At 46.4% G+C, this 144,179-nt stretch overlaps 2 protein-coding genes and 1 long non-coding RNA gene across 4 annotated transcripts; 2 read left to right on the forward strand and 1 right to left on the reverse strand.

Annotated features, from left to right (window-relative positions):
• Positions 1 to 10,070: 10,070 nt before the first annotated feature.
• FANCB (FA complementation group B) lies at positions 10,071 to 46,125 on the reverse strand. Of its 2 annotated transcripts, none has more exons than XM_066599185.1 (9): positions 46,013 to 46,125; positions 38,359 to 39,328; positions 34,157 to 34,309; positions 23,232 to 23,312; positions 20,575 to 20,703; positions 18,652 to 18,815; positions 15,965 to 16,395; positions 13,513 to 13,756; positions 10,071 to 10,632 (listed from the first exon to the last, which is right to left on the reverse strand). In XM_066599185.1, exons 2-9 carry the CDS (start codon positions 39,286 to 39,288, stop codon positions 10,227 to 10,229), a joined length of 2,538 nt encoding a protein of 845 aa, XP_066455282.1. In that variant the 5' UTR covers positions 39,289 to 39,328; positions 46,013 to 46,125; the 3' UTR covers positions 10,071 to 10,226. The 2 variants fall into 2 exon arrangements, with proteins under 2 accessions (XP_066455282.1, XP_066455283.1); XM_066599186.1 differs by having other exon boundaries at positions 46,027 to 46,111.
• Positions 46,086 to 120,276, forward strand: MOSPD2 (motile sperm domain containing 2). The gene is made up of 15 exons (XM_066599187.1): positions 46,086 to 46,217; positions 65,352 to 65,409; positions 66,683 to 66,838; positions 72,899 to 72,985; positions 80,743 to 80,897; positions 93,220 to 93,280; positions 96,301 to 96,339; positions 97,417 to 97,541; positions 98,543 to 98,710; positions 110,990 to 111,102; positions 111,473 to 111,569; positions 114,416 to 114,512; positions 114,965 to 115,094; positions 118,310 to 118,412; positions 119,476 to 120,276. Exons 1-15 carry the CDS (start codon positions 46,209 to 46,211, stop codon positions 119,620 to 119,622), a joined length of 1,545 nt encoding a protein of 514 aa, XP_066455284.1. The 5' UTR covers positions 46,086 to 46,208; the 3' UTR covers positions 119,623 to 120,276.
• On the forward strand, positions 99,825 to 104,407 carry LOC136625176 (uncharacterized). The gene is made up of 3 exons (XR_010792512.1): positions 99,825 to 101,050; positions 101,159 to 101,261; positions 104,389 to 104,407. It is a non-coding gene; the product is annotated as an uncharacterized lncRNA (long non-coding RNA).
• Positions 120,277 to 144,179: the final 23,903 nt, after the last annotated feature.

Below are 144,179 nucleotides of genomic sequence, written 5' to 3' on the forward strand. Positions count from 1 at the left end.
TCAGTACAAAGAACAGCACAATGTCCACGGGATATGCAGGATGTAGCACTTGCCGCCAAGAAGCAGATGAGACAAAGCGAAAACACAAGAGGCTAAACATAGCAAACTCTGAACATGCCAGAAGAGAAACAATTGGTAGCACAACTTTTACCATTCTCCCGAATAACTTTATAACTTGGCGTTTATCAGCTGAATGCAGCAGTTAGTGAAAGTGGAAGCTCGCTGTGTAGGTTTGCAGACAATGGATGATGAATAGAGATGAGCGAGCATACTCGTCCGAGCTTGATACTCGTTCGAGTATTAGGGTGTTCGAGATGCTCGTTACTCGTAACGAGTACCACGCGGTGTTCGGGTTACTTTCATTTTCTTCCCTGAGAAATTTGCGCGCTTTTCTGGCCAATAGAAAGACAGGGAAGGCATTACAACTTCCCCCTGCGACGTTCAAGCCCTATACCACCCCCCTGCAGTGAGTGGCTGGCGAGATTAGCTGTCACCCGAGTATTAAAATCTGCCCCTCCCGCGGCTCGCCACAGATGCATTCTGACATTAGTTCAGGGAAAGTGGTATCTTGGTGGAGCTGCTATAGGGATGGTGTTAGGAGTATTTTAGGTTTCAAGAACCCCAACGGTCCTTCTTAAGGCCATAGAAATCGCAGATTGCACCTATGTGCGATCTGCGATTTCTGTTCTCTTCTCTATATGCGCTCAATGGGGCCGACCCCATTGAGAACATATAGAAGACAAATCATTCTTCTCTGCCACAGCTGTAACAGCTGTGGCAGAGAAGAACGATGTTTGCCCATTGAATTCAATGGAGCCAGCAATACAGCAGGTTCCACTGAAAGCAATGGGCTGCCGGCGTGCGCGGGGATGAATTGTCGGGAAGGGCTTAAATATATAAGCCCTTCCCTGCAATTCATCCAGAAATGTGTTACAATAAAAATATATACCAGCGTATAAGACGACCCCCCAACTGTCACCTTATACGCCGGGAATACAGCGGAGCAAAGAATAAAAATCATTACTTACTTCTTCTGACGTTCTGCGGCGCTCCTGCAGGCTGTTGCTCCCTCCTGGTTCCCGGGAGAGCATTGATTTCTCTACGAAGGGCTTTAAATCCCCGCCTCCAGAAACACACGTGCCTTCAGCCAATCACAGCCAATGACAATGATGTCCTTGAATGGCTGTGATTGGCCGTGTTTCTGGAGGCGGGGATTTCAAGCCCTGCGTCCAGAATGCAATGCTCTGCCGTGGACCAGGAGGGAGCGACAGCCTGCAGGAGCGGCGCAGAACGTCAGAAGAAGTAAGTAATGATTTTTATTCTTTGCTCCACTGTATTCCTGGCGTATAAGGTGACAGTTGGGGGGTCGCCTTATACGCCGGTATATATTTTTATTGTAACACATTTCTGGATGAATTGCAGGGAAGGGCTTATATATTTAAGCCCTTCCCGACAATTCATCCTGCGATCGCCGGCAGCCCATTGCTTTCAGTGGAACCTGCTGTATTGCTGGCTCCATTGAATTCAATGGGCAAACATCGTTCTTCTCTGCCACAGCTGTTACAGCTATGGCAGAGGAGAACGATCTTTACGCTGACAGTGTGGGGGGGGGGGCCCACTCTTGCCGCTATTGTGGCTTAATAGTGGCACCTGTGAACTTGAGATGCAGCCCAACATGTAGCCCCTCGCCTGCCCTATCCGTTGCTGTGTCGTTCCCATCACTTTCTTGAATTGCCCAGATTTTCACAAACGAAAACCTTAGCGAGCATCGGCGATATACAAAAATACTCGGGTCGCCCATTGACTTCAATGGGGTTCATTACTCGAAACGAACCCTCGAGCATCGCGAAAATTTCGTCCCGAGTAACGAGCACCCGAGCATTTTGGTGCTCGCTCATCTCTAATGATGAACATTTTACCCTCCCATCGTAACACTCATTGTCTGCAAACCTATAGGTGCAGCTCCCTTCTTAGGGTGGCCTTACGCAGGGCTACTATTGCCTGACTAGTCACTCAAAGCAGCTGCTAACCCGTACAAACGGCTGTTATTGGTGCCCTTTTACACAGCGATTATTGTTCACGCGTTCAATTTCATGATCGCACGAATTAGGCAGCATGAGATTTTTTGGTGGGTGTGTATTTGAAATTTAGACCCTTCCCCAATGCATGCTAATTGGCTGTCGAGCCCAATAAATGCACATATATAAGTGTGAGTGGTCTTTGAGTGAACACTCACCACCGCGAATGGCTGCAGCACCGACTGTTCCATTGAAGGCCAAACCAGCTACCGACCGCGGCAGTGAGGGTTCTTTCAAAAACCAGCAGGAACTGTTCAATCAAGAATCGCTTGCACGTATTTAGGTTTTCGGGAACCAAGGAGTACAGTCAAAGCTCTAGTTTCGTTGGTAAACCGTCTGAAAGTGATTGGCTAAACTTGAAACCAATTAAACTGGAGGCAATTGTTTCCATAGGAATCAATGTAAATCCAATTAATTCGTTCTCGACATTTCAAAAAAACACACCAAACCATTTTTGTACAGCGTTTGGCGCTGCATTTTCAGCGCAGCGCTAAATGTTGTACAATGCTCTCATTCATTTTTAATGGGGCTGTTCACACAAGCGTTTTTAGCCCCGCGTCGCTCATTGAAATGAATGAACAGCGTTTTCAGCGCTGACGAAAACGCGGCACAACTTGGTACCGCTAAACGCCCTAGCTACAGTACCTTAGAGAAAAAATAAAAACAATACTCACCTTGCAGGTGCCGTCGATGTCCCAGCGGCTGCTCTCTGGACCTCCGTGCAGGCTGCTGGGCACTTGTCAAGCTGGCAGAGCATCTTGCTAGTGACGGGGATTGAAATCCTCTGCCTCCAGCAAGAGATTGCTCTGATTGGCTGAGTGACAGCCTGCTCAGCCAATCACAGCCATTGCTGGATGCTCCAATCACAGCCATTCATCCATGAATGGCTGTGATTGGAGTAATCCATGAATGGCTGTGATTGGACAGCGAGGTCACATGGGCCGGCGAAAGTAGAGGCAAAATTTTGCTTGGAAAAATCTGTGAAACTGGTGACAGAAGAAGACAATGAAAGTAAATGTATGACTGTCTTAACTGGGAGGGCAAAATGTTCAAAAGAATGTGAAAGCTAATCGGCGTTCAGTTGGGAGGCGCACGCCGAACAAGTGCACACCTTCCCGGAAAGTCGTTGGCTAGTTGTTGAAAGACAACAATTACCTGTTTACACCAGATGATAATTAACCAACCAGGGACTATTTTTAGGTGAAACAAACCCATTAGTGAATAAATTCTTGCTTGTCAACTAGTTTTTAGCCGTGTTTACATGACTCAACTGTGGCTTACACTCTCTATTGAGAACATTTGGTAGTCAGCTACCTGCATGGTGAGAGGATGCATCTATACGCCCTCCTCACTCAGTAAGTAATAGCCGTTTTCCATGACTGTTTTTAATTTTTTTTATATTTCCCCTTCTGTGATGCACCTCTATTGAGAACAAGATTACAATTAGAGATGAGCGAACGTACTCGTAATGAGTACTTACGCACCCGAGTACCGCCATTTTCGAGTACTTCAGTACTCGCGCGTAAAGATGCCGGGGGGCGGGGAGAGGCGCGGCGGTGCGGGGGGTAGCAGCGGGGAACAGGGGGGAGCCCTCTCTCTCTCTCCCTCTCCCCCCCACTCCCCGCCGCAACCCCCCGCGCCGCCACGGCGCCCCCCGAATTTTTTCGCCCGAGTACGGAAGTACTCGAAAATCGCGGTACTCGGGCGAAAAAGGGGCGGGGCCGAGCACGTTCGCTCATCTCTAATTACAATCCTTCAGTATAAATGCTGCCAGCGACTGAACAATGAACAATAATTTGGTCACTCATTGTTTGTCGTACAGTTTCTACAGGCATAAAAAACAAACAGATACATATACATGACTGCAGGGGCGTAACTAAAGGCTCAGGGGCCCTGATGCAAAATGGGAGCTGCCCCCCCCTATCTGTACCCGTACCCATACCTAAACCATGCTGCACAGAGACATAACTTGAAGCTTCTGGGCCCCAATGCAAAACCTGTAACAGGGCCCCCAACTATAATGCTTTATTCATAGTACTGGGCTCCCTACATGGAGAAGAGAGGCCTTATGGGCCCCCTAAGGCTCCTGGGCCCGGATGCAACTGCATCCCCTATAGTTACGCCCCTGCACGACTGCCTGTTGAGAGTGAATGGAAGCAAGCAGTCAGAGCAATCAATCTCTGGCCACTCTGCCATTATCTATTGAGCAATTATTGCTTCTGTGTGAAAGCGCAGGAGCAATTATCACTGGGACGACTATCATGCACTTTAGTGCTCGACAGTCCTGTTTACAAGGACCCTTTGTTTGCAAATACTTTATTTTGAACTGGTCTTGAGTTATAGGAAATTCCAAAGCTACTCCTAGCTCTGCTAGTTGCTGCCACTAGCATTTGTGGACAGGTCTCTCGCAGAGAGCTTATCTGAGCTCTGATATTGCAATGCTCTTGGGGTTCGCTGTATTAGGGAGTAGGCAATATTTCCTGCTGCTTTGTGTAAAGTACACACGTTCCAGAGCTCAATCACAAGAACTAGGTCGGTGCAGATACTGAACAGTGAATACTGGCAGATGTGAGCTCAGCAGTCTGCAGTTGTAACAGGAGTGGGCTGTGTGCTGTAAGCTTTTAGAGTCTCACATTTTATGTACATGACATCTAGAAATAAACTGCAAAGTGATGTTCTAATGTGAACTTTCACCAAAACAAGTGAATGGAAATGAAATCCAAGGAAATAAAGCCACTAAGACCCAGGAATTATAGAAATGAAGACCTGCAGTCTCAGTCAATCGCCTGATCTGAATCCCTCGTAAGAGCACGTTTTTAAATCAGGTGTTGTTCCAAGCACACCTGGTGCAACTCATCAAGGACTTCATTAGTTGCATCAGGTGTGCTTGAAATGAAACACGTCAAACAATTGGGCTTGCGTGTTAAGGCCCATTTAGACCCAATGATTAGCGCTCAAAATTCACTCAAAACAGTCTTTTGAGCGAGAATCGATGGGTCTAAACGCACGGCCATTGTGCAGTTTTTGTTAATGATTCGCTCATCGTCTTTCAGCAAGCTGAAAGAGAACGATGAGTCTTATCAGGACCGTGTGCGGAGTTCTCAGTGGGATACTGCCGATTCTATTGTTTCAGATGGTATCCCGCTCTGAGAACACAGCAGAAGTATGCAGAAGACAGCACTCCATCTGTATTCTGCATACCCCGCTCGGAGCGCTCAGCTGTATACGAGCTTAGTGCTCCGAGAAGGCAACAGCTGTATGCAGATGATAGCGGTCCCGCTTGTCTTCTGCATACAGCATGAGCCTTCATTTACACACTTATGCAAAGTGAACGCTCAAAACTGTCACTCAAACTGCCGTTTGAGCGTATTTTGAGTGATCATCTTGCCGTGTAAATGCACACAATGATTATCGTTTAAAAGAGGTCTTTTGAGTGACTTTTGAGCGATAATCGTTGTGTCTAAATGGGTCTTTAGAAATATGGTTAAGTTAAAAGAGAGGCATCAGGCACGGAAGTTTCCATTTGCACAGTAAGATGTATACTAAACTCTGAAAGTCTTTACGCCCAAACTCCAAGCTGTACACCTCTACCTACCCAAAAGAAAAGTCTGCTCCATATTAATAAGCCCCAGAAGTTTTGGGATCCTGTTCCGTGGAGGGATTAAACAAAACTGGAAGTGTTCGGCCCATGGATCTGAGGTATGTTAGCAGGAATGAGAATGAAACATATACTGAAAAGAATGCCCTGCCTGCAGTGAAGTATGACGGTGGCTCGGTGATAACTCTGGAGTTGCCTAGATTTTTCTGGCAGTGGAAACCTGCAACGTGTGGAGGACAGAATGGATTCAATCAAGTCACAGGAAATTCTAGGAGAAAACATCAGGCCTTCTGTGAGGAGGCTGAAACTTGGGAGTCACTGGACCTTCCAACAGGACAATGCTCTCAGGTATATTTCAAAATCTACCAATGCTTGGTTTCAGAAGGGGTACTCGAAGATTTTGGTGGCCGTCACAGTCACACTTGAACCTCATAAAAAAAAAATGTTGGGTGGGATTTGAAGAAGCGGTTGCAGCACGCAATCGCAAGAATATTAGTTTCCTAAAGGCCATTGCCCATGAGGAATGGGCTAAGATTCCTTAGGAAGTTGTCAGAAGCTGCTGTCTGTCTATGCATCATGTTTACAGCAGGTCAGAACAGCAAATAAACCTAATTTAGGCCCAATGCACACGACTGGATTTGCATTGCGGAATCTGGAGCGAGCATCCGCCTCCAGATTCCGCCACATATACCTGCCATAACATGCACTGTAAAAAGCGGATTTCCATGCCCACAAGCAAAAGCCAATTCTGATTTCCTGCTTGCGGGAGAAAAAGCGCAGCATGCTCTATTTTAAGCCGGACTCCATGCGAACGGATTCCATTGAAGTCAATCATCTCTACGGAAAGGCTGCGGGATCTGTGTGATCGCCTAGCGATGGCGCAGTCACATCTGTACTGCGTATGTGCGCGGTCTGGCGCATCCGCAGTACAGAAGGAAAGGCACCCGGACAGGTACGCGGGGGTCACCGGGTCAGATTCCGCAGCAGGATCCCGCATGCGCTATCTGACCCATTCGTGTGCACTCGGCCTTACAAAAAGAACAGGACTTACCTACTGGGAATTTTATAATCAGTTGCTCTACATTGTTATGCAGGTAATGAAGTAAAAACCTAGGGCACCTAAGCTGCTACCCTTATAGTGACTAACCTGACCTCAGCATATTTTAAAGTATATCCAAGGAATTCAATGCAAAGGTCAGATGTCTGCTCTGGGTGTGATCACCGGACGGCCGCTCTGGGTCTGATCACTGGACTTGTGTATAAAATCGATAGAAGAAAACCCCTGTAGACCAAACATACAACAAAGCGATCGCCCATCGTCGGTGACTGCAATACATTCCTATCTCCCCCATTGCAGGTTAGCCAGTATTTGCAGCAGATTAAAGACCTCTGGTATCTGAAAGATTAAGGCCACTCACCATAATAAGAATATAGGAAGGACTACATCTGTTCAGATTTTAATCTATCTCCGTCTATTGAATTTATACTGTTTCAACGTTATTTGCTCAGAAAATTCCACCCCGGGGACTTCCGACGGGATCATCTATCACTTGCACACAGAAGAATACAGAAGATAAACTCTACATGCAATGCAAAATATCAATCTGGTTATTTATCTTGAAGAACATGCAGACATCGGAGATGCCGTTCTAGAATTGCTTTCAGCAAAATCTTTAATAAACATTTCCCCTGAACATGTGTGCTTGGCTTCCCAGCTGTGACTTGAGACATTTCAATGAAAGTGATGTTCAAAGGATGCCGCAGAGACTGTGCAACGTGTTATATTAATGCATTAAATGGATTTTTTGCACATTTTAATTTCATAGTGTAAAGATGGAATGAATGGCACTGCTGTGATACATCATCCATCACTTACCTGACGTAAATATTAATGATGCACTTCACTGTCTGACAAAACTGAGACATGAAGATATATGGGGTAGGTCCGGCACCATTGGGTTCTCAGTACCTTCACTTTCAGCAGCGAACTCGACCGGTTGTACCCTGTGAGTGCCGGAGGGAGAAAATCTAGTGCAGTGAACATAGATTTAGATTGTTGAAACTGAATGGGTCCAAGTGCAACAGGTCGTGTTTGGGCCCATTCTGTTTTATAGGCCTTAATACTCACCTGTATTGTCTTGGTAGATGCCACTGGTCTGTCAGCAGCAACAGGGGGTTTATTGCTTACTTTATTTGGGGGCAGTTATCATTGTTTTATTGTATTTTTATTTAGATTGTAATGGGACTACTCTTACGGAAATGTGCCCATACCACAGGACACTAAATTCTACATTCTGCAATTACAGAGCATCTAGTGAATGTTGAAAACATGAAGGCATTTGCAGCAGAGACACCCTGGAGACTAAAACTTCCTAGCCACAGGTACGTATGATTACACTTCTCTCCCCTGCCTGTCACAGTTTTGCAGAGTCTCCTATTTAGTTTAGTGTAGGAGTATAACGCATATAATGTACTAGGAAGAATTCAAGGGTTTTCTACTAAAAAGAAAACAAAAAAAACCCAAAAAACACTTACCCTATCCAGTCCGGATCCTGCAGTGTTGGTACCTCCACTTCCTGCCCAGTTCCAACATAGGCGTTACGTGGTTATTGGGGACGTTCTTGGCGGGGGGCTGGCTGTACAGTTCATATCAATAACTAAGTCAGCCCCTTTCTCTATTTCAGCATCCACTGTGACAGAAGAGGGCTGGCTTGGAGCATTGCAGGATTATAGGCTAAACTGGGTGGATGTACTACTTTTTTTCAGCAGTACAATCTACATTATGTGGGTATTAAGTTGTTAATTATTCAGTCATACTCGAAAAATACATTCATAGTCCAGCAGTGTTAAGTACTAAAAGCACTTAAAGGGGTTATTTTTATTCAATAGGCCCCCCGTTCGGCGCGAGACTAACCCAAGGGATGGGTTAAAAAAAAAAAAGTTTATTACTTACCCGAATCCCCGTGCTGCGGCGACTTCTTTCTTCCTTTACCAAGATGGCCGCCGGGATCTTCACCCACGATGCACCGCGGGTCTTCTCCCATGGTGCACCGTGGGCTCTGTGTGGTCCATTACCGATTCCAGCCTCCTGATTGGCTGGAATCGGCACACGTGACGGGGCGGAGCTACGAGGACCAGCTCTCCGGCACGAGCGGCCCCATTCACCAGGGAGAAGACCGGACTGCGCAAGCGCGTCTAAAAACGCCAGAAGACAGCGAATTTAGACGGATCCATGGCGACAGGGACGCTAGCAACGGAGCAGGTAAGTGAATAACTTCTGTATGGCTCATAATTAATGCACGATGTATATTACAAAGTGAATTAATATGGCCATACAGAAGTGCTGAACCCCACTTGATTTCACGAGACAACCCCTTTAAAGGGGTTCTGACACAAATAATGTTTTTATGCTTTAGCAGCCATTGTTCCCTGGTCTGCCTAATGGACCCAGGGAACCCATGGTTTAATGGCTGCTAAAGCATAAAAAGATAACTCTTACCTGTTCTTCTGTTGTTGTTGACATCGGGGGGGTCATCTCCCGGCAGGCGCTGTTCCTCCTCTTCTGTCTGCACGAGCCGCGCCGCTCCGGGATCGCGCGCATGCGCAGTGGATAGGTGCCCTCTAACAGGAGTCAGGACGGGCTGCGTCTCCACTGCGCATGCGCAGCACTCCGGAGTTCAGCAGGACGGACGGGCCGCCCACAGCAAGCACTGCTTGTGACATAGCTCCCGTCCATTCACCTCGGAAGTGCCTGACGGACGGACCAGAGCAGGAAGCGGTCTTTTTGACCGCTCCTGCTCTGCTTTAAAGGCACAGAAGATGATGCCGGCTGGAGGGGACATGCCTGGCGATCGGGCCAGGCCAGGCAAGGTGAGTACAATTTTTTTTTTTTTATGTCAGAACCCCTTTAAAGGGGTTGTCCGGGACTTTTACTATTGATGACTTATCCTCAGGACAGGTCATTAATAGTTGATCGATCAGGAGTTGCCGCTTGGAATCCCTGTGACCAGCAGACCCCCAGGTCCGCTGTCAGAGCAGACAGCGTAGGAAGCCGGTCATGCTGTAAACATCGCAGCGACCCTGTTTGGTACTACAGGCACAGCTCTCTTTAAATTCAATAGCACCTGTGCCTGTTTACTACGGGCTGCTACCATACAGACAGCACTATGCTTCCAGCGCGGTCCGCACTAGCAGTGGGCCCAGGAACTAGCTGGTCGGTGGCGATCCCTGACCTATTGATACCCTACCCTGAGGATAGCAACAATCCTAAAAGTCCTGGAGAACCCCTTTAATAGAGAGATAAAGAAACTAATCAAATAGTAGCAGCTTGTGGATAAGCAGCAGAGTAAAGAAAAGTAACTCAAAATAACCAAAGTGTTTGCCGCACAAGGATCTAATATAAAGGTGAAACTTTAATGTGAGCAATGATAACACAATAAAAGACAACTGGGAGTGACTATTACATTTAATAGGCACAGCCAATAAAAGTAAACTGTGCCTTTAAATGGAAAGTATTATATGCAACAATGTATATAAAACAACCCCACGGCTCATGTATTAGCTACTTTACAAGCAAACGCATCAGTCTTCATTTGTATCTGTGCTATACTGAGCATATTGTGCCTATACATCTCACTGCTAACAGGCAAATGTGCCCCCAGCATGGTCTGCGCTGCTCTCAGATCCTCCCGGTACCTCTCTACCTGCTCTTTTCTATCACAGTCGGCGGTGCTCACGACTAGTTTTTCTGCTTTGCAGTTCAGGGTCAAATCCTTTTCAACTTCACTTGCTGCAGCAGACGCCACGTTTCTTAAGGCGAGCAGTTCCTCTTCCATGGACTGTGCCAGGTTCATGGTCATACTATTCTTGTCACCCTGTCGCATCGCATTTACCACACAAGTTGGCGGGAGGACGCTTTTCATGCTGTGGAGACACTGAAGAAGAACTGAATTGTTTCTGCAAGACAAAGAAGAGAACGAATCTATGAGTGACATATGAAGGGAACACTCCACCATGACTGTTATATAGTATTACTGGATAGAAGGAAGGGGGAACAATACCTCTGCAGCGCCACCTATTGGATGGCAGCATTTGAAGGAATGCTGTCAACCAATTGGTGGCGCTGCAGATGTATTGTTCCATCTTCCTTATTTGCATATATTACCCAGAAGAGTATGCATGACCTTATAAGTCTCCTTGCTCACCTCCTAGGGGTCTCCACACCCCTTCTGGGTGCTCTCCTTGGGGTGAGACGATGCCCCTCCCGACCCACTCACCTCGTAGTTGTCCCCACACCCCTTCTAGGTGCTCTCCTTAAGGAGAGATGACACCCCTCCTGACCCAGTATTACTAGAGTAATACACCTTGCAATGGATATTCTAACTTCCAGTCCCGTTAACCAGGATGCAATGTCTTTCATTCCTTTACTCAGCAGTCTTTTTGTTCATGCCGTGTCCATATTTCTCCTAGAGAAGCACATGGCTATTCGCTAGACATAGTCAGTCTAGATGGCAGGAACGGTACTCTACGTTGCCACTTACACTACAGTTGTCTTCAAGTAACCAGTACAGACATACTTGTGCAAGAATATGGTCTCAAAGGAGTGGCACGCTTATTCCAATGGCAAGCACCATGGGAACAGCATCCTAGCAGATCGGACACTTGCTTTTTATCACCGTTTAACTACAAATGTTTTTACTCCGAAGAATATAACAACTCTGCAGCCGCCTCCTCGCTGGTTTTCTATACGCCCCGTTCACCCGTACCAGCTCCCGTTAGGTCCACTAGTATGGCAGTCTTCACCACTTACTGTCAGTCAAACCTGGTGGCATACACTGACAGCTAGAGATACTAACTAATGGGAGCCAATGCAGGAGAACGGAGCAGGTTTGTGCAAAGGTATGCAGCTGTCCTCGCTGATGGGAGGACTGACAGCTTCTTTTTAAGCTTAGTTTACACCTACATCAAAAGGCTTCACAGTCAATTTTATTACTTTTGATGGGATAAATAGCACAGCATGAACAAAGCGCTATTTAACGACTAATACCATTACAGAACCCCGACGGACCTCACTGCAAATCAATGGGGGCTGCCGGGTAACACGGTCTTCATCCTATGTCAGATGCAATGGCAGATGTGAATGGACCCGACCCTGTGAGTATGTACATAGAAATAGTAAATGCAGAAATGATTGTCACTTGGTTTTGATGCCGCCGGTGAGTGGCCTCCCCTGCCGACTGCTCACGACGGTCTCCACTTGGCAGGAGGCTCAGAGAAGTTTTTCATGCAAACTAAAAAGAGCTTTTTATTTGTCACTAAACTCCTCTGAAGTTTTCCTCTTTCTTCTAGGGATTACAGGAAATAAACAAGCTGTCCATACTAATGAAAATGATTCAGCTACCGCCAAAATGTCTGCTATCTGCAAACCACTAAACTACAAGTTTATTTTCTCAGTTGCATCAGAACTGGAGAAAATGCATCAAAATGTGTTTTTTTTGTCCGAGTTTCTTTCTTAAATGTGTTGTCCATAAAATACGTCCCAGGACCCGAAAATGCGGCCTAGGAGTCTACAAAGCCCATTTGCTTAAAGGGAGCCTGTCACCAGGTTCATGCTGCCCAAACCACGGGTGACATGAACCTGGGACAGATATGCACAGTCAGCCCACGTACGTTTTACTCTGAAACGCTGCTGCGTTTCAGAAGAGACAATTAGGCCAGATGCATACAGCCGCCCGGATTCTACAAGTGGGATCCCATAGTGGAATTGGACCCTGTGCCCAGTGGGTGACCACCATGTACCTCTCTGGATTCTTCAGAACCTGTATTGCGGACGTGCCGGTCGGCGCACATTACAGTACAGATTATGCTGCACTGTCGCTAGGCGATGATGCGGATTCTGCAACCTTTTTCTATGCAACATCTATTAAATGACGATTGAGGATCGGATGGCTTCCATTGGAATCCGTCCGTGTGGAATCCGCGCTGAAATAGAACAGGCTGCAAATTTCCCTCTGCGAGTGGAAAAATCGCAATGGATTTCCGCTTGTGGACAGGAAAAAGTGATTTTCAAAGGCGGACACCGACTTTGCAATGCAAATACGCCTATATGCATGAGGCCTTAGAGGTTTTATTTGGCACTCAGCTCTCAGAGCACTCAAGTCGAAGGGAGGTGGCCCACCGGGTTCTTTTTTTCCAGCGTCATCAAGAGTGGCAGTTCCTCTCCCTACTTGTATATAGGAAGGGAGCTGTCAGTCTTCAGGCTGGGCGGGGAGAGCCTGGCACCATCCGGGTCTTTGACTCAGAGCTCCATTACGGCTGAGCTGTGGGTCAAACCACTGAGTAGGTTTATTCTGAAAAGCAGCAGCGTTTCAGAATAAAACATACATGGGCCGACTGTGCATGTGTGTCCCGGGTTAATGCTGTCCGTGGTTGGGGCAGCACGAACCTAGTGATGGATTCACTTTAAAGGTTGCAAGAGAACCTTACAGCAGAACCCCAGCAGATCTCCATCCCCGAACATTACAGAAGTAATGGAAACTATAAAGGGCTCATTAAAAATATCAAAGGTGTCGGACTTCTTTGCTAGTTTGCAGTTACAGGACTAAAATTTGAGACTGCACCACTGACACATTCTCATACACTTGTAGCACTTACTGTAATTGATGTAGACACCCTTGCATCTCCCTGATCAGAAATGTGTGGACTGTACCGTTATCATGGGTCCTGATTGACATGTTTGGTACCAAAGTGTAGTCATTACTGAGTAATTCTAGAAAGACAAGATAGACGCTGACTCTACATGTACAACATCTGTTATTACCTTTCCTCCAAGATTACCTGTAAAACACAGTGAGGATTCCTTCACACGGTGTCTTCGGATTCCAAGTGAGGAGAGTCCCGTGAAGAGATCCAGCTTTCCTACACACCATAACTTCAGGCATCGGCGCCAGCGGCTCTCCATGCATATGAGCATCCATCCATTCACTCATCGAGGTTAAAGTGCAATCAGGTGATAAGATATGGAGGGAACATTTCTGAAATGCTGAAAGAACAGCAAAAATATCTTCCAGACTCCACAATCCTGTAATCCGAAAAACAAGAAAACAGAAGAAGGCTTTAATTTAGAAGGATCTTGGCAATTACGCTTTCCTTATTATTCAGCCATAGAGTCGGTGGAAGCAACAATTGTGATGCAGTTTTCACAATATTCAATGTGCAATTAGAAGAGAAGACTGGAAATACAACCATTTATTGTCTATAAAGGCGTACGGACACTTAAAGGGACACTCCAGAAAACCTGCTGCACTGTGATATGCCTAGTCCAGGGCCAGAATGGGCAGTGAATGACTTTTGGCGCTCATTGAACCTCTGGATCCCACATCGCCCCCTCAGGCCTGGCACAGGGCACAGCACAATTTATCATATTTTCCTGCAGTTTTCCTTTAACCCCTTAAGGACCCAGCTATTTTTGTTCTCAATGACAAGACCCAATTGTTAATTTTTCCATGTCTGGAATGTATTGTTTGCATGGGCATAGGAACTATGTCTCGTTTTTTGTAGGACATGTTGTATTTACTAAATACACTATTTAGGGTACTTAAATGTCAATGTTTAATCACATTTTATTTTGAGGCTTACAAACAAACAGAAACACTACTCTAATCTTCCCTTTTTCTACTCTGGGCTCACGCGGCCGTTAGTAGTGGTGCTTTGCTCTTGAGCTCGCAGCAAGTACGCAATGACATGCGTACTTGCTGCTTGCCGCCAATCCCCATACACTGTCTTGACGTATATGCGTGTGTAATACGCGTCACAACAGTGCATGCTGTGATTTTTTTTTCCATGCGATACGAGCATCGAAAAAAAAAACCTGCAAGTGTGAGCGGCCCAATAGAAATCAATGGGCTATTGGCATTGCGTGTTGTGTGCACGCATGACACACAATGAGAGAGGCCTCAGACTGTGATGGACTTACACTACATGTATGTAAAGTTTCTGTGGTCATGGGGATCCCACATATGTGGGCAACATCCTATATTCTATCTATAATGTGTTCCCATAGTTTTTTTACATGATCTTTTTTATATAACTTTATTATTATTTTTCTTACACGGTTTTAGTCCCACATAGAGATATCAATATTTAAAAGGATCTGCCAGTCCTCTGACCAGCATAATGGGTACAAGTCTTCACAGCTGCTTCTGCGCAGATTTCTGCGCCATTTTCTCTTCATTTTACCCCATGCCTCCCAAATTTGCCACAAGGGCATGGATACCTTCAAGGACTTATACTTGTCTGCAGTCAAGTACGCCGCCTTCTAACATCTCAGCACCAGATATTGGGAGGGTTGCAAATGGCCTACTTGACAATGTACTAGCAGCAGGATCCAAAATACATGGGAGCTACTGAGGACAAACGGGGAGAGGACGGGGGTGGGTTTTAAAATAAAAACAGCGCAGTGGGGCGCAGCAGTAGAGGTACGCAGACCATTCCGCCGGTCAGAAGACGTGGCAAGTCCATATACTATACTGGCGCACTACTGAGTACTTGTATACCTGTTGCTGATTATATGGCTGCATTGGCAATAGGATAAACAAACATAAACTGCATTATGGGTCTCAAAGGTGTAGGAAAGAGGAGTCCGGTGAGCTGCGTTTCATACTCACCAGAGAGCCCACCCGCACGGTGTCCCCCCGAACCTGGCGTACGCACACAGCTTGACTCTTTTCACACGGCTCTGTGTGTGCGTTTCCTCATTAATCTCTATGGGAGTGTGCATGATCAGAGTAGTATGACAGTCACGCTGTGTGTGTAAGCCAACTTTGTGGGGACACAGTGCAGGAATGGGGTACCTGGTAAGTACCAGCTCCCCAGACTCCCCCACTCCCTCACCTTTCAGTCCCATAACATAGTTTATGGGGCCCAAAAGTGATGACAGCTTCTCTTTAGTTCTTGCCAACCAGCAATCTGTGTCTCTACTAGACTCCAGGACCATTTTTTATAGAAAGCCATGTGAACTACCCAGGGGAAGACGATGTAAGAAAGGTCTTGTGTAACGTCATGTACATGTAGCCTTGGTCGGATTCAGCCTCGGGGCTCAATAAGGCAGTGGCATTCAGCACTGAGCTCCCAGCTGACTATGTTTTATCAAAATCCCATTCTTTAGGCCATTTAAGAGAAAGTGAAAACTTTCTCCGACTTCTGGCTGAGACTTGTAAATAATGGAGCGGGAGCCTTTGTGCCTTCGCGCTGCTGAATAATTCACAGATCTGTTCTCGTATAAATTTACCTTGACAGCGTTCAAATACATTTATTGTATGTTTTCCTTTTAAAACATCTTCCAGGCTTAAGGAAAGGCTCCCACAAGGTACAATCAGCTTCTCACTTCTAAGTAAACAGTCAGGTTGAGTTTTCCTCCTGGCGTGCAGCAGTAACGCACATGCAGTGTTATTAAGTGCCAGCAGTGGCGACAGCTCGGTGACAGCGGTGACTGTGCGCTCCAAATCGTTCTGATAGGATGGAGGGCCGGGTCTCTGGGAGCGATGCCCTGACAGATTGTCCTCGCTGCGGTCGTCGAGCCTCCGTCTCTTGGCTGAGGGTTCTAAGTCTTGGGAGGAGCGGACGGCGAGTTTTAGCACATTACTTTGACACTCGGTAACTGGGGAGGGTGAAGCGACTTTTTGATCCATTACAAGAGATAAGCCAATGTCACTCAGTGTCCTGTGAAGACAGCAGAGCAGCGCTGTAAACAAGCTTGTAACTCGCCACATGAGCAACGGACTGCAGGTTAGAGACAGAAGCCGGAGAGGTCGGCAAGGAGCAATTAGTGTCAATTAGGTATTAAGGGGATTATCTAGGATTAGGAAAACATGTCCACTTTCTTAAAAAAAAAATGCTACATCAGTTTACAGATTCTGTCTGCTTTTGCAGGTCAAATAGTGCTGAGCTGTAATATCAGACACGACCCACTAACAAGTGTGGCGCTGTTCCTGAAAGAAAGTAGCCATGTTTTTCTAATAATAGGCGACTCCTCTCAGAACGGCGGAGAAAAAGATGAACTACAGTCTGGTATTTTAGGATGTTGGATTAGCGGGTCTTTAGGAACAACAACGCAGCTCTAATAAAGTTCCTGACATTAGCTCTATGATCAGGCCTTTCTTTCAGAGATAATACTGGATTATTGGAAGTTCGCTTTAAAATTTCTTTGCATTGGACTTTTGTTCAACTCTGACCATTTTAACTTTGCAAAGGGACCTTCAATTAATGTGTAACTTAAAGGGGTCCCATTCGAGACCTTTATGGCATATCCAAAACCAAGTCTATCTCCAGAACAACATTCCCACCCCCCACCCCCCAGCACCCCAAGGCCCCTGTCCTGCCTACATGCCATGGTCGGGATGACGGATATAGCCAAGCGGGGCTGTCCTACCCGGTCTCCATAACTTCTATAGAAGTGACTAGAAGCAGCGTAGGATAGTCGCCTTGTCTGTTTCCATAATCCCCGGCTGAGTATAAAGTGTGCAAACATAGATATTCCAAACTCGGCTATGAAAAGCTGAGATGAAAATACCCCTTTAGGCCGCCTGCAGACGGCCGGGTCGGATCCGGCTGTGAGAATTCTTGCAGTAGGACCCGACCCGATCGCCTGCGGAGAGCAGCGTGGAACTCACCCGCTCCCGCAGCTCCGGCTGCTGGGCAGCCGGCGATGCGCAGACCGGAGTTGGCCACCGGGGAGTGACATTTCTGTGCGAGGCTCTGCGAGCCCCGCACAGAAATAGAGCATGTTGCGGTTTGTTTTCTGCGCGTGATTTCGCGCAGACAAACTGCAGCCGTCTGCATAGGATTGCGTATTGTAATGCAATCCTATGCAGACGTGTACAGGCGGAAATTCTGTGGGGAATCCCGCCGCGGGATTTCCGCTCGTGTGCAGGAGGCCCTTATACACTCTTTTAATCTGCGAGGATGTCTGACATGAACAGTTTAAGATACATAAAAACATGCCATTCCAGAGGAGTCACTTCCTTCTTTTATCACATAACCTTCTTCTAGGTCTGATCGGCCCGGACGCTAATAAGTGACTGTTCTGGCCTGCTGTACACATCTGTCATTTCACAAAACAGAAATAACGCCCATCAGGCTGAGGCTGCGATCACACGGACATCATACCTGCTATTCACAAACCCTGACAGCTATGATGGATCCATCGTCAACCCGGAAGATATTGATAGATCCCACTGATTTATAATGGGAGTCCCCGTCAGAGGGTCTGGTATGTCTGATGGCAGACAATGATATGACATACGGTATGATAAATGCAAGAGTCATCAGAGCCTTAAAGGGGTTGTCTCGCGAAAGCAAGTGGGGTTATACACTTCTGTATGGCCATATTAATGCACTTTGTAATATACATCGTGCATTAAATATGAGCCATACAGAAGTTATTCACTTACCTTCCCTGCGCTGGCGTCCTCGTCTCCATGGCTCCATCTAACTTCAGCGTCTAATCGCGCGATTAGACGCGCTTGCGCAGAAGGGTCTTCTGCCTTCGGCTCGGCAGCAGCGGCGTTCTGGCTCCGCCCCTTCTGCGCGTCATCGCGTAGCTCCACCCCATCACGTGTGCCTTCTGCGCAAGCGCGTCTAATCGGGCGATTAGACGCTGAAGTTAGATGGAGCCATGGAGACGGGGACGCCAGCAACGGAGCAGGTAAGTGAATAACTTCTGTATGGCTCATATTTAATGCACGATGTATATTACAAAGTGCATTAATATGGCCATACAGAAGTGCTGAACCCCACTTGCTTTCGCGAGACAACCCCTTTAAGGGGCTTCTTCCTCTATGATGGATAGGCCATTACTGATGGATGGGAGGATGAATACTTATTACTGTCTGTGTGGATGTATAGAAAGGATCATCCTGTACAATAATAATATTTTCTGGAATGTAGTACTGACGAAGAGGTAAACTGCTTACTTACTCCATAACGGAGGGCTTCAACTTCACACCCACCACCAGTAAATCATCGACTATGCGGTGCCATATTGTCTCCACAAGTTGCGTAGGGTCAACAGGGGAAGAGATATCTGTAGTAGGAAAAGCAGGACAGTCTTCTACATCATCTAACAGGGACACCAGACCTTCCTGTAACAACAAATCATAATGGGTTAATGGTATCCAAGATTTAAGGCCCTTTTACACGCAACCATTATTGCTCAAAATTTCTTCAAACGGGCCGAAAGTGAATGATAATCGTTACGTGTGAAAGTAAAACTATCGCTCACTTGTCGCTAGCGGTTGTTTAAGCTGACTTTTCTGTCGGTTTTAACTACCTCGTTAGCACTTGCTGGCTTTCTGTGCTGTGTGAAAGCTCCCCGCACAGTGTTTCCCATAGGAAGCGCTGAGCAGGAAGCCAAAAGCTGATGAGAAGCAAGCGAGCGGCCGCCCGGCAAGACTTTCAGTTGTAATGCACTGCACGAGCGCTAACAACCTTAGTGGTGACATCGGTACTCGTGTAGTCACTGAAACGACTGCTGGCCCGTGTAAAAGGGCCTTGACACCTGTAAGGCGCATTAAAGTTTAGCTGCCACATTGGAACACCACCATAAATTAAGTTATGGTGCTGTTTGAGGTGGTGACGGGGAGTCGGGGGTTGTATTGGTTACACTCACCCGCTCCCATGGTGTCCCTTGGGGAAGATTGTGTGCGGTTTGAAAATGTGACTTTTTTTATACCACCCTGCGCACGCTTTGCCATAGACTTCTATGGGAGTGCACACAGCGGTCTGAAAAGAGTCAGATTTACACACCATGTGCAATAGTCCCCAGGGGGACACAGTGGTGAGTATAAAGAAATACATCCCCCTGGCTACCCAGGAACCTTCTAAACAGCACCGTAAGTAAGTTCATGGTGCTATCCGGAGGTGACAGGTTCCCTTTAAGGGTTGAGTTTCTCCCATTGCCACTATAGAGTATGTAAAGCATACTGAGCATTTATTTATTTTACTCAAATGCATCGAATATAAGAATCTACTGTGATAAGAATTCTGTTTCAACATTTCCAACCATCTATGGTTTACAACTCCAATGCAGACCTATGTGTTTCCATGGCAACAGACTACAAACACACCTTGAGTAGAGATGAGCGAGCATACTCGCCAAGGTCAATTACTCGAGCGAGCATTGCCCTTCGCGAGTACCTGCCCGCTCGGGAGAAAAGATTTGGGTGTTTTTTTGTCACATGGCCGTAGGCCTTTTTTCAAGTGCTCCAGCTGGTACCGTAAAAAGGTGTGAAGAGGCGCACAAATCTAACATTTGTGCGCTCAATTAGACGTCGCGGGCCCGGCGCATATACGCCGAGCCCACAATGCCATTGGGCTGGAGGGGGGGGGCCTTGTGGTCACCGCTCCATTCGCTGGAAGTGGAGTACAGCACTCGGCTATCACCGGCAATGAAGTGCCATTTGCACGGGACGATTATAATCGCGTTCAAACGAACAAGTTTGCCCAATAATCGTCGTGTCTAAATGCACAACCAACAAGCACTATTTATTTACAGTTCATTGGTCGCTCACGTTCAACCAGTATGAAAATCATCACTAGATCGCTGATCTGCCTGTCTAAACATGGCGGTGATACGCCTCTCTAAACACTCTGAACGAGCGCGAACAACCTAGCGGTGACGTCGGCGCTCGTGCAGTCGTCTAGATGACCGCTGTCCCGTGTAAATGGGACATTACTCTATAATCTGGTGGTCAGTAACCAGCGGGATTGTAAGAGGTGGATCTCTTCAGGGATGTTTTGTATGGAAGAAAATGGGTGACTGACCAAGAATACAAAAAGGTTGTATGTGACAATAGTGCGGTGCGGTATTAGCGCAATCTGATAGACAAGTGTAGCAAGTACCTTCTCGGCGGGCCGCATCAATGTCTCCCTTCCCAGAGACATGTCTCGTAATGCATGGCATGAGGACTCCAAGATTCCATCCTGGACCTGGACGTGGCGCTGCAGTTCTTCAAGTGATCGTAAACTTGCCTGTAAGTGTCATGGCATAAAAGGTGAACTCAAGGATAACTATCCAGTCCACATCGATGGAGTTTTCACATTTACCCATTTATTTTCAACTTTTACTGAGGTAATAAAAAAGTGACATCTCTGAGCCATCATTCCTGGACCTCAGACTACCGGGTCATGCTGCTTTCACAAGCTGGATTACATTTGTCCTACCGAAGCGAGAAGATTAATAATTAGCTCCATCCTGCATTCTAAAACAATGGCTCTAACGGGGGAGGTTTAATTGAACGAATCTAAACGAGAAAAGGTGACATGCTGATATAAAACACGGGAATTCCTTTAACTCCCTACACTGTCACAATGTTTCCTTCACCTAATCTGTCATTTTACCTAACGGAGTTGGCGTCATTCCCTCGGATTGTCTTTTATAGCTTTTCTACCAATTCCATTAACAAATAAATAATAAAAGCTAATCAATAATTTATATGAACCTCAGAAAGGTTATTTAACAAAAAATGACTCACCTCGCAGAAAACAAGTCCACATACGGCTACACTGACTGAAAAATAAAGACGTTCCATCTCATAGGAGGCGGACAAGGAAAAACCTTGTGAATTGTATTATAGTGCAAAGGTAGTGAAAAGAAAAAGAACGGCATACAGAGTCTGTGGCATCGCCGTCATTGTAGCAATCTTCAGAATAAAGGTAGCAGGTTACGTATACTGCAGGATGAACGGCATAAAAACCATAACGGCAGGGCAGGGCGATGAATCAAATGAATTGGATTAATTTGCTATTTTAATGCCACAGAATTCAAAGATTCTGCTAAATTGTGAAATTGATATTAGCTATGACCCTGTGGACAAAGCTGCTAATATTGGGCCAGGAATCCACAGCGGGGGACACAGGATGCAGTGGAGATTGGCTGAAAAGGGGAACTGGGCAGCGTTGGGTTGCAACTAGAATGGATATTTTCCTGGCAGATCCTCCCTTTAGCAACTCCACTCTAAACACTTCACGACTGAGCTGACTAATATGGATCCAACTGGTGGTAGCGTCTACCAGGAGCATCTCCATTCTAGTCACTTTAGTAGTGACATATCTAGAGTGCATTTGCAGCGCTGTCTTCGGCATACTCCTGCTGTGTTCACGGAGCGCTCAACTGGCATACAGCTGAGCGCTCAAAGCGGCGTATACAGAAGACAGCTGGAGTGCTGTCTTCTGTATACAGCTGCTGTGTTATCAGAGCGCTCTATGCAGAACACAGCTGGACGCCCCAAGCGGGGTATACAGAAGACAGCTGGAGTGCTGTCTTCTGCATACTCCTACTGTGTTAACGGAGCGCTCAGCTGGCATACAGCTGAGCGCTCCAAGCGGGGTATACAGAAGACAGCTGGAGTGCTGTCTTCTGTATACAGCTGCTGTGTTCTCGGAGCGCTCTATGCAGAACACAGCTGAGCGCTCCAAGCGGGGTATACAGAAGACAGCTGGAGCACTGTCTTTTGTATACAGCTGCTGTGTTCTCGGAGAGCTCAGCTGGTAAACAGCTGAGCGCTCCGAGCGGGGTATGCAAAACACAGCTGGTGCGCTGTCTTCTGCATACTCCTACTGTGTTCTCCAAGCGGGGTGCCAGCTGAAACAATAGTATCAGCGTTATACCGCTAAGAACTCAGCGTGTGGCACTGATCAGGCTCATCGTTGTCTTTCAGATAGCTAAAAAAGACAACGATGAGCGTATCGTTAACGAAATCTGCATGATGGCCGCACGTTAGACACAAGGATTATCGCTCAAAAGACCGCTTTTGAGCGAATTTTGAGCTATAATCGTTGTATCTAAATGGGCCTTCAAACAAACTGTGCAAAGTTTTTTTAATTAAATCCCATTGCAATAATGATTGTCAGTCCAAAATACATGATTAAAATAAAAATAAAACGTTACCCCTCAATACACTGTGAAGGAGTTAACCTACTTAACCCCTTTGTGACCAAGGCCTTTGATGCCAAAATATCTGCATCAACCTTTCATATTTTCAAAAGTAATACATTTAAAGGGTTAATATTTTTTAAGCAAAACCGCCTCCTATCACTTCTGTGAAGTAGCGTTCCTCCGGAGCGGCTTTCAGTCGCGTTCGGGGAACGGCGAGTGTTTACCATTGTTTTCGATGGGAAACATCGCATTGCCCTTGTGTGCGCCTAGCACTGTGTGCGATGTGTTTTACGGTCCTATTGAAAGCGATGGGTGATGCGTTCCAAGGAATGCGAAAGATAGGACATACAGCGAGGGAAAACGTTACTCATGTAGGACTCCATTCAAAAGAATGGAGCTAATATTCACGAGAGTTTGGTGCATCCTGCAACGCACCAAATCACGCGAGGTTCTCGGCTGCGTTCAACCGGCCTTAGGCTTATTCAGTTCGGAAGAGTGAAGATGAAAGAAGTGTCAGAGGCGAGTACTCAGTAGTAACCAGAGGCCCCAAGAAAGGACAGGATCTGGAGGAGACCGCTAGCTTTCTAGTAACGGTCCTATAAAGAAGTTTATTAAAGGGAACCTGCAGTCTGGCCTCCAGCGTCTGCAACATCAGAGAATGATTTTCCTGAAGCCCAACGACGTTATCCTCCATGTGGTCAGCCTGAAAGAAAGCACAATGCTGCGTACTTAGTACATGAAAACATAGCAGTCATGATTCTGTTAGGCTTATTCACATACACCACTGGAAAAATCCAACATGGATTTAAGTAGAAACCAGAAGATTTAACCCTTTCCAATCCAACTTGTATCCTGGTATTCCTAGGGGGCTTACTCTTTTTCTGCCGTTATACAACGGCGCTATCTGCTGGCTAAAGCCAGTACTGCATGAGGTGACACGTTGGATAGGCTCTAACAGCAGAGAGGCTGGCAATATACAGTAAGAGAACCCCGATGGACATCTTCCAACATCGGAGCTGTACAGCCTTAAATCATAAGGTCAGACAGTGGATTGGAAAGGGTTAAGTGCATATTTCTGCTGCAAATTTACATTGAAAGCTGTGGTGGATCCATACATGAAGTAGCCTCATTCAATGGGGCTGATCCATGCGTGGAAAACCTGACACGATTTCCACATCAAGAAGTGACATGTCCCCCCCCCCCCCCCACGACACCCAGAATTCAAACTGGTAGACGAAAAAAGTATGACACATATTTACATTAACGAGAATGGCACTTTAAGGCTGGGGTCACACGGGGCGGATTCCCGACGGAAATCCCGCTGTTTGGCCGCAGCAAAAAACGCAAGATTTCCGCCGGTAGAACCGCCGCGGAAAGACCCGCGGCGGCTTTGAAGCGGCCCGGCTGCTCGCTCTTCCGCTGCGGCCGGCGCTCCCATAGAGGAGAGCGCGGCTGCAGCGGAAATAAAAATAATAAAAAAAAAAAAAAGACATGCTGCATTCGGCAAAGCCGCGGCTGTGGTCGCCGCAGCCGCGGTTTCAGCCCGATTTACCGCAGCGGATTGGCCATCCCGTGCAGATGAGATTTCTAAGAAATCTCGTCCACATGGCTGGCTAATCCCGCCCTGTGTTTACCCAGCCTTATGGTTCTTATGTGGGATACACATCAAAGCTGCAGCATAAGCCTTAATGACACACGATTTCAAAAGCAAAGTAACTCACAAACCACATGCAAACTGATGGACTGGAAATAAGGACACGTGTGTACATTAGCCTGATCTTGGCTTCATATCTTCAGTCTTTGAAAATCTTAAAATCTCGGTAAATTTCCAACGGCAGCATAAAAATAAACCATTACAGGGTCGTCCTATCATCACATGACCTGACAATGCTATATGGAACACATAGCCTTCTTGAGGGTATCAAACATGACCATAAATTTGTACTCCCAAATTCTTCTGTGATGCTGCGACTTGAAATTGCCCTTCAGTATAATAACTCTCATCTGCTCTATGCTGTGTCCATGTGTTTGATACCCTCAAGAATGGATTGAACCTCAGCCCGGGATTTTTGCATAAGTGGAAAATATGAAAGGTCTGATGAAGGTCAAGAGGGATGTCCCCCTCCAAATCATAAGTTTTTTTTCTTCTTTTTTTTTGCTATAAAACTTCATAAAAATTCAGAACTTGACTTGTAATAATGTTGCCATCTACTAGGTGGTGCTGCATCTCCTTTCATGTGCAGGTTGAAGGAGAGATAAGACACATCGTAAAACTGTCCTGAGCTCAGTGGACTGATTTACGATGTATGCCTTAGTTCTGTTTGTCTGTTGTTTTAAGTTTTTTGGTGAAAAACAGTCCCAAATTTCTGTGTGTGAACATTTATTTTGATCAACAGCAATGTGTTCTCCTCCCCTCCGCATATGTATGTTATAATTGTGTGCCATCCAAACTGGTTTCATTCAATAGCCTGACGAAGGGGGCGAGATATGCCCGAAAGCTCGCTGTAACATCATGTATTTTTGTTAGCTATCAAACGGTATCAAATCTACAAGATTACTTGGTTTCTCTCACTGAGAACAATCACACATTGCTCTACTGGCTAACACCGGACAAAACCTTTTGATGCATAAATAGCACAGTTTGATATAAAATAGTACCAAAACCCCTACAGAAACCTGATGGACTCCATCCTGTGCCCACAAGGTCCATTGGGGTCCATTTAAAAATGTACCTGTTGTACAGATCTAGCAATCATTAACAAGATGGGTGCATTGTGAGAACTCGATTTACAGCTTTGTAATACATTGTAGTTAAAAGTCCTCATAATGTATCAAAGGGTTTTTCTGGGACTTCGTTTTCTTCACTTGTTAAAAAAATGTATAAAATAAATAAAAACCACGTACTCACCTGCTCCAGCAGCTCCCCGTTCAGCACTGGAGCCCTGATGCCCGCTGCTCGGAACCCAGAAGCAGCCGGTGGGCCGTCAGGTACTGTACATTGTGACCACTCAACGAATCATGGGCTTCAGTGGCAATTCGTCCTTGGCTGCTGAAGCCTGTGATTGGCTGAGCAGTCCCATTCACAATACGTGGCCATGTACGGACTTCTTCCCGGTTCCACTAGGGCTCCAGTGCTGGACGTGGCGCCGCTGGAACAGTGCAAAAAAAAATGTTAAGCCCTGGAAGAGTCCTTTAAATGCCATTTAATGTTTGCCACATCTGTAGCTTTCATGAACAGAATCTGTCAGATGCTGAAAATGCACAAAAGGAAATTAAAAATGTTGTCTGTTGTTGGGAAATTAAAAGAAAAAGTCGCAAAAGGTAAAAACTAAATTAAAACACAAAAAAATAGATATAAACGTGATCCGGTGCAGATGCTGTGAGGGTCCCTGTTGGTCTTTGCTTGCGTGCTGCCAGCAATCTGCGACCTCATAAATGAGTAATAATTGATCATAAATATACCGCAGCGCGATGGGAACATCGGGGTTAATAGGTTCCCTTATTAATTTTATAACAACTGTGACGCCAACACAACAACTTTACATTTGTGCGATTCAAGGTGACGACAGCTGCCCAACAGAGGAGGACGTGGAACGTGACGCCATGTGACTTGTCATCCTCCTCTATTAGGGTTTGACTTCTGGAATTCAGCAACTCATCTGTGACTGGGAACGAACAACCCGAGGCGGTATCTGTCAGGTTTCTACCCACCGTCACCATCGCATAGTGATGGTGGCACAATCCTATCCGGCTTGAGCGGACCCGATGCCTTTTTTTTTTTAATGCCACAATGCATCGCAATTACAGAAAAAAAAAAAAAAAAAAGTTAGGCCGATCTTACAGGAGGGGCGGATTTAAATTGTGGAATCCACGTCCGACGACCGCATGGAGGATTTGCAGCAAATGCCATGCTGTGAAAGGTGTGTTTAAAAAAAAAAAAAAAAAAATTATTATTATATATATATATATATATATATAAAAATAAAAAAATATATATATAAAAAAAAAATTATATAAAAATCGCATTTTCCTTTACACTCACGGAAATGAAATACGATTTTCTGTGCCCATAAAGTAAAGAAATGACAAGTATGCAGGCTCGCCGGTCGGGGTCGGAGCTGGTTTCCCTTGCGGGCTGCCGCATGTGGAATCCGACTCGTTCGTGTGCAGCCGACCTTAAATAGTGTACGATGTACGCCGGATTTTCTCGTATTTACGCGGGCGATTTTACTGCGTTGGTTTTGTGAGTTGCGAAAAGCATAAACCTTGCATGAAAATTTAACCCATTATTTGCAATGGGTCAATTGACATGGGCGAGGCTGTGGGAAAGAAAAAAAACCCACGGCAAATCCAATTTTTTTCTTGGCATTATCGCTCTTTTTTTAGTGGTCTAATTTAGCCGAGTAAATTTAAAAAATGTTTTAAAAATCGGATTGCGCTCACATGCAGGTGCGATTTGCATACGAGTGCAATGTAGTTTTTTTTTTTTTTGCTATAGAAATAACTTTTTCACACACATGAAAATCACATCTTCGGGCATGCAATGTGTTTTTCTTGCAAAATGCAAGGCAATCGCGGGGAAAAATTGCAAGTTTGTGTGATTTCAGTCCAAAGTGCTCAGATCGATATCGCGCTCACCCATGTAAATACGATATAGCATAATGCGAATACAAGATTTACCGAGAAAGCTGAAGCACATATTTGCTTTACTGCCCGTGTGGCCGATGCGCTCTCGCGACGTTCGTGCAGCCGATGCGCTCTCGCGACGCCCGCGCAGCCGATGCGCCCTCGCGACGCCCGCGCAGCCGATGCGCCCTCCCGACGCCCGTGCAGCCGATGCGCCCTCCCGACGCCCGCGCAGCCGATGCGCCCTCCCGACGCCCGCGCAGCCGATGCGCCCTCCCGACGCCCGCGCAGCCGATGCGCCCTCCCGACGCCCGCGCAGCCGATGCGCCCTCCCGACGCCCGCGCAGCCGATGCGCCCTCCCGACGCCCGCGTAGCCGATGCGCCCTCCCGACGCCCGCGTAGCCGATGCGCCCTCCCGACGCCCGCGTAGCCGATGCGCCCTCCCGACGCCCGCGTAGCCGATGCGCTCTCCCGACGCCCGCGTAGCCGATGCGCCCTCCCGACGCCCGCGTAGCCGATGCGCCCTCCCGACGCCCGCGTAGCCGATGCGCCCTCCCGACGCCCGCGTAGCCGATGCGCCCTCCCGACGCCCGCGTAGCCGATGCGCCCTCCCGACGCCCGCGTAGCCGATGCGCTCTCCCGACGCCCGCGTAGCCGATGCGCTCTCCCGACGCCCGCGTAGCCGATGCGCTCTCCCGACGCCCGCGTAGTCGATGCGCTCTCCCGACGCCCGTGTAGCCAATGCGCTCTCCCGACGCCCGCGTAGCCGATGCGCTCTCCCGACGCCCGTGTAGCCGATGCGCTCTCCCGACGCCCGTGTAGCCGATGCGCTCTCCCGACGCCCGCGTAGCCGATGCGCTCTCCCGACGCCCGCGTAGCCGATGCGCTCTCCTGACGCCTGTGTAGCTGATCCGCGCCCACGGCACCCCTGTGTCCTCCAAATTGATTCCATGTTTGTCTTTCACACTACACTTGCCCATGACAGTAATGACACCGGTAACAGTTTTCCTGGTAGCGCAGCATCTATAGATGGTATTTCCATCCCTCCGGCTCACAACACATTCGTTAAACTGAGTGGAGGAAGCTCGGGAGACAATAACGTACTATAAAAAGGGAATGTGCCTGCAGATAAGAGGCCCGACGCTGAGGTGTTCCTGTCACCTCCGTGCAGCGCAGACAGCTCGGTCGTGGGCTGAAATATGTTCAAGAGAAGGAATCCTAGCAGCTTACGGGAGCGGCCTGACATCCACGTCTAGAAGATTCCCGCTTATTCCTGATTAGGTGCCGTCAACGTCTCAGCTCAGAACGTGGGACATTTTAATTAAGGTAAAAACGAGCTGACAACGAGTAGGAGAAGCGGCAAGTCAGAGCAATATTATAATATACATACCGTGTTTCCCCAAAAATAAGACATTGTCTTATATTCATTTTTGCCCCAAAAGAGGCACGGGGTCTTATTTTCGGGGGATATCTTATAACAGCATAGCCCCGGTATTTCAATCACGGAGCTCTGCAGCAATTCTACATTCAGAGACAGCGTTCCTGATCCCAAACAGCGGCTTTAGCACAGCCCATCATTGATGAAGTGCAATAAACGCGAAAAATAGAATAGACAGTGCTCGAAAAGCATGTTCGAGCGCATGTCTATGGTAATCATGGTAAACAAGTCTGTGTGCTACTAACCTATCACAGTCCGGGTCCTTCCCGCTGGTCTGCAGAGTTCCGGCAGCTTGCTTGCAGTCACCGATAGAAGATTGCGTTCTGGTAACAGGGTTTGTAAACCTTGCTCCAGGAAGCGATGGCTCAGATTTCTCAAAACGCGCTGCGGCTCAGCCAATTACTGCAGCGCTCAATGAATCTATCATAGCCATCGAATTGAATGGCTGTAATTGATTCATCGAGCGCTGCATTGATTGGCTCAGCCGCGGCGCTCAAGAACCAATCAGAGCCATCGCTTCCTGGAGGCGGGGTTTACAAACGCCTTTACCAGAACACAATCTTCTGTCGGCTGCTGAGGACTGCAAGCAAGCTGCGGCAACTCTGCGGAGCGGCATGAGAGACTCAGATGGTGCCTGCTGGATAAGTATTGCTTTTTTTAATTAATGTAGTGTAGCTAGGGCTTATATTTCAAGCCTCCCCCCCTCTTCCCTGAAAAACAGGGTAGGGCTTATTTTTGTGGAAACACGGTATATACCCTGCCTTATACTGTGCTGGTCCCTCTCTGACTCATCAAAGCCCGGACCTCTGAAGTTCCCTGTAGTACTGTATCTGCAGAGCAGCAGGTTCTTGAAGTTGTTCTGTGGGGCTTCCAAGGATTGAACTTGTTTCTCTTGATCAGAATAAGATCTAAAGAATTTGGAGCCGAATCGTCATCTTGATGAATCGTCATGTTGCTGAACAGTTTCTGCAGTGTGGCAACATGCATTAACCTACTGGAAGAAGCTACTGCCATTAGAGAACACCGTTGACTTGAAGGGGGTACTTGACTGTACAATGTTAGATACCAGGACCCAAATACTCAGCCGAACATCACCCAAAACATCCACTGCCTCAGCCGGCTTGTGTTCTTCTCCGCTGTCTGTCGGTCAGTGCCGTGACAATCAGTAAACAATGCTGTACGCGATCGCCGAGTCATGTGATCTCCAAATACTTTATGCCGAATGTAGATGAAATGACAGAAATCTGGAGAAAAGTACTGAAATCATCCAAGGAGATCATAGATACTTGACTGAATTATTCGAAGAGTCAACCAGACAGGACAAGTTGAACTGCACCGTGCCAGAAACCTCTCAAGACGGCGACGCCGAAAACACGGCTGTGCAGGTGCAGAGGCCATAGTTTTGAATTTCTTCAAGCAAACCCCCAGAGTGGCTGCTATAGAAGAGGATTCGGACTTTACAACCTTCATCATATAGACAGAGGAGTCCAAATTCAACCGAGATGGCGTATTTAACCTTTTCCAATCCACTGTCTGACGTCTAAAGACATTATGATTTAAGGCTGTACAGCTCTGATGTCGCAAAGACGCCCGCCGGGGTTCTCTTACTGTATTTTATCAGCCTTTCTGCTGTTGGAGCCTATCCAATCTGTCACCTCATGCAGTACTGGCTTTAGCCAGCAGATAGCGCTGTTGTATAATGGCAGAAAAAGAGTAAGCCCCTTGGAAAACCAGGATACAGGTTGGATTGGAAAAGGTTAACATGCAGAATCAATCAACGTGTTTGGGCAAGTCGGAATCCATGGGCTATTGGAGTATGTTGCATCCAGTGTCAGTTGAGTATTAAATGTCTGGTTAAGCATGTTCGGCCATCGGTCTGTTTCTTTATGAGGAAATCCTTGACAGAGAAGAATATCAGCGGCTCATTCAGCAATACATTCAGGCCTTTATAGAAGAATTACCCCTTGAACAGTCTTGTAGGACATACTTTCAGCACGCTGGTACCCCAGTTGCCAGACACAATCCATTTAACCCTTTCTAATCCACTGTCTGACGACTTTATGATTTAAGGCTGGAAGACGTCCGTCGGGGTTCTCTTACTGTATATTGCCAGCCTCTCTGCTTTCGGAGCCTATCCAACGGGTCACCTCATGCAGTACTGGCTTTAGCCAGCAGATAGCGCCATTGTATAATAGTAGAAAAAGAGTAAGCCCCCTAGGAAAACCAGGATACAACTTGGTTTGGAAAGGGTCGCTTTTATGAGCCACTTAATCGCACGGCATGGGGGTGAAACTGCGTGGTTCGCTCGTTCACCAGGTCACACGCCACTTGATTCTTATGTTATACTACACCTGTGAACAACACCATTGCCCAGCGTCGCAGAATAATGGGTGCAGGTGGACAATTGACCCCGGATTAGTGAATTGCCACCGACTGTCAATTCCTCCTTCATGCACGACTTTTCATTGCAGTAGTTGGGAATTTGTTGACTTAAACTGTTTGCTCTTCCTGCACTTAAATCGTGCAATCAGAACGAACGCTTGGATGAGTTTTCACCGTGCCTTGCATATGTATAGTGTCGTAGCATTACACATCAGCAATGAGATCAACCCCAACGCACTATATGTCCAGTCACAACACTAACTGGTATGCCCTATATTTCCAGGTAGCAGCAGATGTTTTGGGAGTTTCTTTTAAGGCCGCATCCACAGAGGATTCGTGCGATATCGCTAGGATTTCTCGCGGCGATAACGCAATTTTGTGGCGCTACAAAGTAGTACATGGTGCTACAGTCGCGCTACTTTGTAGCACCACCTGCAAGGATTTTCGGGGGGAGGGGGGTTTGAAATATAAGCCTTACCCCCAAAATAAGCCCTATCTGCAGTAAAAAAAAAAAAAAAAACATCTCCAGTCTTCTGCCAGCCCTTCCTGGATTGGAGGATCAAAATCCCGCCTCCAGGGAGGTGCTGGCTGTGATTGGTTCATCAGCTCCAGGGGCTCAGCCAATCACAGCCACCGCTTGATAAAGCAATCACAGCTATTCATCATAGGCACCCCTTAGGTGATGTATTTTTTTTTTGTTTTTTTACTGCAGTTAGGGCTTCTACAATAGTATTTCCTACTGTAAAAGTTGCATCGCGTTTTCGTTCCATGCGATACAAAAAGGAAGGCTCCATAGGGAAACATGGGCTAGAAAAAAAAAATGCAAATCGCAGCTGTATAGAGCATGCTGCGATTTTGTAGTCTGGCAATGTCGCTGGCTACAAAATATCGCTCGTGTGGAAGAACCCATAGGAAAGCATGGGCTTCACATACGTGCGATTTGTAGCATTGTCGAATTGCGAGAAAAATCGCCAATCCACATTAAAGTATCTGTTTTAATTAAATTTTAACCAAAATAGGCATCTAGAACATTCACAAGACATCAGAAGATAATGTGCACATTCAGAAGTGCTGCGCATCACGGTGGATGGATGGAGGGGTCAATGCAAGATCTGATTTACTGCAATTATTTGGTCTCCTAGGACAGGATGAATATGTCGGGCTTACAATGAGTTATTCTGTCCTCACTGGCAAGTAGAGTGCGGATATGTATGACTAGCAGAAAAGCAGATAACTTACTACATTGCTCAAAACAATTTAAAGGTGTTGTCCCGCGGCAAAAGCGGAAAAAATTTTTTTTCACTTACCCCCGCATTCTGCCCTGTTAAAAAGAAAGCATGGGTTAGTTTTTAAAAATGGCATTGCGCTTACCTGCATCAGCGTTCTGCAGCTTCTTCTTTTCAAGATGGTGCCGCTGGTCTTCTCCCACGGTGCACCGCGGGTCTTCTCCCATGGTGCACCGTGGATTTTCTTCTCCTTCCTTGCGTTCCATTGCCGATTCCAGCCTCCTGATTGGCTGGAATCGGCACACGTGACGGGGCGGAGCTACGATGACGACGCGGTGACCAGCTCTCCGGCACGAGCGGCCCCATTCACCAGCCAGAAGACCGGACTGCGCAAGCGCGTCTAAAAACGCCAGAAGACATCGAAATTAGACGGCACCATGGAGACGGGGACGCTAGCAACGGAGCAGGTAAGTGAATAACTTCTGTATGGCTCATATTTTATGCACGATGTACATTACAAAGTGCATTAATATGGCCATACAGAAGTGTATAACCCCACTTGCTTTCGCGGGACAACCCCTTTAAGGAACATTTAAATCACATATTGGACCTCGATCTTCTCATCTCCAAACTCTTTCCTGTCTGTCACATGTGCTCAGTGTGAACTCTCTTCCATCTGTGAAGAGGATTAGGCGCTAATGCTGGACCTGCCAATTCTGATGAATGTCAATCAAGCAGCATGGTGCTTGGCTGTGAGCACATGTCCCATTACAGGATATTGGGCGGCCATGACGCCCTCATGGAGGTTTCTGATATTCGAGTCAGAAACATGTAGACCAGTAGCCTGTTGGAGGTTATCTTGTAGGACTCTGGCATTGCTCCTCCTGATACTGCTTTGATGCCCTTCTACGGTCCTCTTCAGCCCTCCTCGTGTAAGGGGGGGCACATTCTGGTATCTGCTTCATGCCCTTGAGACTGTGCTGAGAGAAACAGCAAACCTTCACGCAACGAGACACGTGGATGTGCCCTCCTGGAGGAGCAGGACTACTTGTGCAACCTGACTGGGCTGCAGGTAGCGCCTCATGTACCAGTAGTGACAAGGACACCAGCAAAAAGCAAGACTAGAGAAGAATAAGTCAGGAAGGAGAAGGAGAGAGAAAAGGTCTTCATTCACTTTATTAGGGGGTCTTGTTGTTGCATTTTCAGAGCACCAATGTCACTTTTGTTTGCACAAAAAAGGGTGAAATTAATTCACAATTGCTTCTGCTTCCTTACCCTACAGTTTGATATATCTGTGAGTTGGGGCTTTAAGGCCCTTTTACATGCAAAGATAATCTTGCATATGACTGAAAGATTTAACAATGTATTTGCATGAAGTGTTAATGCCCATTAACACTTTATCGTCCTAATTTGCATGTAAAAGGACCTCTATCAGTTGTTTGCAGAGCCCAGTGTGTGTTTAAACACATGCCAAGCTGTGCAAACAGCTGCCGCCACATTCCATTGTTCTCTTCATTGCTAGTGTAAACATGCCGCGGGAAGAACATCCTGCAGTCTTTTGAAAGATGAGCTAAATGCATTCCAATGGAGTGTATTTTCTCAGTCTTTCAGCGGCTGAACGATGGATTTTAAGTAAACTAAAAATCCATCGTTCAAACGAAAAGTGCGCGATGCCCGCGTTTACATGTAACGATTATCACTCATTTTTAGCCACTTGTACAAATTTTGAGTGATAATCGTTGCGTGTAAAAGGGCCTATACTGTGATTCTTGAATGCTCCCGAAATGTTTCAGAGCAGTGTAAACCCTTTACTTAATCCTATGTTTTAGTATTGTGAGGATTTACTACAGGAAAATACTGTCTTCAACACTTACTGGGTAATTGACGTCTCCACAATCGGTCAACCTGAAAGCTCCTTGTTCAGAGTTGTCTGGATTATCGTTGAACAACACAAGAAGTTGATCAGAGCCCCTGCCAAGAAAATCGTCCACCAGGATATTTCCAACATGTTGCCAAGTCGCTGCTGTCTGTATATATAAACGTATGCATCATATGTCCGTCACAATGGGTGCAAGATTTAACACCTTTCTTCCCGCCCTGATCGGTAACCCTGGGTAGAACTGCCTTTACTTGAAGGAGCACCCCAGAGTAAAGTGATATATTATATCTAGAGCTGGGCCTGAGGGGACAGTGCATGACACGGGGGTTCAAAGAAGGCCAAATAGAGAAATTTAATATTTTATATTGCCAGCTCAGGCCGTGCAATAGGCATAGCCCAGAGTACAGGTTTTGGTTGGGGTGCTCGATTATAAAATACTTCTTGTATAGCCCACTAACACTTGTTTCCTAGTACATCAGAGCGCAGGGCATTATCACACTGTGTTATATAGTATGCTTGGTCCTGATTTCAGGGACTATGGCTTTAGGCAAAGCAGTGTTAAAGGGATATCCAGGCACAAATACTATTGATGACCTATCCTCAGGATGGGTCATCGATAGTTGAATGACTGGGGTTTGCAGCTCGACAACCCAGCCAATAAGCTGAGCGGGTGCAGGCTGTCAGCAGCGCTATACAGAGGGGTCAGAGCAGAAGCCGCTACTCTCACCCTTGTGCAGTGGCTCTCATTGAAATCAATAGGCGCTGCATCTGCAGTTACAAGCGCCAGCCATAGAGATGAGCGAGTATACTCGCTAAGGACAATTACTCGATCGAGCATTGTCCTTAGCGAGTATCTCCCCGCTCGGAAGAAAAGGTTCGGCTGCCGGCGCTGGTGAGTTGCGGCAGTGAGCAGGGAGAAGGAGAGAGAGATCTTCCCTCCGTTCCTCCCCGCTCTGCCCTGCCCGCCGCCGGCAGCCCAATCTTTTCTTCCGAGTCGGCAGGTACTCGCTAAGGGCAATGCTTGATCGAGTAACTGCCCTTAGCGAGTATGCTCGCTCATCTCTAGCCAACCACTAAACATGCGTCGGAGCAGCAACTTCTGCTCTGAGCCCTGTGTATAGCGGCGCTGTCAGCATGGGTCCACTCAGCTGATCGGTCGTTTTCCCAAGTGGCGGACCCTGGCGAATCAAGTATTGATGACCTATCTTTAGGATAGGTCATCAATGGCATTTGTGCCTGGAAAACCACTTTAGGGGACATTCACAGGGCGAATTGGATGTGATGAAAACTGCATTAGAAAGAAAACATGCCATTTTTCCACGGTTGTGAATGCATTACTGCAAATGCGGCAAAACCGCTAGCGGTTTTTTTTTCCCCCCAATGTCATTTATATTGTCATTTATATTGCATGCAAACCGCACTGTGTGAACGCACCCTTAGTTTATAGCTTGCCCACTTATAGGGAATGTGCATAGTGTGTAAATCCATATTCACTTCCGCCAGTCTAATGTAATGCTTAGAAATGAGCGAGCGTACTCGGAAAAGCACTACTCGCTCGAGTAATTTGCTTTATCCGAGTATCGCTGTGCTCGTCCCTGAAGATTCGGGTGCCGCTGCGGCTGACAGGTGAGTCGCAGTGGGGAGCAGGGGAGAGCGGGCGGGAGAGAGGGAGAGAAAGATCTCCCCTCCGTTCCTCCCCGCTCTCCCCTGCAGCTCCCCGCTCCGTGCCGGCACCCGAATCTTCAGGGACGAGCACAGCGATACTCGGATAAAGCAAATTACTCGAGCGAGTAGTGCTTTTCCGAGTACGCTCGCTCATCTCTAGTAATGCTCCAAACACAGCAGTCCCTTTAGCTGCCATGTAAAGACATAGTTGTCAACTTGTATCATTTTCAGGAAGTTTTTAGATGCAAGCAGTGGTTGGTGCGCAACATTTAACTTCCTCTGCTAACCAAATACGCAGAACAGGCTTATCTGAAATTACACTGTCCTACCCAAAGTAACTGGACACCTGAGCAAGAATCAGTAGTAGTATTTATTTATATATGGTAATTCTTAGTATGCCACGATGAGTATCTGATGTCATTAGGGCCAAAGGAGCCCCACTGTCTACTAACATCTGATACACTGAAGCTGGTATTTCCCTCCATTCATCTTACAAATGTCTGTTCTTTGAAAGAAGATGCATCGTCCCATCTACAATGGTGCAAGGAGCGTCGTCATCGGACAGTTGAGCAATGGAAGAACGTTTTATGGAGGGATGAACCCCACTACTCCATCTTGACATCAGATGGATGTACCTGGGTGTGGAGGATCCTGGGGAACGTCTTTTGCCTGACTGTGTTGTGCTAACAGTGAAGTACAATGGAGGTTGCGTTATGGTCTGGGATGTGTTACGTGGCATGGTCTTGGTACGCTGGTTGTAGTGGCAAGAACCATAAACACGGAGGTGGACTCTGACATTCTAGACAATAATGTGCTGCTGACAATGTGACAATACTTTGGGAATGGTCGGCCATACTTACAACAAGACAACGCGCCTAGTCACAAATCCAATATGGTTTTCTAGTGGCTTAGGGATATAGATATTCCATGATTGGACCGGCTGCACCCGACCTCATCAACCCCATTGAACGTTACAGGATGACCTGGAACGTTGGGTCATAATAGGAATAGCATCCATCTTCTTTAAGAGAACGCACCAGATGTTTGCAGGATGAATGGGGGGAAATACCAGCTGAAATGTATCAGAAGTTAGTAGAAAGTATGCCACGGAGTGGCAAAGGAGGCCCCAATAAGAGTATACATATGTAAATACATACAACTTTTGATTCTTGCTCAGGTGTCCAATTACTTTAGGTAGGACAGTGTTTGGGGGGTGGGAGGTGAATCGGAGGCAATGTCAGAAAATATTATTTTACTGAAGGAGTAGTAGATGTTGGGAACAAACTTCCAGCGGAGATGGCTAGAGAATCTACAGTAAGTGACTGCAAACTTGTTGGGGATATACGCATGACTATTCTACGAAAGAATCATATAAGGCTGGACTAGATTGAAAATCTGCTCTCCTCCTGCCATCAGTTTTCTTTGTCTCCATCTGCCCCGCTGGAGTATACGAGAGATTAGAAGGCAGTGCTCTGGGCAAATTTTCATGATTAGTAAAACAAAATTCACCTTTCACAGCCTTAGGCCTAGTGCACATGGCCGTGACGGGCTCCGTAAGTGGAATTCCGCAGCAGAGCCCGTCACGGCGCCCCCCCAGAGACCCCATACTTACCTCCATATGCGCTGCTCCGACGTCCCGCATGACGCGCCGGACGCGTCATATGACTTGGCTGGTGGTAAAGCGTTATCACAATATCTTCCACTGTGCTACAGCGGAAGATAGCGTGATGGATGGCATCCATTGACTGCAATGGAAGCCATCCGCGTGTACGCCCACGGCAAAATAGAACACGCCGCGGGTGAGTACGTGTGATTTCACGTGGAATTCCGCACCGTGAGCACTGCTCTATTAGGTTCAATAGAACCCAATAGCTGCGGGGCAACACGGCGGATATCTACTGCATAAGGCCTCCTTCCCACGAGCGTGACGGGCTCCGCCGCGTAATATTACGCTGTGAAGCCCGTCACGGCGCCCCCCAGAGCCCCTATACTTACCTGCGGGAGATAGCGTGAAATCGCTTCCCCGCCCACCGCCGCCGCGTCACCGGCCGTGTCACGTGCACGGCCGGCCGTGTCACGTGACGCGGCCGGCCGCGTCATATGGCGTCATATGACGCGCGGCGGTGGGCGGGAAAGCGTTTTTTCACGCTATCTCCCGCTGGTTACAGCGGGAGATAGCGTGAATGGACGGCTTCCATTGACTGCAATGGAAGCCGTCAGCGCGTACAGCCCGTCCTCACCCGCAGAAAATAGAGCATGCTGCGGGTGAGGACGGGAGAAATCGCGGTGCGTAATTCCGCGGTGGAATTACGCATCGTGAGCATTGTGCTATTAGGTTCAATAGAACCTAATAGCAGGGTGCAACGCAGCGGATTTTTGCCGCGAATTTACGTGGCGTAAATCCGTTCGTGGGAAGGAGGCCTTATACGCGGTGGAAATCCGCCCGTGGGAATTAGCACTTACTTAGGATGTATCTCCTAACTCTCTATGTTATATACCATGTGTGTACAATATATATTTCACAACAATTACCTTCCAACCATCTTTCCATATTCCGCAGGCATCCCCAGAAGAGAAGGAGAGAACACACAATACGTCTGCTTGGCTTGTGTAGGCAACCTGTAGCTTTGAAGGGTTTTCAGAAGGAAGCTGGCACACCTGCTTAGGGACTCCATTGTGGAACCAGATCAATTGCTTACCGCTCGCTGCTATTGCTGAAGTCTCATATCTGCCGTTTACATTTTGCATCGTACAAACTTCAAGGCACCGCAGCACACTTGAGTATGCCTGCGGAAGGAGGCAAGATCCTGCCACGCTTTTCTGATTTTCGATGCAGTAAAAAATAAACTCTTTTTCTTGAAGAGTTCTATTAGTAAGGGAAGAACTTGACAAACATGTGCCGGCCGATCTCATGGCACTTATACCCACAATACAAGTTCCTTCTTCAGTAGTGCCGACCCAAAGAACAGCCGAAATATTGATTGGAGCCGTTAGAACCTCTGAAGATTGAGATGAGACATAAAGGAGCCTTTCATGTTGCCTCCACAGGACGGTGGGGCCGTCAGCGAGGTGGAGGTCCTCCATGGTCTCTGCGTCCACTTTGAACATCATACGTGGCTCCACCTCGTTAGACGAGTGCAGCAGCAGCGACAGCATCTTGGAAGAACCACTAGACTTTCTTCTACACGTCTTTAATAGAACGCACGGAAGCATAACGCCACTTCTGGAGTCTGCCACGCAGCGGATGCAAGCGAGCTCCAGGGTGGATTTACTAGATGGGATGTTGTACTCCCCGCCGGAGATTTCCAGGAACTGTCCGGTCCCGGCATTAAACACCTTCCTGGAGAACACGAGGACGTTTTTTTCTGCAGGGTCCGAGCTATTTTTTCTGTGCAATACTTGGAATGTGATGATTTGCCCATTGTGGGCAACAATGTGGGCACTGTTAGAAGGGAATGCCATTCTTCTCTTACCGCATCAGTGCAACGTTTAACAGGTCCATCTGAAAAACAAGAAGATATTGGGCTTAACCCTTTAGTGACCAACCTTTTTTAAAAATATTTTTTCCTCCCCCCCCCCCCCCCCCCCCCATGTAAAACATCGTAACTCCTTTATTTATCCATCGACGTCGCTGAATGAGGGCTTGTTTTTTACTGGACGAATTGTATTTTTCAAATGGTACCACTTTATCTACCAAATAATGCACCGAGACACTTTAAAAAAATTCAAAGTGTAGAGAAATGGAAAAATAAGAAATTCCGCCATCTTTCAGTGCGCCTTGTTTTTACAGCGCACAAACTGCAACAAAAGTGACACGATAACTTTATTCTATGGGTCGTTGCGATCACGACAATGCCAAACTTGTATGGAATTTTTTTTTTTGCTGTACTACTTGTAACTAGGGATGAGCGAGTATACTCGCTAAGGCACTACTCGCTCGAGTAATGTGCCTTAGCCGAGTATCTCCCCGCTCGTCCCGAAAGATTCGGGTGCCGCCGCGGGGCGGGGAGAGCAGGGAGGAACGGAGGGGAGATCTCTCTCTCCCTCTCTCCCGCTCTGCCCCGCTCCCCGCCGCAACTCACCTGTCAACTGCGGCGGCCCCCGAATCTTTAGGGACGAGCAGGGAGATACTCGGCTAAGGCACATTACTCGAGCGAGTAGTGCCTTAGCGAGTATACTCGCTCATCTCTACTTGTAACATAGTAACATAGTTCGTTAGGCCGAATGAAGACAATGTCCATCTAGTCCAGCCTGTTCATCCTCCTGTGTTGTTGATCCAGAGGAAGGCCAAAAAACCCCAAGAGCAGAAGCCAATTAGCCCTTTTGGGGAAAAAATTCCTTCCCGACTCCCTAATGGCAATCAGACTGTTCCCTGGATCAACCCCTAATAGTTCCTACCTGCCTGTAAACCCGGATTGACAATTAACCTAAGATTTATATCCTATAATATCCTTCCTCTCCAGAAAGACATCAAGTCCCCTTTTAAACTCCTCTATGGATTTTGCCATCACCACTTCCTCAGGCAGAGAGTTCCATAGACTCACTGCTCTTACAGTAAAGAACCCCCTTCTGTGTTGGTGATGAAACCTGCTTTCCTGTAGACGTAGCGGATGCCCTCTTGTTACCGTCGTAGTCCTGGGTATAAACAGATCCTGGGAGAGATCCTTGTATTGTCCCCTCATGTACTTATACATGGTTATTTGATCGCCCCTTAGCCGTCTTTTTTCTAGAGTAAATAATCCCAATTTGGATAGCCTCTCTTTAATTATTTTCCACCGCCATCTTCTGCGCGCCATAGCTTTTTTTATTTGTCCGTTGCCATTTTTTGCCGTACGTCTTGTAGTTTGTGTTGGTACCATTTTGGAAAATATACGGCTTTTTGATCGCTTTTTATTGCATTTTTTCTTGGGGACAGGGTGACTGAAAAAGTGCATTTCTGGCGTTCTTTATTTTTTCTTCGGACGTTCATCATACGGAGGTAAATAATGCGTTACTCTGATAGATCGGGCTTTTATGGACACAGCGATACCAAATATGTATTTTTCTTTTATTACTTAGATTTTTTTTTTTTATAAATATGGCAAAAAGGGTTTTTTTTTTACTTCTATTACTTTTTTCTTTATTAATTAGTAAAACTTTATTGATCTTATTTTTACTTTTTTCCTTAGTCCCCAGAGGGGGCAACAACTCGCGATGCTTTGATCGTTCCTGCAGTACGATGCAATGGTATGGCATTACTAGATACAGCAGGAGTGATCAAAGCATCGGGCAAGCAGTCTATCAAGCCACCCCACGGGGATGGCTTGATAGGCATTCTGCCATCACAGCCCTGGTAGGCCCCCAGCTGCCATGACATCCCTGCTATCTCATCAATGTTCGAGAGATTTAAATGCCGCTGTCACAATGGATGGTGGCATTTAAAGGGTTAACAGATCCGATCAGCTGCGTGGCTGATCAGAGCTGTTGCCGCCGGATGTCGGCTGCAAGAACCCCCCCCCCCCGGCAACCCCCCGCGCGATCTCTCTTCATACATAGACTGCCGATACAAGCCGTCAAAAGGTGATTCGGCGGCCACTATGGGGATGAAGGTGTAGGCTGGCGAGTCCTTAGGCCTCATGTCCACGGGGAAAATCAGATCCGCTGCAGATTCTACATGTAGAATCTGCAGCGGGTCCCTCCTGCCCCGCGGACATGAGCGCCGAAAATAGCAATTTAAAAGTATTTACCTATCCGGCGCGGGCGGGGAATGTCAGCTGTTCCTCACGGCCGGATCTTCATTTTCGGCCGGCGGATGAATTCCTGACGCCGGCGGCACGTCGACGTGCCGCGCGCATGCGCCGGGCACATCCGCCGAGCCGAAGCAAGGGAGATGCGGCCGTGAGGAACAGCTGACATTCCCCGCCCGCGCCGGATAGGTAAATACTTTAAATTCCTATTTTAGGTCTCCCGCGGATCCGGACGGCTTCCATAGGCTTCAATAGAAGCCCGCGGGAGACCCGCATGAAAATGGAGCATGGTCCAGATTTTTTCATGCTCCATTTTTTTTTAAATCACTTTAATTGACGATCCGCGGGTATTTATGTACCCGCGGGTGGTCAATGCATCCCTATGGGGTGCGGATCCGCGCGCGGGAGATCCGCTGCGGATTTTAAATGTCATTTTGCCCGTGGACATGAGCCCTAAGTATGCTGTGAAAACAAACTTCATCAAGAAGAGCGGCTCGTTAGTAAATGTATTACGTCTTCAGCTAGCGTGGTCAGCTCGTTATACAGCAGCGCCAGTGTGCAATGGGGAAGAGGTGTAATATACAAACCGCTTGTACCCTACGTCCGGGTACTGAGGAAATATTGACAAGCACTGAGCTGCATGTTATATCGCTACGGTAATACAGACAGCACTGAGCTGTACGTTATATCGCTGTGGTAATACAGACAGCACTCAGCTGCATGTTATATCGCTGCGGTAATACAGACAGCACTGAGCTGCATGTTATATCGCTGCGGTAATACAGACAGCACTGAGCTGCATGTTATATCGCTGCGGTAATACAGACAGCACTGAGCTGCATGTTATATCGCTGCGGTAATACAGACAGCACTGAGCTGCATGTTATATCGCTATGGTAATACAGACAGCACTGAGCTGTACGTTATATCGCTATGGTAATACAGACAGCACTCAGCTGCATGTTATATCGCTATGGTAATACAGACAGCACTGAGCTGTACATCACATCCTGGGAGTAACATACTCTGCACTGTACGTCTTCCATGCTCTCCGTGTACACGGCGTATACCTTGTTGGATGTTGCTTGCTTACAGGATTTTGCTAATAAATTAGGGGGTTTTTTGCAGTTCACTTCTGACCAAAATTTAAGAAAATTATTGCAAAAATACAATTGTACTATTAATTTGGCCACTACTGTACATCATATCCCTGCAGCAATATACACAGCACTGTACACCTAGTCCTGAGGTAATATACACAGCACTGTACACCTAGTCCTGAGGTAATATACACAGCGCTGTACACCTAGTCCTGAGGTAATATACACAGCGCTGTACTGTACACCTCCTAGTCCTGAGGTAATATACACAGCGCTGTACACCTAGTCCTGGAGTAATATACACAGCGCTGCACTGTACACCTAGTCCTGAGGTAATATACACAGCGCTGTACTGTACACCTCCTAGTCCTGAGGTAATATACACAGCGCTGTACACCTAGTCCTGAGGTAATATACACAGCACTGTACACCTAGTCCTGGAGTAATATACACAGCGCTGCACTGTACACCTAGTCCTGAGGTAATATACACAGCGCTGTACTGTACACCTCCTAGTCCTGAGGTAATATACACAGCGCTGTACACCTAGTCCTGAGGTAATATACACAGCACTGTACACCTAGTCCTGGGGTAATATACACAGCGCTGCACTGTACACCTAGTCCTGGAGTAATATACACAGCGCTGCACTGTACACCTAGTCCTGAGGTAATATACACAGCGCTGTACACCTCCTAGTCCTGAGGTAATATACACAGCGCTGTACTGTACACCTCCTAGTCCTGAGGTAATATACACAGCGCTGTACACCTAGTCCTGAGGTAATATACACAGCACTGTACACCTAGTCCTGAGGTAATATACACAGCACTGTACACCTAGTCCTGAGGCAATATACACAGCACTGTACACCTAGTCCTGCGGTAATATACACAGCGCTGTACTGTACACCTAGTCCTGGGGTAATATACACAGCACTGTACACCTAGTCCTGGGGTAATATACACAGCGCTGTACACCTAGTCCTGAGGTAATATACACAGCACTGTACACCTAGTCCTGAGGTAGTATACACAGCGCTGTACACCTAGTCCTGAGGTAGTATACACAGCGCTGTACACCTAGTCCTGAGGTAGTATACACAGCGCTGTACACCTAGTCCTGGGGTAATATACACAGCGCTGTACTGTACACCTAGTCCTGGGGTAATATACACAGCACTGTACACCTAGTCCTGGGGTAATATACACAGCGCTGTACACCTAGTCCTGCGGTAATATACACAGCGCTGTACTGTACACCTAGTCCTGAGGTAATATACACAGCACTGTACACCTCCTAGTCCTGAGGTAATATACACAGCGCTGTACACCTCCTAGTCCTGAGGTAATATACACAGCGCTGTACACCTAGTCCTGAGGTAATATACACAGCGCTGTACACCTCCTAGTCCTGAGGTAATATACACAGCGCTGTACACCTCCTAGTCCTGAGGTAATATATACAGCGCTGTACTGTACACCTCCTAGTCCTGAGGTAATATACACAGCGCTGTACTGTACACCTCCTAGTCCTGGGGTAATATACACAGCGCTGTACACCTCCTAGTCCTGGGGTAATATACACAGCGCTGTACTGTACACCTCCTAGTCCTGAGGTAATATACACAGCGCTGTACACCTCCTAGTCCTGAGGTAATATACACAGCGCTGTACACCTCCTAGTCCTGAGGTAATATACACAGCGCTGTACACCTCCTAGTCCTGAGGTAATATACACAGCGCTGTACACCTCCTAGTCCTGAGGTAATATACACAGCGCTGTACTGTACACCTCCTAGTCCTGGGGTAATATACACAGCGCTGTACTGTACACCTAGTCCTGAGGTAATATACACAGCACTGTACACCTAGTCCTGCGGTAATATACACAGCGCTGTACACCTCCTAGTCCTGAGGTAATATACACAGCGCTGTACTGTACACCTCCTAGTCCTGAGGTAATATACACAGCGCTGTACACCTCCTAGTCCTGAGGTAATATACACAGCGCTGTACACCTAGTCCTGAGGTAATATACACAGCACTGTACACCTAGTCCTGCGGTAATATACACAGCGCTGTACACCTCCTAGTCCTGAGGTAATATACACAGCGCTGTACTGTACACCTCCTAGTCCTGGGGTAATATACACAGCGCTGTACTGTACACCTAGTCCTGAGGTAATATACACAGCACTGTACACCTAGTCCTGCGGTAATATACACAGCGCTGTACACCTCCTAGTCCTGAGGTAATATACACAGCGCTGTACTGTACACCTCCTAGTCCTGAGGTAATATACACAGCGCTGTACTGTACACCTCCTAGTCCTGAGGTAATATACACAGCGCTGTACTGTACACCTCCTAGTCCTGAGGTAATATACACAGCGCTGTACTGTACCCGGGACACGCTAGTGGCGCCGGCGCAGCAACCCGGGACACGCTAGTGGCGCCGGCGCAGCAACCCGGGACACGCTAGTGGCGCCGGCGCAGCAACCCGGGACACGCTAGTGGCGCCGGCGCAGCAACCCGGGACACGCTAGTGGCGCCGGCGCAGCAACCCGGGACACGCTAGTGGCGCCGGCGCAGCAACCCGGGACACGCTAGTGGCGCCGGCGCAGCAACCCGGGACACGCTAGTGGCGTCGGCGCAGCAACCCGGGACACGCTAGTGGCGTCGGCGCAGCAACCCGGGACACGCTAGTGGCGTCGGCGCAGCAACCCGGGACACGCTAGTGGCGTCGGCGCAGCAACCCGGGACACGCTAGTGGCGTCGGCGCAGCAACCCGGGACACGCTAGTGGCGTCGGCGCAGCAACCCGGGACACGCTAGTGGCGTCGGCGCAGCAACCCGGGACACGCTAGTGGCGTCGGCGCAGCAACCCGGGACACGCTAGTGGCGTCGGCGCAGCAACCCGGGACACGCTAGTGGCGTCGGCGCAGCAACCCGGGACACGCTAGTGGCGTCGGCGCAGCAACCCGGGACACGCTAGTGGCGCCGGCGCAGCAACCCGGGATACGCTAATGACGTCAGCGCAGACGCTGGGATACACTAGTGACGTCACTGCAGACCCTGGGGATACACCAAAGACGTCACAGCAGGCCCTGGGACACACTAATGATGTCAACACAGACCCCCAGGATACGCTAATGACGTCAGCACAGACCCCGGGATACAGTAACGACGTTAGCGCAGACCTCTAGGACACACAAATGACGTCACTGCAGACCCCGGGATACGCTACTGACGTCAGCACCTTACTTTTACTAGTTACACCGTTACTTCCTACAACTAATCCCAAATCTCCCGCCACCTGCGCCGCACGGCCCTCTGGGTAATCACGGAGATACACCGACCTCCGTTCTCTCACCGTCCTCCTAACCCCGCAGTCATGAGCGCCGGCACCCGGGCACAGGGGCGTCTGTGCGGACGCTGACGTCATGCCGGATCAGCGGAGGAGACAGACCCCAGGACTGGGCGGGCCGTGACGTAACCGGAAGAGCTGGGAGACACCGGCAGAGGAGAGCTGCAAGCAGCGGCGGCAAGGAGAACATGGCAGAGGTGAGCAACAGCAGGAGGAAGGGGGCAGCGTTATATAATGACGGCGGGGGTTGTCATCCCCAGGTATATTGGGACGTGTGATGTCATCAGGTGGTCTGTGGGGGAGCTGTGTGATGTCATCAGGTGGTCTGTGGGGGGCAGTGGGATGTCATCAGGTGGTCTGTGGGGGGGGCGGCAGTGGGATGTCATCAGGTGGTCTGTGGGGGGGGCGGCAGTGGGATGTCATCAGGTGGTCTGTGGGGGGGGGGGGGCAGTGGGATGTCATCAGGTGGTCTGTGGGGGGGGGCAGTGGGATGTCATCAGGTGGTCTGTGGGGGGGGGCAGTGGGATGTCATCAGGTGGTCTGTGGGGGGGGGCAGTGGGATGTCATCAGGTGGTCTGTGGGGGGGGGGGGCAGTGGGATGTCATCAGGTGGTCTGTGGGGGGGGGGGCAGTGGGATGTCATCAGGTGGTCTGTGGGGGGGGGCAGTGTGACGTCATCAGGTGGTCTGTGGGGGGGCAGTGGGACGTCATCGAGGGGGCAGTGGGATGTCATCAGGTGGTCTGTGGGGGGGCAGTGGGATGTCATCAGGTGGTCTGTGAGGGAGCTGTGCGATGTCATCGAGATGGTCTGTGGGGGGCGCTGTGTGATGTCATCGGGATGGTCTGTGGGGGGGCCGTGTGACGGTATAATGATGTCACCACGTGTGATGACCTCGGACCCCATAGCTGTTGTGAAGGTACGACTCTCAGCATGTGAGGGTCTGCTGGGTGTTGTAGTCTGCAATAGCAGTACTTGATCTAGCGTCATGAAATGTCCCGGTTATTACGGTACAATATGGCGCAAATAAGAAACAAGCTGTTCGTGCACAAATTTTGGGTGTTTTCTATTAAAACGCCCGTAATTCACTCGGGGTATTAAAGTCACATGACTCCAGCGCGGCGTGGTCGAGGCTTCCCTGGGGGGCAGCGAGCGTGGCCACAGGTAACACGGAAGTAGAGCAATCCGGCGCTGGGCAGTGAGTACAGACGTAGCAATTACTAACATTACCGACACTGCGATAGCGGGATTCACAGCGTTGTACAGGGCGGGCCACGCACAAGTATCCCACCTCCGATCCTGCCTGGGAGGACGCCGTCGCACCTCCGCAGTACAACATGTGAAAGCTGCGCTGTGATGGGTTGCTACGGGCAACAAAGACATTTTCTTTAGACCGCTCTCCTAAATCCGCCCGTGATGATCTCCCACGACAGTGAAGTTATTGTGAAAGTTCAGAAATGGCGCCAAACCAGGTCTGTCCGAAATAGGAAGAAACCGCGGTCTCCGGAAGTCCGAATGTCTTAGGTTGTCTGGAACATTCAGCCGCGGGTCGGGGTATCGGGAGCAGCGGAGGGCGCTAAAGTCTGTGAACCTGAAACCGTACTGAGTAACGTGCAGGAACTGGAGGAGCGCGACAAAGCTTGACACGTAAATCACCGCGGTTGTGGGTGATGATTGCTGGAGGAGTTTTGGACCCTTGTGAACGAAGTGCAGTTTGATGTATCACCTGAATTCTCAGAATACGAGCTTCTGGTCTGTTGGATCCCCCCTTGTGACTCGTGGAACACCGCTGCACGAACGGAAAATGTGCGTTTGGTGCGCAGCGTCAGGGACACAATTACGGGGCCCGATTTGTTTCAAATTCCCATGTAACATTCTCTCCGGACGGGTTCTAACCAGTTTACACCCAACTAACGCCAGAATAAAGACTTTACTGCACTTTCCTACAAAACGGGGCAACGTGCCGCGACTCGCTGGTTCATGAACGCTTTACGGAAGAGCAAGGGGTTACGGCCGCCATGTTTCCTGGACGTCCCCACATGCATTTTTTTTTTTTTTAAATAATGTGTGGGGAAATTTTAAAGCAGAAAGTGTTCACCAAAAATCCGCGTACCCCGAAGGAAAGCCTCACAAACACTATCCACGTTGAAGAGCTGCAGGCAGTATCAGCAACGTGCCCAGAGGTGTAGAGAGGTAAACGGGGACCCCTTCCAGCAACATGTGGGAAAATCGGTAAAGCTTTGGAAAAAAAACGATCCACTTTCTCTTTCTTTCGGCCGCGGTATTGTCGGAGGCGGCTTCCTCTCCGTGGCCCCTGCCTGCCGTACGTTGTAGTTATAACTTGTTTAACCCTTTCCAATCCACTGTCTGACGTCTGAAGACATTATGATTTGAGGCTGTACAGCTGTGATGTTGGAAGACGTCCGTCAAGGCTCTCTTACTGTATATTGCCAGCCTCTCTGCTGTCGGGGCCTATCCAACGTGTCACCTCATGCAGTACTGGCTTTAGCCAGCAGATAGCGCCGTTGTATAACGGCAGAAAAAGAGTAAGCCCCCCAGGAAAACCAGGATACAAATTGGGTTGGAAGGGGTTAATATCAAGTTCATGTTTGCTATATCTGTAGCAGACCCTCAGCGTTATTTCACCACCGGTAAGAACTGGACGTCCAGAGCCAACTATGTGCTTCATACCATGGCAGCTGTGAAGCGCGTTGGTGCAGGTTGTCCCTTCCTGGCGGAGTTCTTCTACTTCCTTCTATCTGTGTTCTCTGGTCAGTCTGAGAAAGTTCAGATTTTCTGCTTAGACCCGCGGTTTGGAGAAGTTCAGCGATTTTCAGTTTCATTGTGGCACTAAAGTTACAAAAAGTCAAAAGCCGACCCCAGATGTGACATCAGTGATGGATGATGATGCCAGATGTGACATCAGTGATGGATGATGATGCCAGATGTGACATCAGTGATGGATGATGATGCCAGATGTGACATCAGTGATGGATGATGATGCCAGATGTGACATCAGTGATGGATGATGATGCCGTCAGTCACCCAGCTCGGTTTCCCACATTCTAGGCTCAGCTGATTGTAGCGATTTCTTTCTTGGTGTTCTATATACACCGTCCTACCTGATGTAACACCTGAGTCAGATGTAGCATTTATTCCATATGTTAATACTTAGTGCGGCTCCTTTGGCCCTAATGACATGGGATACTCTCTGTGGTATACTATTCACTAACGTCTGATTCACTTCAGCTGATATTTCCCTCCATTCATCCTGCAAATATCTGGTGAGTTCTGTCAAAGAAGATGGATGTGGATTACATTTTCTGACCCGACGTTCCAGTTCCTGGTCACTACAACTAGTGGGCGGAGCCCATGCCGCCATGCTCTCCCAGGATGCTTCAGGCATTCGGAGACTTTCTGGTCACATGGTTATATAATGCTACAGAGTGGGTGCCTGACTGTGCGTACAACAGGAGAGGCAGAGACTGGAGATCCTTATCACTGTGTCTGCTAATCTGTCAGCCTGCAGCGTGTAAGTGCAGAGGAGCCGCCTGCAAACATTAGCCCCTCCCCCTGTTGCTATGGAGATGTCCTAGTTACTAAGAAAGTTCTCTACCGAAGGGCAGAGGAGCTGGAAGGGAGACCCCTAGTGGCTGCCACTTCCAATGTGATTTACAATGGTATTGAAACAAAAGGGTTTTCCGGGCTTGGCCAGATGTGCGCCATACTAGACGGGACTGGAAGTGGCCTAGTTGGCTTCACTCCCATTGAAACCAACGCCTATTACACTTCCGACATCGGGCATGTTCTGCAGAAGTGTAATAGACACTTCAGCTCCCATTGATTTCAATGGGAGTGAAGCCAGGTTGGCCACTTCCGGTTCTGTCTCGTATGACTCGCGTCCGGCCCGCTGCACTGACAGCCAAGTCAGGCGATCCCCGGGGATCCCATGCGGCAGGCCCCTGGCAATTAACTATTGATGACCTATCCTGAGGATAGGTTCATCAATAAAACACGCTCAGACAGAAGACGTTCCCTGGAATCCTCCACACCCCGGTACATCCATCTGATGTGAAGATGGACTAGTGCGATTCATCAGTCCATACAATCGTGATGCTCCCTGCACCATTTTAGACTACCCCATGCATCTTCTTTGAGAGAAGACATTTGCAGGATGAATGGAGGGAAATGCCAACTGAAATGTATTTTCCGTATATGTATTAATAGAAAGTATGCAATGGAGACTATCCGATGTCATAAGGGCCAAAGGAGCCCCACTAAGTACTAACATGTGAAATAAATGCTACTTTCTATTCTTGCTCGGGTGCCCCGTAGTTTTTGGTAGGACGGTGTAATGTCGGTCTTGAAATAACTTCATAAAGTTGCTTGATTAAAAGTGCTATTACCGCAGAACCACTTTAATTGTGCTAATGAGTTTGGAGTGTGCAGTATATGGTAGTTATATCCCTGCGCTGGGGACGCGGCGCCTTCCTCTTTTCCATTCTCCTCCCTTCTTATAATCTTCGGATGTCACACAGGCCGTGATCATTACTTATGGCGGTACGCTATCGGGGAATGCTGCTATCTGTTGTGGTTGGGTTCGGTACAGATACGCTCCTATGACGCTGGAGTGATTTGAGTGGCGACAGGTTTGAGGTGTCACCGCTGTGTTCAGCACCGGTCACTCCAGTGCAGCGGCCAGTTATATATAATGTAGTAATATGATGCTGCTGTGATACATATGGCGACAGGCTTTAGTGTCCCCCATGAAGCGGTCACACTGATACTAGTATATAGTGTAGTAATATGAAGTACTTTGTTAGGTGGTATATATGGAGTAGGTCACTCCAGTGCGACAACTAGTAGCATACAGTATAGCACTCGGATGGCGGTGGGATGCTGACAGATTTGTAGTGTCCTGGCGGTGCGGATACAGAGACTTTGGTGTGACGGCGAGTCGTGTACAATGTGGCGACAGATATGTGATCCGGTCGCTCCAGTTCAGTGTTGTATACCATCTAGTATGACAATGGCACGGTGGCGGCTATTGGCATCAGAGGGTTCTAGAAGGCCGATTCCAGGCTGCTATTGATTTTGTTTTAGTCCACCTTTCCGTTTGTAGTCATGCGGTTTTTTTTTTTTTTTTTTTTCCGTTCACATGCCAGTTTTTTACGTGCAGAAATAAACCGCACGAAGGCCCAAGCGATGTCCGTTTTGTTACAGCCCTACAGAAAACGGGGTGCGCAAAAGTGAACACGCCTGCTAATACAGGTTCGCTGCATTTCAGGTTTTTTTATGCACCCATAGACTTTTAATGGACCAAAATAAGACATGCGTGTCAAAAAAAAACTAAATAAAATATTGCAGCGACGTAACTCTACGTAAGAAACGCTCGTTTGAATCGGCGTGAATTGAATAAATCCGCCGCAGCTCAATTTATGCTGCAACTTTTTTCCATAAGTTTCACCCTTTTGTAATGTATTCGGTGAAATCCACGGCAGATCCTCATGTAATACACGCACATTCTCCACTGCGGTAAATACGGCCTGTGCGGACGGAACCGCGGAGCCGCTCCTCGCCACGAGTCAGGAAAATTGAATGGGAATAAGCAAATTAATCAAAGGCGGGCCCTTGTATTCGCTGCGGATCCAGAAGCGGTTCGCCTTCCTCCGTGAGGCTGGGTCACCTGGGCCGTCTGACGGCTTTTCTGCGCAGAATCTGCCTTATAGACGGGTCACCTATTTTTTTTCCCGTGACGCGTTTCAGATTCCATATGCAAAAAATCGTGTCCTTGAAGCAGATTTCATGGGGATTTCGGAGCGCCAAAATCCACGTGAAGAGAAGGTTATGTGGACAAACGCAAAGTGGACTTCAGCGACTCTCTTGTTCGTTCTGACGCGATGGACGGCGTCATTAAACATCCGTGAAGCAGACGTTCTCCTCTCAGCAGCGCGTTACTGCGTATTTATAGAGGTCCTCTACAGAAAACGTGACTACGAGCGCAGACACCGCCTTCTGTACGACGCGCCCGCGGACAGAGATGAGCGCCGTCACAACCATTCCAGAACCACCGGTGTCCGACCTTCCACTGTCAGAAAACGGCTCAACACCGAAGATTTACCGTTGATATTACTCCTATTTTTTGTTATGAATCAGTGACCTTCATTCACTGAAAGCAAACGGAGTTCTTAAATAATGGCGATGAAATTAAGTTTCAGGCACCGCTGATCGTTGGACCTTTTCAGATCTTGATTGTTTCTTTTAAGAAGTTGTCTGGGACTTTTACTATTAATGACTCCTCCTCAGGATGGGTCATCATTGATTGGCGGAGTTCACCCCTTGGGATTCCTGCCGATCAGAGAAGCTGATAGTGCTGTCTGTATTGCAGAGGCCCGGTTTGGTACTGCAGGCACAACTTCCATTGAGTTCAATGAGAAATGTGCCTGTAGTACCAAACCGGGCAGCAGCTTTGTTGAGAGCACTATCTGCTTCCTGGTTTGCTCATGACTGTATGCCCACGCTATGGGTGTGAAATCCGACCCTGACAGCAGTCGGCGTCCGCACGTATCTGTCTCTTTTCCTCTGTTTATTTTTCCCGCAGTGACGCGGAATCCGCTACCTATCCGCAATGTTAATTGCAGAATTGCCGCAGGTTGGACAACTTCCATTGACGTCAATGGAAACCATCTGCGCGGAATCCACGTCAAAATAAAGCATGCTGTGATTCTTACTCCTCTCACCGAAACCGCAAGTGTTCAGGAAGAATCGATTTCCTATAGCATGCTATGGATGGTATTTGCTGCGGATCCGTGGTGCAGACGCCGGTTTGTGCGCAGACGGCCTGAGGTAGATGGTGCTGCCATCACAGGGGTTTGGCATGTGTATGGCCGGGCTTACACAAGCAGGTTGGTATAATCTGCCGTAGGCGGCCATGTTGCCACTCGCATGACTTGCGTGAAAACCGCGTACAAGAAGAATCGCCGCACGTTCTAACTTGGCGCGTATTACGTGCACATACATGCCAAGATAGTACATGGGCAGCACGAAGACAGTGCGAATGAGAATAGAACACGCAGGTGGCTGTGCCATGTGAATCGCGTCCGAGAATGTCAGCGGCGACTTAGAGCGCGGCCTAAGAATGATTCTCAATGTATCACAGGACCTTCTATGAGAGGGGGAAGCAATACGATATTTACTGTATTATAAACTGTGGCCGAAAGTAAATCCTCGCAGCTGATCCTCCTCCCGCTGGGTCTTGGCAGACGGCCGACAGCTTTTGCTTGGAAACACATAGAAATGTTCCTCTGGTCAGTTCTGCACTCGGATACATTGTATTCACAAGTATATTGTAACAGTCTTATATCGCAGTTTTGCGCTCTGATACATTGTAACGGACTGATATCTCAGTTCTGCACTTGGATACATTGTAGCGGACTGATATCTCAGTTTTGCGCTCTGATACATTGTAGCGGACTGATATCTCAGTTTTGAACTCAGATACATTGTAGCGGACTGATATCTCCGTTCTAGACTCGGATACATTGTAGCGGACTGATATCTCAGTTTTGAACTCAGATACATTGTAGCGGACTGATATCTCCGTTCTAGACTCGGATACATTGTAGCGGACTGATATCTCAGTTCTGCACTCGGATACATTGTATTCACAAGTATATTGTAACAGTCTTATATCGCAGTTTTGCGCTCTGATACATTGTAACGGACTGATATCTCAGTTCTGCACTTGGATACATTGTAGCGGACTGATATCTCAGTTTTGCGCTCTGATACATTGTAGCGGACTGATATCTCAGTTTTGAACTCAGATACATTGTAGCGGACTGATATCTCCGTTCTAGACTCGGATACATTGTAGCGGGCTGATATCTCAGTTTTGCACTAGGATACATTGTAGCGGACTAATATCTCAGTTTTGCACTAGGATACATTGTAGCGGACTGATATCTCAGTTTTGCGCTCTGATACATTGTAGCGGACTGATATCTCCGTTCTAGACTCGGATACATTGTAGCGGGCTGATATCTCAGTTTTGCACTAGGATACATTGTAGCGGACTAATATCTCAGTTTTGCACTAGGATACATTGTAGCGGACTGATATCTCAGTTTTGCGCTCTGATACATTGTAGCGGACTGATATCTCAGTTTTGAACTCAGATACATTGTAGCGGACTGATATCTCCGTTCTAGACTCGGATACATTGTAGCGGACTGATATCTCAGTTTTGAACTCAGATACATTGTAGCGGACTGATATCTCCGTTCTAGACTCGGATACATTGTAGCGGACTGATATCTCAGTTCTGCACTCGGATACATTGTATTCACAAGGATATTGTAGCGGACTGATATCTCAGTTTTGCGCTCTGATACATTGTAGCGGACTGATATCTCAGTTTTGCGCTCTGATACATTGTAGCGGACTGATATCTCAGTTCTAGACTCGGATACATTGTGGCGGACTGATATCTCAGTTCTAGACTCGGATACATTGTAACGGACTGATATCTCAGTTCTGCACTCGGATACATTGTATTCACAAGGATATTGTAGCGGACTGATATCTCAGTTTTGCACTAGGATACATTGTAGCGGACTGATATCTCAGTTTTGCGCTCTGATACATTGTAGCGTACTGATATCTCAGTTTTGCGTTCTGATACATTGTAGCGGACTGATATCTCAGTTTTGCACTCTGATACATTGTAGCGGACTGATATCTCAGTTCTGCACTCGGATACATTGTAGCGGACTGATATCTCAGTTCTAGACTCGGATACATTGTAACGGACTGATATCTCAGTTCTGCACTCGGATACATTGTATGCACAAGGATATTGTAGCGGGCTGATATCTCAGTTTTGCGCTCTGATACATTGTAGCGGACTGATATCTCAGTTTTGCGCTCTGATACATTTTAGCGGACTGATATCTCAGTTTTGCACTCGGATACATTGTAGCGGACTGATATTTCAGTTTTGCACTAGGATACATTGTAGCGGACTGATATCTCAGTTCTAGACTCGGATACATTGTGGCGGACTGATATCTCAGTTCTGCACTCGGATACATTGTATTCACAAGGATATTGTAGCGGACTGATATCTCAGTTTTGCGCTCTGATACATTGTAGCGGGCTGATATCTCAGTTTTGCACTAGGATACATTGTAGCGGGCTGATATCTCAGTTTTGCACTAGGATACATTGTAGGGGACTGATATCTCAGTTTTGTGCTCTGATACATTGTAGCGGACTTATATCTCAGTTTTGCACTAGGATACATTGTAGCGGACTGATATTTCAGTTTTGCACTAGGATACATTGTAGCGGACTGATATCTCAGTTTTGCGCTCTGATACATTGTAGCGGACTTATATCTCAGTTTTGAACTCAGATACATTGTAGCGGACTGATATCTCCGTTCTAGACTCGGATACATTGTAGCGGACTGATATCTCAGTTCTAGACTCGGATACATTGTAGCGGACTGATATCTCAGTTCTAGACTCGGATACATTGTAGCGGACTGATATCTCAGTTTTGCGCTCTGATACATTGTAGCGGACTGATATCTCAGTTTTGCACTTGGATACATTGTAGCGGACTGATATCTCAGTTTTGCGCTCTGATACATTGTAGCGGACTGATATCTCAGTTCTGCACTCGGATACATTGTAGCGGACTGATATCTCAGTTCTGCACTCGGATACATTGTAGCGGACTGATATCTCAGTTCTAGACTCGGATACATTGTGGCAGTTTGATATCTCCGTTCTAGACTCGGATACATTGTAGCGGACTGATATCTCAGTTTTGCACTCGGATACATTGTAGCGGACTGATATCTCAGTTTTGCACTAGGATACATTGTAGCGGACTGATATCTCAGTTTTGCACTAGGATACATTGTAGCGGACTGATATCTCAGTTTTGCACTCGGATACATTGTAGCGGACTGATATCTCAGTTTTGTGCTCTGATACATTGTAGCGGACTGATATCTCAGTTCTAGACTCGGATACATTGTGGCAGTTTGATATCTCAGTTCTAGACTCGGATACATTGTAGCGGACTGATATCTCAGTTCTAGACTCGGATACATTGTGGCAGTTTGATATCTCCGTTCTAGACTCGGATACATTGTAGCGGACTTATATCTCAGTTTTGCACTCGGATACATTGTAGCGGACTGATATCTCAGTTCTAGACTCGGATACATTGTAGCGGACTGATATCTCAGTTCTAGACTCGGATACATTGTAGCGGACTGATATCTCCTCCTTACAATCTTTTCACATGAAGGTTTGACCCATTTTTACTAGAACAAGAGTTGAGAGGCGGCCGCTGTGGAACGCGGCGATATTCCCCCTCGTTCCTTATGATTTAGTGGAGGGTATTATTGCTATGTAAGTAGGACAGATTCTTAATATGTCTTGTATATGACAACTACTTTGTTACATCGACATATATCGTTTCTCCTTAAAGGGGTTGTCTCGCGCCGAAACGGGGTTTTTTTTTTCCATAGGCCCCTCATTCGGCGCAGGACAACCCCAAAGGATGTGTTAAAAAAAAAAAAACATATTACTTACCCGAATCCCCGCTCTGCGACTTTTTCCTTCTTCTTCCTTCACCAAGATGGCCGCCAGGATCTTCACCCACGATGTACCGCGGGTCCTTTCCCATGGTGCACCGTGGGCTCTGTGCGGTCCATTGCCGATTCCAGCCTCCTGATTGGCTGGAATCGGCACACGTGACGGGGCGGAGCTACGAGGAGCAGCTCTCCGGCATGAGCGGCCCCATTCACCAGGGAGAAGACCGGACTGCGCAAGCGCGTCTAAAAAAGCAAAAAGACATCAGAATTAGACGGATCCATGGCGACGGGGACGCCAGCAACGGAGCAGGTAAGTGAATAACTTCTGTATGGCTCATAATTAATGCACAATGTACATTACAAAGTGCATTAATATGGCCATACAGAAGTGCTGAACCCCACTTGCTGCCGCGAGACAACCCCTTTAAGCAGAGCACCTAGAAGGTGTGAGGAGACTTATAAGGCCATGCATGGATGTATAACTATAGAAAGCGCAGCCCGATGTACACAAGCGGAAATCCGCCATGATTTTCTGCTCGCGTATATAAATCACAGTATGCCGCAATTTGCTGCCACTTCCCACGATGAACCTATCATGATGATGAGTTCATGGCGGTGACTTTAAGTGTTCTCCCACGGTGGAAATCCTCGTGTTATAACGCAATTCCCGTGGACAGGTGGCCGTAATTGTAGGCCAGAGCCAGAATATCCATACACAGACAGCTGTTTCGGGGTGATTGCCCCTCATCAGTGTATGAAAGATTTCTGGCTCGGCTAGTAAGAAGGCAATGACATGGGTCAGGAAGAAACCCGCTGCACACTGATGAGGGGCTATCGCCCCGAAGCAGCTGTCTGTGTATGGCTATTCTGGCTCTGGCTTATAATACCCAGTCATTGTTAAAGGGCTTGTCTAAAAAAATCTGACATTGGTCTGCAGGAATGCTGCCTTCCAATAGATGGCGCTGTAGAGGTTTTGTTCCATCCTTCCATAAAACTGCACATGTAATAATATACGGCATACGCCCGTGTGAATGAGCCCTAAGGAGGCTATAAAACTATAATTACGTATTGTGCAGCGTAAAATAACTTAAATGGCTTTAATTACATAGCGTAGACTGTAAAGTCACTTAAATAATATTTTTAATAGGATATAATAGTCGAGTTCATATCGCCATGGTAACTAGTGACGCTGATGAGATTGGCCACATGCCCACAGCTAACCAATGGGAGGTTTATGTCGGTGGGTTGTTAGCACAACGGTGACGTATGGCGTGATTGGCGGGTCGTCCGCTCGCCTTCTTACTAACGAGATGCTTGTGAGGGCATCGCTGTGTGCCATCTATAGGCCATGATAAGCGCTGATATTTTGCCCAAGTTGTGCCGCCATAATGTGTTGGCTACATGGTGCCTTCATGAGGGGGAATAATCTGGGCACACATTAATGCCGCGGTATATCCCGATTGGATATTGTCATAAGACCGTGTCTTTTATATCGGACCGCATGACGTGCAAAGAGGTTCAAGAAGGACGAGGTCCGGCCAGAGAGTCTTATTATACATTATGTACCAGGCAAGGATATGGGTTGTCCGGCCGTATATGGAATAATGTTTTATATCGTCTTACTTGGCCTTTTCCTGGCATTGTGTACGGTCTCTATGGTGGGCAGGAGCCGTGGGCACGGTCTGGCGGTGGCCGTCTCATACGATGGGGTTTATTGGGTTAATAGCAGTAGAATAGATGATAAACCACAAGAGATTTATCGTTCGCACGAGCAAATGTTAACGAGGTTCGCCGGTGCGTCCTGTTTATACAGGCAGATAAAGCGTCCGTTCCCTAAATTGTTCATTCGTTCGCATTTACTGTACCAGTAAGTGAGAACGACCAAACGATGATTTTCGGGCTTGCATGAAATGAACGCTAAGCAAACGGATCATCGGTCAGTCGTTGGCTGCGTTTACACCGAATGATTAGCGTTCAAAACTGAACAATCCAGCGGTTTTTGTTTTAAACGATAATTGTTTCGTGTAAACGCACCTTTAGATAAATTGCTGCCAGGAGGAGCTGCTGATTGCCGTAGGAAAGGGGATGAATGGCCGCCAGGAGGAGCTGCTGATTGCCGTAGGAAAGGGGATAAATGGCTGCCAGGAGGAGCTGCTGATTGCAATAGGAAAGGGGATGAATGGCCGCCAGGAGGAGCTGCAGTTATCAGTGCCGGCCACTACACAGAGGTCGGCGCAGAGGCTTCCACTCTGACCTCTGTTATTGTGGCGCTGACAGTTTGCGCCCGCACAGCTGATCGGTCAGGATCCCGAGCGTCAGACCCCAGCTGATCAACTTTTGATGACCTATCCTGATGATGGGTTATCAATAGTATTTATGCCTGGAAAACCCCTTTAACCTCTTCCCGCTCCTTGACGTACTGGTACGTCATTGTAGGCGAGTACTTCGCGCAAAATGACGTACCGCTACGTCATCGGGATAGCGCGAGATCATGATTGACCTCGCGCTATCCCGCAGCGGGAGCCGGCTGTCAGTCACAGCCAGCGTCCCACTGCAACATCGGGGGGGCATCAGAGATGCAGCCCCCGCTGTTAACCCGTTCCCTGCCGCGATCTGAGTAGATCGCGGCAGGAAAAGAGTTCACAGAGGCAGCGCGCTCCCTCTGTGTCTCCGGCCGGCTCTCGCGATGTCATCGCGAGAGTCTGACCTGTCACCATGGCAACAGGACGACAGACACTGGCATCCTGTATTGCCTATGATCGCTGTATATAAGATAAGGCATGGCAGAGCAGTAGCCCTGCCATGCCTTATCACAGCGATCATCAGGGCAGTGGTCAGTCCCTCAGAGGGACTCAAATAGTGAAAGAAAAAAGAAAAGAAAAGTGTAAAAAAAAGAAAAATGTAAAAAAAATTTTTTTTAAAAAAAACCCCATTTTTTTATGCTTTGTCTAATAGCATAAAAAAAATTAAAAACCCACATATTGGGTATTGACGCGGCCGTAACGACGTGTACAAAAAGTTGAACACTCTTTTTATTTTGTACGACAAAAAGCATTAAACCGCTAAAAAACAGAGGCAAAATGCTAATTTTTAGCATTTTGCCTCACAAAAAATGCAATGAAAGTGATCAAAAAAGCCGTACATTCCCCAAAATGGTACCAATAAAAACTACAGCTGGTCTCGCAAAAAATAAGCCCGCATAGAGCTCCGTACATAGAAAAATAAAAAAGTTACAGGACTTTGAATGCAGCTATAGAGAAAAAAAAAAGATTTCCAAAAAAAAAGGGTTTTTATTGCAAAAAAAGTGTAAAAACTAAAAAAAATACAAGACTTTTGGTATCCTTGTAACCGTACCAACCCGCAGAAAAAATTTAGTGTGCATGATTAACGCTGTAAAAAAAAAAAAAGAAATCTATGGCAGAAGTGATGCGTTTTCTCTCCCTGTTATTATAAAAAAAAAATAATAAAAGTTTTACGATATAGTCTATATACCCAAAAGTGGCACTGATAAAAACTACAGCTCGCCACGCAAAAAGCAAGCCCTTATACGGCCGCGTCCACGGAAAAATAAAAAAGTTATGGCTTTTGAAAAATGGAGATGGAAAAAATACCAAAAAATCGCTTGGTCCTCAACGCCAAAATAGGCCGTGTCATTAAGGGGTTAAACCTGCACTTCCATCTTTGTAAAGCAGTGGTCTGGCTGGAAACTAACAGCCAGGCTCCTGCTGCAACTGCCGAGAGAAGAGAAGCCTCAGAGCCTGGCAGTTTAATTTCTTACTTGCCACCATGGACAGCAGCTTGTAAGCGGCTGACGGCGGGAGGAGCTCCTCGTGTCCCATCGACAGCCGCAATGTGAACACATGGGCTGCCGTGACAGCTGGAGGCGAGATAACCCCGGCAGAGTCTAACAGGCCGATATCATAGGCATTGGATGCATACAGAAGTCACATAAAGCTAGCATTGCTATTTTCACCTATATGTTCACCTACGCAATAACTAGCAATGCAAACGTCGCATTAAGCTCAAACAAGTACCAACAAAACTTCAATCCCCCCCAAAGTAAGTTATACAACACATTATATGTACCCCCGAGTGGTGCCATTGTTAAATATAACTCGTCCCACAAGCCTCATCCAGGTAGCTCAATGAGTTATGGCTCTTGCAATGAAACTATGGAAATTTCTTGGTCCTTAAAGCACAAAATAGGCCGGTCATTAAGGGGTTAAAAGAACACTGGCTGCACTATCTGGCCGCTGCAGAAAGCGGAAGTGGTCACCGGCTGTCACCAGATCCCTGCGGAGGCAGATGGTCACAAACCCTCCAGTGACTGCGAAGATCCTGCGGCAAGATGGGGTGTCAGCGGGAACGGAGGGCTGTTTGCATATTAAGGCTGGGCTCACACGGGGTGGAATTTCCGTGCGGACTTGCCTGCAATGTTAAGCCCAAGCAGCAAAAATCTCATTTATACACTGTGAACAGTCCGCTGCGGACAAGTCGCGAATAAAGTGACATGCTGCGCGGAATTCAAAGCCGCAGTATGTCGGTTGTATCGCCGTTACATCTGCGGACGCTATCCTTTCTACAAGGAGAGATGGCTGCAGCGGAATAAGTCACTCTCAAAACCTCCGCCAAATGATTGCGCCCCCTGTAGACCCAGACTAAGGTTCCTACTAAATACTAAAGGACTTCATGGCCAGACTCCAAGATGTGACCCGCACTGGCCCCAAAAGCAGAAGAAACAGGAAGAATGAAGCACATGCTGAAAGGAGCACCCAGCCTACGGTGAAGCATGGCGGTGGCACCCTGGGCGGCTACCTGTAGCGTATGGAGGGCAAGGTGGATTCAATCAAGGATCAGAAAATCCTAGGAGAAAACATGATGCCTTCTGTGAGGAGGATGAAGCTTGGGCATCACTGGACCTTCCAACAGGACGATGATCCAAGCATATCGTAAAGTCCACCAAGGCTCGGTTTCATAAGAAGGGAGGGTGGGGAGATGTTATCCAAATCGTAAAGTAGCTTTTGTGAGATGGTTAGTAGGATACTGCCAGTCCAATCACCGTCACTTGTGGGTAACGGGGCATGAAAGTGCTAATCGTAAAAGAAGGAAAATAACGGACTGTTAAGGCACAGTTAGACAAAGGGGTTGACCTGGTTCTTCTTAATTAACAGCCAGCACAAATGACGCGTTTCGAGGACTCAATCCCTTCCTCAGAATGGCTGGATAGAGTACTCGCTCTCTCAGCCCCGATCTCTTCTCCGGTTGACTACTACTAGTTGGAATATTCACCTGTACTAACCCTGTGTTACAACTAGTACTCTAGTACTACAGCAAGTACTCTATCCAGCCATTCCTGAGGAAGGGATTGTGTCCTCGAAACGTGTCATATATGTGCTGGTTATTAATTAACAATTCATTAATTAAGAAGAATGGAGTTAATGTTGAAATGCGGTTGCAGAAGAAGGCCTAGAAGACTCTGGAGCGGCCGTCACCGTTGCCTGACTTCAGCCATAAAGAGAATCTTTGGGATGCGAAGAAGGCGGCTGCAGCGCACAACCCCAAGAATATTGCCGAAGTGGAGGCCCATGGGGATGAAGGGGGTAATGATTCTGAGACTGAAGTAGCCATTAGAAGTGGCATTTAGTGGTGAATTTGAAGAAACCGCTTGTTATATTAGTTGTTTTGAGCTTTTCAAATTGTTCTTGTTTTTTGCCAACAGCTGAAAGTTAGTAAATTTGGCAAAAGAACCTAATTTACAACGAGGGGGTGGTGGTGGTGGGGGGGGGGGGATGATTTTGATTGCAATTTAATACAAGCAAAACAAGGTTCACCGTGGAATAACCTTTATTGGGGGTCACTTGTAGGGCCGGTGCTGAAAACAAGGTTCTTCCGAGGAACAGAGATCTCTAGAGACGCGATGCCCCCCGACACGATTGGCAGGCGTTCGCATAAGCTGACTTCTGCATGATATCTGTCACCGCTTTCTGTTTTTCATGTGTTCTTCGGTTTATCAGATCTCAACAGATAGAAGCGGCTGCTGGAGGCAAACGTTTGGCCCGGTCCCCCCAAAGTCCCAAAGTCCTGAAGTCCTGCTCTGCCGTACAGAATCCTATCTAGGCCGTCTTGCTTATTCTCCACCTGCCATCTGGTGGCCCTGTGCACTGTATAAATAAATACCCCCCCCCCCCCCCCCCACGTTGGGTACTCGAATAGTCCTCCCAGCTGCTACACCTCTCCTATAGCAGTGGTAGCCATTTAACATATCGAACATGAAGTTTTCAACAGTTTTTCACAACTTAGGCTAAATTCACATCTGAGCAGGAAAACAGAATCTCCGGGTCAAACTGATGCGTTTTATATAAAGGAGCCCAGCAGACGCCGAACAGACGCCATTGACCGAATAGTGCGATCCGTTTGGTTCCAGCACCTGTCCATCATTTTTACCAGATGAAAAAGTCCCGCGTGCCGGACTTTTTCATCCATCCTTTTATTCCGGAGCTGCGTCGGAGGACCAATCGGAGCCTCTAGATCAGTGATGGTGAACCTTTTAGAGACCGAGTGCCCAAACTACAACTCAAAACCCACTTATTTATTGTAAAGGGCCAACATGTGGGGGGGGGGGGGAGGGCTTATCACGACGTATGATTTTTACCTCCGTCGTTCTTAAAAGGACAAGACTGTTTCAAAATAGACCGGGTGCAGATTTTGACTTCTTTTGGATGCGGAATTGCTGTGGAATTTGCCACGGAAATTTCCGCTGAGGACATTCTACAGCATTTCCACTTCGTGTAAACATATCCCAGCAGTGATATTGACCCTCCCCCAAGAGCGGCCCCAGCAGTAAGGGTGACACCCCCCCCCCCCCCCCGAGAGCAGCCCCAGCGCTAATAGTGACCCCCCCAGAGCGGCTTTGGTGGTTATATTGACCCCACATAGCGGCCCCAGCGGTAATAGTGGCATCCCACAGTGGCCCCCCAGTAGTAATAGTGACACCACACAGTGGTCTCAGTGGTAATAGTGACATCCCACAGTGGCCCCAGTAGTAATAGTGACATCCCACATCAGCCCAGTAGTAATAGTGACATCCCATAGCAGCCCCCAGCGGTAATCGTGACACCCCACAGTGGTCCTCAGTAGTAATAGTGACACTTCACAGTGTCCCCTGTAGTAATAGTGACATCCCACAGTAGCCAGTAGTAATAGCGACATCCCAAAATTGCCCCTGTAGAAATAGCGCCCCACCTCTGAGACCCAAATCCCCCTCCCCCCCCCTCCCCCCCCCCCCCCCCAGCTCCTCTGCTTGGCGCTGTTTGCCACTGATCCCAGGAGCACATTGTGATGTGCTGCCGGACACCTCCACCCCTCCCCTGCTCTCGCGAAACCAAGTAGGAGACGTCAGAGGAGGGGGGAGGAGGATCCCGGCTGCTCACTGACATCACAGTGTGCACCAGGATCAGCGCTTCTAGCAGCGCTGCTGAGTGAATACCAGCAGGGGAGCTGCGGCACCCCTGCCAGTATTTACTAATGTGGTGAGCAGCCGACGGCAGCGAGTGCCAGCTGGGAAGGCTCTGAGTGCCGCCTCTGGCACGCGTGCCATAGGTTCGCCACCACTGCTCTAGATGGATACCATTGGATGATGGATGTTATTAGAGTTGAGCGAACATACTCTGGCGAGCTTGATGCTCGTTCAAGTATTAGCGTACTTGATGGTGCTCGTTACTCGAACGAGCATCAAATCGCGTTCGACCCCGCCCCAGCTTTTGGCCCCTCCCCGTGACGCAGCGCGCGCCATTTGAAAATTTTTGGTCTGGCAGGAAGGGGAAGGGAGAGAGGGACCAAGGAAAAAAAAAAAAAAAAAAAAAAAGCTCGGGACCCGGCGTTCCACATACAAAAATGCTGGAGTCTCCCATTGTAGTCAATGGGGTTCGTTACTCGAGTAGAGCTCTCGAATTTTACGAAAAACTCGAATAACACTGACCCGAGCATTTGGGTGCTCGCTCATCTCTAGATGTTATGTATCCGTCGGCCGTAGGGTTAGGGTGGAATCCAACGCACAAATTCCAGCCTCTAAAACCGCTGCAGGAATCCACGGCCGCTCTGCCACATTTTGCTGCAGAATTACATGAGTATTTAGCCTGTCCGCCGGTGAAAACCACTTCTGGAAGTTCCACATGGATCGGTGTTAAGGGGTCAGATGTCACTACTTCACTCAGAAACGCTTTGAGAATTCCTCCCACTGATTTCACCCATTGATGAGGCTAAATTCACGGGCGGATCAGAAATCCTACGAGGGATTTAGAAACGTCAGCCTTGGGTTCCGCCATGTGAACAAACCCTTGGGCGATCATAGCAGCCAGTTATTTACCGTATACATCCTGTAAAGGTCCCAACATGTGTTCCTAACAGATATCCATCACTGACAGGGTAAACTGTGTATGTATTTAACATCATGCATACCTACATACTCTAAAGGGGAGGAATAGTGCAGTTTACTCCGCTGTCCCATCCCCCCTTCCTCAGTAGGTACCGCCAGACGGACCCCCTTTTAGTCCCTTTTGATTAGAGGATGTCGGCATGAATGATACAATGTATCCAATGTATCGCTGATCTTCTCTTCTGTATCTCGCACCATGTATTGTAGCAGTTTCTGCACGTGGTGATTTTCTCACCCTGCGAGTCGTTCTCCTTCTTATCTTATACTTTTATTTGTTGTGTTTTACAGGAAAAAGAGAAGTTAGTCCATGAAACGCGGAGGAGATTCACCGAGGAATATACGGCAGGTCTGTAGATGAGCGCCTCTTGTCATGTCGCTGCGTACTCTCCCCTTACCCTGCCTTTGTTTACCCCAGACCATATATTGTATGAACGGGGTCGGAGGTCGCTCGCGCGGCCTGTTTATGCCGGCAGATACATCGTTGGCTTGTTCACACGAGAAATCGGTCAGTCGTTCACGGTTGCTGTATAAGGCCTCATGTCCACGGGTGGGATGGACTCTGCCTGCGGGAGCCCACAGCGGGATCCAACCCTGCCTGCAGCCGAGGACACTTTTTTTTTTCCTGTGCGGGTCTTCTGCGGACCTGTCCGGGTCGTCTTTCTCCTGTACTGCGGATACTCCGCAGATACACAGTATTTTTTTTTTTTTAAGCTCCTGCTTTCCCGCAGTATTCGCAGCCCGTCCGCAATTCATTTGCAGATGCGCCGCGGATTGGCCGGCTTCAATTAAATTCAATGGAAGCCGTCCATGCAGAAACCGAAGCAAAATGGAGAATGCTGTGATTTGTTTTCCGGACCAGAGGGTCCGCAAAATAAATCCACATGCTTTAATTAAGCTGTGGATGCCCATGCATCCCTATGAGCTGCTTGAATTTCGGATCGTTCGTGTGGGTGTCCCGGGCAGATTCCGCAATTCAAATCCGCCCGAGGACATGAGGATTAAGTGAGCGAGCCAACAATGATTTTTATGCCGGCAGGAAATAAACGCCAAACTAAATGTTCATGCCTCTTCCACAGGGCTGCATGTTGCTCCGTTGCGATATGTAATATGTAGAGATGAGCGAGCAGGCTCGGACAAGCCAGCTACTCGAGCGAGCCTCGCTCTTCTTGTCGGAGCGTGCTCGGGGAAAGGGGGGGGGTAGCGGGGAAGAGAGTGGGAGAGATCTCTCTGTCTCTACCCCCCGCCGCTTCCCCCCCCCGAGCATGCTCGGACAAGAATGCAGTTACTCGAGAAGAGCGAGGCTCGCTCGAGTAACTGGCTTATCCGAGCGTGCTCGCTCGTCTCTACTAATATGGCGCCCAGAAGCAGTCTTGTAGAAATCGTTCCAGTATTCAGCTTGCATGGCAGGTAGTCAGCCAAACGCGTGTTCTCCCGACTCTGCCATAAACCTCCACGCTCAGCCGGGCCGCAACCGGTCAGATCATCGCTCTGATTTTCTCATTTGTATTGGGAACACAAAATGAATGTATACGGCCCCTGCGGACGACTTCTCTGCATCGTCATACATGCGCCTCATAGACTGCCTTGCATCATCCATCAGCAATGCCTTTCCCTTCCAGACAGTACAACGAAGTATGATTCCCGTGATCTGGAGAGGCTACAGAAGGACGATGCCTGGGTGGAGAGCTATCTGCTGTGGAGGCACAGCGTGGTGGAGGAGGCCTTGAAGATGATTGATGAAAGCTTCAGGTGGAGAAAAGACATAAATATCAACGGTAAGCTACTATAAGTGGTGGTGTATACTGCGCTGAATGGTAAGATGGCCATATCCACAGTCAATGGGCATTAAATGCCCACTCCGGTGAATTGTCTTTTCTTTTTTATTCATCATGTAACTATGCGCCATATTGCGATCACATGACCATCCGAGGAAAGAATGCCAGAGCCATTTCTGGATTTCTACTTCTTGAAATGAGTGGGAGAGCTCTGCAATACCAAACCCAGACACTGCACTAGAGATGGCGCTTTAACAGTTTAACTGAGCTGGGCAAAAGGGAGGTCACATGACCCTCCGAGGAGGACAGAACGAACCAAGGGAGCACCACTGATATATACTGGGGGAGCTATATAATAAATGAATCACCGAGCGGCTCCCAGTGGGAACTTCTTTGTGTTGTTGCTCTTTTTTTTTTTTCTTATGCTGTAAAGGTACGGCTGCAGGACGGCACAGAGGAGCAGATCGTATAGTTTGGGATATACAGAATCTATATAGTGTCTCTAGTGCTTATACACTCCTTGTCACCACCAGTCCCTCCCCTAGAAGTTGTCGGAGGGATAGAACTTTCTCTGTGATTATAACGCTGATATAAGTGATTACAATATCCGAGCAAAAGGGTCATTTATTGCAGAAAACTGACGCCTTGTAGGGAGGCTCTAGTACCCTGTTGTACCGCCCTTAGCTTAGATTCAAGATGTGATACAGGGGGCATGGAGGCTCTAGTACCCTGTTGTACCACCCTTAGCTTAGATTCAAGATGTGATACAGGGGGGCATGGAGGCTCTAGTACCCTGTTGTACCGCCTCTAGCTTAGATTCAAGATGTGATACAGGGGGCATGGAGGCTCTAGTACCCTGTTGTACTGCCTCTAGCTTAGATACAAGATGTGATACGGGGGGCATGGAGGCTCTAGTACCCTGTTGTACCGGCTCTAGCTTGTATACAAGATATGATACGGTGGGTATGGAGGCTCTAGTACCCTGTTGTACCACCTCTAGCTTAGATATAAGATGTGATACGGGGGGGGGGGCATGTAGGCTCTAGTACCCTGTTGTACCGCCTCTAGCTTAGATACAAGATGTGATACGGGGGGCATGGAGGCTCTAGTACCCTGTTGTAACGCCTATAGCTTGTATACAAGATGTGATACGGTGGGTATGGAGGCTCTAGTACCCTGTTGTACCACCTCTAGTTTGTATACAAGATTGGTTCGGGCGGACATGAAGGCTCTAGTACCCTGTTGTACCGCCTCTAGCTTAGATACAAGATGTGATACGGGTAGGCATGGAGGCTCTAGTACCCTGTTGTACCTCCTCTAGCTTGTATACAAGATGTGATACGGGGGGTATGGAGGCTCTAGTACACTGTTGTACCGCCTCTAGCTTGGATACAAGATGTGATACGGGTGGGCATGGAGGCTCCAGTACCCTGTTGTACCACCTCTAGCTTGGATACAAGATGTGATACAGGCGGGTATGGAGGCTCTAGTACCCTGTTGTACCACCTCTAGTTTGTATACAAGATTGGTTCGGGCGGACATGAAGGCTCTAGTACCCTGTTGTACCGCCTCTAGCTTAGATACAAGATGTGATACGGGCAGGCATGGAGGCTCCAGTACCCTGTTGTACCGTCTCTAGCTTGTATACAAGATGTGATACGGGGGGCATGGAGGCTCTAGTACCCTGTTGTACCACCTCTAGCTTGTATACAAGATGTGATACAGGCGGGCATGAAGGCTCTAGTACCCTGTTGTACCGGCTCTAGCTTTGATACAAGATGAGAGTATGAAGTCTCTAGTACCTTGTTATATCGCCTCTAGCTCAGATACAAGATGTGATATGGAGGGTACGATGGCTCTAGTACCCTGTTGTACCGCCTCTAGCTTGGATACAAGATCTGATACGAGTGGGCATGGAGGCTCCAGTACTTTGTGGTACCGCCTCTAGCTTGGATACAAGATGTGATACAGGCGGGCATGGAGGCTCCAGTACCTTGTGGTACCGCCTCTAGCTTGGATACAAGATGTGATACGGGTAGGCATATAGAGTCTTAGTTCTTAGATATACAATATAGCTGGAGAGCTATATACAGGGTTTATATAGTGTCTCTAGTGCTTAAGTACCCAATATTGATCATTAATTGCCCGTTTCATGCCTCTCCTAGGGGCGCCTAGAACTTAGCAGTCTTGTTACACTTTATCACACCTGATTTATGGGGAATGTAAAGTCAGATTTCATCTCCAACAAACCGACGTGCGTCACGCCTGGACTGGAAATTCAATATTTTAGTAGACAGTAAGGAGACAATGGCGCGGATGTAACATTAAAGTTTTGTGATTTGTGCCTCCTGCGCTTCACGATTCACCGGAGAGCCGAACTCCCTGCTGACATTAATCATTAAACACACATGCTTCATTCTCACCGGCCGGGATATTACCTCTGCGTTGTTACATTAGTCATTTCCATAACCTCTAGATATCCTTGCTTAGTAAACTTCCCTTCTCATCATAAAAGGTTTTTCGGATAATATTGGTTCAGGATTTTGTTTTATAAAAAAATGATATATATAATGTGCGTTTTTTGGCTTTTTCCAATTTTATGTAATTTCATCACAGGATAGTAATTGAAGGTGACAGCTATATATAGATGACACAGGATCCACAATAGGTGGTGTCACAGCTCACCTCCTCCCCCTCCTCCTTCCTGCACAGGTGTGCCCACAACACTCTCCCATAGACGTCTGTAGGTGGACATAACTCCTCTCCTACCCCTCCCTGCACAGATTATTAAGCATGCTGATAACTCTCTCTCTCCCATAGAGGTCTGCAGGTGATGGGCACAGCTTACCTCTACCCCCTCTCTGCATATGTTACAGAGCATATCCATAGTACTCCATGTGGCTACTGAATGCTACTAATGGCTGCTCAGGCAAGATGATCGCCCCATAATTATATACACAAAATAGAATTTTAGGGAAAAAATCTACAATTGGAGGATAAAAACAGATTAGAAAAATGGAAAATACTTCATTAGTAAAGAAAATAATCTAAGTGCCACAATCCCTTTAAAGTGACTGTCTGGTTTAAGGACAACATTCTGACCCGGGACAGAAGGGGAGGATTGGGAAGGTCTATTACCTGCAGTTCTTGTCTGCCGCCCCTCTAATCTGCCGGTTCTGGTCCCCGTTTTCGGATGTCCAAAATAGTCGGGGCAGTTTTCTAACTACCTAATCTACAATGTGCTCTGCTCTATGATTGGCCAATGCTGATCAGCTGTGTAGCTCTGGCCAATCAGAGAGCAAGTATAGTGCACTGTGGGGATTGGATAGTCTGAAGATTGTGTCGGCCATCTTGGACGACTGAAAATGGGACCTGGAACCAGCGGATCGGACGGACAACAGAGAAGAACAACTGCAGGTTCTATCCCTCCAGGTCTGGGACAACCTTAACCCTTTCCAATCCATTGTCTGATGTCTGAAGACATTCTGATTGAAGGCTATACATCTCCGATGTCGGAAGACGTCCGGCAGGGTGTTCTCACTGTATATTACTGGCCACTCTGTTGTTGGGGGGCCTCTCCAGCATGTCCCATACTGCAGTACTGGCTCTAGCCAGCAGATAGCGCCATTGTATAATGGCAGAAAGAGAGAGCCCCCTAGGAAAACCTGAATCAAAACTGGATTGCAAAGGGTTAAAGTGGAGGCTCGCTTTGACTGACTGAAGCTCACACTTCCTCACTTTCTACATGCGGCCATTTATGTAAAAGCAAAACTTCTCATAAACTTTCAAAGCTCCACATACGCCCCAGTGCGCCCGATGGAGCCAAGCTCACAGGCACGTTTGCCCGCTCTACCTCCAACCACTGAGCAATGATCGCTGCTGATCATCACTGGGATGACTGTTGGGTGCCGAAGCCTACCCTAAGTCACTACATACCACTCATGTGGGCAGCGATGGTTAGTCAGTGTCTTAGACTAATGATACATACTGATATATAGTGTACATCAGGTGGTCAGAGGTGCCGCCATCTTTGTTTCTCCAGAACCAGAGGGTCGCTTTAGGAGCATTAAATGGGGGGATGGGTGGGGACGTATGCAGCACCCCGTCTTATCAAGAGAGTTTTTTTTTTTTAACAAAGTTCTTCCCAGTAAGCGAACTATTGGCGTTGGAGGCCTATACATGTCTTATTCTGTACTCTTCGCCCATCTAAAACCAGATGATTACAGCTTGCTAATGAAGCGGACGAGATGCCGGACTCTCCAGGATGTTTTCAGCGTGGCGGCGATGTTTTTTAATTGTTTTATTGGAGTTTCTCCAACTGACATTCCTGCTGCAGGTATGTGTGCGGATTACTGCAGATTAGTGCGGATTACTGCCAAGTTCAGGAATCCGGCTGATGAGGATCTGCTCGGCCCGTCTAACAAGGTACACTTTGTATCACGGAAGAATGTATCGAGTGCCGGAGCCAGCAGCTTGTAGACGTTTTGTTACTCCTTTACAGGCATCCATGTCCGGAAGGGGTCCGTGCAAAAATAATCTTCTCCCCTGAAAACAAAAGGGTTACGCGTTGGGATTAAACGTGCCTGAAACTTCCGTCCCCCCAACATTATCTGTCAGGAAAAAGTTGAGAGGCCCCGATGCACGGAATATAGTCCAGATGAAATCAGTTGGTCAGGCTGACTTTTCTCATGCAGGTTTTCATCCTGCATCCTCCCTCGGTGATCACTAAGGGGGATTTCTGAACTTGGACTTGTGACGTTCAGCCAAGTTGCCAGCTCCGTTCTTGATGAGATAAGCCCCTTAAATTCCCGGTTCCTCAAAACGCTTGGGAGTGTGATTTGTGCAGTCGTCTCTGTAGAGTCCTATCCATGCCTCGCCGATGCTTGCGGAACAGGACTGGTCCCCACCGATGCTTGCGGAACAGGACTGGTCCCCGCCGATGCTTGCGGAACAGGACTGGTCCCCGCCGATGCTTGCGGAACAGGGCTGGTCCCCGCCGATGCTTGCGGAACAGGGCTGGTCCCCGCCGATGCTTGCGGAACAGGGCTGGTCCCCGCCGATGCTTGCGGAACAGGGCTGGTCCCCCGCCGATGTTTGCGGAACAGGGCTGGTCCCCCGCCGATGTTTGCGGAACAGGACTGGTCCCCCGCCGATGTTTGCGGAACAGGACTGGTCCCCCGCCGATGTTTGCGGAACAGGACTGGTCCCCCGCCGATGTTTGCGGAACAGGACTGGTCCCCCGCCGATGTTTGCGGAACAGGACTGGTCCCCCGCCGATGTTTGCGGAACAGGACTGGTCCCCCGCCGATGTTTGCGGAACAGGACTGGTCCCCCGCCGATGTTTGCGGAACAGGACTGGTCCCCCGCCGATGTTTGCGGAACAGGACTGGTCCCCCGCCGATGTTTGCGGAACAGGACTGGTCCCCCGCCGATGTTTGCGGAACAGGACTGGTCCCCCGCCGATGTTTGCGGAACAGGGCTGGTCCCCGCCGATGCTTGCGGAACAGGGCTGGTCCCCGCCGATGCTTGCCGGACAGGGCTGGTCCCCGCCGATGCTTGCGGGACAGGGCTGGTCCCCGCCGATGCTTGCGGGACAGGGCTGGTCCCCGCCGATGCTTGCCGGACAGGGCTGGTCCCCGCCGATGCTTGCCGGACAGGGCTGGTCCCCGCCGATGCTTGCGGAACAGGACTGGTCCCCGCCGATGGTTACAGTTGGGTAACGGGCTAAAATCTCACTATATAGCGACTCTGCAGACTGAAGAAGCCAAATTTACCGCTTCCCCTTGTCGGCGTTTAGCCTCCGCACCACAATAATGAGTTTACAACAAGCGATGGCTGCATTATAGCGGATATCAGACCCTCGTGTAGGTACCTAAAGTGTAACATTATTGCCTCCTCCATAGACTTCATCTGTAAGTGTCCATCACAACATCACACACCATAGGTGGTGGAAGACGGCTGCTTTAGCACCACAGGGTAGAGAAATCCAGAGACCTGTCATTTAGGGTAATGCACGTGTTCTTTCTGCCTAGTTGATCACTTTTGCTTTTTTTCCCCCAGATCTGAGTGAATCTGTTATACCCCGCTGGTGTTTTGATGTTGGAGCCACCTACCTACACGGCTACGATAAAGAAGGCAACAAACTGTGTAAGTATTAAGCAGATGGGTGTAATATACATGTGTATGTTATATAAAAGTGGGCGGACCTCATTATAGTCAATGGGGTCCACCCCGGCGCTCTTTGGTTCTGTCCAGAGACAAAACTGTTCATCCACGGGGATTCCCCAAACCTGCTTCCCGAAAAGAGCAGGAAAGCAGAATCCCCAGTGCAGATATGAAACCACCCTAAATAAATCTCCCAGTCTGGGACTTCTATATTTTGGACTAGATATGTTTTCCTCATCTAGAATATGACTTCTGTTTTTTTTTATAATTGCAAAAAGTGACACAACTTAAAGGGGTTGTACCAAAATTTGCTTTTATTGCCTATACTTTCCATAGGATAGGTGATAAAAGTCTGCTCGGTGGGGGTCCCATGCTCCCCTCTCCTCCTCGCTGCACCTCATGGTGTGACAGTCGCGTATGCAAGGTGCCGCACCGCTCATATCAGTAGAGCTGATGGAAGTAGCAGAGTACAAGCGCCCGACTATCTCCGGTAGTCCCATGGACGATGACTGGAGCCGCACCGCACATGTATGACTGCCGCCCCATTCAGTCTCCTTCTCCCTGCGGGGGATGCAATGAGCCCACAATGAGGAGGAGTGGGCTCCTGTTCTCAGGATTGGCACGGTCTCGGTGGTCAGTTCTATGCAGTGACTTTTATCACCCATTCTAAGGACACGTCATAAAAACTCATTCTGGTACAACACTTTTTAAAGCTCTTGATGAGTTTAAGAAAACTATTTTGAAACCCGCTATTAGAGAATTACCAGACGACGGTTCAGCACCCCCTAATCCAGAGGTGAGAGCCGCTACCCAGAGCGTTTCTTGTTTGGAGTACGCGGTTGTGTTCATGTATTATACGGACAACCCACTTGTAATGGAATTTTCTTAATGCTTCTCTTCCCCAGCGGAGGCGCTGCAGGCACACTGAACACTTGCTGTCTGGTTCTTCCACATATCATGGCTGGGAGGCTTTGTCACCACCAATCATGTATTTCCCCTGTCAATATGTCAGAATTATTTTACAATTTCATACATGACACACAAATCATAGACCCGTAATGCCGACGCTACCTGTGGGGGGAAATGCATGCGTCTTAGGGTTATTCGGCATTTTCCACTTGCATGATTCTTCTGTGTTTTCACTATCATAGTCAATAGTAAAGAGGCTATAGGGGAAAAAGAATCTAATGAGCAGCGAAAGGTATTCAGTAGAGATGAGCGAGCGTACTCGGATAAGCACTACTCGCTCGAGTAATTGGCTATATCCGAGTATCGCTGTGCTCGGGTCTAAAGATTCGGGTGCCGGCACGGAGCGGGGAGCTGCAGGGGAGAGCGGGGAGGAACGGAGGGGAGATCTTTCTCTCCCTCTCTCCCGCCCGCTCTCCCCTGCTCCCCGCTGCGACTCACCTGTCAGCCGCAGCGGCACCCGAATCTTTAGACCCGAGCACAGCGATACTCGGATAAAGCCAATTACTCGAGCGAGTAGTGCTTATCCGAGTACGCTCACTCATCTCTAGTATTCAGTGAAAACCTAGGCTGTACTTGCCTGTTATATGGCCGCCCTCGGTCCATCATGGCGGCCCTGAAAAAACGCAGCAGTTGTTCGTACAGCGAACAGCAGCCTGAAAAACCCTTCCGCACACAATCTCTTTGGGATCTATGGTAGGCAAAGAAAGGGATTGAATCCAAGTTTGACAGCCCATTTGCACCGCAGCAGTCAGAACCCGATACGAGGGGGTCCTTCATATTGGTTCGGTTCTTTTTGTGTTTATGTTAAACAGATTTTTGTTACATTTTTAAGAATTCTTGATGTTTTTTGTTTATAATCCATGTCACTATCTACAGTATATTAAAGGGATCCTAAAATCCTGCAGCCGTCACGCTGACCACCAAACGTGCATTTAGGCAGAGCGGTTATCGTTCAGAAAATTGTTTAAATGAGCGAAAGCGAACGATAATTCAGTGTAATCGCGAGCCGACCGCTGAACGCCGAATGATTGGCGTTTGCTTTTCGCTCATTGTTTATTTTATGCAGGTGTAAAGATCATCATTGTCTCGTTCGCTTCATTCAGTTCAAACAGCGCTCATTCAGTCTCTCTCATTCACGAGTGCAACGAATGTAAATGACTGGATGATTCTCATTTGAATGAGCCAATGATGTATCTGCCTGTCTAAACGGGCTGAATGAGAGCGAACGGGCTGGCTGTGATGTTACTCACTCGTTCAAACGATATCGGCTCCTCTTAAAGAACTCCAAGCCTTCTAACAGCCTTCTCACAGCCTCATTCTATTCTCATCACAGGCAGTAAATTAATCACTTAAAAAACATGAGACCTATATGAAGGAGGCGGAGTCAGAGAATTGGCTTATTGATTCCATAGCTCTGATAGCCACAGCTCACCTCTTCCCCCTCCCTGCTCAAGTCACAGGGCATAGCCACAACACTCTCCAATTATAATTTAATATGTGATGTCACATCTCCCCTCATCCTCTCCCTGCATACACAACACTCTCCTATAGATGTCTTTAGGTGGTGGCCACAGCTCACCTCCTCCCCTCTCACTGCTCAAGTCATAGAGCATGTCCACAACACTCTCCAATCAATATGTGATGTCACATCTCACCTTCTTCCCTCCCTGCACACTCTCTCAACACTCCTATAGATGTCTATAGCTCATGCTCACAGCTCACCTCCTCCCCCTCTGCATAGGTCACAGAGCATGCCCATAATACTCTCATAAAGAAGTCTATGCGTCCCGTCCTGTCCATTGCATCTATGGCCCATTAGGCTGCTGTGAAGCATCTCTTTAAATGCTGTTAACTGCAGTTTAGCCAAGATGGCCGCCCCTATAGTCATGTGCCGCCAATAGATAATCCGCAATCAGAATATAAAAAACCATTCGTAAAATGTATCTCTTTCTGGTCCTGCGGAGTCCGTGTAATCTAGGAGATACATTCCCATTAAGCCGTAATCTCGTCGAGCTGTTAGGTCTCGTGTAGATGTCAGCCCGTGGGATATCTCATTACTGCCAGGTCTTGGCTGTCATTACACAATAGTCTTGTGACCGCTCCGAGGTCAGGCCATGCTCCCCACCATGACTGGCTGCTTTGTTTCCCAGCACTTAGTCACATGAAGCCTCGGTGACAGATTACTTATCACTCTTGCAGTTTGTGTCGCAATTATCTACGTCTTATGTTTGGCTCGTAAATAGTCTTAAGCCTATTGTGTAATATCGTGACTTGTAGACCTGGTTCAGACTTTAGTATAAAGCTGCCCACCATAATAGATGCTACACTGTAACAGTCAGAGCCCAGAAGATACTTTGTATCACCGTAAGCTGAAGGATGTGAACCGGGGCCAGGGATCCGGTCTTATAAACCGTGTCACGCGTATCTGGAAGGTCTCTGACGCAGGGACATGGGAGATATAGAATATTCACCATGGGAGATACGTCCTTCTGTTCAGTGTCCATACGAATGAGGAATACCGCTGACCCAGATCTCAGCGGTTCTTGCTACTTTGAGTCAAAGCGCCTTCTGATAATGACGAGCGCTTGTTTTATCTTAACTTGTGGACTTTATTTTTGGGGGTATATTAACACATTATGGCAGTTGCATAGCGATGTTCATCACTTAAAGCGAACGTCTAGTTTCAGGACAGAGGGGCGTGGGGTATATGACCTGCAGTCGTTCTTCACTGCTGCCCCTCAAATCCACTTTTTTTTAGGTCCTATTTTTCAGCCATCCAATATGACGAACGCAATCTTCAGACTACTTAATCCCCATAGTGCATTGGTAATATGTGACTACTAATGCACTATACCTGTTCTGTTATTGGGCAGAGCTGCTCATGTGATCAATATGGCCAATCAGAGAGCTGTACGCGGCGTGCATTAAGTAGTTAGGCCATTGCTGCAGCCGTCCTGGACTGATGAAAATAGGACCCAAGACTGGCAGATCGGAGGAGTGGCAGAGATGAAGAACTGCTGGTTATATACCCCACCGCCCCAATTGCAGTTTCCGCAAGCAGAGGAAAACTTGCAGCATGCTCCATTTTTGCGCGGACGGCTTCCATTGAAGTCAATGGAGGCTGTCTGATCCGGGGCCCTTCTGCAATTGACATTGGGGAAAGGTTGCGGATTCCGTGTCATCGCTAACTGATGCCTCTGCAAAATCAGGAGTTTAAAAAAAAAATCTGTTCTGCGCTTGTCCGATGGCGAGCGTGCGGACCATCCGCTGTGGAGATGAAAAGGAAATTAAGCAGGTACACAGCAGACCACACACGGAATCCAGGTCTGCTGTGTGGAGGGGGCCTAAAGCAGAGGTTCTGAAAGTGGTTTATATGGACCCCAGGGGTCGATTTTGACTTTCTGGGGTCCATGTCAGCAAGAAAAAAAATTTGGGGTGCACGAGATGTAAATGGGGGTCCACATCAGCAGATTTAGGCAGGTCAGCATCCACATGCTTATCCTGCATTATGGACTTTCGCAAGAAAGTCTTTGATAGCTTTTCCATCTTCATCCCTCGTGGAAAGGGGTTTTAGCGCGATCGACAATCTTCTTCCGGAAAAAAAAAATTGATTGCAAATCACTGGAATGGAGATTCGATAATATACCTCACTAATTTGAAGCCAAATATTGAGCAATTTCTACCGGAGCATCAGGCTGATCCCTCCCATCAACAGCATTATTTGTGTATAAACTGTATGTAAGAACGAGCTGATAGACCCGGCTTCGCCTGAGTTAATTTGGTACCGGTGTTAACGTGTTTGCATGGAAAATTTTATGACATCATGGTTACTTCAGAGGAACCGAGGAATAAAATATGTATATACATAGAGGAGCGTTAGATTCTCCTCAGACTGCATGTACCGATGTCCCCCTGCAGAATGTGCCACCCCTCCCACTCTCCTCACTTTTTACCCTTAAAGGTAATGCTTTTTATTCAAAGTTTTCCCTCTCAGACTGGAGGTTGCAGACCCTTCTTAGCCTTAAAGGTCTGCTCCATCCCTGTACTCCATGGCCGCTTCCTTATGTACTTTACAGCCTTTCAGTATATACACATAGAGGTGAGGTAGATTCTCCTCAGTATATACACATGGAGGTGAGGTAGATTCTCCTCAGTATATACACACGGAGGGGAGGTAGATTCTCCTTAGTATATACACACGGAGGGGAGGTAGATTCTCCTCAGTATATACACACGGAGGGGAGGCAGATTCTCCTCAGTATATACACACGGAGGGGAGGTAGATTCTCCTCAGTATATACACACGGAGGGGAGGTAGATTCTCCTCAGTATATACACACGGAGGGGAGGCAGATTCTCCTCAGTGTATATACACACGGAGGGGAGGCAGATTCTCCTCAGTGTATATACACACGGAGGGGAGGCAGATTCTCCTCAGTGTATATACACACGGAGGGGAGGCAGATTCTCCTCAGTGTATATACACACGGAGGGGAGGCAGATTCTCCTCAGTGTATATACACACGGAGGGGAGGCAGATTCTCCTCAGTGTATATACACACGGAGGGGAGGCAGATTCTCCTCAGTGTATATACACACGGAGGGGAGGCAGATTCTCCTCAGTGTATATACACACGGAGGGGAGGCAGATTCTCCTCAGTGTATATACACACGGAGGGGAGGCAGATTCTCCTCAGTGTATATACACACGGAGGGGAGGCAGATTCTCCTCAGTGTATATACACACGGAGGGGAGGCAGATTCTCCTCAGTGTATATACACACGGAGGGGAGGCAGATTCTCCTCAGTGTATATACACACGGAGGGGAGGCAGATTCTCCTCAGTGTATATACACACGGAGGGGAGGCCGTGTATATACACACGGAGGGGAGGCAGATTCTCCTCCGTGTATATACACACGGAGGGGAGGCAGATTCTCCTCCGTGTATATACACACGGAGGGGAGGCAGATTCTCCTCCGTGTATATACACACGGAGGGGAGGCAGATTCTCCTCTTGCATAAAACATTCAGTCCAATCTGCATATTTCACAGCAGGAGGATCGAATATATATATATAATTGTGCATGAACAGATTCAGTAGAACCTGTAATATATTGACTTTAAAGCAACCCTACGGGCTTGTAGAAACAAAGATGGCCGTACCAGCTTCTCTTGACTGCCTGATGTTCACCGTGCATTAGTATACATCATTAATCTATGACATTACACCTACTTTGATTAACCAGGGCTGTCCATATGAGTAATGCTTGCCAGTCAGATCAGCTTGTGGTGTCTTAGACTACCAATGCATACAGAAGCTGTTCGCCATCTTTTTTTTACCCAGACCAGGATGGTCGCTTCAAGTCCTGTTCCTTTTGGGGCTTAGGTGGTCCTAATTACTGATTGACAGCTGGCACTGCCTATTGATATAAGAAAAGCTGTCCTTCCCCTAGTTAGGACCGCCCACTGGACTCCTAATTCAGAGGGAGCAGTGATTTCAGCTTCAAATAAATGTATTAAGGAAAACCAAAAATGAGATGGTTATGGGGCGAGGATTTCCATATAATGCACATGGAAAGGTTGAGTAAGGGGTGCTTCAACAACTTTAGTTTGGTCATAGGACAATTATAATGTTATCTAGTACTGTATATACTCGAGTATAAGCCGACTTTTGCGGCACATTTTTTAATGCTGAAAAAGCCCCCCTCAGCTTATACTCGAGTGAGGGACTAGGTAGGAAAAAAAGCACAATACTCCCCTCCCAGCCGGCGTCTCCGATGGTCTTCCCAGCGCTGCTATGTAATTCTCTCTGCTCGGCATTGAATTCCCCCACCGTCAGCAAGTAAGCGCTGTGATTGGATCGATCGCCAGCCAACCACAGCCAGTACTCGATCATTCACAGCCATTCACATCACTGAATGGCTGTGATTGGTTCATCAAGCGCCAGCTGTGATTGGCTGGCGCTCGATCCAATCCCAGTGCTTACTTGCTGACAGCAGGGGAATTCAAAGCCAAGCAGAGAGATGATAGCGGGGAGAATTACTAAGCAGCTTGCCGCACTGCCGGGGAGACCATCACGCGGGGGACACAGATGCTGGCTGGGAGGTGGGTATTGTGTTTTTTGTTTTTTTTTAACCTAGTCTAGCTAGGCTTATACTCGAGGCACCTAGTTTTCCAGTTTTTTTTTGTGGTAAAATTAGGTGCCTTGGCTTATACGCTGGTCAGCTTATACCCAAGTATATACAGTAATCCATGGAGGAGATCATGATTGTCTAACTTATAAAAAGAGCCCCGGGCTGTCAGCAGAAATGGCATTGAGCTTCTCAAATATCATTATCATTGCCAGCGTGATTGGTTTACACTGTAAGTGTTCAACCTCCACATACCAAGAAATGGTAATGCCCCATTCTGACCACCTGGGAAAGTTCTCCACAAGTTATCTCCAGTTGTCAAAAGTTATGACCTCATTGATGACATCATTTCTCCTGTCTTGTAATTATTTCTCCATTTGGACCTGGGTCAAATTTCAGATATTCCATGCCATGCACTGGGACATCTAGATACTGAGTTTCACATTGAGGACGTTTTACTATACCCAAGTGTACACAGATTGATGCTCTTCGTTGGGGATATCCCTTATATCTGATGCATATTCTTTACGATGGCGGATGTACAGGTTTCATCTGGCAGACAGTCTTGTTTCATGAGCGCCAAGATGTCTTCATAGAGACACCGGGCATCAATGCTACTTTGTTTTATCTGTTTAGTTTGGCTTCGAGTAAAGCTTCACGTACGAGACAACAAGACTAACGAGGACAAGAAGAAATGTGTTGCGTTTTGGTTGGAGCGTTATGCCAAAAAAGAACCGGGAAAACTGCTGACTGTTGTCTTTGATATGGCCGAGTGCGGACTCAGTAACGTGGTGAGTTATCTACGTCTTCCATATGTTCAGTGTGTGATGTTACACCTCTGCCGATTTCTCCTGTATGGTAATTTTATGTAGAGGATGAAATCCTCTTAACAGCATACCTTCAGTGATCGACTTAAAAGCCTCTTAGGATCTGCAGCTCAGGATGTAAATTCGGGTTTCTAATCTGGAATTAAGAAATGGGTTCGTTATGCTGGTTATTGGCTTCATTAACTTGCAGGCTGTGCATTCTAATATATGAGGAAGGGTAGGAAGAGTGCAGCAGCTACTCAACCACTTTTGAGAAAGAAGTAGGTAAAATAACCTAAATAAATTACTAAAGTGGGAGTTTATATGCTGTTTGTGTTGGAGATGGATTATGCTGAAGTCCTGTGATCACAGCAGCATTGGCATTGATTCAAGCAATCCATTTTCTTATGTGTAAGGGGGTATGGGAAAGTGTAATGTGAGCTTTCAGGCTTGTAGAAACTGTAACTCATGACTAGGCTGCAGATCTACTGTGTCGGTAACTTGGAAACAATGATGACTTCCTCTTTTCCTGTTCTCTCTCTCTTTCTCTCATGGAATAGAAGGGCATCTATAATATTTAAACTCAATAAGGGCCTCTTATTAAAGCCTTTATGTCAATTTTTTGGCATTTTTAAAAGTTTACAAATGATGTCACAAACTACATTTACGCAACAAGTCGCAACTTTTTGCTGGTTTACACTTCTGGGTGGGACTTGGCTTGGAGGGTGGGGCCTCCTGCGGATTAACAGAATTGCTATAATTTATGACAAAAATTGACTTAAATTATATTGTAAATCTGTGTTTGCTCTTCACCAACTTATATTTCAGTTTCTGGCACATGGGCAGCCAAATACGCACCAAAGGCATTAAAAAGCATGCACGCCTTAATAAATTTGGCGCATGTTACCCCAAAGAATTTTGGCTTTAGTATCTCATTTGAAGCACGTAAATAAATCTTCCCCTGTTTTTATGCAGGGTGTTGGAAGCTCAGGAAAAGTTTTCTGACCGATTTTTAAATCATGCAAATGAGGGATGGAATAATCCTCCACGGCGCCACCTACTGGAATAGTCACTTCCCTATCAGTCCATATCCGACCTTTCAGTAGTCCTTGCAATATGACTAGAGTAAATCCTATTATAAAGCCTGTTAAAAGGTCAGATATTGACTGATAGGGAAGTGACTATTCCAGCAGGTGGCGCTGTGGAGGATTATTCCATCTCTCATTTGCATTGCTTTTTCCCAGAAAGCATTGCATGGCCTATAAGACACCCTATACCAGTGATGGTGAACCTTTTAGAGACCGAGTGCCCAAACTGCAACCCAAAACCGACTTATTTATTGTAAAGTGCCAACATGTCAGGGGGCGGGGCTTATTACAACGTATGATTTTTACCTCCGTTGTTCTTAAAAGGACAGGGCTGTTTCAAAATAGACCGGGTGCAGATTTTGACTGCTTTTGGATGCGGAAATGCTGTGGAATTTGCCACGGAAATTTCCACTGAGGACATTCTGCAGCATTTCCACCTCGTGTAAACATATCCCAGCAGTGATATTGACCCCCCCCCCCCCCCAAGAGCGGCCCCAGCAGTAAGGGTGACCCCCCCCCAGAGCAGCCTCAGTGCTAATAGTGACCCACCCCAGAGCGGCTTTAGTGGTTATAGTGACCCCGCACAGCGGCTCCAGCGGTAATAGTGACACCGCACAGTGGCCCCAGTCGTAATAGTGACATCCCACAGTGGCCCCCCAGTAGTAATAGTGATACCACACAGTGGTCTCAGTGGTAATAGTGACATCCCACAGTGGCCCCAGTAGTAATAATGGCATCCTACATCAGCCCAGTAGTAATAGTGACATCCCACAGTGGCCCCCCAGTAGTAATAGTGATACCACACAGTGGTCTCAGTGGTAATAGTGACATCCCACAGTGGTCCCAGTAGTAATAGTGGCATCCCACATCAGCCCAGTAGTAATAGTGACCCCCCAGTAGTAGTAGTGTCACCTCACAGCGTCCCCAGTAGTAATAGTGAGATCCCACAGTAGCCAGTAGTAATAGTGACATCCCACAGTGGCCCCCAGTAGTAATAGCAACATCCCATAGTGGCCCCTGTAGTAATAGCGCCCCCCTCTGAGACCCAAATTTCCCCCCTACCTCCTCTGCTTGGTGCTGTTGCTGCCACTGATCCCAGGAGCACAATGTGACGTGCTGCCGAACACCTTCTCCCCTCCCCTGCTCTCGCGGAACCAAGTAGGAGACGTCAGAGGAGGGGGGAGGAGGATCCCGGCTGCACACTGACATCACATTGTGCACCGGGATCAGCGCCTCTAGCAGCGCTGCTGAGTGAATACCAGCAGGGGAGCTGCGGCACCCCTGCCGGTATTTACTAATGTAGTGAGCGGCCGATGGTGGTGAGTGCCAGCTGGGAAGGCTCTGAGTGCCGCCTCTGGCATGCGTGCCATAGGTTTGCCACCACTGCCCTATACTCTTATGATGCTCTCCACAAGGCGATACATTACCCCCAGGCTCATCACCGATATAAAGAAATGAATAAAGCGTAGTAATAATAAGTAATAAATAAAAAGAAGAAACAAATCCGCATGGAATTTACTTCAATTTGGGTGAAAAACAAACGCAAAATGTGCAGTTTTATGGATCTGTCTTAGAAGCGAGCCCAACATCTTTGAAGATCAACATCAAAGCGCTCTCTAAAGGCAGTCAAGATTCATAAAGTGTCTGTAATATCCTTCTTAGATACTTGGCTCTGGTGTCACAAATCAAGATTTGGAAGCATTGCAAACCCTTTAGTGGCGCGTCTACATGAACACATCAAGAATCTGACGGGAAACGAGCGGCTTTTGAGTCCTTCTTGTCTTGTATGAAGCGTTCCGACTGATTACAATAATGACCTTTTCTCTGTTGGGTTTCCGTCTTTGCCAATAATTGTTTCAAGTGATTGAATAAATGAGTATAGATCTCAGATCTGCGCAGGTTTGGAGAGCCAAGGTAACACCTCTCCTTTACGCTGTGATGCCTCGACATACGTGCGCTAGTTACCTTTTTGACCTTCTATTCAGCAACCAGTCTGGATACGCAGAACCGCAGGGTATAGCATTCACTTCCACCAAACGTTTCCTGAAGCTGCAGATAAGTTTTTCACAATGCCTTGCAAATGTGTTTTAGTTAATTACTATTTCTGGGGTGCTTTGTGTGCAAACCCTCTTTGGGTGAAGCCACCGTGTCTACAAAGGATTAAGGTCAGGACTCGGACTTGCCCATTGAAAAGCACAGCTCCTCTTCTTCCATGATTTTTTAGTTGACCCCTTGAGTGCTTTGGATGGTTGTCTTGTTGTGTAATCCACCATCTCTTCAGATTCTGGCCATGGACGGACAGCTGCTCTCTCGTTCTCCTGCAAGATGTTCTGGTCCAACTTAGAATTCATTGTCCCCTCAATGATCACAAGGCAGTCAGGCCCTGAAGATTAAACCAGCCATGAAACATGATGGCTCCCCCAGCATCTTCACACTTGGTTGAGGTCTTGGCCCTGGTGCGCAGTGGTCGTCTTCCTCCTCCACACATGGTGATACAATTTTCCACTTTTGTCTTATCCGTCCACAGAACGTCTCCCAGAAGCATGCAAGCGATACATTGTTAGCTTTTCGTTCGTTGTATGCAGACATAACAGTCATCGTTGGCTCCTTCACTAATCGTTAGGGTTAAGCAGCGCACGTTCAGTCATTCTCAGTCACTTATACAGCGAACAAGGCAACAGTATATCTATATACCAACAATATATATATATTATACCTGTATAAACAGGCCGCACGAGCGATTCAGCGAACTCTGACATGGTTCGCACGGTCAAACGAAAAATCGGCTTATCTATGGGAACCCTTAGTTATGGTGCTGTTACAGTAGCTGATGGGAAGCCGGGGGGGGGGGGGGGCGCTTTATACCCCCCTGCTGCTGATTTCCCATGAAGTCCGTGCGCTGTCTGCCATATTGCTGACCACCACCACTCATTTACTGTAAAAGCTGCCATATTGCTGACCACCCGGCCTTCCTGGATACACCTAACTTGGACAGCACCAGATACAACAGGACCGTGGGCAGGGTTGTATTTCCTGCTGGTCTTCCTTCTCCCATGTAGTAGATTCTGTTGCCGTTCTGCATTATCTTCTGGCGATGATTGTATTTGTGATCTGCGGCGGTGCTCTCTTTTATCTGTAATCTGCAGCGGCGCTCTCTTTTATCTGTAATCTGCGGCGGCGCTCTCTTTTATCTGTAATGTGCGGCGGCGCTCTCTTATATCTGTAATCTGCGGCGGCGCTCTCTTATATCTGTAATCTGCGGCGGCGCTCTCTTATATCTGTAATCTGCGGCGGCGCTCTCTTTTATCTGTAATCTGCGCTGGCGCTCTCTTATATCTGTAATCTGCGCTGGCGCTCTCATATCTGTAATCTGCGGCGGCGCTCTCTTTTATCTGTAATCTGCGGCGGTGCTCTCTTTTATATGTAATCTGCGCTGGCGCTCTTTTATATCTGTAATCTGCGGCGGCGCTCTCTTTTATCTGTAATCTGCGGTGGCGCTCTTATATTTGTAATCTGCGGCGGCGCTCTCTTATATTTGTAATCTGCGGAGGCGCTCTTATATTTGTAATCTGCGGCGGCGCTCTTATATTTGTAATCTGCGGCGGCGCTCTTATATTTGTAATCTGCGGCGGCGCTCTTATATTTGTAATCTGCGGAGGCGCTCTTATATTTGTAATCTGCGGCTGCGCTCTCTTTTATCTGTAATCTGCGGCGGTGCTCTCTTTTATCTGTAATCTGCGCTGGCGCTCTCTTATATCTGTAATCTGTGGCGGCGCTCTCTGTAATCTGTGGCGGCGCTCTCTTATATCTGTAATCTGTGGCGGCGCTCTCTTATATCTGTAATCTGCGGCGGCGCTCTCTTATATCTGTAATCTGCGGCGGTGCTCTCTTATATTTGTAATCTGCGGAGGCGCTCTTATATTTGTAATCTGCGGCGGCGCTCTTATATTTGTAATCTGCGGCGGCGCTCTCTTTTATCTGTAATCTGCGGCGGCGCTCTCTTATATCTGTAATCTGCGGCGGCGCTCTCTTATATCTGTAATCTGCGGCGGCGCTCTCTTATATCTGTAATCTGCGGCGGCGCTCTCTTATATCTGTAATCTGCGGAGGCGCTCTTATATTTGTAATCTGCGGCGGCGCTCTCTTATATCTGTAATCTGCGGCGGCGCTCTCTTATATCTGTAATCTGCGCTGGCGCTCTCTTATATCTGTAATCTGCGGCGGCGCTCTCTTATATCTGTAATCTGGGGTGGCGCTCTTATATTTGTAATCTGCGGCGGCGCTCTCTTTTATCTGTAATCTGCGGCGGCGCTCTCTTTTATCTGTAATCTGCGGTGGCGCTCTTATATTTGTAATCTGCGGCGGCGCTCTCTTTTATCTGTAATCTGCGGCGGCGCTCTCTTTTATCTGTAATCTGCGGTGGCGCTCTTATATTTGTAATCTGCGGCGGCGCTCTTATATCTGTAATCTGCGGCGGCGCTCTTATATCTGTAATCTGCGGCGGCGCTCTTATATTTGTAATCTGCGGCGGCGCTCTTATATTTGTAATCTGCTGAGGCGCTCTTATATTTGTAATCTGCGGCAGCGCTCTTTTATCTGTAATCTGCGGCGGTGCTCTCTTTTATCTGTAATCTGCGGCGGTGCTCTCTTTTATCTGTAATCTGCGCTGGCGCTCTCTTATATCTGTAATCTGTGGCGGCGCTCTCTTATATCTGTAATCTGCGCTGGCGCTCTCTTATATCTGTAATCTGCGGCGGCGCTCTCTTATATCTGTAATCTGCGGCGGCGCTCTCTTATATCTGTAATCTGAGCGGCGCTCTCTTTTATCTGTAATCTGCGGCGGCGCTCTCTTTTATCTGTAATCTGTGGCGGCGCTCTCTTATATCTGTAATCTGCGGCGGCGCTCTCTTATATTTGTAATCTGCGGCGGCGCTCTCTTATATCTGTAATCTGCGGCGGCGCTCTCTTATATCTGTAATCTGCGGCGGCGCTCTCTTATATCTGTAATCTGCGGCGGCGCTCTCTTATATCTGCAATCTGTGGCGGTGCTCTCTTATATCTGTAATCTGTGGCGGCGCTCTCTTATATCTGTAATCTGCGCTGGCGCTCTCTTATATCTGTAATCTGCGGCGGCGCTCTCTTTTATCTGTAATCTGCGGCGGCGCTCTTATATTTGTAATCTGCGGCGGCGCTCTCTTATATCTGTAATCTGCGGCGGCGCTCTCTTATATCTGTAATCTGCGGCGGCGCTCTCTTATATCTGTAATCTGCGGCGGCGCTCTCTTATATCTGCAATCTGTGGCGGCGCTCTCTTATATCTGTAATCTGTGGCGCAGCTCTCTTATATCTGTAATCTGCGCTGGCGCTCTCTTATATCTGTAATCTGCGGCGGCGCTCTCTTTTATCTGTAATCTGCGGCGGCGCTCTTATATTTGTAATCTGCGGCGGCGCTCTCTTATATCTGTAATCTGCGGCGGCGCTCTCTTATATCTGTAATCTGCGGCGGCGCTCTCTTATATCTGTAATCTGCGGCGGCGCTCTCTTATATCTGTAATCTGCGGCGGCGCTCTCTTATATCTGTAATCTGCGGCGGCGCTCTCTTATATCTGTAATCTGCGGCGGCGCTCTCTTATATCTGTAATCTGCGGCGGCGCTCTCTTATATCTGTAATCTGCGGCGGCGCTCTCTTATATCTGTAATCTGCGGCGGCGCTCTTATATCTGTAATCTGCTGAGGCGCTCTCTTTTCTCTGTAATCTGCGGCGGCGCTCTTATATCTGTAATCTGCGGAGGCGCTCTTATATCTGTAATCTGCGGCGCCGCTCTAGTGTACGTACAATCTGCGGCGGCAGCGCTGGTCTCCTTCGGTCCGTGATATCTTCAGCTTAGTAATAAGCGCTGCATATCGCTCGTACAGAAGATAACACTCGGCTCTCGTTGCTCGTGGCTCGTCAGAGGCGGCCGCTCTTCAGATAATGCACATTTGCATATGTAATCCTCCCGGGTTTTAGTTTGCGGAGATAAAGTGTGTTTTCTTTTTTTTCTTTTTCCGCTTCTGCATTTTGAAGTGGAAGTAATAGATTTATAAAGGACGGCGCCTCAAGGACGTTGGTGGAGTCGGGGAAATGTTATACTTTGTGTGTATGGCCATGCATTATTATCAGACGGCTCAGCCTTGTGCTAACATTATGTAATCCGGCAGGAGGGCCGACCGGAGGGACACTTATTACAGCGGCCGAGCCGGTGACTGGAGGACAGAAGAGCTAGTGGATATTATGGATGGGCCAGATCGGTGTCCTTTATACACTTTAACACTTAAAGGAATATTCCCATTTCTGACTCAGATGGGCAAGTCTAGTAGATCTGGTCCAGCCTTAAGGCCCATTTACACCAACCAATGATCGTTAATCGGCGATTGTTTTAGCGATAATCGTGTAAATGTGCGTCCATCGTGTGCTTTTCGGGCCCTGTAAGGCCTCCTGCACATGGGCGGAAATTCCGCGCCAAGATTTCCCGCAGAATTTCCGCCCGTGGAAGCTGCCATAGGATTGCGCAGCCGAATCCGACCTGGCCGTCTGCAGGCGGCCTTAAGTGATTGATAAATTCAGTCTAACCTAAAAAATTGTTGTTCACTCTTATCAGAAGTCCTCCATGGGGAGTGCTAATAGCATTGTTTCCCGTGCAGAACAAAGGATCTGAGCGCAGATAATAGCCCTCTGGCTATTAGCTGTGTTTAGGGAAGGCTTCATTTGCGCACTTAATTGCTCTTAAGTAGCTGAGTAGCTACTTAATACTGTATGCAAAATGATCGCCCAAAGCTGTCACTCAAACTGTCATTTGAGCGATCATCGCTCCGTGTAAAGGCCCATTTAGACACAACGATAATCGCTCAAAAGATGTCGCTCTAGCGACTTTTGAGCGATCATCATTGTGTCATTTACAGTGCAAGATGAGTGATCAAGATGAGCGATCACCTTGCGCTGCCAGGGGAGGATGCAGAAGACAAGCGGGCTGTCCCTGCTTGTCTTCTGCATACAGATGTTTTCTGCATGGAGAGCCCGGCTGTTATACAGCCAAGCGCTCCGTGCGGGGTATGGAGAACAGAGGTGGACCGCTCTATTCTTCATACCGAACCTGTTATCAGGGACGGGATACAGCTGAAACAATAGTATCAGCTGCATCCCGCTGTGAATCCTGATAAGGCTTATCGTTGTCTTTTAGCACGCTGAAAGATGACGATGTGCAACGGGAGAACGAAATCTGCACTTTGTCAGTGCAGATAGACACAATGATTATTGCTCAAAAGATGGCTTTGAGCGAATTTTGAGTGATAATTGTTGTGTCTAAATAGGTCTTAAACCAGCCTTTAGACGAAAATGCACCCTAAGGCCTCATGTCCACGGGGAAAATCAGACCCGCTACGGACTCTACATGGAGAATCTGCAGCGGGTCCCTCCTGCCCCGCGGACATGAGCGCTGAAAATAGGAATTTAAAAGAATTAACTCACCCGCAGCGGACCGGGAAGGTCTTCTCTTCCTCACGGCCGGATTTTCCTTTTCGGCCGGCGGATGAACTCGTCACGCCGACGGCACGTCGCCGGCGTGCCGTGCGCATGCGCCGGGCACATCCGACGAGCCGAAGCAAGAAAGATCCGGCCGTGAGGAAGAGAAGACCTTCCCGGTCCGCTGCGGGTGAGTTAATTCTTTTAAATTCCTATTTTAGGTCTCCCGCGGATCCGGACGGCTTCCATAGGCTTCAAATAGAAGCCCGCGGGAGCCCCGCACGAAAATGGAGCATAGTCCAGATTTTTTCATGCTCCATTTTTTTTTAAAATCACTTTTATTGACCATCCGCGGGTATTTATCTACCCCGCAGGTGGTCAATGCATCCCTATGGGGTGCGGATCCGCGTGCGGGAGAAGAGTTAAAATCCGCTGCGGATTTTAATTCTTCTTTTGCCCGTGGACATGAGGCCTTAGGCTAACTTCACACGGGTAAATGTGATATTGGGTTGTGAATCTCAGCCTGATATCGCACTCGCCAACAGGTGTTTTTATGTCAAAATGGCCTTGCATCACTCTGGAGAAGTAGCCATCCTCCTCTGTGGCTGTCAGCCGCAGCAGAGCTTCTCCCATTGATTTCAATGGGGAAGCATCGTATTGCAGCACATGCACCTAGCACATAGTGCAATGCTGTGCCGGCCCCATTGAAATCCATGAGAGATGCAATGTAAGAGCACGCCCCAAGAAAGGACATGCCGTGAAGCGGGGAAAAAGGTAATTCATGTGTATGACCCCATTCTAAAGAATGGGGTTCATATTTGTGCGTTTCGCAACACACAAATCTCATACGATTCTCTCGCCTTACGGCGACCTTCCAGTCCCGGACAATCCAAGACATCAGCACCGCATCTCTGACTACCTGCCGCTGCATACTGGTAATGCATTGGTAGTCTAAGAAGCTACACACTGTTCTGATTGGCTTGTGCTGTGCATGTGAGCAGTGCTAGCCAATAAGAGCAGCATGTAGTGTCAGTGCACATTGGAAGACACTACACTCTCCTCTTATTGGTTAGTACTGCTCACGTGAACCACACTAACCAATCAGAGCAGAGTACAGTTTCTTAGACTACTGATGCATTACCAACATGCGGTCTGTCAAGTAGGCTGACAAGCGGTGCAGCCAAGCTTGGTTTGTCCAGGATAGGGCATCATTTTAAGGTGCCCAAGCATCTTCAATCGCTGTTGACGGAATGCTTGTTTGACAACTGTCCCTTCCGGCTTCCCCAACACATGCATGCTTGGTTTGGCCGTACATTCGTGTGTTTTCAATGGAGAAAGGAGAGTAGGCCGATGTCGGATATCTCCGGCATCGGCTTATCTCTCATGAGAGCAAAAGGATGGGGAATGTGAAATTCTGCATGTCCTTCCTTCCTCAAAAACCTCATTGGTTGGCGGAGAGTAGACCCCATACACATAAGATAGTCAGCCGGGCCTATAAGAACAAATAGACAGGTTTCTGTAGATGGAATAAACGGATGTTGTAGGATCACTGTACTGAACTATCCTCAACGAGCAAAGCTGCAGTGTAAAGCATGGGAGAGGAAAGTGAAGCAGCCTGTGGTGAGACGGGGAATGGATTGTGGCCTTCTTTGAACATCAGACAGCATTGCTGAGCTGTAATCCTTTATTGTAATTTTGCTGAAGTTATAAAGCTGCCCATATAGAAGAAATAACCTAAATGTTGTAGCACATGGCGCTCCTCATGTGAGATGTAATGCTGGAGTCCTCCAGAGCTGCTCTTCAGTACATAGAAGCTCTATAATAAGGCGTATAGATAGGAGTGGTCTTCATAAGACAAGGCCTTGTAGAGCGGATGCGCTAACCTAAGAATGAGGGATGTACCTCCCCCAGTCTTACAAACGACTACTCCCACGGACGGTGCATCCCAGCCCCTGACCATTCGAGCAGAGCGGTCCTAGAATTTTTTTCATAGTGCCTGGAATTTTAGACCTTATTTTGTGTATTTTTGTGTTGGTGATTCCAGTTGACCTCTCCATTATCGAATGATCCTCGCTCGCTTATCCTATTCCTTACTGCGTTACCGCTGGCCTTGAAGAGGCTTACAACCCCACCACCACCACCACCACCACCTCTTATAGCTCATTCTTGGAGCTCTAGTTTGAGATATTCCTGATGTCATGATCTATTTTTGTTCTATGCACTTTATGTTCCCTCCAGCATATTTAGTACATATGATACATATCGCCACCGCCGCACGTCACACTTGGGTTGATGAACCAATTTGTAAAGACATTGAAGAGAAGGAACGTGTTTCGGCTACAAATGTAGACAATTTCTTGCGATGAGCGTGAAGAAGATAACCACGGGGAAATCCAATGGACCACAAATCCAGGAACTCACGAAAGACCAAGATTCAGTGGACGGCTTTGAGGCGCGGTCGTTGGTTTGTACGATTATAAAGCATTTCTTTGGGAACTATATGGCCATGAACTTCCATGAACTTGTGGAGAATCTGCCGACTTCTGTTCCTGAACTCTTGGGTGTAACATGAGCGTCCGATTGCAGGATCGGCAGTCGTCATGGATGGATTTCCAGATGGTCTTGGTGATGTGAGTGATGAACGTTGTCACCAGGAAATGAGGACCGTGGAAGAACCGGACTGCGGACGATGGGTTATGTATATGATGGGGGGCGGACTACTGGTGACGCATCCGGCACGAATGTCCAGGAACATCTCATCGCAGGAAACCACAAAAATGTAGTATCATCGACGTCTCCATGAAGAAACTTTTGTTTTACCCGTGATCTAGGCTTCTTGGGATTTATCTTTGTACCTTCAGCTTTTGACTGGCAGTTGTTATATTTATATGGACATATGTCATATCTTGATGATCAGACCTGATGGAGAAAAACTAATGTCGTTTTCAGGCTCTATGACCCCAAAATACCCATAAAAATGTCTAACTTCTCGGTCACCAAAAATTGTGTTCCCCAGTGTAATCAGTCCTTGCCGATTTCATGAGTGGGGCAGTTAGACATCCTGCAGTAAATAGTCCACAGTTTAACATTTCAGGACATAAGCGGATGTGGAGGCCATGAGCAGAGAGAGTCGCATGTAAAGGCCACTTTTCCATGCGAGGTAGTTAAGGATTACTAGTTCTTTTCTGTTTTTTTTCCTTATTTTTCTGGTCACTTCTTCCCGTTACTGCCGGCTGTCAATCTGGTTGATGTCAATTAGCATAAGATCTGCTCATTTTTCTGCTCCCTTTTCAGCACAATCCGGTCGCCAGGTTTGAGCCTGGACGTTGTTGTGTTGAACTCCCTACACCCTTGTTGTGTTCTCCACATGGAGATTCGTCATCCCCTCCCAGGACTCGCCCGCTCACCCAGCCAACCTGATCCCTACTGTGCACTGATGAGGGGCAGGAACACCGAATCAGCTGTCTGTACATGGGTACTCTGGTCTGGCGTATGTTGGTGCAGTGAAGGATTATTCCGTCACTTATTTGCATGGCTTTTTCCCAGGGTGCATTGCGCGGTCTAGAAGACTCTCTACACCCTTCTGGTGCTCTCCACAAGGAGAAACATAACCCCCTGGGTTAAGAGCAACAAATTACAAAAGTTTTTGCCTCCACTTTTCTTTTGTGAAGTAAATGAAGCCTTCCTGATGAAATGTTACCTTGTTGTTCTCTTTCAGGATATGGACTTTGTTCGCTTTGTAATCAACTGCTTCAAGATCTACTATCCCAGATACCTGTGTAAGTAGTATGTGAGAGTACAGATTAGTATACATGTGATATACTAGTATCCCAGATACCTGTGTAAGTAGTAGGTGAGAGTACAGATTAGTATACATGTGATATACTAGTATCCCAGATACCTGTGTAAGTAGTATGTGAGTACAGATTAGTATACATGTGATATACTAGTATCCCAGATACCTGTGTAAGTAGTATGTGAGTACAGATTAGTATACATGTGATATACTAGTATCCCAGATACCTGTGTAAGTAGTAGGTGAGAGTACAGATTAGTATACATGTGATATACTAGTATATCCCAGATACCTGTGTAAGTAGTATGTGAGTACAGATTAGTATACATGTGATATACTAGTATCCCAGATACCTGTGTAAGTAGTAGGTGAGAGTACAGATTAGTATACATGTGATATACTAGTATATCCCAGATACCTGTGTAAGTAGTATGTGAGTACAGATTAGTATACATGTGATATACTAGTATCCCAGATATCTGTGTAAGTAGTAGGTGTGAGTACAGATTAGTATACATGTGATATACTAGTATCCCAGATACCTGTGTAAGTAGTAGGTGAGAGTACAGATTAGTATACATGTGATATACTAGTATATCCCAGATACCTGTGTAAGTAGTATGTGCGTGTGCAGATTAGTATATATGTGATATACTAGTATCCCAGAAACCATGCACAATGCGATGCAACGCCCAGAGATAAGATTTGCCGCCATGTTTTTTCCTGATGAGATGTGGAGGAAAAAACATCGCACATATGTATGACCCCAGTCACAAGAATGGGGTTCACATTTGGGCGTCTCGCAGCACACAAATCTTGCGCGCAATTCTTGGCCATGTGAAACTGGCCCTAGTAGTATACAAGTGGACAAATAGGTAACGTGTGGGGTTACACTTAGGAGCTCTCCAGCATCTTCCCCATTGACTTCAGCATTGTAGGGGGATGCTTCCTCGCGTATCCTATTCTGGTCTGTGTTATCGCTGGGCTTGAACAGGCGTACAGACCCCCCCACCTTCTTATATCTCATCTGTTTGCAAAAGAGATTGATCACAGCTAGTTTTAGCAACTGGAGGATAAATCTTGTTTTGCTCCGGCTGTAATGATAATCCCATCAGGAGAATGCCTTTTTCTATTGAAGGCTGCCCAATAGAGATGAGCGAACGTACTCGTTTAGGGCGATTTTTGCAATTGAGCACTGCTTTTTTTTCAAGTAACTGACTACTCGGGCAAAAAGATTCGGGGGGCGCGGGGGGTTGCAGAGGGGGGGGGAGAGAGAGCTCCCCCCCCATCCTGTTCCCCACTGCTACCCCCCGCTCCACCACGGCGCCCCCCGAATCTTTTCGCCCGAGTAGTCAGTTACTTGAAAAAAGCGCTGCTCGATTGCGAAATCGCCCTAAACGTGTACGTTCGCTTATCCCTACTGCCCAACAATTCTCTGATCGCTGCGGGTCTGACTTGTAAAGTTGGGGGTTAGTATACGGCTGAGCATGCAGTTACGAAGGTGGGTGGTCTGGGGCATTCCAACTAATAGCGGGCGGTCTGAGAGACGGACTCTCGATCTCCTCAGGACAACCCCATATTTATGGGTCGCTTTATATACTGTAAGTAAATCTGGCTTAATGTGTCATCAGAAGATGACCTATTTTATATAAATCACATGTTTATGTTCAACATATTTTTAATAATTTTTAGTGATTTTTTTTTTTTTCAATCTATATAACAGAAAAAAAAAAAAAAATCCTGCATTTCTCACACAGACTCCAGTGGTCTTTGAGATCAGTGTGAAAAACGCAGCATTTTAGATACTCGGTCGGTCTCTTCACGATCTGTAGAGAAAGTTTTGCATCCGTCATCTCACTAATATCACAGGCAGGATTACACTGACAGGTGACGCCTATATGTAGGTAACAGAGGATCCACGACTCACAATAGTTATAAGCTGTGACTATCCACTCCTCTCCTTGCACAATCGCCTCCACGGGGGTCACACAGCATGCCCAGAACAGTCTCCCGTGTGAATGGCCCATGAAACTGCTGTAAAGATGGCCGCCCCCATAGTCCTGTTTAGATTGGGTGATTTTGTCCCTTTAACCTCCAAAAGTCACATTAAATTTGGAAAAAACCCACCCGAAAGTGCCGTTTTTTTTCTTTTAAGACATTGCATTCATTATATAAATATATTTGGCATAGAATTTAGTTGCCTTTTTAACTAATTTTAGCCTTAAGAACCAGTGAATTATTTACCCTTTTGTGTTCCAGGACTATAATTTTTTTTATTTTGTAGCTGTATGCCCCCTTGTACTGTGCAGGACCAGTTCTAGATTTTATAGCAACCTATTTTGAGTACATATGATGTACATTTACTGTTTTGCTACAAAGCATTGGAGGAAAAAAGCCATTTCACCATTGTTTTTTGCAGTATAGTTTTACGCCGTTCACCACGTGATATATGGTAAATATTGTGCTAACTGAAATTTCAGTATTCCCGAACCCAAAGTCAAACTGCTGTTTTGTTTTAAAATGACATAAAGGCCCATTTAGACACAACGATTGTTGCTCAAAAGCTAAAAATCAGCCGACGGCTCAGAGATCAAAGTAGCTGTTTGCAGATAACAGCGCTCCTCCTGTCATCTGCATACAGCAGGAGCTTTCATTTTCACACTAATGAGATCTTTAGTAGCTAATTTTGCTAAGGAAAAAAAATGGCATAGCCTTAACTAGTGCTGGGCTGATGCATCATGGGATTGATTGAAAGTGAAAAAAAAAAAATCTCACCATCATGATGTTGCCTGATAAGCATCAGACAGGGGGCTGCACTGCAGAGAATTAGCTGCAAAGAGGAGACGGGCAATCAGGTGAGGGGGCAATGATGGAAAATTATATTTTTAACGGGGCGGCCCTTCAGCATGTTTAGTAAGAATCATCTAACCAAACCGTCATATTAAAGACCCAGCAATAAAATATTATTACGTAATTCTTTAACTCTTTCTTATCTCTTTCCAGCAAAGATTGTGATATTTGAAATGCCTTGGATAATGAATGGTGAGTGTTTCTTTTATTCTTCGTTGTTGCAGCAGGTTTTACATTCTCTTGTGGTTTAAGGTAATAACAGCTTGTTGGTCTGGGATGGAAGAGGTTAATATTTGCTTCACTGGTGGTCTTGAGTTATAACCCCAACTCTCTTGCTCTAAGATAAAAGACAAGGTTAAGGGGGTTGTATGAGAATTATCTCTTTTCAACTATCCATAGGATAATTCATAAAAGTATAATAGGTGGTGGTGGTCTCTCTACTGAGACCCCCGGCCACCCCTCAAAAATGGGTCCCGCTTCCCCCTCATTTTTTGTTACGTTGACGTCGCTTCTCCCACCTGCAGTGAAATCAGATTAAATGGAACGATGGTCGTAGACAACGTTTCATTCATTTCAATGGGGCTGACGGAAATAGGTGAGTACAAACGCTCGGCTGTCACCAGTAGTCCCACTGAAAATGAATGGAGTGGCTTCACACATGAGAAGGAACACAGGTTCCCCCGTTCTTGGGATCCGTGGGGGTCTCAGCAGCGAGGCTCCCAGTGATCTCACTTTTATCACCTATCCCGCGGATAGGTAATAGTTATTTTGGGTACAATCCCTTTAATATATGACTCCGTGGAGGTGTAGGGTAATAACCTTAGACCACCAAGGGGCAGGTAAGTGTTGGACAGGTGGTTTTCTCACCTTCTCAGGCTCCCATCATACATCACGTTTAGCTTTTCTACAGGCCTGCAATGGGTCAAACATAATCAGAACTGGGAAGGAGAGAGAACCGCAGCTATGAACATCTGCACAGTTCTCTATGATCGGACCTCTGTAGGGATGGTCAGCGGGGACTGACTCCATACTTGTATAGAGGTTCTGTAATTAGCAAGGCTTCTTCTAGTCTTGTGGTCCTGACATTCAAGGACTTTACATTGCAGTTGCAGTGTAGTGCGGCAGGGATGCTTCTCTAACCCTCCAGTTCATATATATACATTTATCATGCGTCTGACCATAGACTGACCCTCGCTTAGTAAGTGAGCACAATAATGTCTGTCTTGTACATGAGAAGATGCTTCAACCCATCCTTATTTTTTCTGTTAGCTGCTTTTAAAATCGTAAAGGGCTGGCTCGGTCCGGAAGCCATAAACATGCTGAAGTTCGTCAACCGGAGTGAGATTCAAGACTACATCAGCGCAGAATACTTACTGCCACACATGGGAGGAACGGTAAGTTGTGCAAGAGACACTTGTTTAATTAGTTGTAAGAAGTTTGAGGACTGTTTTGTGTCGTCCACCAATGCCTTCCCAACTTCTATGTATGAAGAGCACGGAGCTGTGGGGTTTCCTTACCCATCCGAATTTACGAGCTCCCATCATCGGATCAGAGGACATAATGGACCCTCTTCTTCGCACGTGCCTGGGGTGTTGCCGTAACTTTTTTTACAGTGGAACTAAACTTTTTTAACTTTTAGTCGCATGGCCATTTTTGGGCCTAAGGGTGCAATGACTTTGGGGCGACTTTCAGCTCCACATCTCAGAAGCCATAATGTTCCTATCGACAGGGTTATATGGGGTCGTGTTTTTTACATGACAAGCTCTTTATTGCTACTGTTTTTTGGGTACATATAATGTGTTGCATAACTTTAATTCACTTTTTTTGGAGGGCAGGGAGAAAGAACAATCAATCCTGCCTCTGTTGTCTGTTCTTTACAGCATTGATCATGTAGCATAAATCCTATGCCAAGATATTGGGCAGGTTGGTTTTTCCACTTTGCACAATAAAACCCTTTTCTTCATTGATGGAGCTCCTTGAGGTCCTGTTTTTGCATTACAAGCTTTAGGGGTTTTTTTGCTACCATTTTGGGCTTTTTGTTCACTTTTTTATTGCATTTTTTAGGAGGCAACATGAACAAAAAAGCTATTTATTTTTGTTCTTTTTTCTTAAAATTTACATTTTTTTTTTTCTATTTTTTTTTTTTATAGCATTTTGCCTGCAGGATAAAAAGTATGTCTAGGTCCTGTAGAGGGAAGGGGTTAAAAACGTCTAATATGTCCTAATGACCTAGGACAGCAGCAGGAGTCCTGTTTCTTTCGGAGCACCCAATTAATGTTGGTTTATCGGGCTACTATCTTTTAGAAATGTCTTTTGCGCTTTGTTTAAAGTGAGATGCACTAAAAGCCTGCGGCGCCCTACCAGACCCTGAGCCCTCATATCTTTTGTCCTGAAGGATCCCTTTAAATATAGCTACCCGCCATTACCCGATGATGATTTCCAAACTCCAATTTGTGAAAATGGACCAGCATCTTGTGAGGATGAATTGGAGAGCAAAGACGAGAGCGAGTTGGACACCCGGGACACCGTGGACTCTGAGGAGAGCGCACTGAAGCCTAGAAAGGTACGACCGTTGTGTCAGGGAAATCTTTTATGTTTTTTTGTTTCCTCTCAGTTCTGCATATTTTACCCCAATAATTAACCCATGAGGAGCAGCGATCGGTGTATCCCAGCTCGCCTCTTTTCACTATATGCTACATGAATCTCCTCTCGTCGTCTAGTTTGAGTTCTCAGTCCTCGCCGTACGCGGCGCCACGCTGGTTTTGCTCTTGAAACACTATAAAAACAACATTGTATCTCAAAGCTTAAATACATTCAGAGATGACGGTCCACTTTGAAGAAGTCTCGGCGGCCTTAGTGGCTGCAAAGTCTCTTCTCGGCAACCGGTTTTGCCCAAACGGGCTGTTATATCACACAAGATCAGTGCACTGGTCTTCTAGCCTTCCAGCCCTCACCATGTAGTACAGGGGTGTCCAATCCGCAGCCCAGGATGGCCATGAATGAGGCTGCTTACTGCATCGGTAAAATACCTGGTGGGTCAACCACTCTGCGGGCGGCCGGTGTCGGTCCGGTTGATATGGGGAACATCGCAAGAGGAAGGAAAGGTAAATACAGATACGGCTCAAAGTTACTTTGTTTTTTTAGGCGTTCACACTGTAATTGTGGGAACTGATACATTGATAATATATAACCATTTTTAGAATTAAGACCCCTTGGGAACCCGGAGCACAAAATCCGAGATGCCTCTTTGTTCATCAATAGCCGTGTCCTCCTCTTGCAGGTTAATTAAAACCAGAAAAGCTAAACCCCATTAAGTTACATAATGAGAGTCTACGGAGACGTCTTGGATTTTGCGTTTAGGCTCCAGGCTTCCTGGAGGTCTCGATGATAGAAGCGATTAGATATTATAATGCAGATATCTGTATATCTTTATCACTGTTTCCCTAGACTTCTGTCGTGTGTCTTCATTGGAATACTATGTCTGCACTTTCACGAATATTGCATGGGACTTGTCAGGAGGGGTGATGGCCATCACAGATGGACACAGTTATGTATATGCCTAAATACATGAAGAGCTGCGCCCCTCCGTGTACGAGGCACATCGCGTGCCACCGGAAGTTATATTAAGACCGGCGTTTAATATGCCATTCTTAATAATCTCCCCCCCCCCCCCCCCCCCCCAAAGTCTGTCGGAAACGTATAAGTGCTTCTAGTGGAAGACGTGTGCAGCACCCTGCTCCTAGGAATGGGAACTAGGAAAGAAGACTTGAGTTCTAGATTGTGGCCGGTTACCCTGGCGATACTTGATATCACACTTGGGGTCCGTCGGTACTTCCAGGGTCCGGGTGTTATCTGGGGAAACCATTCCCATTGAACGATTTCCAGGCAGTTGATCACTACTGGCATTTTTACGAGTATTTTGCAGGCATTGAAGAGGAGAAGAAGATCCGTACATTGTTGTAGAAGACGCCAGCAGAGTCTAAAGATGCAAAGAGATAATCAATTTTCTGGAAACATTAACCCTTTCCAATCCACTGTCTGAAGTCTAAAGACATTATGATTTAAGGCTGTACAGCTCTGTTGTTGGAAGACGTCCGTCGGGGTTCTCTTACTGTATATTGCCAGCCTCTCTGCTGTCGGAGTCTGTCTAACGTGTCACTTCATGCAGTACTGGATTTAGCCAGCAGATAGCGCCGTTGTATAACGGCCGAAAAAGAGTAAGCCCCCTAGGAAAACCAGGATACAAATTGGATTGGAAAGTGTTAATGGCTATAAAAGAGAAAAAAAAAACCTTCCTATTTTCCGTGCGGCGGGTGTATAATGTGTATAATAGGCAGGATACGCATCGGGAGCGCACAGTGTTTTCTTATTATTTCCTCCTTTGAGCTGCTTGGAGTAAAGATCCATTGGATGTTCCTTCTTATTTATTAGATTACCTCTCTGCTCTGCTTCTGTGGGTTCTGAAGATGATTTTATGCATACTTTGTATCGTTATTAAAGTCTCATTATTTCCAATTGTGCCTTTTGGCCTCCTCAGCCAAAGCGGTTACCATTCGTGAAGCGCGTTGCATGCACACAATATCCGGCAGCCGCGCCGCTCCGTAAACGGGGGCTTCGCCTACCTGCTAACACAGTAACACCGATCACCGTTTGTTGGACTAACTATTTAATCACTCTTAATAACGCATGTGTGGAGCGCGAACAAAGTGTATAAAATGATTCTCCTGACTCCGGATAATCTGTTTCCGCTCTCGTGAAGAGGAGGGCTGGCTGAGCCGGACGGGGCCAAAGAGGAAAACGGCGCCGCACCTGCTTCATCTTTACTGCTACATCTAACCCTGCTGTGCTGTCTCTGCTCTGTATCTGCCTCTGCCCGGGACGCAAATCTCTGCTGCTGCAAACTGTAAGTCTCCAGAAAAAAAAAATATTTTTTTTTTCCTTTAAACTTTTTTTCTTACAAAATCGGCATCTGATTTTTACATATTTCAGATTCCTGTATTTTGTGTTACAGTTACAAGATATCGATCTTGTCCGCGGTGCGCCTGATGGTCTGGAAGAAGAGGATGTGCACAGCGGAGCGTGTGACAAGGCCGGCGTGTGACGAGAAACAGACGGTAATGACTCAACTGATACTTTACTTCTGTCAACCAAGAAGTCTGACTTGTCACCTCGCTGCTGAAGCAGGCTGTGGGGATGGCTTCATTACATGTTAGTAGTATCGTTAACCTCCATATAGTACTAGAGTCTAATGTAATGGGCAGTTTAAAGGGGTTGTCTCCTGACAGCCAACCCCTTTATTTGGAGAGGTTCTGCTGCAATCCTTTCATAATATCCCTAGCAAACAGATGGATTTGTCAGGAGAAGTTCCCTGGTCAACTCCCCAGCAGTTGCACCATGGCGAAACACAGTATTAACCCCTTACCGGTACGTCCTGGGGATAGCGCGAGATCACATAAGATCCCGCAGCAGGAGCCGGCTGTCAGTCACAGCCGGCGTCCCGCTGCAACAGCGGGGGGGCATCGGAGATGCGCCCCCCGCTGTTAACCCCTTCCCTGCTACGATCTAAGTAGATTGCGGCAGGGAAAGAGTTCACAAAGGGACCGCACTCCCTCTGTGTCTCCGGCCGGAACTCGCGATGTCATCGCAAGAGCCCGGCCTGTCACCATGGCAACAGGACACCAGACACTGGCATCCTGTATTGCCTGTGCCTATAATCGCTGTACAAGCGATAAGGCATGGCAGAGCAGTAGCTCTGCCATGCCTTATAACAGCGATCATAGGCACAGTGCTGCAAGTCCCTCAGAGTGTAAAAAAAAAAAAAGAAAAGTGTAAAAAAAGAAAAATGTAAAATAAAATGTTAAAAAAACCCTTTTTTTATGCTTTTTCTAATATTGGCATAAAAAAAGGGAAAAAAAATTAAAACCCCACACATTGGGTATTGACACGTCCGTAACGTCGTGTACAAAAAGTTGAACACACTTTTTATTTTGTACGACAAAAAGCGTAAAAAAAAAACGCTAAAAAACAGAGGCAAAATGCTAATTTTTAGCATTTTGCCTCCCAAAAAATGCAATAAAAGTGATCAAAAAAGCTGTACATTCCCCAATATGGTACCAGTAAAAACTACAGCTGGTCTCACAAAAAATAAGCCCTTATAGAGCTCCGTACATAAAAAAACAAAAAAGTTACAGGACTTTGAATGCAGCCATAGAGAAAAAAAAAAGATTTCCAAAAAAAAAGGGGGGTTTATTGCAAAAAAGTGTAAAAACCTAAAAAAAATAACAATTTTGGTATCGTTGTTACCGTACCGACCCGCAGAAGAAATTTAGTGTGTCATTTATGCTGCATGATTAACGCTGTAAAAAAAAGAAAAAAAAATCTATGGCAGAATTGATGCGTTTTTTCTCCGTTGTCATAAAAAAAAAAAAAAAGAATTTTACGATATAGTCTATGTACCCAAAAGTGGCACCGATAAAAACTACAGCTCGCCACGCAAAAAGCAAGCCCTTATATGGCCACGTCGACGGAAAAATAAAAAAGTTATGGCTTTTGAAAAACGGAGATGGAAAAATACCAAAAAAGAGCTTGGTCCTCAACACCAAAATAGGCCATGTCATTAAGGGGTTAAATGCCGCCATTCGTAAATAGATGAACTGTGTCCTGCAGAGTCAGCGCTGCCCCTTTTTAGCAGTTTTCAGCTTTGGCTTTAAGTGGGAAGAACCAAGCTCATAACATAAATACAGCCCCGAAATCAAGCTCATAACATAAATACAGCTCCAGAATCGAGCTCGTAACATAAATACAGCCCCAGAATCAAGCTCATAACAGAAATACAGCCCCAGAATCAAGCTCATAACATAAATACAGCCCCAGAATCAAGCTTATAACATAAATACAGCCCCAGAATCAAGCTCATAACATAAATACAGCCCCAGAATCAAGCTTGTAACAAAAAAACAGCCCCAGAATCAAGCTTGTAACAGAAATACAGCCCCAGAATCAAGCTCGTAACAGAAATACAGCCCCAGAATCAAGCTCGTAACAGAAATACAGCCCCAGAATCAAGCTCGTAACAGAAATACAGCCCCAGAATCAAGCTCGTAACAGAAATACAGCCCCAGAATCAAGCTCGTAACAGAAATACAGCCCCAGAATCAAGCTCATAACAGAAATACAGTCCCAGAATCAAGCTCGTAACATACATACAGCCCCAGAATCAAGCTCGTAACATACATACAGCCCCAGAATCAAGCTCGTAACATACATACAGCCCCAGAATCAAGCTTGTAACATACATACAGCCCCAGAATCAAGCTCGTAACATACATACAGCCCCAGAATCAAGCTCATAACATAAATACAGTAGAAAACCTAAGTGGTTGTATTGTCAGGGCACTAGTGGGCTTACAGCAGAACATCGAAGGGGAGGAGACGGAGCCAGGAAGAGGACAATTCGTGTAGATCCACGAGATGTTACTACAAAGATCTGACCAGGTGGCTCTATAGGAGTGAGATTGCCCACAGCCGACATCCACCTGACGACCCCTACCAGCTGGTGGCCAGTGCCCTATGCAACCGCACAGGTTACACATAACTGAAGCCGGCCACACTGCAGTCTAATGTACTGATCTTATATTATAGCCATCGGGTATCTCAACCCACTGATCAGAGAACCAACAACGTACAAAGGGGCTTTTGTCGCAAGAAATCCCTGGGTTCTTGTTTGGCTTTGGCCATTTGTTTAGAGGCAGTATTTTTGTACTTATTTTTTGTACCTCTTTCGAGAAGTGTAATTGCATTTACAACCCTAATTTTGAAGTGCAGCTTCTGGAAATCTAATGCGTCTTGCTTGCTCATGTCTTAAATTGCATTTTTCTACTTGACTAGTTTAGAGTCCCAGTAACAATCGCAGCATCTTTTTCTGCTATTGTGACATTTCCATCTCCACATCTACTTGAATCCGCTCTCTAGTCTGATGTAGACTCCTTCAGAACACGTCGATTGAATCGTTGACCCGCTGCAGTCCCTCATAATTAATGGCTCATTGACGGCACTGGAGAACTACAAAGCATTTCTCCGTTCCTACTTAATGCCCGGCGTCGCACTTATTGTATTACAGAGAATGACTCTGCGACGGTCGGTCCATGTTGTACTAAATACCCATTAGAATGAAGTAGATGCCAATTACCTTCAGAACTTCTAATTCTATTAACCATTCCAATTTTTGTTTAATCCTTACAGGTGGACGGATGGAGAGTGGCAAGTCAAGGCTAAATAGTCAACGGGTGTTTATCAGTATTATCGGTGCAGGTGATTCTGCAGACGCTTCGGAAATTACAATTTACATAAAAATGGCAATGCTACATAATGGACTGATGGGTTGATGCAGAATATATGGAGGACACGGAAAAGATTGCTCAGTGTTATGAGCTGGGGGTCCCACCATCACCTGGAGGGGCTGTTAGCAAGTGGTCGTGCACAGGACAGACATACACAGAATCTGTAGTGCAGCGCAGTAAGCAATCGCACTACACCGCAGTGCTTGCAGAGGGTAATACACCGGATATGCAGAGTCTGATGAAGCTTGGTTTCAACGGGGCACAGTAGGGTTCCATAGACTTCTATTGGTGCCGCATCATGGTTGCTTCCAACTTTTTGTATGGAGTCTTAACCCTTTCCAATCCAATTTGTATCCTGGTTTTCCTAGGGAGCTTACTCTTTTACTGCCATTATACAACGGCGCTATCTGCTGGCTGAAGCCAGTACTGCATGAGGGGACACGTTGGATAGGCTCCAACAGCAGAGAGGCTGGCAGTATACAGTAAGAGAACCCCGATGGACGTCTTCTAACATCGGAGCTGTACAGCCCTAAATTATAATGTCTTCAGACGTCAGACAGTGGATTGGAGAGGGTTTAATATGACCCCTACAAATCGGGTCAGATGCGGATTTCGATGAGGCTGTATCACACGTGTCATAAAGCAAAAGCTTCTATACATGATGATCGCATTATTTTCTGCTAATAACTAGCTTCTTGTTACGCCGGCTTCTAGTGGGTAGACTTGGCCATCTAGGAGCCTTCATCGCCACTGACTTATAAGGTAGATGAGAGCACAGAATCCTATATACAAGTCTTGGTCTAAGGTTGAGTTCCCGTCTTTTAGGTCGTCTTGGACTGATTACTACTCTTTTATGTGTTACAATGTAATTCATCTTATTGTTACATTTTCACTTATGTTTTACTTAAGAATCAAGTAAAAATGCATTTAAAATCCTTCTCTTCTGTGTTTTTCTTTTATTAACCCTTGACTGCTAATAAACATGATTGAAAACCTTTTTGTAGCGCTCTTTGCACTTTGTGTGTAGTTGGATTTTGTGTTTCTGGCAAGTCGTTGAGTGTTGACACAGACTAATGTCCCTTTTACACGGGCAGACAGTCGGGGGAACGACTGCACAAGCGCTGACGTCACCGCTAAGGTTATTAGTTCTCGTGCAGAACGTTTAGACGGACAGACTTCACCGCTGGAACGCTTAGCACTTCACCTTCTATGTGTAGCGCTGAGCAGGGAGTGTTTACACTGGATGACAAGTTGGCGAGACAGCGATTAACGAACAGGGAATAAATAGTAGACTACTTTTTTTGCATTTATACCGAATGATTATCGCTGATTTAGTTCGAATTTTGAGTGTAATCGTCCAGTGTAAACTGTCTATTACATAGAAATGCCATCTTCAGTATATTACTAGGATCGTTAAAGGGTTGGACATTAACTTAAAGGGGTTCTGTCATTAAAAATAAAAATTCTGTACGTACCTATTCCTCCCCAGGCAGTCTTCTTACCACATCTTCACCTCGCCAATCATCTTCTGGCTCCTCCAGTCCTCTGGGTCACCTCCCCGCAAGCCTGCCAGATCCTCTTCTTCCTGTGAGGAAGCGTACATTGACTTGCAGGAAGAAGAATGCGGGCAATGTACACTACGTCAATTGCGAATCCTCTGTAGCCTGCTTTAGTGCGGGGTCTCGCTGCTACACATACTATATGAACACTAGAGGCGAGCCCCGGCGCATGCGCACTAAAGCAGGCTACCGAGGATTCAGCATTCCCTGCTAGGCACCAGTGACATAGCGTACACTGACCTGCAGGAAGGAGAATGCCAGCAAGGTACGCATCACCGGAAGAAGAGGATCCCGGCCAGCTTGCGCTGAAGTGACCCTGGGGGACTGGAGGAGCCAGGAGAAGATCTGGTAAGAAGACTGCCGGGAAAGAAGTAGGTAAGTATAGAATTATTTTTTTTAATGACGGAACCCCTTTAACCCTTTCCAATCCAATTTGTATCCTGGTTTACCTAGGGGGCTTACTCTTTTCCTGCCGTTATAAAACGGCGCTATCTTCTGGCTAAAGCCAGTACTGCATGAGGTGACACGTTGGATAGGCTCCGACAGCAGAGAGGCTGGCAATATACAGTAAGAGAACCCCGACGGACGTCTTCCAACATCGGAGCTGTACAGCCTTAAATCATAATGTCTTCAGACGTCAGACAGTGGATTGGAAAGGGTTAAAGAGCGTTCACACTGTGTTATTTACTTTGCTGTGGGATTATGTCAGCTGCTTAAAACAACACTGAACAAAACCATTTACTTGCATTAGTATTAGTAAAACGGAGACCACTTTAGTGTCCTTTTTACAAGGATTCCATTTGTTTCCATTCCATTTGGAGTATAGAATAGTGTAGCCTCCTATGGGTGTTGCATGAGACCTTTTTCATTCTTCTAGAGGAGACCCATTTTACGTATTTTCCCCACAGAGCATTATCGTAGACTTTTCTCTGGATCTCCACTAGGACTAGTTCTGCTTTAAGCCATTTCTATTCTTTAGAAGGATCTCCTGACAATAAGGGGATGACAAAATATAAACCCAATATTCAGCTATAATCTGTGGAGAATCTTGCCTATATGTGTTTCCCTGCAGCACCCCCACAGGGGAATTTATGAATTGCAGTGTTCGTTCGCATCATTGGGCTGTTGAAGGAACTGTATCACTAAAAAAAAAAAAATGTATTAATTGAGACCAGATACAGAAAAATATTCATTCTTGCTCTTACCCGCTGGCAATAGGTTTTCTAGCGCTGCGAGAGTGAGTGAAAATGAATGATTATGAAACCAATGATTTTCAATTCATTTGCGATGTGTTCACTCAAGCCTCACTGTGATACAAAAAAGCTGCAATATTGCCCATTGTTTTCAATGGGACCGAGGTCCCATTGAAATCAATGGTAGACGATTGTGCAACAGCCTTGGAATCCCCCATAGCGAGGAGAGAGGGGGACGGAGTTACAGGGAATCTCTTACATACCCCCCCATATTTTAACATTATTGCAGTGTGAATGGGGAATCCTGCATCGTCTACAGAGATGTTACCTTTCACTGTAATCCTACCAGTGATGTTAGTGAGATGACTGCTGCAAAGCTTTCTATACAGAACAGGAATTATCAGCCTTTTTATTACGCTCTGGGGTCAGGGTGAAAATGGCCGATTTAAGAAAAAAGTTTAAAATATAACATTCTTTAAAATATTTAACTCAAAAATGAGACTTATATAATAGGTCATTTTCTGATGACACTTGGCCTTCAGATAGAGCAGGTTAGGTCCTCCAGAGCAAGAAGCACTCCTCGCGTCTTCCTTCCACCTGGATCAGAATCCTAAACAGAATATCCTTCTCTATTACCCTATAATTCACTCTGGACCCGTCTCTATGACCCAGAATGACTGTCTCCCGCTCTGGTGGACTCCTACCATCCAACAAGGTTGTTCATTCGAATGGCTGCCATATCCTGCAACGGCTGACTAGGCTTTCTCCAGCAAAAGTAGCTGTTTGCCAGGGGTGTACAGAGCCGACCCATCTTCTGAAGTGACAGATGACAAAAGATTCCTTCCAGTGTTTTGGTTGGGAGTAGGGTTGGGGATGTCTTCCTAGTCCCCAGAATGGCTAGAAGGTGGTTATTCACTTATCTTTTTAGATGTCTTTCACTTCTATATATATTCTATTCTTGATCTCTTATTTCATACAATGCTCTATGCTCTTGGTGAAGTATTATCACCTGGAATGTTGTTATAGCACTTCTTTAATTTGTATGCATAGGCCTAGGTTTTTGCAGCCTAAAGCTTGAGCCCAACAATGTTGTAGTCATGGGGGGGGGGCAGTGGTTAGATTTACAGCAAAGTCTCCATGACCAGACCACCACATGGACCTTCCAATAGTAGAGCAGTATTCGTGTGGACTATTACTGGCGGTCTTAATTGTGTAATGACCAATCTAGTGGGATCTACCACCGTACACACATGAATAGAATACACCCAGCTTTGCGTTATCACATACTGCAACATGTATTTGTTCTGAAGGGCCTGGCCCAAATATTTCTCCTCTAGGGATAGGGCTCAATCCGTAATAAACTCGGTTGAAAAAGCTGCTGCATCTTCCTCTTCTACCTTTATGTCGATACATGTTCTACTGAGCTTCACAAGGCACAGTGGAGCAAATGCATAGTAAGTGTCTTCGTGTTAACGGCTTTTGCTCACTAAAGGTGAGGCGTATGTAATGCGGGCAAAATTATGTGGGTGTTAATGGAATTATTATATGGGTGTTCTTGTGAGACTCTCTATGATCTACCGCCGTATGAGGGAAGTTTAACCCTTTGCAATCCAATTGCAAAGGGCTTTCTCTTTTCTGCCATTATACAATGGCGCTGCCTGCTGGCTAGAGTCATTACTGCGTTGTGGGACATGCTGCAGGGGCCCCCGACAACAAAGCCGCCAGTAATAGACGGTAAGAATACCCTGCCGGACGTCTTCCGTCATCAGAGCTGCACAGGCTTCAATTAGAATGTCTTCAGATGTCAGACAGTGGATTGGAAAGGGTTAAGATGGCCAATGTATTCTGCGCCCATCCCCCTTCTGTCCTACAGATGTGTATTATACAGGACCACCCTGATTTAAAAGTCTGGGTCCCGGGCACCACCAGTTTTTCATAACTTTTGAATCAGTTGTTGGGCAATTTGTGCCCTTACTGGGTGATGTTGATTGAAAGCTCCATATGGCAACATTCATCCGCCACTTCTAATGTTAAAAAAAACTTAAAATATTTATTATTGCTTCAGTTGAAAATTCATAGTAACTTAAAAAGATATTGAAACGGACCAACGCAATTTGAGTGTGCCACTCGAAACACGTGGGACCATATCAATATTTTTTCAAGTTGCTCGAACTCATGCAGTAATAACTATTTAGGTTTTTAACCCTTTCCAATCCACTGTCTGCCGTCTGAAGACATTATGATTTAAGGCTGTACAGCTCCGATGTTGTAAGACGTCCGTCGGGGTTCTCTTACTGTATATTGCCAGCCTCCCTGCTGTTGTAGCCTATCCAACGTGTCACCTCATGCAGTACTGGCTTTAGCCAGCAGATAGCGCCATTGTATAACAGCAGAAAAAGAGTAAGTCCCCTAGGAAAACCAGGATACAAATTGGATTGGAAAGGGTTAACATACGCTGTAATGAGTGGAGATTTATTGAACATCTCTCCACGGAATGATCCATGCAACCTCCTCTACTGTTTCCATTCAACTGGATTGTTTCGACAATCTCCATTCTGCCTTGGATATTCATGGCATCTTCTAGTACCTAAAAAGACGTGTTTAGTGTTTTCCATGCCACGTGATTAAACACCACTTTATTAACCCTTTTCAATCCAATTTTGGATTCAGGGTTTCCTAAAAGGCTTTCTCTTTTTGCTGTTATACAACGGTGCCATCTGCTGGCTGAAACCAGTGTGTGTGCACCACAGAGGCTCCGACAGCGGAGTGGCTGGCAATAGACGGTAGAAATACCCTGTTGGACGTCTTCTGACATTGGAGCTGTACAAGCATCGATCAGAATGTGGGAAGACGTCAGACAGTGGATTGGAAAAGGGTTAGCATGAAGTCATCCTTAACTCAAAAATGGCTGCAGATATTGAAAAATGACTAACGCTCAATTTCTGTTGATATTCTACACTTGAAGCATGTATCCCATGACCCCCTGTTCCATTGAACTTTCTTGGGCTGAATCCAAGACCACTGGTTGGCCAACAAGCAGCACCATAATGCCGAAAATGTTTCCCCACCCATCTATTTGTTCTACAAAGTTTCCCACTCGTATCTCTTTTTGTTCAGAAGGTTTTCCAGGTGGACCTGACTTTTGAAACCCCCTTAATATGTTTAATATACACCTATTGTACAATATTGGAGCACCACATCTCCCCCTTTTTTTTTTTTAGTTTATTGTTTTTTGTTTTTTTTAATAAAATAATGCCGGTTCTGCAGCTCCATTTTGGTGCAGGACCCTTTAGGACCCCATACTATTATCTTTTCTATACGCTTTTGCACCAATCTTTTTTTTTTTTTTTTTTTTATTAAGAACTTTTTCAAATAGTCTTGCTAAAAAAATTGCTGTACACAGCTCTTATGCAGACCTATGTGTATCCATGCAGAGCTGCACACGATTACAAAAATGGTTGCTTTTTTGGTTTTGATGTCACCAAATCTCCATTTTTTTGCAACTTTACTTAAAACAAGACCTTTTTCTCGGAGCAGCCTAATGCTGCTCTGCTTTCTGTCCCGCGTTGTGTCATATCCTGGAGCGGACAGAGATTTGACAAATCTAAATTGCTGTGCTCTTTGTACCCTATGATTACACTGGGTACAGAGGAAGCAATTTGTGTATGTGTCTGTAATGGAGCGAGAAGATAAAAGGGCCGAAGTAGAACAACAGATCCGACTAAAACGCCTTCATCCTTTCCTCTTGCAGTTACACAGCGCAGAAGACCATTTCAAACATGACGACGGCGAAAAGACGGACGCCAAGCCAAAAAACAACAGGAGAGCGTCAACCGTTTTTAAAGGCCCTTTACTGCACATTAGGTATGTTAGAAGATCACAGCTCGCTTCCTGGGTTCATTGGTATTACTTTTGTGGCTGTGAAGATTGCGAAACGCGTCTCTTAAAGTGCTGACATCAAGCATGTTCCGTCTTCAGAGGCTCGTCTGGCGACGGCCAACGTTTTGCTGATGTATCTCATTTGTGCACCAAAGTCACATCTTTCTGTTGATGTTTTCATCTGTTACCTTCTGAAGGCGAAATTCCCAAAGGGCTCGGGCGGTTTCATTTTCTGTCCTTGCAAATGAGCCTTCGGAAAGTTCTGTAATAAACTATTATGCAACATCTGTCTTTTCTCATTAGAAAAAGTTATCCTTTTTTGTAGACATTGCATTAATGGCTCTGTTCTTGTTAGTCCCGCAGATGAATTGCATTTTGGATCCAAGGAAAGCGGAGAAAGGAAATGTGTCATTGTGCTCAGCAATGTCACCAAAAACACAGTGGCATTTAAGGTAAATGTGACTTTATACGGGACGGGACTTGTACAGTTTGCTCCCTTTTTTTGGTTTTGGAATCCGCCTCTGAAGGGTTCCCCATATACTCCGGACTCCGTCACTACGCTCTTGTTCTACAATGGCTTTTGTTCTGTGTTTTCTGAGTATCCAGTCTGGGAGAGAGATCATGGGGGCACAGGACCAAGTAGGTTTGAATGGCTAAAATGGGCTAAAATTAGTGCATGGAGCACAAGATACAGTTGCAAGAAAAAGTAAATGAACCCTTTTGGAATTACCTTGACTTATAAAATGCGGTCTGATTGTATCTGTCACCATTATAGACAAGCACAGTGTAATTAATAACAGATGCTTGTACCGTTCATGTCTTTTATTGAGCACATTGCATAAACATTCACAGTGCATGGAGAAAAAAAATTAGTGAACCCTTGAATGTAATAACCTGTAGATTTTCCTTTAGTAGCAGTCTCCTCCTCCAAATGTCTTCTGTAGATAAAAATAAGATTGGTAGGATGTTGAGAAATTTTGGACCATTCCATATGTTTTCCGTTCATCAGTATTTCTGGGATGCCTTGTGTGCACAGCCCTCTTCAGGTCATGCCACAGCATTTTCATAGGGTTCAGGTCAGGACTATGACGTGGTCATTCCAAAGCGTTTTGGGTCATTGTGTTGCATCTCTTCAGCTCCAGCTCATGGACGGCTGCCCTTGCATTCTCCTTTAAGATGTTTTGACCCACCTTAGAATTCATTGTTTCCTCAGTGATCACAAGACATCCAGGCCTACTAAGGCAGCAAAGCCAACCTAAGCCATGTTGTCCACGTCACCATAGCTTGTATTCATGATGTCTACTCCACCCCAGCATGAAACCATGCCTATGTAAGTCTATGGGAGAGCGCATGCCCGGGATTCTGAAAAGAGTCCTTTTTCTTTTACGCCACGCAGTCTTCAGAGGGGAACACCACTGGAACCAGGAAGCGGGTGAGCGAGAAAAAAAAAACATCTGGCTCCCTAACAGCACCATAAACTAAAGGCCTATTTACACGCAAAGATAATCTTTCGAACGACTGAAAGATTTTGCAATCTATTTGCATAAAGTGTTAATGACCATTAACACTTTATCATCTTCATTTGCATGTAAAATGGCATCCAGGAGCGGTTTGCAGAGCCCAGCTGCATTGTTCGCATTGTTCTGCTCGTGAATACAATGTTATCTGCCAACTCCCGTGGAGATAACAGCCTTCGGTCTAGTGAGAGATACTTTATCTCTAACTAGCTGAATGATGGATTTTAAGTTCACCTTAAAATCATCATTCACACGAAAAGTGCCCGATGCCCGTGTTTTCATGTAACGGTTATCGTGCATTTTTGGTAGTTTGAACGAATTTTAAGCGATAATCGTTACATGTAAACGGGCCTTAAGTGATAGTGCTGTTAGGCTGTAACCGGTTCCTTTTTCAACCCTTTGCAATCCAATTTTGGATTCAGGGTTTCCTAGGGAGCTTTCTCTTTCTGCCACTTTACAATGGCGCCATCTGCTGGCTAGAACCAGTATTGCAGTGTGTGACATGCCGTAGAGGCCCCCGACAACAGAGCGGCCAGTAATATACAGTAAGAATACCCTGCTGGACGTCTTCCGACATGGGAGCTGTACAGCCTTCAATCAGAATGTTGGAGGACGTCAGATAATGGATTAGAAAGGGTTAACCATTAAAAAAACTATTGTTCTATAAACACAAGAAAACCCCATTGTAAAGTAATTGAAAGGGTAAACAAATTGGCACAGCGAGTTACAAGGCATTAGTCAGCTGTAGCTGTTGGAGGAGTCATTACTCCAAAGGTTCACTTACTTTCTCTCCCTGCACTGTGGATGGGCAATACAACTGTCTGTACAGTATTACTTATATAGGCCTCTTTCACGCGCGTTTATGCACATTTCAGTCCGTGAATTGACCGAAATACGCTTTTTACGCAGCGAATACACAGATTTATGCGTAATATGTGCATATTTACACACATGCATCGATTTCAGTGGGTGATTTTGGTGCCAAACGCTGCAGCCTTTTTTTTTTTTTTTTTAAAGATCAAAAATTACGCTGCGTATTTACGTTCATGCGAAGGAGCCTTAATTCCTAAGGGTTCACTTACTTTTTCTTGCCACTTTATTATACTAGAGCAGGGTTAGGTAACCTTACAGATGGAGGTGGAGATTTACCATTGTAGCTACCGAGATCTAATTAGTACCAGGTTAGGACAAGCTCTACCTGAAGTAGGCAGCTGTGCTGCAGTGGTAAAGTTGGGAGGGTGTGTGGTGAAGGGGCACGGAGCTAATTTGCTCCGCCACACAACTTTCCGGGGATGCAGAAAAAGTGAAAGTGGCACTTGGTCCAAGATCCACTTGGGACACATTGGCGCTTGATGGGCTGATGATACCTGCACTAGACTAACAGGATCTCCAGTCTCCCCATCTACTGGCACTCAGTGGCTCCATTACATATGGGATGGATTAAAACAACCCTCAGGACTTGGAGACATAGATGTCCGCACCACTGCTCTGACTGCCTGCTGTACATTGTACTTAGATGCATCAGTAGTGTAAGTCATACAGATCTGACTGCCAGCACAGGCTAATCAGTTAATGTCGAAGACTAATGATGGATACTAATACACAATGTGCAGCAGGTAGTCAACAGAAGCCGGTGCAGCCATCTTTGTTTCTCCAAGCCCAGATGGCGCTTTTAAGGGTTATTCTAGTGAAAGGTGGAGGTTAAAGCAACTGTTCTCTTGTGGATAAATGATAGATATTTCAGTTGGGGCAGTTCTTTTAACCAGACCTTCTGTTCCTAGGTGCGGACGACGGCCCCCGACAAATTCCGGGTAAAGCCAAGCAACAGCAGCTGTGATCCGGGCTCCACCGTTGACATTGTGGTCTCGCTTCATGCAGGTAATGCCTTGCAAACTCTCGATTTGTCTTCTCATAGCAGCCATGCTCTCGGTTACATTTAGAGGCAAGCATTCTATAAAAGGCTTGTGACAGCGCAGTATAAGTGGCGACATTTCCATCTCCCAGCCTCACGGAAAACCCTTTTGCTTTTAAGCAATTTTGGGTAGAAGCTGTTAGATGGACGTTTCAGATGTTTCTCATCTCATAAGTCTGATAATGTAAGGAAAGCTCAAGACCTTGTCGTGACAAACCGAGCATGTGATTGATTGCACCGGCTCACAAAGAGCTCCTCGTACGGATCCCGGAAAATGTGCCGCGCGGCCAGAATGAATCGCCTCTGATGGGGAATACAAAAGGTTTTCAGTTCTTAATCTTTGCCTGTTAAACTTTTCTCCTAAGTTACTTTCTTCCCTTTTTGTTTTCCTGATTTTTTTTTTTCTTTTGTTACCAAGCATCCGTCGCATCGCTTCAAGACCGCTTCTTAGTAATGGCTGCCGAGATGGAGCAGTCAACGGGAACGGGAGCACAAGAATTGGCGCAGTTCTGGAAGGAAGTGCCCAGGAATAAAGTCATGGAGCACAGGTAGAGTACACAGATGCTTTTAATCCACTGTCTGACATCTGAAGACATTCTGATTGAAGGCTGTACAGCTTCGATGTCAGAAGATGTCCGGCAGGGTATTCTTACTGTATATTACTGGCCGCTCTGTTGTCGGGGGCCTCTCCAGCATATCCCATACTGCAGTACTTGCTCTAGTCAGCAGATGGCACCATTGTAAAATGGCAGAAAGAGAAAGCCCCCTAGGAAACCCTTACTCCAAAGTTGGATTGCAAAGGGTTAATGCCCTCATAGAAGATTGCTCATATTTGATCAGCTGCAATGAAACATTCCAATGGGAACTGGTGATTTGCTTTCTTAACCCAATATAGCTTTTCTGCTATAGCTGGGCCATCCACAGGATCCCCAGTTACGGGGGAAAACATTCCATAGTGACAATAGTATCTGGCAGAGCTGATAAATAAATCTTGGTATTTGTATAGCGCCAACTTATTCCGCAGTGCTTTCAGATAATTATTACTTATTACCCCCACCAAACCAAGCTGGGTTCTCATTTTACCGACCTCGGAAGGATGGAAGGCTGAGTCAACCTTGAGCCGGCTACCTGACTCACGCGGGGATCGAACTTGCAACCTTCAGGTCGTAGGCGAGAGCTTACACTCTGCGCCACACGAGGCTCATCAGGGTCTGCTAGGACCTGGCAGCTCTGCTATGACAGGGGCATCTGGCAGTCTCTTTAGTACATAGCGCTCATTGAAGAGCTTTACTCCTGCACTGTACTTCTGCTATTGCCTGGGATTAAAGCCTAGGACCATGCGCTGTAAATGTACTGCACTTGGTCCTTAATGGGTTAATAATAATTGTTCCTGATGGATAATAAGGTGTAATAAAACACTCAGCAGTTGGGAAAATTCTTACAATTCTAAGACCCCGTGTTGATACAGTAAATCCCACAGTCGCCCCAATAGAGGGATCACTATTTGCCCATTATTTTGTAGATTGCACTGTGGTCATATTCAGCGCCACCTAGTGGTGGCTGCACACTTCCAGAACTTTAGCAATTACTGTGTGTGACACTAAGCAGGAAATTTTGAATCTTTACAAGACAAAATATCTGAAACGAATACATAGAAGATTATTGTATACGATTATTGTATACGGTACTGCCGCGTGTGTGGCGGCAGCCCTCGCGCCGTGTGTGGGGGCCGCCCTCGCGCCGTGTGTGGGGGCAGCCCTCGCGCCGTGTGTGGGGGCAGCCCTCGCGCCGCCGTAGGTAGCGGGCAGCCCTCGTGCCGCCGTAGGTAGCGGGCAGCTCTTGTACTATACAGCTATTGGTCAGAAAATAGGTTTGCTGAACGCAGGACTTCCAGTGTTAGACACGATGTAACAAGCCGCATTATCTGTAATTACTTTGGCATTTAGATCTGATGAATATTGCAGGTTCAGAAGGTTTCTGCAAAAAGCGTGGAAACTTCTGAAGTTTAATGAACCTCCAACTTTGCAGCTGAATAGTCGTTAATTAAGTTTTTACTCAGAATGACTTCTTCCCTCTTTTCTAATAGATGGAGTACATGTTTATTACGTGAAGCCCAATGTTTGCTGCTAATTAGTTCCTCTCCTGAAGTTCAGCATCTTTGTGAAGCATTATTGCTCTTGTTGCTGCTTTTAACGACATTTGGCCAGGCGTTAATGAAGTTGCACTTGAGAATTAGAAGTACATGGACACTTTTAATTTCACATGCGGAGCCATTACAGGTGCAGAATAGAATGCACACCGCTGATCTCTGACTGCTCTCCTTTTACCAGCGGGTTCTGGAAGAGAGAGAAGTGGTAGTATCCATAGAAAGCCATTATGTCATTTCCAATCTTACATATATATGGCTATTGAGTTAGACATTGGACTGCTCTGGTGTCGCCGCTCATCAGGGATCCCTCCATCATCCATCGGACACTCTACAGCCTTCTGAATGCTCAGTGACCACCAAGCATATGATATAGCACGACCTAAGGGCTCCCCAATTGGTTTTCCAACCCTGCCTCCATCCTTTAAAGCCACTTATGTGCGTTCACATATATCCAGCGGTGCGGCATCATTTTCTGTATGTGCCAGAAATATGTGAACCCACCCTTACCTCGTTCTCTAACCTCTTATATCTATTTCCTATAGAATTTAATCCCAGTATGGTTAGCCTTCCCCCCTAACTTGTATCTTGGAAGCAATGTTCTGTAGTCAGTACAATGCGTTAATCCAATGTGTGCACCCTAAATCGCTCTGGAAGTTAATGGCGCCATATAGATTATGGTGGTAAAAATTACTAAATTTTGTGCTTTTGGGATTAATAATTAACATTCTACAAATTAGAAATGCTTCCTGTTTATCTTGGCATATTAACCCTTTCCAGTCCACTGTCTGACGTCTGAAGACATTCGATTTGAAGGCTGTACAGCTCTGATGTCAGAAGACGTCCAGCAGGGTATTCTTACTGTATATCACTGGCCGCTCTGTTGTCGGGGGGGGCCTCTCCAGCATGTCCAATACAACATTATTGGCTGTAGCCAGCAGATGGCGCCATTGTATAATGGCAGAAAGAGAAAGTCCCCTAGGAAACCCTGAATCCAAAATGGGATTGCAAAGAGTTAAAGGGCAGGCTTTTTATTTGTTATTGATGACCTATCTTCAGGATAGGTCATCAATAGCTGATCAGCTGAAGTCCACCGATCAGGACCCTGATCGATCATCTGTTTGGGCGCCCGCTGTGGCCAACAAACCATACCATGTACGGGGCGGAAGCGGATCACTCCAACGCCTGTGTAGTGGCTGCCCCTGGTAATTACAAGTGCAGCTCTCGTTGATGTTATATAGGAGCTGTACCTGCAATTACCCGCATCGGCCACTACAGAGGAGTCGGAGCGATCTGTTTTGCCGGTGACAGCGGATCGATCAGGGTCCTGATCAGTTGACTCCAGCTGATCAGCTATTGATGACCTGTCCTGGGAATAGTAGTCCTCAATTTAAAAAATGCCTGGTTAACCCTTTTAAGACCCAGTAGTTCTATACTTTCCGTCCAGCGTTGTTGTGGTATTATTGACTCTTCAGTGTTCCCGCGTATGAGTAACCGCAGACACCGGCTGTAGCTCCTCCTGGCACAGGTGCCAATCTCCTTAAGTGCCCTGAACACCAGACTATGTCCCAGTGATTATTATTGCCTTTATGACCGCCATCCTGTCCTTGGTTTCAGATTAAGATGCCACGTTGTTGAAACCAACAAGCCAGCCACATTGGGATTAAAGGAAAACGCACTGAACAGACCGTTGTCCAGCAACGAGGACCTGCACTTCAAGGTGATGAAGGTTCTTACTGGGATTATTTATCATGTACAACACACACACGGTGATTCAAAAGTCAGGGCCACCCTAGAATACCTCATAATTCAGCATAACAACTTCATTAGTGCCCAACATGACCTCATCCATAACGTGAAAATGGTTGAGGGTAAAAATAAATGACTCTACCTATCAAATTCTACCCTTAAATCATGTATTCCACGATCCTCTTTCCACTGACTTTCCTTCGGATAAGTTCAAGATGGGCAAAGTGCCAAAAAGTTTTCCCTCCACCCATCTAAGTGTTCTACAACGTTTTCTACTTACATCTCTCTCCATTCCAAAGATATTTTGGGTACTCTGACTCTTAAATCACCCAGTATAGTAGATTGCTCTATAGCAATGATGGGCGGCTGAATGAGAGAGTCACCATCCTGGCTAGATGTCAATCGGAGAAATAGACCCATAGCTTGTTACCCTGGCCACACTGCCAAAAGTCAGTACAGAGTTCCCCGAGTGTCCAGTGGCCTCATAAGAAGACTGTATTGTAAATGGTAGCTGGGGACCCGATCACAAACCTTCTATTAGGGCACTGGCACTGCAAGGTAACCCCTCTGTTTCCTGCGGATGGTAGACTATCGTGTGCCCAGGCCCGTGATGGCGAACCCTCTTTCATGTAATTTATTTATTACCTCCACCAAGCTGGGTACTCCTTTTACCAACATCGAAGGGATGGAAGGCTGAGTTAACCTTGAGCCGGCTACCTGAACCATGCAGGGATTAAACCTGCAACCCTCTGGTCAGGAGCAATGACATTCAATTCATAAATTTCCAGGATCAATTACAGAGGAACGACACAGTGCAGATTTCTAAAAAATAAAAGTTTCTTGAGAGTGCAAGTACTTAGTAAAACGGGCACGTCCGGGGGGACACCGGCGCCTCTAACAGCATATTATGTTACAGTAGCACAGCTATGAAATCCATGATTCTCGGCACACAATCAGCGACTTATTGCCTAAAACCAGCCCTTTTTGTACCCTCCCTCATTCTTCCCACTAGCCTGTGCTATTTCCTCTTGCAGATAAATCAACTTCTAGAAACCAACCGGCGACTGGAGGAGCAGCTGGGGCGCTGCGTCTGGTACCAGCACCTGATAACACTGCTGCTGTCTCTATTGGTGGCCGTAGTCTCCGCCGTCATATACTCACTGAAGGACACGGGCAGATAATCCATTCCCTACCCGGACAAGTTGGGATTTGACGACCAGACAAAAAATAATTCCACTTGCTATTCCCAAGGTGTCTTCTGATAGAACCAAAGTGGCCTTTTGTGTTCGGCATATAACAGAACTATACCATGATGTGACTAACGGTCATGGAGAGGACGGCAAGGAGGACGGTGGGACGGAGAGTCCCAGTATCTCAGGTTATATCGGTGCTTCTACTAAGAATCCTTGAGGGGATCGTGTTCAGTTTGTTTGTTTGTTTGCATACATTTGGTTGGCAAGAAGGTAATAAGGTACAGAAGAAAGGAGGGAATTGACTGAAGCCAAATGACTGTTGCCGTCTTTTGAATGGGATCCCTTCTTTTTGCCCCTCTGTTGGGTCCCTTTTTGTGTTCCTTATCTGTGTATTCTTTAGTACCAGTTCCGAAAAGCGTTCAACCTAAGAATTTGACTGTATGATCCTCTGTTCTTAAAGAGGGTTTTTTTTTGTAGATTAAACCCCCACTTGCTATAAACATTAAAGGGGTTGTCCAGTTGTAAAATACTGATGGCATTGGGATAGGGGATCTACAGGTATCTCCAGCCCAGGGCCCGATTAGTGCACTGAGTTGATTTCTGCTGGAAGCACACAACTCCATTCCCACTGTAGTGGCCAGGCTTGGTATTACAGGAAAGTTGCCATTCACTTCAATGGAGACTCTGCCTATAATACCAAGCCTGACCACTGCAGTGCGAATTCTGCTGTCTGCTTCTTGCACAAGCACACTGTTGGGGATCCTGTGCTGGAGACGCCTGCAGATCTACTGTTGGTGATCTATTCTGCGGGTAGGCCATTAATAATTTTCGGCTGGACAACCCCTTTAGTTTTATAAGCAACGTACCTTTTCAGAAAAGCACTCCGGTGGCACGCCGCATGCTTTGTGACATCACTGATCCTTCTGGCTCCAGTGTTGTCCCATGTAGAAGTCACATGGGCTTAGAGACGATAGGCTCAGCACAGTATACTGGATGTCACTGGTGGTGCCCTGTTTTGGGCAGACATGTCACCGCTGTGGCATTGTGAACAAAGACCAATGTGGAGAACCTGGGCTGCGGTGCTGGAGCAGCGGCCACTTACTAGGTATGATCTGCTTCTTCTTTTTTTTTTTCCCATAAGATTCACTCCCGCTGCCACATCTTTTATGAAGAAATCGGACGACCCCTTTAACAACGTCAAAATTCTCACACCTGATTTCCTGCAGAACTTTAAATGGCAGCGGATAACTAAGGCCAGCCATAAAAAGTAGATAGCAGTCAGCCAGATGGTTGCTCAGCCAACGACTGTTCATTCTAGCATCACTCCGTATATACTTGCATGCTCATGTTGAAATCCAGCTACCTGACCCTAGTTTCCAAATGTCTGCTTATGGAGGAGAGTCATGACACCCCCATACAGAACAGATGGTTGGCCGTTTCCACCAAAATTGGCTAGTTTGGCCAACAAACACCTGTTGCATCTGGCCGATTTGAAGGGGTTTTCTGGGCATTTAACCTCTCGATCCTCAGCACAGGTCATGAATAGTTGATCAGCAGGCGTCCACCGTTTGACTGCTCAGGACCCCTGGCGATCAGCTGATCGTGGACCTCACAGTCACTGCAGCAGGCCTGATATTGACAGCTCCATCCGCATTGGGGTCAGAGCTGGAAGTGTAATAGGCTTCACTCACGTTAAAATCAATGGGTGCTATACCATCTATTGTACTTCTGGCTCTGTCCCCACTGCAGTGATACCAGGAAGAGGGGGGGGGGCCTGGGTGCTAGACCCCCACCGATCAACTATTGATGACCTATCCTCAGGCTATTGCTAGGGGTTAAATGGCTGGAATACCCCTTTAACTTTGGCTAATCATAGGGTGGTCATGTGGGCTGAAATCCTTCCAACCTGATTGTTTTAGGCACATTGTATGGCCAGTGAGACCGGGGCATGAAAGGGGGGGGGGGGATTTAGAGACTTCACTTCATCAGTCAGGCTGGGAGACACCTTATACAATACTATGATCATATTCTAGATGTCTCTTTATTATTAGGTGTTGTCGCCGGTCTGACACTCTCTACAGTAGACATTATAAGAGTGCGGAGAGAAGACCCTTGACTCTCAGGCCGGCTCGTGCTGCAAATAAACTGGGCTGCATTGACAGCAGGTCCTCTGGACGGAGCCGATAGGGGGGGAACACCTTGAAAGTTTTGTCCAGATTGGTTTTATGCGCATAACATTTCAGTAATTATGTTTAATTAGGTTTATATGAGAATCGTTAGCTCTTGGACAGGATGGAGCTCCTCTAAGGAAACTGCTGGAAACAAGCGACTCCTAGGGCGGCTGACCTGATGATCCTAGGTGTGTAGACCTATGTGTGTGCTTGTTCTCTCGCCTCCCGTGTAATCGGTACATGTCGGCTATAGATATCTGCTCTGATCCTGTTTGTCCTTTGCGTTAATCTGCGAGTACTTTGCATATTACTTGATTTGCAGTGATTCTGAGGTGCCGTCTGTGCTATAGCCCAGAGCCGCAGTCCCAGTTCTGCTAGTAAAGGCCCATTTAGACACAACGACTATTGCTCAAAAGATGTCTTTTGAGTGACTTTTGAGCAACATCTGTTGTGAGCACTACACAACAAGATGATCGCTCGAACATTGAGTGATCACCTTGCGCTCTGAGCGGGGGATGCAGAAGACAAGCGAGATTGCTTGTCTCTTTTGCATCCAGCTGTTCTCTGCTCGGAGCGCCCTGCTGTTATACAGCTGAGCACTCCGAGCGGGGGATGCAGAAGACAAGCGGAGCCACTTGTCTTCTGCATCCAGCTGTCCTCTGCTCAGTGCGCCCGGCTGTTTTACAGCCGGTGTTTCGAGCGGGGTATGAAGAACGCAGCTGGACCGCTCTGTTCTTCATACCCCTCCTGTGTACAATAGTATCAGCTGTATCCCGCTGTGAATCCCTGATAAGGCTCATCATTGTCTTTTAGCACGCTGAAAGACAACGATGAGCGACGGGAGAACGAAAACTGCACAATGTCAGTGCAGTTACACACGATTATCGCTCAAAAGATGGCTTTTGGGTGATAATCGTTGTATCTAAATGGGCCTTAAGTAGACAGCAATTGACAAGATGTCACTAGACTCCTAACAACTTAGTTGAGCTTCAGTAATGGGACAGTAAAGTATTTCTCCATCAGATCATTGTACAGTTTGTGTTCTGTGAAGTCAACACGACCCAAACTGCCAATCTGTGCCAGCAAAGGTCATTGGGAGACTTTAGCTGTAATACCTGCAGAATTATGAATGCTGCTCTGGACTAGAAAACAATCTGTAACTCCTGATCAGTACAAGATAAGTAATGTATGTATACAGTGACGACACCAGCAGAATAGTGATTGCAGCTCTGGAGTATACTACAGGATGTAACTCAGGATCAGTACAAGATAAGTAATGTATGCATATAGTGAGTGCAACTATGGAGTATACTACAGGATGTAACTCAGGATCAGTATCCGATAAGTAATTTATAGGATAAGGGATAACGTTATGATCAGTCGAGGTCCAACTGCTGAGAACCCCACTGATCCCGAGAACAGGGGTTTGGTCAGTCCCCAAGTGAACGGAGGGGAAGTCTCACAGATGCACTGCTGCTCCGTTCAGTTCAAGGATGGTGTCGGAGATTACTGAAGTGCTTGAACTCTAATCTCCCATGCTGTCAATAAAACGACCTTCGCTCCAACCAATCCCCATGTTTGGGATTGGTTTGGATCCCAGCAGTCAGACTGCGACCGATCAGAAAGTTTTAGGCATACATGCACATGGCACGTCTGGATTCCTGCTGCAGAATCCCGTGCGGAATCCAGCCGCGGTCATTCTCCAGCTTCTCTGTACTGCGTATGGTGCGTATGGCTCGCCGTCGAAAAATGCGCAGTACAGATTTTTTTTTTTAACTGCTTTTCCCGTGTCATCGCCAAGTGATGACGCGGAATCCACGACCTTTCCGCAAAGTCCATTGCAGAAGGGCCATGGATCAGACAGGTTCCATAGACTTCAATGGAAGCCGTCTGCGCAGAAATGTAGCATACTGCGATTTTTCATCCACGAGCGGAAACCACAACTGCTTTCCGCTCATGTGCATGAAGAATCCCTTTTCCATAGTATGTTATGGCCGGTATTTGCTGCGGGATCTAGAGGCAGACGCCCGCTGCGGATTCCGCAATTCAGTTCCGCCGGTGTGCATGAGGCCTAAGGCATATAATTCCGTATGTTGCCTGTATAAAGGGGTAGACCGGCGCTCATACACTGAAATCTAAGAAGACCGCAAGTCAGCAAAAGAATGAACTAGAAGAGGTAATAAAGTCCAGACCCCTTACACAAGTGACAAAGGGGGCTCCAGACATGTCCAATTATGGCATCACTGGGGGTCCGTGAAGTCTAACGACCTCCTCTGCTTCCTTTAAGGAGCTTTGTAGAAATTTATTTTCGATGATTTGCCCCAGAAGGCGACACTTCAGCTGATTATTAGACCTAAAACCATGAAGCGACACGTCGTGCTGCATGTCAGACACTGCAAGTATTAGAATTAATGATCAGTCGCAGCATCTCATAAGCTAAATTACCAGATTTGGGGTGTAACGAGTAGTGTTTTAAATGTGAATTTATTTAACCCTTGCAGTATTGTGAATGGGCCGTAGAAGAATAGCAAGATCTCTCTTACACCCGCTTTCATACAACTTTATTGAAGTAATGCCAAAAATGCTTTGTCTGCTTTATTTTTCTAATGTTCTTAGTTGCAAATTGCCAATTAATATTTATTAAATAAAGTAAAAATCCAGAACCGGGCGTTTTTCTACAGTTTAAGGTCTATACAACAGGACTATGTTAAAAACACGAATAGTAAATAGAAGTAATAGTATAAGAAGTATATTACATGCTAAGAAATCCCTACTGTTATGTGATAGAGGATTTCTGTGAGTATACATTGATAGTCTTTGCTTAAAGGGATTGTCTGGTTACCGGTCAACACCCCCCCCCACACACACACACACACCACCACCCCCCCCCCCCCCCCCCCCCCTAATCCCTGTAGGTCCAACTGTGCTAAAATAACGAAGAACTGTACTTGCCCATCCTCTTCTGCGGGAGTCCAGTGTTGTAGTCCCACCATTCTCCCGCTGTTTGTTGTGGAAGATGATGTCACCAGATATCACCTGACCGCTGCAGCATCATCGTTTCCCCGAACTCCTGGCATCATGACACCCAGCATGTGAACGCTGATGCCAGGAGAACGGGCGGGGATGGCTAAAGCGGTCAGGTGATATCCGGTGATCTCAATTACTATAAGAAACAGCTCGAGGACAGCAGAGCTGCAGCGCTGGATCCCCACAGCAAAGGATGAGCAAGTACTACTCCTTTTGTTATCTTAGCATAGTTGGCCGTATCGGTGGAATGTTGTCCAGTAACCGAACAACTCCTTTAAGATTGGAACCCTACCAATGACACAGAAATGGCCTATCTCAAGACTCACACTGATGAGCAGAACAATGGGGTGGCAGACGTCTCTCTGGTACTTATAGGGGTATTCCAAGACTTTTTAGAAATTATTTCTCTTGATGTCTGTCAGGTCATCGAGAGGTGATCATAGGAATTCCAACGATCATCTTATTGCCAGGGTCGCAGTCAGTGCAGAAAGTGCTGACCATTACGCAGCAATCACGGCTCTCATTGAATTCAACAGGAGCTGTGCTATAGTCAGTGCTTCCTGTGCTGACCACAGCGACAGCGGCCTCAAGAATCAGATGGTCGACCGGGATCCCAAGCCAGTCATCTAGAAAGTAGAAAATGTAAAAAGGTTCCGTAATACCCCTTTAAGCTCAGCCCCATTTACTTCAGTGTGCTGACCTACAGTACCAGACGAGACAACACTTGTATGAATGTCTCTGTGTTGGGTACTACAGTAATGTGACTGCCTCTTCTTTCCGACAATCAGTAGGTGGGGCCGGCCACACATTGGTGCCATAGCTAACACTAGGCCATCACTGTAAAATATTGCAAAGCCCCTTTAATTCTCCTAAGAAGCTCTCCAATGGTCTGTATAAGGTAATTACAGTAAGTATTTATTTTAAGTGATTGTTGATATGAAGTTGATACTTTTTAAGGACTAAGACGGGTTGGGAGGAGTACAGTTCTCCTTTTGAAGACCAGCTAGTAGGCACAAGTAGACGTGAAAGGCCTTAGTATGCAAATGGGAAAAGTTACAATATTGCCTGGGCAGCCACCACCTGTTAGAAGATAGCTTTCCCACCGGTCAATATCAGGCCTATTCACAAATCTTATAACAATGACTGGGAATCTAAGCAAAACTAGAGTCTTCTCCAAAAGAAAACTATCTACAGACAGCTGTTTCGGGCTTCCTGTTGTCCGTATGCAGTATGTTTCGGTTGATTGGGTGAAAGGTCTATGCTGCAGATCAGGAGGGCTACAGTTTTTCTTGTGGAGTTCACCTAGAAGGTGGGAGAAGACTTAAAAGGCCATACATGAGAAATTTGGCATACAGATGGGAGATGTTACAGTGCATCAGGTATGTTGGAAAGAACGATCAACATGGAGGAGGACCCTGACAGTCTAGAACATAACATGCTGCCAACAATGTGACAATACTCTGGGAATGGTCGGCCATACTTCCAACAAGACAACGCGCCTCGTCACACATCCAACGCTATTTCACGTTGGTTTGAGAATATGAATATCCCACGATTGAACTGGTCTGAACCATACTGGACATCCTTAGGACGAACGGAAACGTAGGTCAGGAAATATGAACCGCGTCCGTCTTCTCTGAGAGAATGAAGGGAAATACTCTCTGTGGCATACTTTCTACTAATATCTGATACACTTCAACTGCTATCTGATATCATTAAGGCCAAAGGAGGCCTCACTAAATATTCTCTCTCAAGTGTCCAAGTGATTTTGGTAAGAGTGGATTACTGGATGGAGATTCTGGGAAAGAAATTGATAAAAGACCACCCAAATCTAGTGACTCCTTCCTAATCCAATAAGATATTCAGAGTATTTCGCCCTTCTATTTGTGCATGATAATGTATTTCAGAATATGTAATAAAATGGCACCAAAAGCAAGTGTTTGTGAGAGGGTAAAGAGGAAGGAATGGAGGAAAATCCTACTAACGAATATACCAACAAACGAGTTTTATAAAAAGAAAGTTTAAGTAAACCAAGAAGCTTTGGTCGGAGGAGTGGGGGTTCGGTGGTGGTGGCGTGGGAAGGAGGGGGGGGGGGGGCAATTTACCAGAGGATTCCACCAGAATGGACATAAAAAAATAAAATAAGGCAATAAGCACTGGATTCATCATCGGCTCTGCTGCTGTACTTTTTGTACAATATTCACCAACTATCTGAAGGAAAACTGAAACAAACCAGGAATCAACCCTAAGTCATCAGACAGCCCCTTTAAGAAGCATCTTTTATACCAAATGCCCCTTTGCAGTATCATTCAAGAAACCTGCATTCTATACTACTATCATTTGCAGACCTGATTGCCCAAGAAGCACCATGTGTTTGCGGTTATAACCCCTTTTGGCACACCGACTCAATGCCTTTTGGGAAATGAAAACAACTAGTGGAGGATGTTAATACCGCTGAATCACAATAGAAGATGCTGCATTGCATTACTGAATCACATTACTAGATGCCCGACCAGTACTGAATCATAATTCTAGACTCTGAGGCTCATTACAGAATCCCATTACTAGATGCTGAATTTCATTGCTGAATCACATTATTAGATGCTCAGTCACAATAGTAGATGCTGAATCACATTACTGAATCACATTACTAGATGCCCGACCAGTACTGAATCATAATTCTAGACTCTGAGGCTCATTACAGAATCCCATTACTAGATGCTGAATTTCATTGCTGAATCACATTATTAGATGCTCAGTCACAATAGTAGATGCTGAATCACATTACTGAATCACATTACTAGATGCCCGACCAGTACTGAATCATAATTCTAGACTCTGAGGCTCATTACAGAATCCCATTACTAGATGCTGAATTTCATTGCTGAATCACATTATTAGATGCTCAGTCACAATAGTAGATGCTGAATCACATTACTGAATCACATTACTGGATGCCCAAACGCAGTACTGAATCATAATCCTAGACTCTTAACGCCTCTTTCAAACGGGCAACAGTGATCTCACCGCTACAAATTGCGGCAATATCGCAGCTTTGTCCTCGCGATTTTGTAGCATTAGCGAGGCATTTTCTTGTCAAGAATCGCGATGACCGTGATAAAATCACAATAAACTTGCGCAATTTTAACGCAAAAAAGGTTAGGCCCTACCCTAAAAATAAGCCATAGCTGCATTCCAAAAAAATAAAGGGATGCTTTCCTAAAAGACCCGGGCCGGGTCCTCCTGCTACTCTCTGGAGCTCTGCTACACGTCCTGCAGTCCTCGTTCGCTCACAGAAGATCACTTCCTGGTTGCAGGATTCATAAATCCCACTTCCAGGAAGCGATGGCTCTTATTGGTTCTTGAGCGCTGCTCAGCCAAGCAATGCTGGATGAACTAATGCGATGGCTGTGATTGGTTTTTCGGCCCCTGCTCAGCCAATCAATGCAGCACTGGATAATCCAATCACAGCCATGATTGTTAAGGCGGGATATATGAATTGGCCAATCAATGCCGCGGCTCAGCCAATTCATAAATCCCACCCCCACCGCGCGTTGGCTGTTGATTGGCTCATTAGCAGCCGAAGAACCAATCAGTGCAGCGCAGGATGAACCAATCACAGCTATCGCATTGATTCTCGAGTGCTGCTCAGCCAACCAATGCAGCGTTCGAGAACCAATCAGAGCCATTGCTTCCTGGGTGTGGGATTCATAAATCCTGCCTCAAGGAAGCAATCTGTAGACGAACGAGGATTGCTGGAAGCATGACAGACCTCTGGAGAGCAGCAGGCAATATTTGCCTATTAGTTTTAGTTTTTTTGTAGTGCAGCTAGGACTTCTTTTCTAATGTTAAACTCGCATTGCACGAAAACCGTGATTTTGTGCGTTGTGATACGACAAAAACAAAGGATCCATGGGGAAATATGGGCTCTAACGGGGAAAAAAAACGCGGTTATTTTTTCTTGCAAGATACCATCAGAGAAAACATCGCTAATGTGAAGGACCCCATTGGAAAGCATGGGCTTCACATACATGCTTTTCCTCAGACTGTCATAGCATAGTGGCAAAAATTGTGATTTTTGTCGTCTGTGTGAAAGCGGCCTAAAGCCCATTACAGAATCACATTACCACATGCTGAATATTATTGCAGAATCACATTACTAGATGTTCAATCACAATACTAGATTCTGAAGCCTCTAACAGGATCACATTACTACATGCCGAATCGTGCTGCTGAATCACATAACTAGATGTTCAATCACAATATTGAATCACACCACCAGATTCTGAATCTCCTTACTGAATCACATAACTAGATGCTCAACCATAATACTAGATGGTGAATCACATTACTATATACTGAATTACATTACTGAATCACATTATTAGATGCTCAATCACAATACTAGATTCGGAATCTCATTACTAGATGCTGAATGTCATTGCTGAATCACATTACTAGATGATGGATCTGATTACTAAATCACATTACTAGATGCTCAATCAAAATACTAGATTCTGAATCACATTACTAGATGATAGATTTCATTACTATATACTGAATCACATTACTAGATTCTCAATCACAATACTTGATCCTGAATCTCATTACTAGATGCTGAATGTCATTACTGAATCACATTATTAGATGCTCAGTCACAATAGTAGATGCTGAATCCTATTACTGAATCACATTACTAGATGATGGATGTCGTTACTGAATCACATTATTAGATGCTCAGTCACAATACTAGATGTGAACCACACTACTATATACTGAATTACATTGCTGAATCACATTACTAGATGATGGATGTCATTACTGAATCACATTATTAGATGCTCAGTCACAATACTAGATGCTGAATCTCATTACTGAATCACATTACTAGATGATGGATGTCGTTACTGAATCACATTATTAGATGCTCAGTCACAATATCAGATATGAACCACACTACTATATACTGAATTACATTGCTGAATCACATTACTAGATGATGGATGTCATTACTGAATCACATTATTAGATGCTCAGTCACAATACTAGATGCTGAATCTCATTGCTGAATCATATTACTAGATACTGAATCACATTACTACAGTCGATGTTGAATCTCATTACTGAATCACATTACTAGATGCTTGTCACAATACATCCTACAATCTTATGGCACTTTTAATCTGCAGTGACCCTTATAAAGGTTTTTAGCAGCAGCTTCCTTTGGCTTCTGGACTAAAATAACATAAGACCAAAAAAGTAATTTAGTTGTGCCATTTATTAATGACCTTTTATATAATCATCTGAGATGGAAGCTTTTGTCTTATTGCAGAGCATTAATGAGAGACTTTCGGCTATAGCTTAAGAAAGCATTAAAACTAAAATCTAATTGACTTGGGTTTTTTTAGATTCAACAAGCCTTTAACGATTTATTATAGGGAAATACGAGCAATTATTTGAAGGAATGTGATTTAGATGTCTGATGCCCAGAACTGTAGCTCTATTCCAATGGCATATACCACCCATATACAGTATAGCACTGATATATAATATACACACTGATATATATGTACATTTGCATTACACATACCTCTGCTCTATAACTGTCACCATCCAAATCAGTCCTCCGGATTCCCACCCCGCCTGTCCATCCCCCCCCTCTAACCCCAAGCTCCCTCCCATCCAAGCAACCAATGACTACTCAGTCAAAAATCCGAAGTCAGTTACCTATCGTCCATTCAAAAATCAGACCGTTTTACCAACCACTCCAATCCCTGCCCATAACCAGAAAAAGAATACTCAATGAAGGAGGGGGAGGGGGGATACCAATAAAAAAAAATCAAGAGTGGCATTTGCCACAAATAAGTAACATTTATGGAAGCACAATATGGTATATTCAACATCTCGCAACATATACTGCTTAGAAAGAAAGATGAATTACCGGCTAAAGGCTTATCTTTCTGTCCTTCAAATAACTCAAACAAATCCAACTTGTTTGAGTTATTTGTTGATCTAAAGAATTTTGTCAGAAAGTTGTCTCTTCAACGACATTTTTCTATTCAACACATGGCTACCCTCCTTCCCATATAGGCCCCCCTCAAAATGAAGAAGTAACATCTAGTTTCCATCTTGAAGACCCTCTTCTAACAGGTTTGAGTTCACCAAGTAAATTCTTCCCAGTTGAAAATGAGGGCAACTATGTTGCCACTTTTTAGCAAAATTTCCTTCAAGATCTGAAAAATCTATGTAAGGCCTTAGTCAGACGGGCGTTTTTTCGCGCGATTTGCGGATCGCATGACGGATGCGCATCCGCAAATCACGTGACCGGTGCGCGCAAGTCGCCCGCAAATCGCCCGAAAATCTGCTCCTAGCCGCGTTTCATTAGAAACGGGCCGGAGCTGTCCAGCGCATTGCATTCAATGGAGACGGCAATACAGCCGTCTCCATTGAAAGCAATGCGCTGCGGGCGAGCCCGGGATGAATTGTCGGTAAGGGCTTAAACATATAAGCCCTTACCTGCAATTCATCCTAAAATGTGTAAAAATAAAAAAAAATTGTATACTCACCTTCTGCCGGCAGCCGGAGCTCCGCACGGCCGTCCTGCAGTGGGTGTGAAGGGGGTGTGAGTCAGACCTGCCCCCTGATTGGCTCAGCGCTGAGCCAATCAGAGGCATGCCTCACTCACACCCATTCATGAATGGATGTGAGTCAGACCTGCCCCTGATTGGCTCAGCGCTGAGAGGCAGCAGTCACTCACCCATTCATGAATTCATGAATGGGTGTGTGAGTGTTTTCAGCCTCTGACTGGTCAGGGCTGTGACCAATCAGAGGCAGATCATTCAGCAGGCGGGGATTTTAAAGCCCCGCCGGCTGAATAGTGCCGAGAAGCAGTTCAGGAGAACTGACAGCGGCCGCGGCTGGACTCCGGCTGCAGCGGAAAGGTGAGTATACAATTTTTTTTTATTTTAACACATTTTAAGATGAATTGCAGGGAAGGGCTTATATATTTAACCCCTTCCCGACAATTCACCCCGCGCACGCCGGCAGCCCATTGCTTTCAATGGAGTGGCTGTATTGCCGCTCCATTGAATTCAATGGGCAAACATCGTTCTTCTCTGCCACAGCTGTTACAGCTGTGGCAGAGAAGAATGATTTGTCTACTATATGTTCTCAATGGGGCCGGCGCTGCTGCCGCCGGCCCCATTGAGCGCATATAGAGAAGAGAACAGGAATCACAGATCGCAGATAGGTGCGATCTGCGATTTTTTTTGTTCTATAATTTATCGGACGAGCGCATAAAAAGCGCTCATGTGTCCGATACCATTGCAAAGCAATGGTTTTTAAAAATCGCCGGACGCATGCGCATGCGCAAATCGCGGCTAAAAACGCCCGTCTGACTAAGGCCTAATAAGGATAACATTCCCCACTCCAACCTTACCAAAGACCCAGCAGATAACGGTCTGTTTTTTTAATTACCAGATCTTTATTATGGGCTATATTATTCAAAGGGGGAGCAATAGTAATGATGGATAAAGACCAATAAGTGAATGAAGCCTCAAGAATTCTAGGTGACCCCAGATATTATGCAAAACTGAAGAAGGACCCCACTAAGGACATAGCGATTAAACTCTATGACCTAGTAAATGATGCTCTGGTTAAAAAGTGTTTATCTAAAAAAGAAAAATAGTTTAAATGTATCCATAACCCTGAAACCCCTCACTTTTACCACCTTCCCAAAATACACAAGAGTGTTTTAAATCCGCCATTATTTCAGGAGTGGGTTCAATCACAAGCACACTATCAGATAGAATTCTATAGATATGTAGTCAACCTCCCTTTGCATTTGAGAGATATGGGTCATCTCGTCTCTCTACAAATGAAATAACATGAAAGGACTCATTTGTATGGTGCACCCTTGATGTAACATCTCTGTACTCTTATACATTGGGCCTAAAAGCAGTAAAGCACTTTTTGAAGGGAGATCCATTAATGCTACCACAACAAAGGGCATTTATTATAGATGTGATTCGCATTATTTTGAATAACATATATTTTCCATTTGAAGGGCAGGTTTATGTGCAGGTTCAAGGAACAGCAATGGGCACAAAATTCACGCCTTGTTAGGGGATTTTGCATATGGGGGCCTTTGAAGAAGACAGGTTCATAAATCCACATATTGTCTTCTTCAGAAGGTATATAGATATCATTCTGTTTAATCTGGGATGGTGAAATTAATGAACTCCAAAGGTTTATTTCAATATTAATAACCAAAATTTGAAATTCACCAGTAATATTAGCTCATAGCATACAGCATTTTTGGATATAGAATTATCCTTGAGTAAAGGGGAGATTCAAACCAAAACACATTTTAAGTCCGTCAATTCAAATAGCTACTTGAACTTTTCTAGTTGTCATGCAGAAAACTAGAAAGTCAATATTCCTTGTAGAAAGTTTAGGAGGATTAGGAGAAACTGTTCCTCAGTGGAAATACTCACACACTGACATCTGTGTGTGAGTCTGGAACATTTCTTCCCTTGCCCATTGCTGCAGAACTAAGGAAAAGTGGTCTCCGGGGAGGAGGATCCCGGGTGCACACACTGATGTCAGAGTGTAATCACTACAGCAATGAGCAGCTGACGGTGCGTGTGCCATAGTTTCGCTACCACAGCTCGATCAGAGCGTCTGTCACTTGTGGACCCCCAAGGGCTCTGCGGAGCTCAGTTTGGGAACCACTGATCTAGGGAGCCATCGCCTATGACAGTTGGTCACCCCTAGTAGTGGTACAAGGGACACTGACAGCTCAGTGATACATGCAGGAAATCCTGCAGCCACATTTGTTCCTCTCATGGGGGCTTCCAAGAGGCAACAGGATAATGCTCAACAACACATAGAAAGGATTTCCCAGGAATGCTTACATGAAGTTGCCACATTTACTTGGCCTGCCCGGTCTGCAGATTTATTGTTGATCATTTATGGGACACCAGTATGAGTGTGCAGGATCTAGAAGCCCAGTTGCAATATCTGTGAATAAATGTGCCACGGGATAACATACGGAGCCTGTATATTTGCTTCCATTCCAGATTGTATCTCATCATGTATCCAGACTGTTGGGAGGTGTTGGGACCAGTGAATACATAAAGGCACACAAGGCGACCAAGCTCAGGACACCCTCCACAGACCACCAGTAGAGAGGATCATCTGATCATGCGGCAAGCCTGAGTAGTTTCAACTGTTTCATTGTGTGCCATCCAGAGACAGGTAGCACCATTGTTACAGGGCCGCTGTCTCTCGGAAATTATTTCTAGTTGCATGACTGAAGGACATTTGGTCTCACAGCGTCCAATACGTGCCCTGTCTTTGACACCCACTTATTATCGCCTCCAGTGGCGTTGTGAACAACAAAACTGGACTGCTATGGAGTAGAACCGGGTTGTCTTCAGTGAGGAATCCAGCTTTTTTTTGGGTGCTGATGACAGCCATGTTAGTGTTTGGAGACATTAGCGGTGAGCACCTCAATCCTGCCTTTGCTGTGGAGTTGCTCATTGCCCCCTGCTGGTGTGATGGTCTGGAGGGGGCCATCGCATATGACAGTTGGTCACCCCTAATAGTGGTACGAGGGACAATGACAGCTCAATGAGATGTTCAGGACATCCTGCAACCACGTGTTCCTCTCATGGCGGCTTCCAAGAGGCATTTTCCAGAAGGATAATGTATGGCTGCACATATAAGGGGGTCACATGAATGTCCCCACAACATTGCCATATCTCTGTGACCTGCCTGGTCAATTGAACATGTATGGGACCATTTGGGAAGCCAACTTTGACAGCCTACGAGTTTGTATGATCTAGAGGCTCAGTTACAACAGATAAGGACCGATACGACGCAGGATACCATACGGAATCTGTATGCCTCCATGCTTGCCTGTATCACATCTTGCATCCAAGCTAGAGCTGGCCCAACAGGGTAGTAGAGCTTTCATCTCTGCCCGTATCTCATCTTACATCAAAGCTATAGGCGGCCCAACAGGATACTAGAGCCTCCATGGAGTTGTACAGTTTTCCCTAATAAACTTAACCTTTCACTCTAATATTGTAATCAGTTACATATATCATCACATTCACACATATAAAGTTTAATTCGATTCCATCAACTCCTTCTTGGTCCATTATTTTTTTGTCAATGAGTGTAGTAGTCAGTCACCCTTCATGTAAATCTGCATGAGTGTAGATGGCATTTCCTGACACCTGACTACTGATTGGAGCCAACTTCACATATAATTATAAATACTAAAGCTTCACTTTAATCAATAATTTACCAACATAAAGATGTTATAATGGAGCTCCTGAGGGCCAGCACCTAGAAGATTGTTTCATCCTAAGACACTTGGTTATTCATAGATTCTTCTTCTGAACTCTTGCAAGGAGTGCTTTAGCATATAACTCCTGCATGAATCCCTTTCCTCTGCCATCTCCTGCTGGGCACATATAGAATATATACTTTGATTTTTGTTTCACTTGAAACTCTTTTGTCACTTGGCCTTCAGACACAGACAGCATTGCAAATGTCTGCACGCCTTCCAGACCAAGAAGAAACTAACTCCATATTCTAAAAAGAAGTGTACAAAATGACTCAGAAGTGTGATTCAAAAGTCAGAGCCATCAAGAATATTCTCTGCACAAAAAGAGATACAAGTAGGAAACTTTGTAGAACACTTACAGGGCTGAAGTTTTTTGGTGCTATGGTAGTGCCCATCGGCCATCTTAGTGGAAACCATCTTGGATTCAGCTCAAGGACTTAAATGGAAAGGGGGCCGTGGAATACCTTTCCATTGAAGTTTCTTAGCCCTGAATAATACACTACTTCAAACAAGCCACATTCTTGATTATTCCCTATAAACCGTGACCTTCAGGTGTTTAAGGCACCTTAATCATATTGCATCGTCCACACATCTCATCATCTTGAACTTTTGAATCTGTTTTGCAACACAGTCATCTGTAGCTTATATGGTACATGTTGCATTCGTTAGGTCTGGCAGACGCGGGCGTCGTCCTGTTTCCTGAGTCTGCTTCTGTTTGTTCCAGCATCCACAGGGTTACTGTGTCTGGCTTCTCCATCCAGCTGGAGGTTATTTGCAATTATCCTCCTATTTAACCTCCCCAGACCTTTCCCAGAGTGCTTGGGGTTGTTGTGTATTTCCTTGCATGACTGCATGTGAGCTGCTGCTGCTGCAGCAGCTATCCTGTCTGCATCCAGTTCATTCTGTGTGCCTTTGCAGGATGGTATTCTGTCTCTGTGTGAATCCAGCTGTCTGTGTTCTGCTGTTGGTCCTGCAGCTTGTTTGCTGTCTGTCCCATGTGTACGTCACCTCTGTATTGGACCGTATCCTGCTCTTACCTTATGTTCACTCCTCACTCTTCCAGATCTGCTCAGCTCAGTGCAACTGACTCTGGGTTCCTGTCTTCACCAGGTAGGTAGAGAAGAATAGGAGTCAGCTGTCCATCCCACCGGGTGGTTTCACTCGGCAGGATGACACAGTGGATCCATAACCACATCGTAACAGTATTGAATGTATGGGCCACATGATGTGTTGACCCCAACCTTGCCAACCGTATCATATGTCCCTTCTTTGTCAGCAGCATCGCTTATATAGATCTGCAAAACGCACCTGTTTTTGACTTACCATGTATTTTCTGTTTCCACAAAGTAGCAATAAAACCCAAATTTTACAAAAACTACAGGATGCCAGGCGGTACAGTTGGTTTCCGTCATTACGCCGCCTGCACCATACTGCTAAGGCTGGATTCACACGGGGTGGAATTTCTATGTGGTCCCCCCGCACAGAAATTCCTCTGCATTTACAGTAGCAGCAAAGTGGACAAGATTTTGAAAATCTCATCTACATGCTGCGGAAAAAACCCGCACAAAACCCGTGCGGAAACTTTGTTGCGGCACGGAATTCAAATCCACGACATGTCCATTGTATCGACATTTCCGCTGAAGAACTCATCCTCTCTCAATGAGGGGGCGAATTTTGTACAGGAATCCACAATGAAAACCATTTCAAAGGCCACAGAAATGAGTGCAGGTTTGGAGGCTGGCATTCCACGTCTGATCTGCAGGGGGATGTCCACTCCGAACATTCCGCTGGCAATTCCTCCCCGTTGGCACCTAGCCTAACTGTACAGACCAGAATTGACCTCTGTCAGTCTGCTCATTAAGGGTTTAGGGTTGGGCAAGTGTAAGATTTATTATTTTCTGGGGAACAAAGTGGGCACAAAGGTGGGAATCCGGATTGGGTGTTGGATAGAAATTTCTGCTTGTGGCACAAATAGGCATTATTACTTTCTTGGGGGCACAAAGTGGGTCATTATTGCTATGTTGCAACAGAAAGGGGGAAAAAAAGCATAACAAGTGTCACACTGTAAAGTGTGACACTTTAGACTAGAAAAGTAAGACTGGTCAAAATGCCAAATAGGTGCCCATTAGAGATCAGTGAGCGTACTCGGTTCGGGTGTTTTTGCACTCGAGCACCACTTTTTCCGAGTAACTGACTACTCGGACGAAAAGATTCAGGGGGGGCTGGGGGTTGCAGAGGGGAGTGGGGGGGGGAGAGAGAGAGCTCCCCCCTGTTCCCCACTGTGACCCCCCCCCCCCCCCCCCGCTCCACCACGCTGCCCCCCGAATCTTTTCGTCCGAGTAGTCAGTTACTCGGAAAAAGAGGTGCTCGAGTGCAAAAACACCCGAACCGAGTACGCTCGCTCATCTCTAGTGCCCATCTGATGTAGTTATGCTAATATTGGCACAACTGTGGTATAGACCTGTAGAATAAGCCAGTCAGGACTGCTATTCCCCAGATCTCCAGTAGAGACATGCTGAGGATAGACTCGAATGAGAGTAGAAGCTTAGAATAGCGGTATGGGATGTGCTGGCAGTATTAATTGGAAGACTCTTTATTACTTTGTAGGGTATACAAGGTTGGGCAATAGTACTAGGTGGCGGTACAAAATGGGTATTATTGCTGTTTGGGGCACTAAGAGAAACACTTAGTGTGTGGAGTACGAAAGATGGTACTTCTACTGTGAGGTGCACAATTACTGTCTGGAGCATAATATGGGGCACCATCTATCTGGCGCTATTATATTCATGGATGCTGTGTGACACCATTGTTTGAGGGTAATTATTGTTATAACAGCATTATATTTGTGGTACAGTATTTGTGGGCACTGTAGGTACCATACTAGAGGTGAATGGGACAGCAACGGGCACAGAATTGGTGGCATCAGCGAGATGGAGAGTTTGCATAGGTTGGCCCTTGGTCTATGTTGGCCCCTGGGTTACATACAACATTAGAAGACTGTGTGTAAATTCTGCCTTTCCGTGTGTGAAATCATTGCGTGTAAAGGATCTCTTTAGTGTTAAAGGGGTTGTCCCGCGAAACAAAGTGGGGGTATACACTTCTGTATGGCCATATTAATGCACTTTGTAATGTACATTGTGCATTAATTATGAGCCATACAGAAGTTATTCACTTACCTGTTCCGTTGCTGGCGTCCTCGTCTCCATGGTGCCGTCTAATTTTCAGCGTCTAATCGCCCGGTTAGACGCGCTTGCGAAGTCCGGTCTTCTTCCTTTCTGAATGGGGCCGCTCGTGCCGGAGAGCGACTCCTCGTAGCTCCGCCCCGTCACGTGTGCCGATTCCAGCCAATCAGGAGGCTGGAATTGGCAATGGACCGCACGGTGCACCGCATGGTGCACCGTGGGTGAAGATCCCGGCGGCCATCTTACTTAGGTAAGTAAGAAGTCGCCGGAGCGCGGGGATTCGGGTAAGTACTGGCCGTTTTTTTTTTTTTATTCCTGCATCGGGTTTGTCTCGCGCCGAACGGGGGGGCTATTGAAAAAAAAACAAAAACGTTTCGGCGCGGGACAACCCCTTTAAATGTAAAGGAAGATTTTGCAGTTTCTTAAAAATCAGCTACTGGATGTAATTAATGCAAGTTTCTAGACTAGTAGAATCCAAGTTTTGGCACAGAGTACAGCGCTGGCAGTCATTTCCAGTTACTTCTCTCTTTAATTAGATGGCAAACAGTGGGTGGTACCTACTGGGGATTGTAAAATTGCTTAAGATATTACTACATGCTAGGACTGCAGATTCCGAGCTGCACTTTGGCGCAGACATAAATTATACAGTTGAAACAGAATTTAAAACCAGGTGCTTCACGAAATGATAATCCGAGTAATAGCTGGATATAATCGAAATGTCAGAGGTGTCCGCCAGTAAAAACAGCTGAAGCACAACATTAAACGGAGCTAATCAACGTTCAGAAAACGTCTGACACGTCCTATTTGCATGTCAGAATTTTTCATTTTTGTGCTGAGACCCCCGCCGATCACTAAAACGAAGAGGTAGAAGAGCTCACTGCTGGTAGGAGACCAGTCAGAACGGCTATGTGACCCAAATCGACTGCCGGCAGTGTCTACAATGAGCACATAAGCATCAGATCTGAACCATTGAGTAATGAAAGAAGAGAGCCTGACAGTTGGGTGCATGTAGGAGGGTCAATTTTTGTGTGTGGCCCTTGACGCTGTACCCAACTTGAGGATGGCGCAGCAATGGAAGCGGACGCAGCACATTTCAGTGGAACAGAACTGTAATCTAGTGGGGCACAAAGCATTATGGTTACAAACAATGGTACATAACTTGATGGGTATAGTCTCTGTTAAGTTTGCAGGGCAGTTCACAGCACTTAGCATACATAGAGCCACTGTGCGCTTGATAGTGGCCCAGCCTCTGGTCAATCAGAAAAGGAACTTGATGGAAATAGTCTAAAACCAGTTGCAGGATGGGATTTCCTAATGGCATTGCCTTCAGAAGGATATTGCTCGGGTCATTCTTCAAAAAACATTCAAGAACATGGCAAAGAGAGCGAGGTGATGACGTCTCCCAAGCGTCTGTGGGATGTGCTGGAAAAACAAGTCTGGTCAATGGAGGCCGCACGGAGCAACTTACAGGATCTAATGTCTTGCGCAGAGGCCACAGGACACCTTCAGAGATCTTGTGAAGTCCAGACCTTTGGTCCACACTATTACCTAATGATGCACAGTCTTGACCCAAGGCTTGTCTCTAGAAGACTTTATTAGATACTTATGCTTGAGGAACTATAATACTACTGATAACTTTTATAATTCGACTCCTCACATTTTAAGAAAAGTGGGAAGTGAAAGACACTCTTTACAGCAGCTATTAGAGCGGGGCCACAAGTGGGAACATCTTCTAAAACATATGTGTCAAACTCAAGGCCCATTAGCCACATACAGCCCGCCATGTCCTTTTATATGGCCCGCGAGCCTCTTCTAAATTGGAAGGTCCTGAGTTGTACTGGGAAGACCCTCTGGTGCACTGTGAACTTGTTTGTAGCCTGCCGCTGGGTACCATGATCGCGGACGCCATCTTGGTACTACACTTAGATGTCGGGTGCATGCAGACTGAGCACTGTGGCTGTTACTGCAGCCCCTGGAGCCTTTGGTGTGCACTTACCTGTCTGCTTCTCCCACTGAGCCTATCTTGCACGGATCAGAGAGGATGTTGTGTTATATTACTTCTTAACTCATAGAGTGAGGACTCTATTCTAAGGAAGTTTGGGTAACCCTTTACCACATTCTGCTGACTCCCAAAATGTTTCCTTTTCTCTGACAGTTTAGCGTTAAGTGTTTGTGTTGGGGGACTTGTGCCCAAATTTTTCTGGACTAGAACCTTGATGTGGTCCATATCCCCACCCCCTCCTTCTTTCTAATACAGTATATCCTTTAAAATACAATTACAAACAGCCCTTTGAAGGCATCGGTACGCTGATATGGCCCTCAGTGAAAATGAGCTTGACACCCTGTTCTAAAATACCCATATGCCCTTTTAGGAGGAGCAGTAATGATGCATGCAAAATTAGCTCAGCACATTATTGATGCATGGATGTACAGTATTTCTGTACTGTAGCATAGTATACGCTACGACTCTAGTGTGTCTCCATAACATGACAAGTCCTGCTTTCATTTGCTGACCTCGGTGTCCCCATTATTCCATGTTCTGTCTGGTCTCCTAGTAAAGAGATTAAATAGAACGGCAGTTGTGCATGCGAGCCGCCACTCTATTCAACTTCAATGGGACTGCTGGAGATAGCCAAACGCTTGTACGCGACTATTTCCTTCAGCCCCATTAAAGTGACTGCAACGGCATTGCAGGCGGGCGACCTCTACTCCATTCAATCTCACGTTGGGTGCAGTGAGCCTACAGTGACAAGAAGAGGGGGACGCTGGACTCCCATTCTCAGCATCGGTAGGGATTTCAGAGGTGAGACCTCTCAAACTTTTATCACGTATACTGTAGATATGTGATAAAAGTCAATCCTTGTACATCCCCTTTAACAAATAGCAAAGTAAGTGGTGGGGAAGATGACCCCGGGGCAAACTCTGCAGAGTCCATTCATAGTCTGCTACCATCGAGGCACATAGGACTGTCCAAAATGGAACAGCGCATATCTTACCTAGTGTGGCATACCATGTAGTTATTGTTGTGTGTCTACGTTAATTGTGCAGCTAATATATCTGTATATAAGCTGTAGACACAAAATGGTAGAAGATTTTGGATGTAAACACGGTTACCTAATATTATAGTATCAAACAAATGCTAAATGTGTAATTGCAAACAACATGTATGCCATTCTTGGGAAAATGTGCATTGTGATACCCTCATTGCATAGGATGGGGGTAACTTGCTTTGGTGGGATCGCCCCTTTAAGCCATCCCTAGAGGAATGTGCACTATCATTGGGTAATAGCCTCACGGTATGGGATTCATTTTAGGGTTAATGCTATTGGTTGGAGCGATTATCATCAATAGGACTAAATGACAAGTCAGGCTTTATGCTGTACAGTCTTATGACGGTCATGTACAGTGGGAAGGATTATTTTATTACATCTACAAGGATGCAAGAATCAACAGAGCAAGTCAGAATATAAAGTGTTGTACATTCAAGCGATGGACCGCTACTATGGTAACAGATGTATAAGGGCACGGTGAGCTCACCCTGAATAGATGAAAACCCCGAGGTTCCTCGGCCTCGTCTCCAAAAACAACATCATTTACGGAGAGCTAATAACGAAGCACCGGCGCCTGAATTCTCTTGTTGCCTGCTGTAAGTCAGTTCTCAGAGCCATGCTAGTTATATAATAGGTAAGCAGATGGTTTGGAGCACTCAAAAATGTCTCTTTGCAGATAACCTAGACCTTAAAATCATAAGATATAGAGATATAGGGGGAAGGAATGCTAAAAATAAAATGTACTAATTTACTAGATGGCAAAAATGGTGCAAAGGCAATCAAAATGGTGATGATGTCATAATAGATTTGATACAAATTGCTAGGAATGTTTGACATGGTTGAGGTATATGACGGAAATATGGTTACATATGGCTGGCATATGTAGCTGGAGTACAGATTGAAAAGGGTGGAGTACTGTTAGATATGGCTGAATGTATAGCTGGAGTACGGTTAGACATGGATGAAGGATATGGCTAGAGTATGGTTATACATGGCTGGAGTACAGTTAAACGTGGCTGGAGTATGGTTACACATGGCTGGCATATGTAGCTGGAGTACAGATTGACATGGGTGGAGCACTGTTAGATATGGCTGAATGTATAGCTGGAGTACGGTTAGACATGGCTGGTGTACAGTTAGATATGGCTGAAGTACAAGGCTAGCATAAGGTTAGACATTGCTGGAGTGTAAGGGGGGAGTATGGTTACACATGGCTGACATATACAGCAGGAATACGGTTAGACATGGATGAAGGATATGGCTAGAGTATGGTTGGACATGGCTGGAGTACAGTTAGATATGGCTAAAGCAAATGGCTGGAGTATGGTTACACATGGCTGGCGTATATAGCTGGAGTACAGTTAAACATGGCTAGAGTATGGTTACACATGGCTGGCATATAAAGCTGGAGTACGGTTAGACATGGCTAGAGTAAATTGCTGCAGTACCGTTAAACATGGCTGGAGTACATGGTGGGAGTATGGCTAGTGTATACAGCTGGAGTACTGTTAGATATGGCTGGAGTATATAGCTGGAGTACTGTTAGATATGGCTGGAGTATATAGCTGGAGTACTGTTAGATATGGCTGGAGTATATAGCTGGAGTACTGTTAGACATGGCTGGTGTAAAGTTAGACATGGCTAAAGTAGAGTTAAACATTACCGGAGTGCGGTTAGACGTGACTGGAGTATTGTTAGCTATTACTGGAGAACAGTTAGATATGGCTCGAATATGATTAGACATGGCTAGAGTACATGACTGAACTATTGTTGGATATGGCTGGGGTATGGTTAGACATTGATGGAGTTCGGTTAGACATGGCTGGAGTACATGGTGGGAGTATGGTTATAGCTGGAGTATGGTTAAACAGGACTGGAGTACTGTTAGACATGGCTGAAGTATAGTTAATAGAGATGAGCGAACACCAAAATGTTCGGGTGTTCGTTATTCGGAACGAACTTCCCGCGATGCTCGAGGGTTCGTTTCGAACAACGAACCCCATTGAAGTCAATGGGCGACCAGAACATTTTTGTATTTCGCCGATGCTCGCTAAGGTTTTCATGTGTGAAAATCTGGGCAATTCAGGAAAGTGATGGGAATGACACAGTGACGGATAGGGCAGGCGAGGGGCTACATGGTGGGCTGCATCTCAAGTTCACAGGTCCCACTATTAAGCCACAATAGCGGCAAGAGTGCCCCCCCCCCCCCCCCACTGTCAGCATAAAGATCGTTCTCCTCTGCCACAGCTGTAACAGCTGTAGCAGAGAAGAACGATGTTTGCCCATTGAATTCAATGGAGCGGCAATACAGCAGGTTCCACTGAATGCAATGGGCTGCCCGCGATCGCAGGATGAATGGTCGGAAAGGGGTTAAATATATAACCCCTTTCCTGCAATTCATCCAGAAATGTGTTACACTAAAAATATATACCGGCGTATAAGGCGACGGGGCGTATAAGACGACCCCCCAACTGTCACCTTATACGCCGGTAATACAGTGGAGCAAAGAATAAAAAGCATTACTTACGTTTTTAGATGATCTGCGGCGCTCCTGCAGGCTGTCACTCCCTCCTAATCCACGGCAGAGTATTGCTTTCTGGAGGCAGGGCTTGAAATCCCTGCCTCCAGAAAGACACGTGCCTTCAGCCAATCACAGCCAATGACAATGATGTCATTGAATGGCTGTGATTGGCTGTGTTTCTGGAGGCGGAGATTTCAAGCCTTGAAATCCCCGCCTCCAGAAACACAGCCAATCACA

Source organism: Eleutherodactylus coqui, chromosome 4 (assembly GCF_035609145.1).
Source record: "Eleutherodactylus coqui strain aEleCoq1 chromosome 4, aEleCoq1.hap1, whole genome shotgun sequence".
Lineage (NCBI taxonomy): Eukaryota > Metazoa > Chordata > Amphibia > Anura > Eleutherodactylidae > Eleutherodactylus > Eleutherodactylus coqui.

Excerpts from the sequence above, each read along its gene's own strand:
- FANCB (XM_066599185.1), bottom strand. The coding sequence starts at position 39,288 with ATGGCATTCCCTTCTAACAGTGCCCACATTGTTGCCCACAATGGGCAA. Across the intron at positions 20,704-23,231 it reads CGCTGGAGGCCAGACTGCAG|GCAAGTTTACGATCACTTGA; the intron begins GTTCCCTTTAAT and ends TGACACTTACAG. Across the intron at positions 18,816-20,574 it reads TGATGCGGCCCGCCGAGAAG|GAAGGTCTGGTGTCCCTGTT; the intron begins GTACTTGCTACA and ends TTGTTGTTACAG.
- MOSPD2 (XM_066599187.1), top strand. Across the intron at positions 115,095-118,309 it reads AATAAAGTCATGGAGCACAG|ATTAAGATGCCACGTTGTTG; the intron begins GTAGAGTACACA and ends CCTTGGTTTCAG. Across the intron at positions 118,413-119,475 it reads ACGAGGACCTGCACTTCAAG|ATAAATCAACTTCTAGAAAC; the intron begins GTGATGAAGGTT and ends TTCCTCTTGCAG.